Consider the following 144,179-nt stretch of genomic DNA (forward strand, 5'->3'; position numbering starts at 1 on the left):
TTAAAGCATGAAGATGTCAAAGAGCTACAGGGCTATGCATTGTTTCTGTGGGAATGTTGCAGCGCTACAGAGGAAGCACAATGCTTCAATGAACTATATGCCAGCAACATGAAAACAATAACTCAAACTTCCTTACAAGCTCATAGAGAAGAGGAGATGGGCTGCATGTGAAATTTCTGAAAAACAGAAAGGAATCATTTATTCTCCAACTGAAGGAAGAAGGTTTTTTTGTTTTTGTTTTACCTGGAGATGTTATTGTTGTCGACTCAGCAGCACATCATGGGTCCTTGGGAGGATACTCCAAACATTTCCTGATAGGAAAGGATTAGTACGTTCTGGTTGTCTTCAGACCAAAACCAGCATCACTGAAAGAGGGGTGACCAGTGTCGTCTTTGTGAAGCAACTGATTACTGAGCAATCGTTGTGGAAACCCATATCTTTATTTCTGAATACAAGAAAGCAATATTTTTTGGACAACAGGAATTTTTATTGAATTTACTCTTTTAACCAGTATATTTTTGTACTGTAGTGCTCCTCATGTAAAATTGATCTAGAATTGAAACAACTATGGGCAGGTGTCTAAGAGCCATTTTTGCTCATATTCATTTGGTTTGGTAAACCTCCCACCACTAGAGGGAGTAGTGGCATTGTCAATTAGGCTGAGTAAGTACAATCAGTGGGTTACCTACTGGGACAGGTGTTGCTGTCTTGGAAACAGTAAAGTGATGTTTTGTTTATGATTGGTTATACTTTGTTTTGGCTAGACGTCCTGTAGGTAATAAATGGCTTTGTTATTGGAAACATTGGACATTTTGTCATTTTGCATGCATTTAAACAAATCTATCAGCTTTTTTAATGGGCATAGGGGTCACTACACCATTATTCTTATTCTGCAGAAAAATCCAGCAGATTTACAGTCTGCCTGTGCTGCCTTGTCTTGTCTTCATCATCCTGCAGTTTGCTCACATTGGGCCAGATGCAGCAACATTCTCTTCGATTGCTCTTTTCTCGTTTTTCTGTTTAGAGAAAAAATAAGAATTCAACTACAGATGCACCAAACGTTCTTAACCATCCGAATCTGCTCCTACCCAGGTGTACTGAATGATGAATCACATCTGTTCATAAACTTGAGGTGTGTGTCTGAGCATTTATTATCATCTTAAGATAATGTTCCCTAAACACAGTACAGGGCAGCTGTTGTGTCGTTTGCAAAATACTCAGGCACATGCTTAACAATCAGAGATGCCATCAAACAACAAGACTGTAGGAAGAACAAGAACGTGAGCTGAAATCAGAGATGACTGTGATTGTGTGGTTTGAGCCAAGTCAGATTTCCCTTCTTGGGACAATAATGGTCTGAACTGAACTGAACGAAATTGAAGTTCTGGTACATGAACTTGAAAAAAAGAAGAAAAGAGAAAGTGATTTTCCATAACAGCAGTACTGACATTACAGCAAAGTCAAAAAGCCAACAATGACAAAAACCCTGTGATGCTCTGAATGTCGTCTCGGCAGTTTCTGAAGCACCAACACCGACAGAGATGCAGTTCTGCTGTATTAATTCTCTAAAATTCATTCATGCATACAACTATTTTCAACACCTGCTGTAGTCTATAGGGTTTTTTGCTTTTCTTTGTTTCAACAAACTCTCAAATGTCTGCATTCAGATTCTTATTTTAGTCATCTAATCGGTCAGTCACAGAAATCAACAGTGGGCACTAACAACAGAAGAACAAATCTTGGATATGAATAAAAGTAAGAGGACATTTGTTGGTTGGCTTCCTGCATTTTGCCCATTGTGGCACATTATTTATGGGCTCATTACTACAGCACGGTGGCCTAGTGTTGATTCCCCCAGGAGCCTGTATGGAAACATACCACTAATTATTACTGAGTGAGATGGCAGATAAGAGGATAAAGCCACAGCAAATCCAGCACTTAGGTAAATGAACAGTCTAGTTAATTTGTTTATGTAGCAGGCCTCAGGGCTCACTCAGGACTCAGCCTTAGAAAACATACAAATCTTAATCTCTGCTTCTTAACCTTTGAAGCACATTAAACTTGATATACTAGGTTAAATGTGCTACATAAATAAAATTTGATTGATTCATTGAAATTTGGTCTGACTGCAGCGTTGCCTAAAAAATGGCCCGTAAAAGAGTCTATAAAACACAGATTGTGGAGTAGGGTGTAAACATTAACAGGATTATATCAGCCACATTAGAAGAACTACCTGTATTTCTGCAGGATATGATAAGGAGGTCTATTGAAAGTCATTAATCGTGTGTGTGTGTAAGAGAGAGAGAGAGAAACTATTTTTATATAACCAACATGAAACCTCTGTATTTTGATTTTTGTCTCATACATACATTTTTGCTTTGAGCACAGTCTGAGAGATTGTGTTTTTGTGTTTATTTCTTCACAGTTTGTTCTAAATGCAAATGCAAAGTACTGTTTTGTTCGTGAAGAAGAACCTTTGTTAGTGTCGGTAGTATCCTCATTGAAATTTAAAAAGACTGAAATTACCAATGACAATGGACACTTTGTTTTTGTTTTTGTTTTTTGTTTTTTACTAGCTAACCTGTGAAAATCCAAGACCATTCCTCAACCTACATTGACTGAAGCAGCCATTAGCTGCAATGTGAAAACACTTTATTCATATTAAGATGTACCAATCATCAGGATGCCAATATTATGGCCCAACATTTGCTAGCATATTTAAAATCAATTTAAACTGTCCAGATGCCCCGAGCTCCCCTACTATTTGCATTTCATAAATAATGCATTGGCACATTTTGTGAAATTATCATGTGGTCAGTTGGAACATGAATATTTTAGATAAATCCTCGGGCTTCCTTCATATTTCAGTATTAGAAATACTAATGGTAGTCCTTGCAGTAAAGGCAGTACTACTAATAATAGTGGTACATGTAAATGGAAGTAGTAGTGGTAGCAATTGTAGTTGTAACTAGTTATAGTAGAATTTGTTTTAGTAGTACGGGTATGTAGATATCTGTAGTTGTGATAGTAATAATGATTTATAGTAGCAGTAATGGTAGTAGTAATAGCAGAAATAGTGTTAATAGTAGTAGTAATAGTAGTAGTAGCAGTAATGATAGAAATAGTGTTAATAGTAGTGATCGTAGTAGTAGTAATGTAATAGAGTAGTAGTAGTGATTGTAGTAATGATAGTAGCAGTTGTAATTATAGTAGTGGTAGCAGTGGTAGTAGTTGAAATAATAGCAGTAATAGTAGTAGTAGTAGTAATGTAGTAGTAAAAGTAGGAGAAGTAATTGATGTAACAGTAATGTAGTAATATTTGTAGTAATAGTAGTAGTAGCAAAAAGTAGTAGTAGTAATGGTAGTAATAGTAAAGTAGTAATGGTAGTAGTAATGGTAGTAATAGTCATGTATTAAAAGTAGTCGTGGTAGTAATATTAATAATGGTAGTAGTAGCAAAATAAGGAGCAGTAATGATAATGGTTGTAATTGTAGTCGTAATAGAAGCAGTATAAATAGAGTTAGTAGTAGTAATGGTAGTAACAGTAGTAGTAATAACAGAAGTAGTATTAATAGTCATGGTTGTAGTAGTAATAGTAGTAATGGAAGTGATAGTAGTAGCAGTAATAACAGAAGTAGTGTTAATATTAGTGATTGTAGTAGTGGTAATGTAATAGTAGTAGCAGTAGTAGTGATTGTAGTAATGATAGTAGTAGTAGTAGTAGTTGTAATTTTAGTAATTGTTTAGTAATAGCTGTGGTAATGGTAGTAGTACAAGTAAGTAATGGCAGTAGTAGCTGTGTGATTAGATATTATTTAGCTTGGGAAAATCATTGTCTAATTTCTGATACTTTGCTTGTATGATGAGTTTGTTCAGGAACTCATTGTATTTTGCTATGAGCAGCGGCTCTGTGATGTATGCATGTCTTTTGTAAGCCACAAAGTACAGCTGAATAAAAATATTCAAGATGTTATTCCTGAAACAGGCCATGGTCTGTCACTGCAGTGGGACGACACACTGTCTGACTGACTCCAGTTAATCAGGTCTGCCATTGGGTGTGTGCATGTGTGTGTCCAGTCTACCTCTGCAGCAGGTCATAATTCATTCTGATTGATAACAGTGAAACCAGTTTATGTGTGCGCACACATTTTCAAACCAAAACACCAACACAAATCCTGTCAGAATATTGGACTTCTCAGTCACGGTAGCAGTGAAGCAATGAGGCAGAAAAGTGTTTTCCCAGGTGAAAACATCTTTATTACTTTAGCAATACTCTAGTCCTCTAAGGAGACATTTTGATTGTACTGAGTGGGACATCATTTATCTTGGTCTAGGAAAACCTGATTTTATAAAATCTCAGAATATCACAAGATGTACTGAAGTCATTTTTCCAATTTCTGAATGATCAAACTGAACTGATAAAGTTGGGTCATTTATATCAGCAGCTTTTCTAGAAGTTTGATATTGGTCACTCACATGACAGAACTTGTCTCCTGTGTGTGTTCTGAACTTTGAGATAATTTTGACTACATTTTTGTCTGCTATACGCAGCATTGAGTATGATGTATAACTTTTATTTTCTTGATACAGAAAACCTCTGGGTTAGACATTTTTGAGCGGCAAGTACTGTCCCTGGGGGGAGAAAACAAACTACTATCAACCACTGAGTGTGTTGCACCAAGAAGCCTGGAAATTAACAAAATCTGCACCAACAGCATATGGAGAAATACTGTAAATCTTTATTTTATGCCAAAACATTTATACAAGATAAGCTTTTTTTCTAGCCACTGTCACAGATTTGATCCATCCCATCTAACAGGCTGCTGGACCTGTCTACAAATGTATTGTCATCACATGAACATACATCCAACTGCTTGTTTCCACTGACAGACTGCCTGCCAAAGAGAACTATCACCAGTGCTGTTCATGAAAAAAGAGGGTAGAAACAAACAGTGTCTTAAACTCAAGACCACAACTATAATGTTGGGCTGGACTGCTGGTTGATGGTATCTTATACCTATCTCTCCCTCATCTGATCAGGGAGAAGATCAGAGCTTTAAACAAAACATCGATTAGAATTCAACCCAAACTTGCACAGTCGTTTAACACCAAATGTGATAAAGAGGTGGGGAAAACATAAGGTGACCATTAACTTTTTTTGTGGTACTTGTTTTTCTAGCTTTTCTTTTCGTTTTCTCCTAAGTATTGTCCAGAAACATGTAGGCAGATCTAGCTGTAAACATAGATGGCTACAGTGGTCAAAATTAGGTAGTTAAATAAAAAAAAATTCAAATAAAATGCACCTTTAAATACCTACCAAAAGACATTATCACTATTGTCACTTTTAATTTAAAATGACATGATTTAAAAAAAAAAAAAAAAAAAAAATCTAAAATATTTACATTGCATTCAGTCAGCATGGCATAGAAAATGCTACCTATTCTAGTTAATGTATTGCTAATGACGTTGCTCATCTACAGCTGCACGGGAATAAAATTACTTTTTGGGCTTGCAAAAGCACAGGGTTTAAATGCTAAACTAGTTTAGGTGACCACTCCTACACAGCACAGCGCTGCATGCTGTCACAGTATAGAACTGATTTAAAATAGTCATTGTCATACAACTTACTGAGGTAAAGCTTAAAATGCCTAAAAAGCAAGTTCATGGGTCAGTGATGGTGAATTACAGCCATTCTGACATAGACTATATGCTCTAGGAAACATCCAAAGAGATCAGAGCAGGACAAATTCAGGCTGGTTTGATCAGTACCACAAAAATGATAACTGGGCCAAAAAACTACTAAAATGGGGGCTTGCATTAGAAATTAATGACATTCCTGCTGTGTGGATGGGCGCCACTTGTTTAAAACGGCTACAGTGAGATTATTGTTGGAGCATGATGAAAAACAGGTTGAACTCATTTCCCCCTCTTCAACAGGGACTACATATTGTGCTGAAAACTACGCAACACTGCCCCCCGGAGGAGACACGGGAGAAGGGAACTTGACAGCGAGTGAACCTGAGGTAGCAAAGCCAAATCAAATAAGACTTTGGATTTGATAACGTATGAAAAAAAAAAAAAAAAACAAAGCCTTTTATCACATTAGTGCATTTTTCTTAACACCTCCAAAATCATTTTACACTCTCAAGTTAACACTACATCTCTGTAAAATTATACACAACAAAATTATTATTACGACAAAATCCTTCTAATGCAACTTTATAACAAAGTCGGGTCCTGAGAAAGTGAATAGTCCTAGCAGTTCCACTGTACAGGTAAAAAAGTAGTATTTAAGTCCCATCTTTCACAATATAAACAAGCAGTATAATTATGCTAGGAAGACATACTTACAAAATAACTTCAAATAAAAGCCAAGCTGATATTTCAATACTTTGAATATGGGAGTCAAGCATCAAACTTACCAAAGGTTATGCAATTGGTGAGCTTAAAGGGTACTATTTTTTTTTTTTTTAATTTTGAGTAGAAAAACAAATGTGTGTGTATATATACAAAAATATACATCTTAATGACTTTCCCAGCAGAGGCGTTTTTCTTGTCTTATTTTTCAATTTTGTAAACTTTAACAATTATATTCTAGTTTAAAAAAGGCAGTAAGTCAAACAGTCCATAAACCAATCTTTTTTTTTTCTTCCATTAAAACACGTTAAAGCAATTGTAGTTCCTTCAAGACCGCTGAATCAAGTTTTAAAAAACATTCTTGGTGTTAAAAATCATGAGGAAAAAAAAGATGTAAAAAGTTAAATCAGTCAGTCAATAGAATAATTTGTTTTTTTGTTTTGTGTCTCTTGTGAGCCTCTATAGCCATGTGATGATACTGGATGAAAAAAGGCCTCAGCTTGGGAACGTCCAGCGTTGGGGTTCCTCAGTAGATGCCAGGAATAATCCGGTAACGGACGGTTTGGCAGTACTCGTCCCATGCTGAGCCATACTTCCTTCTACATTCGCTCATGTCTCGAGAGTTTCGGTGCACAAGCAGGATGATGAAGTAGATCATGTAGTACCATGGCAGGAGGTGGCTGAAACCTACAGATAGGGACAGAAAAAGACAGGATAGAGGGACAGAAAATAGAAGTCCTGTAAGATCTGTTTTTTGTGAACTTTGTAGTTGGAAGAGAGAGACTGTGGCTTTCTCTTTTTCAGAGATCAGAAAGATTTGAAATGGAAGTTTCTCCAAAAAACCTTTTCTTCATATTTGTATAAAATTTCTTTTTTTTTTCTTTCTTTTTTTCTTTTTTCTTGTTTTAAAAAAAAGGGGAAATCAATCTATTTCCTCCTCCTGTGATGGGGTATTATTTTGTTGAATTCCCAAAACATCTCCTTGTGTGAAAATGATTCATTGGCAATACTGTTAATGTCTTTCCAAAACAGCAGAGGAATTGTGAACAGATGCATGGACTTTCTAGTGACTGGTTGGCTAGGTTACTTGTGAAAGCACAACAACTCACCACAGGGCAGGGACCAGGCCAGAGCCATGATGAGGTCTCCCAGGTAGTTGGGGTGGCGGACCACACCCCACCAGCCAGACACCAGCAGGCTCTTCCCTGTAGCAGTGGGGATGGTCTTCAGATCTGAGAAGAAAGACAGAAAAACATTGAGAGATAGACAATGAGAGGCATGAAAGAAAACTTAATCAAGAGTATGTTTTTCCAAGTTTATTTCATACGTTTCATGCCCTGTTGCTGTTCAGAACACAAGTGCAGATCGCAGGTATATACAATATCCTAGGACATTGCAACCTATTGCAACACTCTTTTTATGTGTTTTAACAAAAAGGCTGTAAATCACCTTCAGACTGTGCAGAACGCAGCAGCAAGGCTCATAACTGGTTCTAGAAAAAGGGATCATATCACCCCAATTTTATATTCTTTACACTGGTTACCAGTTACTTTTAGGATTCATTTTAAGATTTTAGTTCTTACTTTCAGAGCCCTCCATGATCAAGCTCCTTTGTACATAACTGAGTTACTGAGACCCTACTCTCCCTCACGTTCCCTAAGGTCATCAGACCAGAAACTCTTGATGATCCCCCGCACCAAATTTAAAACACGGGGTGATCGGTCTTTTCAGGCTAGTGCCCCTCGCCTCTGGAATGCACTCCCAGTGACTTTACGCTGCATAGAGTCCACTGAAGGTTTTAAGAGAGAACTTAAAACCTATCTTTTTAGACAGGCTTTTCACCGTTGACGTCTCTGGGGCCTCTGTGAGGTTACTTGCTGTTGTGTTGTTGTCTGTCTTTGTGCTGTTGTCTAATATCTCTGTATTTTATTGCATTTTGTCTATGCTGTACAGCACTTTGTGATTGTATCTAGGAAAAGTGCTCTATAAATAAAATTTACTTACTTACTATTTACTTACATTTGCAGATACAATTTATGATTTATCAGCTTTCTTGTATGTGATCTCAGCTCTGTGTCTACTTAATAAATCAGCTACTTTAAATTCCTCTATGAGGAACAGACTTTCCTTGTCATTAGCACATTACCAGGACTATAGTGACAGTTCAGGTGGGCACACTACTGTGCAGGAGAAAAGATTACAGAGAAGTAAGTGGCTATCCTCGGTTATTTTTCTCAGTGGCTATTAACCTGGCAGATTAGTATAGCCTAATCTGACAGCAGAAGATACTCCATATGAAAGTATGTATCTTCTGCTTCTTCTACCACTGCAATTACCTACATTCACAGGAGTGCTGCTTATGACACTATTTTAATTTACAATAAAATACGAGTATCTGTGTTTACTGGCCATCATTAAATGATTTGGCAACATACAGCATATCTCGATGCTGACATTCAAGATATCAGGAGGGCTTACCGAAAAAAACCATCAGAAATTATATTGGCTATTTCATATTAGTGATTTCCCCTTAGAGTGTGATGGAGGTCGAATCAGGAAGAAAATCCCATTGTATAAACATAACCAAAACCCCTTCCAGTCTCTTACGGGCTAATTTGGGGTCAGACGGGTTTCTTCTGAAGGCGTTCTTCTGAGAGTTGGACATCCTGAAGATGTAGAAGCCGAGCACTGAAAGGCAAGTCAACATAAACTGTCAGAAACATCCCTGAAGCCACATGCATTGTGTGATTCCTTCCCTCAACTTGTCAAACTGTGCAAAATATGTTCAGATTCAGACTGTGACCATCAATCTTCAATTGATCTCTGGCAATACTTAGATTGTCTAGAGATTTTCCTTTACTTTTATGTGATCAACACTACTCTGCATATCATGCATGGCATCAAGACAGAAATAAGAGATTCAAGAAATATCATTAATCAAAATAATCTGAATAAGCCCTTGGTTACTTTTTCTGTTTTTACACCTCAGGGCTTAAAGAGAAGTGAAGACTGGTTACCGCTGGCTAGTTTTGGCTATGGCTGCTAATTCGTACAGTTCTGCACTTTGGCTGATGACCAAATTACATTCAACTTTTCCTTTTCCACAAACTACTCTGGCTAAAATGACAAGGTTAATCAGTGAGTCATATTTGACGCTGCGCTCCTACTCACGTTTAATTGCAACAATGGCTATGAGGGCGGGTAGGCCAAGGGGGTTGGGGTGGGTGACCAGGTAATAGGCCTGCAGGCTGTAAGTAAAGGGAACCCACACCAAGTCACCAAAAGCCAGCATGAAGCCAAAGCCATCGTGCATCAAGTCCATGGTGGTCAGGATGGCCTCCTGGAGGGGAGAAACACACCATCAGTCATCATTCATTTACCCTGGAAAACACCTCAAAGCACCTTTTGTTTGTTTTAAGGAGACAGGTTTCTAGAAGCTCCCTCTGGTTTATATTTTCACCTGCACGTATTTAAATCTTTCCTTGTTTTATCAAGTCACTTGAGTGCTATCATGGCGCAAGTAAACCAAAAATTAGAGTGCACAGAAAGTAATCTGTGTCCTATGTTCAGTGTACCTCATTCCACAGGCCATCCACAACATAGAGCAGCTGGAAGAGGTTGACCAGGATCATGGCGTGGGACGGAGCCTCCAGATGCTGTTCCTGCATCTCTGCCAGAGCCATCGCAAAGTTGATCACACACTGTGCAGAAACAGAGAGAAGAAATCCAAGATTATTGTGAAAATTCCTTGGCTGCTTTTAATTCCACAATGCTATACACCAGTTTTGTAGGAAAGCTACCTATCATTCACAACTTTAATGAAATAGATTAGCTGCTATTTGGGCACAGTTCAGGGGCCAGCTTGTAACATCAAATATGACAAAGGGGGGACGAGGCATGTAAGCTGTAGTTCTTTAACAGTGTAAAATTGAGGCTGATAATCTACATAGTGTCAGAGTCATTTTATGTCCAAAGTATTATCAGATTTGACTGTCTAAAGACCATGAGTCCACAGTGTAGATCCCACTGTCCATACATTAAGGTGCAATTCCATATTGTACCACTAGAGAGTGCAGTGTTACTCAAAATTACAGCCACTCCTGGCAAACATCTGTTATTGTATGTTTGAGAAGAGTAAAACCTACTCCAACTCCACCATTAGTAGAAAAACATGAGGCTTAAGAAGCCACAGAGAATGTTTCAAGTAATGTTGATGAGCCACTTTGTTAACAATAGCAAACGTCTTATTCCAAATATTTACTGAATACAGTTCTGACAATGATTGAAGGTTCTGTGCTTGGTGTGCCAGAAATACGCCAGCAAGTTTGAGAGTAATCTCTAATTTGACAGCAACCGGGAACACAGCCAGCAAAAGAAAAAAAGCTGATGCCGCACCACTCTCCTCACACCGACAAAGGACTATTTTCAATATAGAATGACTCTGAGTGAGTGTTTGTATGACGTGCAAATGGAGGCAAATTAAAGTAATGCCTTAATGTAAAGCATTTACTTAGATATCAAACCTAAGGTTTCATTAAAAACAGAAGCAGCATACATGAATGTCAATGGTGTGCCTAAGACTCCCATGACAACTTACCCAGCCGATGAGACCGGGGCGCATCTCACAGAAGAATTTCAGGTCAAAATTCTTAATGCGGGGGTTAAGCTCATGTCCCTTGAAAAAGTCATAAACCACATTGCCTGGAGAAAATAAGCAAGTGAGATAAGATCATTTACTTCACACAAATGTTTAAGTCCAAACAAAATTATGTGAATCATGTTAATATGTTCGACTGTGGACACGTATGCATTTTTCTGTATGTCACCAATTTCATAAAGGCCAAAAGCAAGGAAAACACAATCTGTTTGAAATAAATGTAGGCTGTGTGCCAGTCAAACAATTAATATTTTGGCAAAAAGGCAAATAGATACAAACAGTTACAGATGGAGATAAATAAGAGGCACACACTGCAAAATTAACACCTGTTACCATGTAAAGTGTGTACTGTTGTTCAGCTCCTAAGTGGCAAGAGTTTTGCCTCAATAACTTTGGGGTTATTTTCACATTGCTTGTTCAAGACTTATAAATGTCTTGTAAATTACAAGCAGGCTTCTGTCAGGATCCACTGCGGCTAAAAAGTAGTTTTTTTTTTTTTTTTTTAAATATGTAAAAGCAGACACTATTGCAAATACATATTTAGTTGTTACCTACAATATTTTCAATATTTGTACCAAATGCTCAGTCTCCAAATTTGTGTGGAAAAAATCTTCAGCCAATATGATAAATGTGAGAAAAATTGTAAAATTCTGCTATAATTTAAAATGAAGTTTTTCTAACATACCCTGAATTCAACAAAGAAATTGCTAAATTTTCTGATACTCCCTGCCTTGAAGACACCTTTCAAATTACATTTCTATTGCAGAACTTTCAGTACTGAGTTTCAAGCCCCATCACCACTGTGTCATTCATAAAGTTGTACACCTACACTCCCTTTCAGGCTTACCAGAGTTTCCGCCTAGTGCCAGCTGATCTGGGGGAACATAGCGGGAGCGGACATACAGATAGACGCTTAGCAGGAAGGAGCCGAGGAAGGAAGCCACAGCCAGCTGCAGGAAGTTGCTGTGGATGTAGGTGAGGTCGACACCCTGATACACTGCTGCTGCCACTGCCACAGCACTCACCACAATGGCAAAGAAACCTGGAATAGACACAAAAAGAAGAGGGGGGAAAAAAGAAATTTTGACTAAAGCACATGTAAAGAGGGATGGAAAAAAGAGCAAAAAAAAAGCAAAATAGAACAAATCTCCCAATACACAAATGTTTGAACATGATAATGCATTAGGTCTACTAAATATTCAATTAAAAGACAGACAATTATGCTCTGGGCTTTAATTATTTTCTGAGATAAGAAATTTTGTCAAACTTTCCACTCATACTTTACTGCAAGGTTTCAGTGTTGCATGTTATGTGGAATTGGGAGCAAAGGAATGGGAGGGAGTTGATCAGATTGGTTTTGAGTAATTTAATCATGCATTGTAGAGAATAACATAGACGCTGTCTCATATAGGTCTCTTTCTTAATGTATGATTAAAAGAGTTACAACTCTATACCATTGGTTTATGTGAGCAACAGACATTATGTTGTCTGGATGTGACAGGCTGTTGCTTAGACAGCCACAATGAAAACATCCCTGGAGACACAACTACACTCCATCCCATGTGTGAACTTTTGCCTCTCAAGATTAACTCTGGTGAAGATACTTTATGCAGGGTTCGTACACTTTTTTCATGGTCAAATTCAAGCACTTTTCAAGGACTTTCAAGGTCAATTTTTTTCAGGTTTTCCAGTACCATTAAAGGAGAAATCTGGTATATATATATCCTTCTGTTTTTTTTAATACTGCATACAGGAAATACAGGTATGCAGTATTAAAAATCAGAAAGAAAATATATGCAGTATTAAAAAACAGAAAAACAGAAAAAAAAAAAACAGAAGGAAAAAATATGTATACAGTAGATGTAGGGTATAGGTAGATCCCCCTAAGGGAAAATTCAAAATTGACATAACAATTGCATAAGTAAAATAAGATTTAAAAAATAGATTACATTAAATGAACAAGAAAACCATCTAAGAATATTATATAATAATAATAATAATAATAATAATAAATATGTCCATATAATTCATATATATTATTAATATACTGTATCAATATGGTTCATAGATAGATAGCATAAAAATAGAGAGAGAGAGAGAGAGAGCTTGCTGCTTTGGTATACGTCTTACGCTCCAGTAGTCAAGCGGTGTCTACTCTTATGTCTATCGTCTTATGGGCTAACATCAGCTGTGCTTCAATTCTAAGTTGTGGGAAGTTCCTGCAGTTTACTGTTGAGAAACGCAGGCTTTGTTCTTAACTTAGCCCTTAATAATTGTCACTAATTGACACTGCCATTCAGACACATCACATAGTGCTTCTACATTTAGGTCTAGCATGCAGCTAATGGTTGCCACAGTGGTGTAGTCTAGTTTATTCTAGTGGGTTCACACACACACACACACACACACACACAGACACACACAGACACACACAGACACACACAGACACACACAGACACACACACACACACACACACACAGGCTCCCTTTCTGAAATGTTAACGTTAGCTCCAGCTGTAGTGTCCCCCGAAAAATGGTCAAAAAGAGCCCGCTTCGTAACACAGAGAAGGCGACTTTATGAACGGGAAAGTGAACGTTATGTCAAAAAAACATACTGATACGTATCTTTGCGCATTTTTAAGTGGTTATACGGAAATGCGGGACCTTTTCTAGTGGGTATACGCAGTATACCCGCGTATCACGTAGACTACACCACTGGTTAGCCAACAAATCACACATGTAGGGCTAGTCATCTCTGTGACTTACTTTTCATGACTCGAGAGTGCTGACTCTCCCACAGCGAAAAGTTGAAGCTTCTTTTTGCATAATTTGCAGCAGGCTACACGTGGATTTGGTCCATGTTTTATCCACTGTTTCTACTTTTCATTATCCAGCCAACGTTCAATAAAACGGCAACTTCCCGGCACGTTGGTCGCATGCTGCTGCACTGCCCTCTTGTTGGGGGCGTGACACATGACAATCAATCCAGCTCTTGTGAAACCCATCAGAGCGTGAGCTGTGAAGGCGTCATTTTTAATCCGACTTATTTTATTTCTCTCCATTTAATAAGTGGTCCATTTAGTCAGACCAGAAATATGGTAACAATTTCAAGCATTCAAGCATTTACAAGCACGTTACCCAAAATTCAAGCATTTTTCAAACCTTGAAAACATAACATTAAAATCCAAGCATTTTCAAGGTTTTCAAGCACCCGTACGAACCCTGTTTATGGCCACCACTAAATTAGCAACTGGCAGTATAGTTTATTTGTAATTCATTCGTAACTAAGATGAAAACTCAAAAATGCCACAGGAAAACAAAGATGATTATATTTTAGTGTTTTATCCTGTGTTGATATTAATTAAATTCACAAAGCACCGTTATACAATCAATTCCAAACTGGAGAACGTCAATGCTGAATCGTTCAGAGAATTATGATACATCTGAGAATTGTTTTTCCACACCCTTAAAATAAAAAATTGAAGCACAAACAGTTGATGTTATGCAATTGAAACACTTGATGTTTTAGGAGAGATAACGGAAAGAAAATGTATTTTGCCTCACTGACCTCTACGTAAATAGTGTGAATCTGTAGTGTTCAATAAAAGTAATCACCAAACCAGCACCTAGAGACTGGTACTCTAAACTGATAGGCCTAATACTGGAGAAAACACTGCACTAGTGCTTCACCTAATGCATGTCAAGAGAAGGCTTGCTTATTACATGTGAATGTAAACAAAATGAATTCATTCATTCATCTCAGGTTAGAGTGGGGAGGTCGATACACTAATTAGCTGTAATGAAATTTGCTTGATTTCTTCCCAGTGGAAATCAGAGACAGCCTCACCATTGGTTCTGTATTTCAGCCTCTCCCCAGTCCTGAGTGGCATGCCTTCACTCAGCTGCAGAGAGAAACACAGAGAGAAAAAAAGACTTTGACAGTTGTCCAAAAACAGATTCTGATTTGGAGTTAAGGGGCCAGTCATGGAGTCTTGATCACTCATCCACATATATAGTGCTCACAGTCATGCTAAAATGGATGGATTGCAGAAGGGCATCTGCAGTTCACAGCATCTGCCCAGCACAGTTTGCCAATGAGAGGTTCCCTGTAAGACTCTGGGGGATCCAGAGTCTGACTGAGGGGGAATGTAATGCTTGTGTTCATGAAGAGGAGAGTACTTTTCACATTCTTGATTGGACTGATTTTTTTTCCCCCAGCCAGTTCAGGAATTCGACTTGATGACCTTTGAGTAACAAGTTAAAGACTGTTATTGTACATATCTGAAGGGAGAAAGGCATTTGTTTTCAAGCAGGGAGGAGACTGAGGACTGAGAAGTGATATCCTATCTTTTAAAGGGCAAACCAAGCTTCAAGAAGCCCTCAATAAGGAAAAAGGCACTACTGGTATGGAATAGTTAACCAGGAAAAAGCAAATGTCCAGTTCAAAACAGCATCATAGGTGAGAAGGAAAATCCCTCAGGTGATCTATCTTGAGACTTCAACAGGCAGAGAAGTCTAAAGAGGGAAAGAGAACAAGAACTCCTATTCTGGTGTGCCTCCTGAAAATTAATTCAATTTCTGACCTCTGACATGGCTAATAAACAGAATAACCAAGTCATGTGACTTTTACAGGAAACAACTAGGTAGAGGTTCCACTGTAGTTGTGTTTCTTGCCTATACCACTAAATATGAAGGGCAAGCAGGGCGGGAGACACTGATGTTTGCGCTGCAGTAGGGAGGGAATACGTCAAGGAACTATACCTTTGTATAAATAAACTCTGTAATAAACTCATGATAGGATTTGAATTGCAGTAAAAACAAATGGGGACGTCACAGGAAAAGCAGTGCTTTGTATCCATCAAATTCTCATTTGATGGCCACGTATGCTACAAGGTGAATGCTAACCCTAATACCTTTTCCAACAAGGACTTGCAACACTTTGAGCGCTTACATTACATGTTTTTTAATGTAAGGCTTAAAAAGGGAGTCTCCATTATCTACCATGAAAAAGAAACACAAATAATGACTTAGGCAAAGTCAGAACACTGTTTGCTTTTTGTATAGTAAAAACTTTTAAAATCTACTTTTATTTCAGTAATTTCTGTGTAGTTTTCTCCTCTCAACAAGCTACATACATGGCTCAGTTTAAAAAAAAAAAAAAAAGACAATTACAAATGGTTTAAAAACTATTTAACATTTTCTATAGAAATACTGGTGTCACTTCACTGTTCTTTAGAAATTCATGGAGGTATCTGCATGAGCAGAGTGCAGCTCTTCACCCTCACCTTTCCAACAGGCAGTATATAGAGCAGGGCCTGGAAGAGAGTCCAGAGGAGCACGATGCCGAGAGCCTGGCCATCAAACAATGTTTCAAGTGGGGGCAGTGGTGGGGGGAAGTTGGCCAGGCTGGGGTCCACCAGGGTGACCTGGAGCAGCAGGAAGAGAACCCAGGCAGGCAGGAAGAGCAGCCAGAAATATGCTCCTACAAACAGAAATATTATTAATGTTTTCTTTTCTACTGTCTTTTCAAATTCAGCTAGTTAAATTAGGTTTGTATGTTTGGTTTAGTTAACTATAATAACCCTCAAACAGACAAACCACCAAAAAATGCACATCCACACAAGGCACACTAACTTTGCACTGACAAAACCTCTACGAGGCCCAGCATACAAGAGAGTGATACTGCAAGAATCTTTCCTGTTCTGGATTGTGTGTTTTTTATGGGTTTTTTTCTCCATTTAATCTTGAGAAACATTTAGTTGCATTTGCTCCATGAACAGTACTATACTGAATACACTTTACTTACTTAATAGTGATATTAAGAAATTGCAGTGAGTCCTACTTCAAACCAGCATTGATTGTATTCCTGCTATAATACAGAGTCCAAGATCATCATTTTTGGACACTATCATAACACAATTTTAAGAATTCGTAAATAAAGTGATAACCACCTTTACTAGCATTACATCTGCATGAGTGTGTATTGTGTCTGGCTATAAATGCAACACTTATGGGACTTGGCCTTAAAGACACTCATTTTACAATATAGGGGGAAAAAAATCCCACATTATACCTATCCTGCCTCCAAAGTCCAAAGGAGTGGTGGAGGTGGCAGCAGGAACTGTAGTTGGCTTGGCCTCCTCCTCCTCCAGCTGCAGCTGCTTGACCTCGACTGCCTTGGCATCTCCATCATCCTTCCTGCGGCGCAGGTTATAACGTCCCTGACTCATCTCAGGCTCTGCCTCCACCTTAGCCTCAGGCTTCTAAGGGAAAGGCTTAAGTTTAGATGATTTGTATATGATACAAATTGATGAAACACATTTTTTTCCAAACAGTTGTATCAAACCACAGCCTCCTGTGATTTGAAAATAGAAAACACAATCTTACAATCTTTACTTTTTTCACATTTGCGCACTATCTACCACAACAACTCTATGATCAAAGGTTAAAATTCAATTTCAGGAAAAAAAATGCTCTGAGTAGAAATCTGGTGACACAAATATGAATATGCCTTGTCTTTTTTTGTAGAGGAAACAAAATAACTCAAAGTTGCATGACAGTCATACCAACTACCACTGATTTCAGTCTGGCTTTTAAGTATAAGGAAAATCTGTAACATTATGTTGCTAAACCCTTATTTTCCTCACTAAACTAAAAACACTTAGGACAACGATCTGATTAGGGCTATTGTTCCGAAGATATCTGAGTCTATTTTAGCGTAAACCTCTAACACTATGATCCTGGTCCTAAAAAGCTGCTTTCAGAGGGTATACCGAGCTAGGATTAGGATGTTCAGTTCACATGACTTAGTGACTCTACAGGCAAGCTGGCGTCAGATCAGCAGCTCAACCTGGGAAACCAGTTAAGACAAAATAAAAACTGGGAACAATGAGAAAACCATTGAAAAAAACAGAATGGCAGTTACAGATGAGTATATCCCTGTTTACTATTTTTAAGATACTCCATACACACAAGACCCTGATAAGCTGTAGTGATAGTTTTCAAAGCAACAGCACATGATGGAATGCCATGTGACTGGCTAATGAAACAATCTTGTGAGGGGAGCCCCGCTCAGCTGGAAAATACATACATGCGTGCGTACGCGCCCACACACACACACACACACACACAAGCAAAACAAACACATACACAGCCCCCAACATGCAAGCATCATGACATTCCATTAGCTCTCGCTACCTAAAAGCCCATTCATAATCACGCAGGGAGTAGTGCCTGGAACATGGGTTGTTATTGTAACATCGTCTGCTTAACAAAACTCTTTCTAACTTAAGACTGATGCAGCCGTAGAAGGTATGTGAAACAAAAACAAAATAAATGCATTCAGTGCTTTGTCACATATTTTTACACACACACACACACACACACACACACACACACACACTTTAAAGGTTTTCAAACTTCCAGTTCCAAAATTCCCAAACTTTTCCAAGACCAGAAAATTATCCATGCTGCTTGAATCTCATTAAGAGAGAGAGAAAAAAAAAAACTCACCTCAGTCACTTTATTAGCAGTGTCATTCTCCTCTTTGTTTTCATGCTTATTGTTGCTATTGTTCTCAACTGGCTTTGTTGGGTTCTGGCCATGGAACAATGGAGGGATGGATGGAAAGAGACAACAGAAGAAAAGAGAAAAAAAAAACAGTAGCAGAAACGTGAGATGAGACAGAGGGAACGTGACAAGGTTATGGTTAAAATTCAAACAGTTGGAAAAAGGCAAAAACTGTTCCACACCGACACTTGCACATGTCAGGCACTTGACTGTGAACCTACTGCATTGACTGTTTTATCCACTATCACCGTAAAGAATACATTCTTGGATACCGCTTTCTATATTATATCCAATATGAGATATTATGGAGCACAATGTTCCAAAATGAAGATTTGAAGAACAAAATGAAGGTTGCACTGTGCTGGAACATAGAGTAACACATGCCTGCCCAAAAGTTGTTGTTTTTTTTTTTGTTTTGTTTTTTTAAATGCATTTCTCTAGTGATTGAGACATTTTTCATGTCCCCCTGCTGGATTCCGTATCACCTCCTCTACAGAATCAGATGAGTGTTAATTTAAAAATTGCACTTCATCTTCATAACAATTCATAAAGTTTGTACTCAGTCACAAAGTACACCTCACACCTGGTGGGATAAGTTTGAAAACAGGTGCAGACCAAAGACTGTTTACAATCATGCTATTCCATTGTTCACTCAAATTACTGCTCAGCGTGGCACTAACACTTGTGTTGATTTAACTGCCACAGACACATTTTAATAGCATTTGGCACCTGGTGAGGGATAATTTCAGGCCCTGACAGTGCACAACAAGACAATCAGATCAAATGACAATTAACCCTCTCACCCCAGAAACCAGCGCAACTCATTTGGGATCCTGGGAAACAAACACTTGGCAACTCATTTCATGTTACAAGTCTCTTCTTACAACTGAGCTGTGTTGCTAAATGATTTCAGCCATTGCTCTGCTTGTAAGCAGGGATAGTTTTTGTTGCCTAGCAACAATAAAAACAAAAAAAAAAATCTAGGTGTGGGAGGTAAAGACAGAATCACTCTGCTTAAATGAAGCAAGAGCCCCTTAATGTTGCAAACCTTTGCTTTATGGTTTTGTCTGCCTTTCATTTTCTATTTCAAAATCTCCAATATTTTGAAATGTCTCCCTGTCAGCCCAGCGCCCTGGTGAAAGAATGAGAAAGCAGCTGGACCTCCTACTAGGGGTTTGAGCCTCACCTCCAGCACATCCTTCAGCTTTGCATCCCTGCGAGAGTTTGGTGTGCTCTCTGTTATGGCTGCAGCAGCAGCGACTGCTGCTGTACGGGAGGAGGACCGCCGTGTGATCCTTGCTGGGGAGCGTGAGCGGCTGCGACGGCGTGCCGGTGAACGGGAACGGGAGCGGGAGCGGGAACGTGTTCTGAAACCCGTGGCACTCTGGAGGACAACAGCAATCGAAATAGAGAGGGAGATGGAAATGTTAACTGCAGTCACTGGTAGTTTTGCTGGCTGTTTTACAGGACAGAGCTGAAAAGAATTTTCAAACTAGTATGGGTATACAGTGATAAGTAACTTCATGCAGGAGCAATATAACAATGGGATGAAGAACCTATCTTTTGGTTCTGCAGTACACTAAATTAGAGTAGCACACTGCCATATGATTTTGCAACACCACTTTTCTGAAAATGGGTAAAAAAAGTAGGTATGTAAGTAAGAAAATAAATAAATAAAAATAAGGGGGGAAATCCTGAGGCAGAGGGAGAATCCTGAATCCCGGTGAAGTGACCGAAAGTATCGCGCTATTTTACAAGATTAAACTGAGGCACTGTCACAGATGACACACAAACTGACCGACAGCTCAGGAGAACTGTATCTTGCCTGAATCAACCTACAAGTGAGGACAGAACAGGGGTGAGGATCATAACCGGTTCCAAGTTGGAACAGGGTCACAGTTTCCCAAGACCTCCGTCTCACTGAGCTGCTGTCGGCTCCTCATTATCATTAGAGGTTGCATGAAGTTACATGATGATGTGTTCAAACTCTATTCAATAAAGTATTGGGAAAAGGTAATCATGATGTGTTCAAATGTAATCTTGTAAAATTTAGTTTTTGGCGAGACCTTTGAATAATTGAGAGAGAAATTTGTTTATGTTTTCATCACAATATAAAAAAGATATCAAAGAAGGAATTATGACCTGTTTCACTTCCTAACACTAATTCTAAGCAATAGCTTGTAATACATGAATCTGATATAGGCCATTATGCATTAAACAAGTTTTGCTTGGAAAGATAATGTTTTGTATTATTAAAATATGCAATGTTGATGAAAAAATGTTGATTTCTCTAAAATGACACAAAGCACTTGTTCATTTTAAGAAACCTGGCTTACTTATTTTTTTTTAATATATATTTCTTCTTGCTCTTTTTAATAAATACAAAAGTATTTCTTATCCCAGTCCTTGATTCATTGATGGAATAATTGGTAGAATATGATATTACTAAAAAAAAACTGATATGACACTACAATACAAAAAAAAAAAAAACAACTGTGCTTGCTCTGGTGTCCATCCTCCCCAATGCTTGGTTCAGCTCAAGCAGCAACACAAGGCTTATTTCCATGGCAAGTAGTTCTTTAAAAAATAATAATAAATAATAATAATAATAATAATAAAAACTTTTGTACTGCAGAACATAATTCACAAGACACTGTGGCTTGATTTGATTTGACTTATTTGGATCCCCATTAGCTGTGGCAAAGCCACTGCTATTCTTTTTTGCTCTGGTCTGACCTTGATGTCTTGGTCCTTGAGCTCCAGCTCAGTGCCGTCTTTGTAGATGACAGTGTACAGCTGACTCTTGGGGCTGAAGCGCAGCACCTTGACCTCATAGTACAGGTTGCTGCCGGGCCAGCGACCCATCACCATTTCCCCACTCTGGAACCTCACAGTAGGCATCTTCACTGACCTGAGAGAGATGGAAAGACAAGAGAAGAAGACTATGAGAAGAAGAAGAAGAGGGTTGAGCAATGGGTGGACGAAGAGAACAAAGTGATAAAAAAGCCAGGAGACAGCAGCTGGTTTTACAGGTGCAAAGAAGATGACTGGGCATCGGTGGACACACACACTCCCAGTCAGGTAACAGCTCTCAACATGTAACAAACTGTGCATATGGACCTCCCTGCAGTAAGAGCACAACATGCCAAGTCTTCCAATAGTTCTTAACATTACTCCAATGCTTCTCTATACAACTCTCGCATAAATCCTTTCACTCACAAAGTGGTAAAGAATAGCAAGCCATACATATGGCATGGAGGTGGATGTTTAAAGGGAGATTACATGTAGCTTTTTTTTTTTTTTGGTTTCTTTAGCTTATTGTGGTTCTACTTTGTTTTTTTCCCTATATCACCATCTGTTATGTTGTGTTTTCTGTAATTCGCCTTTGTAACAGTCCTGTCTTTTTAAGTGCTTATGGTATGACTAACTGCTAAAAATGAAATGGTAAACCACATGCTGATACCAGTATTAAAAAGATGATGCCGAAAAAATGGGACAGGAAGGAGATGAAAGGGACAGATGGGATGGTAAACAAAGAGAAGACAGATGAAATGAAAAAGAGGGAGGTCTTATTTTTAAGTAATGTCAGTGGTACTGTGGCACGGTTATATTCTTGGATTTACAATATGCCATTTACAGTTCTGCTAGAGTATTCAGAGAACACAAACAAACTAGAAGAGTGCACTCAGCAGAACGCAGATCTCCGACAGGTGTAGCTCCCCTTTCCCAAACTACATGCCACCCAGCTCTGGGCTGTCCTATGTGCTGACCACAACTCAGGAAAGACTCTGCAGCTAACTGTATTGTCAACACTTTTCAAATTACCAATAAAATATCTATGATTCAAATATAATACTCTTTGGGCAAATTGAATCATAGGCAAGTGGACAAATACAAGTTCAGTTGCCTACGATTCAATTTGCCCAAAGAGAACAATGACCTGGATGAATGAGAATATCCATAGACATCTTCAAATATAATAGTGTACAGTACTTCTCCGGCCATGTGTGGCTCTTTGCCAAAAGTCATATGGCTTATGACAGAAATCTCAAGACAGTTAGTCAGGTAACAAAGCAACATAGCCACCAAGTAGTATGAGCAGCAGTAGTATGAGGTATAGCAAGAGAGCTGCGTGGTACAGCAAGGTGGACAGTCACTTGCAGTGAGGAACCGACAGAAAGAGAGCGAGAGTAAACTGAGGGAGAGCAAAAGTACCCAAAACAAATATACTGCAAAGGTTTTGACTCACAGCAACCACAAGACATTCTTCATGGTACAGGCATAACTGTGCATGAAAAAATTTTGCCTGATAGGCCCAGTAGTTTGCAAGATCAGCCACGGACAGATAGACAGACACACACACACACACACACACACACACACACACACACACACACACACACACACACACACACACACACACACACACACACACACACACACAGAGGAGTCAAAACAACCTCTGACCACAGCATTCCACTTGACACATATAAAAACAGTTCAAAACCACTATCCTAACAACTGCAATTACAAAGACTACAATTTTGTTCTGACATGCAAATGTGTTTCTTTTCTTCAAAGTGAGTAACTCCTTGTGTTTAGGCCATTTAAGTGCTCAACTCAATACTGGCCAGCTGGAATTTACCATTGATAAGTAAACAAAGCACGAAAAGCAGACTGAACTACACTGCCATTTCAATTCTTGCACTCCATTCAAACACAGCATGACCTTGAACATGGACAGTCTACTTCAATGGGAAACAAAAATGGCATCCGAAAACCTCAGTGGACTCAGTAGTTGGGTTTCCATCCAAATATATTGCAAATTTTAACCAAATTTTTTAAAAGTCAGCAAAACAAAATACAAATGTATGTATCCATCCACTTCCGTTATGCGAATATTTAGAGTTGCTTCATCGAGGTAAGCAATAGGTGGTACTAATCCTTCAGCCAGGTGATATTATACCACTACAGAAGAAGAGGGCACAATGTGATGACATATTACAGGCACATCACTCAAAAATCCAAACTTTGTTGTTTGTGAACAACAAAATGTGAATAAAAACAAGTGGATGGAAACAACTATTGTCACTCAATTAGCTCTGGTACTAACAGCCTTGACATGTAGCTGTCTCTGTCTATCCACTGCATTAAGATACTGTTCAAATAGGGATGGTCTAAATACAATATTTGTCTTTCAGATGTCATATGATGAAATAAAGATGCAGAGGTATTGTGATACATGATTGTTTTCTCAATTAAAATGATTGAAAGAAAATATTAAGTGAATTTTCTCAAAGATGGGATCTGAGAGAAATTAAACAAATTTTGCAGTATGATTTTTAATGTTACTGATTTTTAATATCAAAATTTATGATTATACCAGTGACAATAACTTTGTGTCACCCAACCCTACGTTCAACAATGTTTGCATAACATTTAAGCTAGTCAGCAGTGACAGTGTATCCCAGTTAGTGAATCATTTGAATACTGTAAGGGCATCTTTTCATCTCATCAACCCATAAGCAAATGGTACAGAGCCATGGATTAGAACAAGTTCATCCATGCTGCAAGAAGCACCGAAATAAGAATCATGTCTGGAGCTGTAACCAACTCAACTACAACAACAGGACTAAATGTCTTATGACAGTTGGGCCATTCTGCCCAAGTAGGACTGGACAATATGTGCAAAATCAAATATCACACTACGACTTCAATTGAATACCTTCGACTGAATACCTTAATATCAATAGACAGAATATCAAAAGACATTTACACAATATTTCTGATAATTAGTAATGTGGATATGATGACTATTATATAGAATGACTACAATAGTCCAGTAAGCCAAGAGAACTGCATGCCTATTAGACCTGGGACAATATGGTTATCTCCTGATTCCATACTAAAATATACTTGGGTGCCGATTCAATGGCGATTCTATTGTGATTCTTCAATATTACAATTTATTGGTATTTTTCTTTGCTTTTTTAACACTTAACCATGGGAGAGTTGAATCATACACATCTAGAGACTGTATATCATGAGTCATATTTCCAAAAACACTGCACATCAAGTATTTAAGCATTGTGATCAGGGATGGAAAACAACGAACTAAATGACTAATACCCATTAATTCCAAATTAAAACCCATGACTTCAAATTGGCTTATGGGTATGCACAATACTGCAAAAGGGGGCTCCTACCCGACCCATATAAACCATTAACTATTACCACTATGTAACATGTGAGACCCCAGTTTGCTCCTTCTGTTGGTCTAAGAATAAGAAGACCTAAACACAGCAGAATTTCTATCGAATCATGAGATATTACTTGAGGGTTATTATTTATTTAAAGATGTGCAGCCGTATTGCCCAGTATGGCCAGCTAATCAACATTTTAAATTGAGTATTTAAAATAAATCATCAATAAGAATCCAGTGCTTTCCATCTTGCATTAATTCTTAGTGGAAACAAACACTGTTTTGTTTAAATTTATGTGCACCTTTAAGGAGTGCCATGATGCCCATATATTGTCTGGACTGGTTGCAACAAAGGCTGCTGCTGCTGGAAAACGAGTTTCATTTCATCAACACTCATAAGCGTCTGTTCACATACAACTCAGTTATCTTTTCCAAGCTGCAGTTTATAAACACCTTTGCCTGCTGGCATTTATCAAATGTAAATAAATATCTCTACTTGACTCTCACTTTTGCAAGGCACAAAGTCACTGAAGATGGCACTGGAAGTGGCTGGAAAGAAAGCAAGACACAGAGCAGACCAAGGCCAGCAACACTCAGCTAACATTGGGTTAGCATGACAGACTAACAAGACGGAGAGAGAGAGGGAGAGGATGTGCGATGCAAGCTTGCACATCAGCTTAACATTACTGTTACCTGCTGACATCAAACTTGGAGGAGAGAACACAAAATTACCTGATTGCTGTTCTCACAGTTCATTTTCATTGTATTCATTGTGTTCTTTTTTCTCTTTTTGTTACCAAAAAGATTGTTATGCTTCATCCTCCCATCAAAATTCTAAACATTATCAACTATTTGACTGGAAAGGGTGGGACCGTCATTGTGTAATACGCAGGGCCAACACTTGCAGGGAATTTATGGTCTGTTCTATGAATGATGAAATAACACGTTAAACAAATAGGTGGGCAGGAAATAATGTGTTGAAGCAATAACGTCACATTGGGATGTAGCTAACTAGAATTTCCAGTCTCACAAGTAGTGCGATTTGATATTATTTTAAAATCGTAATAATAAAATAATGATAATAATGACATTTTTTAAAAATAATACTACCGATACAGAAGTGAATCATACACCACTAATGCCTATATTGCAATGCAGCCTTTAAAACCAGGAAAAGGTAACAAACCTACACCATATCATATATATTACGATACACACAATCACAATATTATTTTACTAATATCATATTTGCCCACCCTACCTCCAAACATTCCAATTTCAAAATGCTGACTAGTAATATTTAAAAGAATGTAAATCTCAGGGTAATGTTTGGTGTGGTTCTCATGGTGTAATCCAAAAACCAAATTCTTGAACACATCAACAGTAAAGACAATACAATCTCACCACTGAAACAATGTTTTTTATATACAGATACCTAAAATTCCAGAATTTCCCTGGTTGGGATCAATAAAGTATATCTATCTATCTATCTATCTATCTAAAAGGCAGCAAGACAGCAAGCACGGGTCTCCCTTCAGTTATAGGACCCAGGTTCAAATCCTCATATCAGACAACACCTGCCCTTCTGAAGTGCCCCTGAGCAAGACTCTGGAGCAGCCTACCAGCTCCAGGGATGCTGCTGCTTTGTAACAGATGCTAACATATATGATAAGAAAGGAGAAGTGAGAAGAGACGGGGATGAGTGACAGAACCTTCCCACAGGGATCAATAAAACATGCCAGTTTTGCTTTCAGGCAAACAGCTTTGCCTTCATAATCCATACATTAGGTTGAACAGACTATTTCAATTTACAGAAGTAAGTTTTCATTTGCAACACCATCAAAACACTCATTTTCACTTCTGCTACTTAAATTTTGTAAAAATGTGTTTAGAATAATCAAAATACAGTGTAAGCACAAGTTTCATATTTTTTAAATGCTTGGTCTACAATTCTAAAATAATGCAAACATTTTGACAGTATGGACAACCTCCTTTAGCAAACAGCTCAGATTGGACAAAATCCCACTGTGGTGTGCACTACTAGACACAATGAGGTGGCCAGGCAAGGTCAGCACTATGGAACATTAGTGACTAGAGAGGCTCAGTGTCTAGAAAACCACCACACTATTGCAGAACTGCTGACAGGCCCGTCCCCACTAGGTTTACCCAAAGCCGTCTATCTGAAAGAGTTGTGCCATTCAAGTCACTGCAGACCAGGCTGGGGCATTTCAACCAACCACTAGACTTGTGCTAGTAAACTTCGGTTGTGGCTGGTAAGCTTGCCTACTCCACCAACCACTCTGACATTGGGCATTCGTAAATGTGAGGTCATTATCTATTATAAGTATTAATTGGACTTTTAAAACAGCAATGACAACTGATGATCCTCTGTGGTCCCTGTGGACAAAGAATAATTTTATGCCCTGCTGCAGACACTTCAGCTAAGTTTATAGTCTGGTGTTCAAGAGATGTTGTAGCTTGTAGCTTGTGGCATCTACAGAAGTGTAAGCCATTTTACAATTCTGCACTGGTGGCTCTGCATGTAGATACTGAAGCTCCTTGGTTAGTCTCTGTTTGACTGGCTATTGTTTTCACTATCTGCAGAAATCTACAGAAAAAATGTGGGAGAAAATTCAAAACTCTCCAGGTATATATGTACACAGACACACATGTTCAATGAATTACGGTAATGTCAACAGCAGTCAAAGAATAAATTACTTAACAGAGGGATTTCCATTTCATAATTTTATTTGTGGTAGCCAACCACATCATCAGATAAGCCTGCCACAAATAGACAGTCCAAACTAATAAAACAAATACTAAACATGCTTACTGAAAGCACGTGTGGATTTCTGCTGCTATATTCTGCATCACTTTACCCCATTGGCCTGCTACAGCCAAACCAGGCTTTAAACAGTTTCAGGATGAGGAGGAGGCTCTGCGATCAGCAAAGCAAGTTCATGGTATAAACTCCATTCTAGCACTATCTTAAGTCATGTACTTTAGGCAGTGTAGATTACAGAGACAGTGCCATGTCAGCAGCCTCAGCAGTTTAAATTTCAGTGGTTAATTTGGTGCTCTACTTCAGTATAGGGCAAGCACCATTTAGAAACTTGTCAGCATAACAGGATTAGTTTCAGTTTTGAATAGATGCACTTTCTACCTGAGACATTCAACATGCCCCTACATTCATATGCTAGTCTCCTAATATTAAACTTATAAATAAAATAAAAATAAATAAATAAATAAATAATGAACAGCCGACAGTACAACTAAACTCAACAGACACTGTGTGCCTCTTCAGTTTCTGGTACTATAACCCTTAAAAACAACACACAATCAGGTAAACCACCAGACTCCACCAGTTCACAGCAACAGCTCTGACAATCCAGTAAAAAAAACTAACATTTTCTCTTTGCAACAGCCAATTTAAATGGCCACAAATAGCATCAAGGACAGTCAAACACGTGTAGTCAACCCCTAATCACTGTAGTCACAGTAGTGGTCATGACAGTAACTAATCGAATCTAATGTAGTAAGACACAACATTCCACAACATCTGAGAGAAAACCAACTCAACATGACACACCCAAAGCAAGTCTCTCTGTGGCTGTCCTGGCGGGCCGACCCAGTTCCATATGGGATGCGGAGGTTAAGGCTAGACGTGAGAGTTCCCCATCACACCCAAGTGTCAGTGAATGAAAGGAACGTGGGCGGAGCTACAAAAATAAAGTCAAGCATCCCCCCTTTGTGTTGAAAAGCCGTCGTTCGACTACATAGGAGCGCTGCCTTTTGAAATGCATGCTGTGAATGAAGTGGTTACTCTCACAGAGGAGGTGAGAATCTGCCATGTTAACACAGCGCTGGAGGATCGACTGCTGTTCTGCATGAGTCCAAGTTATATTTGCATGCTCGCTTTGAGTTGCCTGAACAAATATAGCAAACATGTGATCGCAAAATAAAAATATCAGTCATTGACACAATCTTCTACACGAAAACTGTCTTGATCGACAAGACATAATGGTGATCGGCAAGTTTTGAGAAGTGAATTTCACAATAAGATGCGAGTTTGGGAAAGGACCTACTACTGCTTGATGATCTCTCCCATGGCCACTCAAGTCCATTTCATTATTATTAGTTATTTTTTATTACCTTAAGTTAGATTTTGACTTTCACTAAGTCTGTTTATGGAGTGACTCAAGTTAGTGTGCCATCAATTGTTAATGCGAATGTGCACACCCCATTGATGAATGTTAGGAGTGCTAACGCTAAATTGAGTGATTTAATCAACGTTAACAATACATACATAAACAGTTTGGTGTTGGTTGATTAGATAATGGTAACATTAAGTAGCGTAGTTGTAGTTGTACAAAAAAGGAGGAATTTTAATCCAAGCAGGAAATATTCAACGTTATATTGTTGTCTTTGGCAGTTTTAATTAACCTTAACATTACTTACATTGTGTTGATAGATTGACGCAGGCGTGTTTTTCGTAATATACATATTCAATCCAACATTACGTCTTAGCTCCTTCGTTTTTACCCTTGCGTTGATTATTTGACTAGTTGATATACGAACATGAATATTGTGCGTGTCCTTGGGCAATACTTTCTACTAAATGCCAAAAATACAAGTGTAATGTAAAGGAACTGCTCCTTTAATGAAAGCGTGACTAGTTAGCTTCAAGCGATCGATAGGAAAGGAGGGAAAACGTCATGCATTCAAACATTGTTGGGGTAGAAACCAAACGCATCCGCCAAAAGTCAAACCGTGTTTTAGCGGTAACGTGCGTGAATCACTTATAAAATTAAATTTAGCAAAGCTAATGTCGCCAAGGTTTATAAAAATTAAGTGAACGAAGACTCAACTGGCCTAACATTAGCACTTAGTGTTTAGAAAGCAGCTCTTTAGCTAAGTAACGTTTTTCACCGTCTACTTCCTGACTTCCCGTTGTTCCGTGCCGTTAATCTGGCTAGCTAAGGAAACGTACGTTGGTGTGCAGCTGGCTAACATTAGCAAAACCACAAAGTTCTCTAATCAAAAGACTGGCATGTGTGTTAGGTCGTAAAAAGGAAAATACTACTCGTAGAAAGATAACGTTAACATCTACATAGTTATTTATCGAACAAGGACGCCAACGGGAAGAGGTAGGCTACTGATTCCAGGAACTAGTCGGAGCCCAGTAGTGTCTAAACCCGTTAGACGGCGAGCTTGCTAAGCCCCAGTTTCTCAACAAAGAGAAACGTAAAGCGATTCCCGAGCTTGCATTGGAGGCATAGCCAGTGCACGAACTCACTTACCTTAATATAACGTGTCCAATTCCAATGAATAGAAGTTATTTGGTATTCCTTTAACACGAGGAGAGAAAAAATAAAGCTTTATTTTGTTAAAAACGGACTTGGCTAACGTTTGACGTAGGACGCCTTCTCCCTCCCTACGGGCAAAACCTACCAGTGGCCAGGATGGCGCGAAGGCTGCCGATTGGCCAGCCCGGCATTCATTTTAAACGGCTCTGCTTTTTCATTGGCTGACGGTGGATTTTAACTGAGTTCAGATTGGTTTCGAGGGAGTCACGACTACTTTGTTTACTGGTGTCAAATTGCCACAAGTGTCAGACAAAATGGCAACGTTGCAGCGAGCTGCAGCGAGGAGTCACGGACTTCACACTGTATTCACGCATCATATAAGTTTCGAGTTATGATATAAAGTAGTTAATATGGTCATACGAAAACAGCGTAATGTGTTATCATAACACTAAAGATTATAGCCATGCAGTATATCTCCATATATGGTCATATACTAATATACACTATTTAATTCAGTTATAGTTCGTGTTTATGCAGTAACTTTGTCAAAAGCAAGATGATGGTAGGAGAAACAATGGATATAAGACCAATTTAGACTGACTTGGGCTGCTGACATTGATTTTTATTTTTCCTATTTTCCCTTCACAGACAAGTCAGTCCTCTTGAATGGCAGAAATACTTTGTTTCATGTACTTTTACACCCAGAAGAAAATTAGATGATTGATGTGTTTATTTATCTCGTTAAAGGCAAGTGCAGTGGTGCATGGTGGCCTACTAACATATTTACATACTAACACACTGTACTAGACCTGCAATTGTGTTTGTTATTGATCTCCTATTGATTGACATTCATCCTCATGGGAAAAAATGGCATACAGTATTGCAAATTGTACATATGCCTTTTTGAGTATATTCATGTGATAAGCTACAGATCTTAACAATAAATAAATAAATATGATAAGCACCTCTTCAGTATTTTCATAAGTAACAGTCATGTGTCCAACCGGGCCTAATTATTTTATGCAGACACATGAATATAGTCTGAAATTGCTGCTGACATTTCATACCATTTGAATTAATTTCCATCCAAATCTCTCTAGATTTCCCAGTACATGCATTTTTAAAAAATCAGTATTTCCATCTTCAAATACCATAACACCACTTTGTTAACCGGCTGCACACAAATCTGCTTGACCACACACCAGGATAAATGTTTGAAGAGCATGTTTTACAGTGTTGAGTTGATGTTGGAGTAATTCGGTCTCCCTCCAGGTGGAGTTTGTGACCTTGACAACATAAAGTGCAATATCTGAGGCACAGATAACCCATCTGCTTCAATTTTGTCACACACAAGCCTGCCTTATCATTTATCCTATAGGTTATCGTGCAGTGTGGCACCTCTGTGGCAAACTGCAGCACATGCAAAGCTGAGTTTGCATCGAACGACCCAAGTCACTCAGAGGAAGAAGTAGAAGAGAGTCAGTAACAGCTGTACACCATGTCTTATTTTCTGAAACACATGAGCTTCTGAGGCCTGGCTGTTTGACAAATCATTCACACCTGCTCCTTATACACCGCGCTCATAAATACAATGAGGGGAAGAAAGCAGATTTTTGAAAATTCAAACTCTCCAATCCAGTTACAGCATCATTGTTTTCTTAGCCCGCTTGTTTCTATGCAGCTCAGTCTGTCTTCCTGTCTTAGTGCAGCTTCCGTTCCACCACAGCCCTCTCAAACAAAAACCTCAAATGAACTACAGACGCACTAGCAAACCTCTCTGTGTGCCCGCCCACGGGAAGTTTCAATATACAGCATGCTCGTGTTGTAAAGCATAGCTGCACAGAGACTTTCTCTGCCCCCAAACCCATTTCCTGTATCTTTTTCCCCTTTTTTTTCCCCTCTCTGACACATGGTAGCTGACCCCACTGAGTGACAAATAGGTCTAGCAGACAAAACAAAAAGGAAGGAGCATGGCACTGCATGGACAGGTGGTCTGTGGATGTGGGTAACAGCTGAGTCAATATACTGTAGGCCGATGCTTGTCAAGTGTGTAAATATACTTAAAGATCCAGTCATAACCAGTAGTTCCCAGCACTCAAAATTTCACTAGGGAGTGTGTCTCACTGCAAAAATTAAATCGCTTTGATTTTACATAGAAATGACACAAAAACAACAAAACATTGCACCAAGGCATTGCAGCCTAATTTGGCCTTCATCAGTTCCTTATTCTGACAAGTGCACGTCTCAGGACGGCCTGTACAAAATCCCCGGTGAGATAATCTGTTGGGTAAGCACACCGAGGTGCAATCCAACCACTGGCACTGCTGTGGGTTCAGAGCTTGCCTTTGACCTTTGTCGCATGTCATCCTTTCACCCTCCTCAACTGCATGACATCAGTCACACATGCCCCTAAGAAGTAAAAAAAAAAAAGACATTTTTTTAGGTTCAGCTTGCTACTAGGAGAAAATTAGCCTCGATTTCACTTCGTCCACCTATTCCTATTCTCCATCGCTGAACTGTGGCAGAACACAAAGCATGGGCACGAGGCACAGTGCAGCAGCTAGACGTACATTCACAGTTAATGGGCTGTGAAACAGAGGCTGACCTGATGTAGTGGCAGATGTGGGCACACCAGGGAGAAAGCAGCCGTGCTGGGAATTTGAGGTGTTATTATAAACAGAAAACAACATTCAGCCTCAAAAACTGATCTTATTACTATAATCTCAGATTGTTTAGTCACTATTTATGAATACAAGTGACTTTTTGAAAGCTAGACAACAGAGCAAAAAAAAAAAAAAGATGAATATAAAATATTATCAAGAGAAAACTGTGCAGTTTGCTCCTTTGTCCAGTTTCCTTTGCTCTTAACTCAAGTACATCACATAGGATGTTTGTGATTGTATTCATGAAGTTGTTGTTTTATTCTTGATCAGAAGCCACAGGATTTCTCTTGAAAACAAGAGCAGTCTTGGTCTCTTTGTCTCAAACTGGGACAAAGTTTTGCTCATGTTCATAATTCATGGCTGAACTTGTGAAAAAAATAAACTTCCCAAACATCATTATTGTATAGCTAATCTTTTGGATGGAATCTTTTGGCCTAAACGAAGTTGCAATTGGTCGTGTATGACAAATGACTGTTGGCACTACGTTATTTTGTCAACCATAATAAAGACATTAGTCAAAATATTACTGTTTAATATATATCAAAGTCTGAGCATCACTCAAAGGAAACAACTTTTTATCATGTATTGCAATTTTTATTTAATTTGCTCAAACAAAACAATATGTTAGCATGTAAGAAAAGTCTAATTAACATGAGAACAGTATGGTACAATGCAAATGATAAAAGAATAAGAAGAATAAACCCATCCATGAAAACTGTCGGGCCATTAGCCAAATTCACCCCCGCAATCTTCTGGAAAATCCACAATGTACTCAGTTCCCTCAGAGGATAGTAATATGTCTAAGTTCATGGACAAAGATAAAAGTTCCCTTAAGCAATCTGACGTTAACATGGAGCAGATTTCACTGCAAAAGGACAAAATATATATTTACTTTTTTTTTCAGATTTCCAAGCATGTCAAGAAACCTAAGCTGCTGAACACAAACAGTCTCTGTAACATACACATGGCAAGAGGGAAAACAGAACACCATATCCAGACTTGAAAACAGGGCTAGGCTTCATTAAAAAAAAAAAAAAAAAGAAGAAGAAGAAGAAGAAGAAGAAAAGAAAAGAAAAAAGAAAAGAAAAGAAAAGAAAAAAAAAAAAACATCTCGGAGCCAAGATCTCATTTGATCCCTCGTGAGCCCCACATTGAAAGCTGATTGTACCTCTGACCTGTAAGCAAAAGCAAACTCAGCACTGTACAGAGAAAAACCAAATATATGTGGAAACCAAAGACAATCTTGGTGCCGAGGTGTTTTTTTTTTTTTTTTTTTTTTTTTTTTAATTTTTATTTTTATTTTCTTGGAGGGGAACAAAGTCAATTAACTATCCTTTTAATCAACTTGACCAGGATGAAAAACAAAACAAAACAAAAAAAAAAAGCAAAACACAGTTGCATGTGATAATAATGACAGTCCCAAGATATTATTACTAGTCATCTTTAAATCTTTGACGTATTATTAAATGCAACTTTAGAACAAGGCACAAACCATGTAGCTTCACAAACAGAAGTAACCATGTTGATATACTCTTCTTGATCATAACATTTCACTTGCCATCATGTCCAAAGGACTGAATATATAGACAGAAATCTCTCTTTATTAGACAAAATGATAAAAAAATAAGAAAGGCGACTTTGTTGAGAGTGATTATGTTTAGCAGGAGACTGCCGAGTTGAATCCTTTGGTGAGATAGCCACACTATTGGCGACAGAGGCTCTGCGCAACTGTTGTCAACTGTTGGATTGCTCTATGGGTTTTTGTCTTAAAGTGCAATCGATGCTGTGTAAACACTTGTCAATGCAGGGAGCCTCTTAGGTGTTTCCGTATCAGAGGTGGATGAGTGGATGAAATAATGTTTTCAACAGGGAATCTGGAGTGTGAATCAGACCTGAAAATTTGACTCTGACCTACACCAGATGCCAAAAAATCCTGTCCACACTCAATCCAAAGGAGCGTCTTGTGATCCGAAAGTCGGACTTGAACCCTTAATTTTACACAGTATTTTTCCAACTACATTTCATTCAACACAAACCTGAGCCAAACCCAAGCAATAGTTGAGAAATTCAGACAGCCGGGCCATGTCAGGCTTGGATGTAAATGTGAAGGGTGTTATTTTTAATTCTTGGGAAGCAGATAATTTTTCCCAGTCTGATTTCTCATCTTTTGTAGCAAAGTCATGTCTGTGTGAGATCCATGACGAGGTGACCTAGCTGGTGTCCCTGTGACAGCTTAGCCAGGGGTGCTAATGCCTTTACAAAACAGCCACAAACCCTTTGCTGGGATTCCCTACTTCCCCCAACCATAATTTAGGTACAAACATTGTTTATCTATTATCCATGTGCTTTTGCTCTAGGGTGCCAAATGGACTGCTGTAATGGCTTGCACACAGTTTTGTAAAGTTCAGTCAAGTAACTATTGCCTCCCAGGCTGCACATCAATAAAATGGTTGATATTATGAATTGTGGAAATCATGTTATCTCAAGAATCATGCCGTGGACACTGAATGCATCACTGCAGAGCTAATACAGGGGCCTAACACAGTTGGCAGCTGTAACCATCACAATCACGGGGCTGGACTGTAATAGTGAAGCTTTTCCTCCCAATGAGCTCATCTCGCTGTTACTTTGTGGACAAGTGAAGACATGGACCTTGGAAGCAATAGTTTCTTGATCATTGGTCTCTGAGCTCCCGGCACATCCTTCTCAAGTTGATTGTACTTCAAACGTCTGGTGAAGCAAACTCAGCACCGAACCGAAAGAAACCAGATGTTGAAATGACAGTATTTTCATACTAAAGTGACAGTTCCCGGATGTGTGAAAACACTGTTCTCAGGGAAAAATACAGTATGCCATCTTAAGGATTTGACGGTGACAGGAGAGAAAGGCAAAGAAAAGATGAAACAAACATGTCATCAGTAAGCACTGGTGAAAGAGTAAATGGCACATTCACGTCCACATGGACACCATCTCGTATTTGGGCTGACCCTTGTGTCCCTTTCAACAGTTTTACCTTTTAAATAATAATAATAAAAAAAAAGTCCAGAATCAAGGAAAAAATGTTCAGCTCTAATGTGGCTAAAGATACAGTATGCTTGGATTTCATTAAAAAAACAAAAAAAAAACAAAAAAAAAAGAGAAAGAGTTATCATGAATTAGAAATGGTGCAATTCCATGACAGTAAGTCTTACAGTGTGGCTCTGGAAAACAAGTGTTTTTTTTTTTTTTATGTTCAGCCTTCAGTTTCACAGAAAATCTGCGATAAAGTTGACTTGAGGTGGTATGATGTCACACTGTCCAAAGAGGGGCTCAAAAGGGCCAAAAAGGAAAAGGAAAAACAAAGACACTGAAAAATGTTTGGTGGGGCTGGGACCAGGGCAGGGGGCTCAAACTAGATGCTACACTTATTGCTTGTAATAAAACTTGTGACAGTTAATTCAATTTCGTGGCAGACTTGTGACCCTTCACCGTGTAAAGAAAACAACTTTACATGCACAAAACGTACCAAAAATATGACAAACGTGACAGAGACCTAGAGAGAAGGAGGGGGAGGAAAAGATTTCCAATCAAAAAGACGGCACAGAGAAGTAAAACTCAGTTCTATCTACACGTCTGGCCATTGTCAACTAGCATGATTCTGTAGATATTAGCAGATCAGCACTTGTTGTCGACAGAAGAGGTTTGGTAGAGCGCTACAAAGGCTGCCTTGTGACAGGCAGTTACTCTCCGTGTCTCATCCGCCTGCCACGCAACAGCATGAAACAAGAAACAAGAGAAAAGCAGCTCAACAGAGCGCTCGTTCCAGGAGGGGGTTACAGTTACGAATATGTTTTCACAGACGAAGAGACAGACAAGAGAGCATCCTATTTTAAAGATTGGATTATTGAGCTACTTGATATGGCCATAAATCTACACGGAAACAGACATGATTGATAGATACCTTTTTTTTTCTAAATAGCATTTTTTTTTCTCTCTTTTGTACATATTCAGGTTAAAATAGTATTTGAGGAAGACAAGCTTTACAGTGTCCTGCAGTGGTGGACTTCTTCACCAGAGAATGTCAGTTCCCCCATACATACTGACACACACCCACACGCACACGCACGCTACTCCTATGGCATTATGGGAAAAAAAAGGTTTATTTTCCGTCCCCACCCTCTTGCTGTCTCCCAACTCCACACTCACTGTAATAAAACGTGCTTTCTGAGAGTAAATCACAAGTAATGTGCTCAGAGTTCGGATTCTTAGCGTGAAGTTTTCACTGTTCTCTTATGCGCCGACGGTTAATACAGTATCATTGTAGAGTTCAATATTGTTTTTTTTGTGTTGTTTCTTTATGGTTTCTTGTTACTATAGGACAAAGAGAGAGAGAAATCATCTTTGCATAAAGACTTTCGCATCTCTTTCAGACCGTGCGCTGCCCTCCAGGATGCAATGCCCTCCGTGTGAAGGGCGGCACAGATACCGGGCTTCACCAAACGGATACCGTGAGTCACAGCTATCCAAGCTACAAGCCTCCCATTGCCTCCCTCTTGTTTGTTGTACTGTCTGATGTTGCTCTGCCCCAAATCATGTCCTCTCTCAGTATTAATATGATTATTGTCATCGTCGCCATCACCACCTCTTTGTTGTTTTTTTTGTTTGTTTGTTTGTTTTGTTTTCAGCTGTTGTGTTGTCATGTCTAAAAGATGACCGCCGGTGTCTGTCGGGTCACGTGGATGCAGATATGAACATGGAGTTGGGATCCTTCTACGCCGTGTTGGACTTGCCCAGCTCCTCCCTAATTGCTGAGGACACAGAAAGGAAAGAGGAAAAAGCACACGCACATTAGGAATACTGATTTATATCAAATTTGAGGTGGGTCTCACTACCCCGTTATTATGCATTCACACTGCGACCAGTTGTTGAAAAGTCAGTTCCTTTTCTAGGATGTGAAACAACTCTGTCATTGTCCCCAACATATCTTCATTAGTCAGAAAGGAACAGCAGTTACTGTTTCAGACAGATGCATGACTCCTGTCATTTCTAAAGGCAGCTTACCTACCTCACTGTTTTGCATGCAGAGCTGAGATAGGAAGTGAGGGTGCATATACAGTAACTGCCTCACATTCATATTCATTTTGCAGTGAAGTGCTACTGGAAGCCATTTCTTGAAGCCTAACTAACACTACCTAGCTGTGTTACGTCCATTTCATCATTGTTTGCGGCATTGCTATCAAATTAACCATGCACATCGAAGTATTACAACTTCCTGTCTTGGTTTGTTTCTGAACAGGTCACATTTTCATGATCCCTGTGTCGTAACAGCTGCTTATTGCTGCAACAATATTAACACTCAAGCAAGTAACTGTGTAAAAGTAGACAGTGCACAGTGATATGCATTTCCTGTGGCTTGCACGGTGGCAAGAAAAAGAAAGTAAAACATTTGGGTCTCTGTTAAAATTATGAATCTTCTTAATTCCTTTCCTTCAGAAAGAAAGAAAGAGATGCTGTGGTTTGAGATCTGACAGTCGCTGCTGATGCACTGCTCAATGCACTGTTACAGGGTCTGTAACTGTTGTAATGCAGCATCAGTGTGCATGTTCATTTGTGGAAAGACCTGTAAAGAGAACTACACTGAGTACACTTCAGTAGAAGTGTGTATGAACAGCAAAGGAAGCTTCTTTGTATTTGACAGATATCAGCGAGAACAACTATAACCCAAATGTGTGTATGTGAGTATGCAGAATACACAAACTTCAGTCCAAGTTACCATCAATGAGCTCTTCTTTTAGCTTCGACAGCTCCTTTCTCATCTCATCCAGAATGTCCTGTGAAGAAAAAAAAAAAAAACATAAGAGCCAGATTTTATTATTTCCATATAAGCATGGGAAATGTAACAGGCCTGCTCAGAGAAAAGAAACCTGGCAGTGCTCCTTTCCACCTTCAAATCCCCTTGGACAGTCACATGACACTGAGATCAGCAGCTATCTGACGGGGTTTTCCCTGACTTCTGGAGATTGTTAGTTAGGTTGTAACACTGCCAGTGGGCTGAATGTTGCACAGGGATATACTTTCTCCCTCTAACCCTGTCCTTTTGCAAATTAGCTGATCCTTGCACAGTGAATCCCTGTAAAGTTAAGACTTGTGACGCACTTAATGACAGAAAGAAGTAAAGTGACAGAGAGTAAACGGGCAAATGAGCGTGGTTTGTTCTATCAGCCACAGTATCTGAGTGCAAAAGAGAATGGGTGGACAGGCAGCTGGGTGGTGAGTGAAGGAGTCTAGCAAGAGTCTAGCAGGGCGCCACCCCTCGCCCTGTCCTGCTGCTGTAATGATCTGTTGTGGCGGCAGATAGGGAGAGCTTTGGGACGCTCTGCACTTATCTACCAGACTCATTCATAGAGGACAGAGGGAGGAGCTGCCTTGCCACAGGAGACGGTCATTGGGCACACCCACACACTGCTTACTAGCCACAATTATTATCATTATTATTATTCTTTAACAACAGTAAAAAAAAAAATAGATATTGAAAATCCCAAATCCCAAATCACGTATATGGTAGCTAATAGTAACCTAGCTATAGTAAGGACCAAGAAAAAAATATAGGAACAATCCATACATACATCAGGCAACAAACCACATTACCTTATTACCTCATAATTACTTATATTGTAAAATTAAGTGCTACCAGTATTAATGTGTCAACACAACTGTCTCTACATAACATATGGCTGCATGATTATGAGCTCTTTATCTTCAGAAATCTGTAACATAATTATCTTCTATACAGGGGAAAACCGTGGTCTAAGTATTTACAGGAATATTTCTGCACAAGATCTCCATGATGGTAACCCACATACCATGTCCCAGGATAGTTGGGCATAAAAAAAGCAAGATTTGTAATTTCCTGACTAAATCCATTAAGTATGAGAAAACTGGTTTAAGAATACACCCACCTGTTTCAGTCTGTCATAGTCGACTGTTTCTGTTGGCACACCGTTGGCACTTAGGGACGAGGTGGGTGTAGGAGTGGATTTAGGTCTGGAAGGAGAGAAGGGAAAAGATGTTCAATTCAGCTCAGAGAAGAAGAAAGAAAAAGGGGGAAAAGGTGAAGAAAACAGAAACGGCAAGAGAACAGTGTTGTCACCGTGTAATCTTCATGTATGTCAAACACCTGCACCATTTTGGATCTCGCAAGGTCGCTCACACAGCAACATCCCTGGTTTCATACTGTCAAGTCAAAGTAGTATAAGCTTAAAGGAACAGTTCACCAAAAATCCAAAAAGAGAAGAATGCTGGTTAACTATATGATTCCACTACCAACAAGTACGAATGACAGGTGGATATATACAGTTTGCCCATTTTGTTTGGTAGGAAATACTTTCCAAAGAAACTCATCCCTAGCGATGGCTGTGGATCAACCCTGGTACCTGCACCATCATTTTTGGAAAGATCTATTGCTGTTTAGTTTTTCACATGTAAATTTTTGGCCATTTGATCTCCACCAATGAATACCCATCCAGCTCCACCGTATTGAGGCAGATCACGGCAAACTGGAAACATTGGCAAATCACAGAGAAATGATCTGAACTGATAGACGGCATTAGGGGTAACTGGGGAAATTTTGCGTGAACTGTTTCTTTAAGATGAGGGGAAATCACTGAAACGCGTGTTAATGCTACTAAAATGGTAATAAAGCATAAGACCGCAGAAATATCGAAGCATTTCTTTTTCTATTTCTATCAGCATGACTGATGGAGATCATGTCAGATCTGAATTTGAAAACACAAGCTACTTCTGCAGCAAACCAAATTCTCCTCTCACTTTCCATGTTACTATTTATTGCTACCATGCAACTAAATATGAATGACATAATATGACTTCTAAAAGGGCACTGATTATGTGATAGACTGGCTGAAAGAAAAGAAACTTACTAGTAATAGCGAAATATTAACAGCATTAGACAAGTGGCTTGTGATAGTTTCAGACCCTGAATATTTTGTTTTGTCGATACATTGGCTGATTTAAAGCAATATCTTCTTCCAATTATTTGTGAGTGGCTTTAGCATCTGTTGCAGCAAACCTGTTGAGTTCACTCATTTATTCAGTGACTGTATTAACATTTGACTGATAGGCAGAGACTGAGCACACAGGAGGGACACCGCCAAAATTGCAATTCAGAAGCAAATCCTGGTTAGAGCATGCACACACTCACACACACATTTGTGGGAGTCAAGCACGCTCACCTAGACATGCATGTGAACACACACAGACACAAGCACACACACACACAGAGTTCACAGAGTTCAGCTGATGTATCAAACTGTTGCCAACAAGATAACCAGTCCTCTGAAGAGCAGGCTGCATCTCTCCAGTTACTTTTGTAATTCCTCACACCCTTCCTCACAGTGTGGAGAAGGGATGCAATAAATTTCCCTTAGTTTACATGTTTTTTAGTCACATTCCTTTCAAGAAAATCATAACTGAATAATGAATTACAAAGCTGACACCATTCATTCGATGCATGCCACATTTTTGCAGCGCAACTTCCTACGACATTTTTCCTCCTGTGTGTTTGAAAAGACAAGAGATAAGATAAGAGATAAGACGAGAGGATGCAAGCAATCAGGGAAAGCCTACCAAGATCTAACAAAGCACTAATAGAGGAAGTCATTGTGAATAAATCATCGCTTACAAGGGAGGAAGTGTGACTAGGAAGGAGAAGTGAAAGAAAAGAAAACGCACTCTGCACTGGGTTATTCTTTAATATTATGCTTAATTTTACTTTAAATTTGTATTTATTCATTTATTTTATTAGTTAACTCAAGATTTAAGCCAGGGTTTCTGAAATTGGAAATAAGATAGTGACATGCTCAGATGGACACATGGTAATGGAGCATTGTGTTTATGTGATCTGGCACATAGTCATAGTCTGGCCACCTCTATGGGTTGAAGCCATTTTTAATAAGCTGCGATCAAAAACACCCATCTGGTCCAGCACGCACACACGCGCACACACGCGCACACACACACACACACACACACACACACACACACACACACACACACACACACACACACACACACACACACACACACACACACACACACACACACACACACACACACACAGAGCAGGTCTTATCTACGAGTGCCTGCTGGGTCTGTTCTGGCTCTAAAATGATAATAGTGAGCCAAGTCTACTCTGCACTGGGCGGCGCCTCATTTTTCACTGCCTGCCTGTGTGTGTGTGTATGTGAGTGTGTGTATGTGTGTGTGGTAGGGTGGGTCTACATGACGCACATATACGGATTTCCCTATTTTAAAGCAAACAGAGCTGAAAGAGAATACAATTGAGGGGTCTGAGGGCGGCAGAGCATGCGAAAAAAGAGCACAAACCATCCTTCATACAAAAAATGTGTGTTTTAGAAAATGTCACAACACATAGCACCAAATGGCCCACATCAAACAGCAGACTAACAGAGTTGCCCCCTGAAGTTTCGTAATTATGGGAAAGGACACACACACAAGGACAAGACAGGATACATTCCAAACTTTTTCATCCAAGCATATTAAAACACCCCCCACAAAAACACTTCCAGCACAGCAAACTCTGATGGAAAAAGGAAGATTGTTTTAAACGTAGGGGATTTGTCAAACTCTTCGGGCCCTTTGCTCTCTACCTGTTGGAGGAATCTGCTCCCATGGGATTTCTCCACGGAGACTCTCGTCTGTGTGAGCAGCAGAGACACTGACTTTACAAATTAGAGCTTGGTGTTTACGCCCCGAACCCGATGAGACCCAACGGGTGTCACCGAAGTCTGTAACTGTTCACTGAACCCACTCCAGTGTAGCTTTGGAGTTCAAAACTGGTGCTAAAGTGCAATCAAAGTCCCCTGCTTTCATAGAATTAGAAGTAACAGAGCGCTATCGACCCTTTGGTATGCTTCAGGCCCAGACAGACACATTGGGTGTTGGAGCTCAAATTGTGTGGGCCACGTCAAGCTGTGTTTCAAAAGGTCAGCCAATATCTCTGGCACGCTAAAAAATAATTAATCCTTTGGGAGTCCTAAACCATTTTTACAGGTGAAACTTTTCTTGGCAACAGATTTTACTGGTAATTATCTGGCGCAACACAGAACCATTATTCATATTAAAAATACACAAATAAATCAGAAAGAGACACAACAAAAGTGATGCCCTATAACTGGCACTGAGGCTCTGGTCTTCACCCCTCTTACTATTGTTTGCTTAGCATTTGTAAACTATGAATCTAAGGATGTTCTACTGTTATACTCATCGTAAATAACACTGGAGCTTTCTGGTAAATGTCCCAAAGGCAAAATGAAAAGAAAAACTGTTTGTAGGGAGTGCAGTCAAATAGCAAGCTCCAGATATGAGTCAATCCTTCATTTATCTGAGAAAGAAAGCTATGGAACATGTCTTTTAGGATGCAGTGAGGCTATCGTCCAAATTACATTTTTTTTTAAGTTCTTATCCTCCACCAGATCCATGTTAACACAAAACTAGTTGCTAAGACACAGAGGAGCTGGTCTTAGCAACAGCCAGACATAAGTGGTTGTGGTAATTGTGCATTCATGTACTGATAAATGACTTCCCTAGCAGAAGTACCACTTAAATGCCCTACAACAGCTACAGCCACTCAAGGAGACCAGGATTTTAGATGATCCACAAATTGGGAGGCTGACAAGATGAAATAGAATGACATCCCAAAACTTTATATATATCACCTTATGCATCTCCATTCCTGCCTGTTCTCACAAAGATCTGGAGACAGAGAAACAAAATAGCCTCTCACCTCCCTGTTTGTTTTCATTTCTGGCCAAAAACCACATGAACCTTGAATGTCCCGACTTCAGGAGTCCATCTGACATGCACGTGAATGCAATATAAGCTTTAGTTATGTTAGCCAGCACTGAACGGCCCAGCAGTGCATCATGCTAAAGCTAGCCAATGCTAATGCTTTAATGTGTTGCCATGGTCCCCGTAACTAAGAATATGACATTGACTATCATCCCTGTTTCCCTTTCAGAAAGATGGTAAACAATGTGAGAATTAATAGTGAACAATGAGTGTTTAGGCAAATTGTACCTTTAAAATGTGAACTTGGGAACCAAATGAGGATATACAATGTAACTTCTGTGCCAAAGTACACAAAATATGACAGATCAGACTGAATTATATATCCATTTTTCAACATATCAGCGGGGAAGCAGAGATACTGTACCTTCCGATAACTGGGGATTTGCTACCGTTCATCGTGTTAGTCCTTTCCCATGGCTTTCTGGGCATGTCTGAAAAAACAAATCAAAACAACAATGAAAATGAACCTTTTCTTACCGTGAGAAGTCTTCAAACATTACTTAGCAGAACAGCAAGACCTGTACATTTACTGCAAGATACACCAGTGTAATGTCAGTGCATAAAAATATTAGAAGTGATTGGATCTACACTAACATGGATCCTTGTCGCCCGTGTTGGGAAGATGCATTTTTCTGCTGTTCTTCTACTGGTGTTGATGATGTTTTGCCCTGTGCGTTCAGATACTGTATGCTACTGAATGTTCTCTTGTCCCTCGTCTCACTCACCTGGTGTGCTACAGGCTGACATTTTAGGAGTCGTGTTTATCTCGCCCTCCTCCTATTGGATAGACACGGAGAGAGTTCACAGGTCAATGCTGAGTCACATTCTCACAGGCCGGTTCACGACTGTGACTTGAGGTGCTAATCATAAGAGAGAAGCTTCACAGAATCAATGCATATCTACTAGACAAGACCAGACATTCCTGAGGAGGGACTAAAGAAGACTTTGTGTTTCATCAGTAAGACTTCACCCACGCTATTTCATTTTTCTTATTAAATACCTGAAAGCCCTCGAAGGTTGACAATTTGTGTTTTGCAAGAAACTAGAAATAATCAACATTATGTTTAACCACTAAAACGGATGTCACCTCTGGTTTGTGTCTGAAAACAGTCTTCTAAAATTACGGTGTCCATGCAGGATGTTTATAAAACGTAGCAAAAGTAGACCACTTAATAGTAGTGATTAAAAATAGGAATGTAGTACATTGTGTGTACCATGCTATCCAAACTAAAGACAAAAAAAGTATCACACAGATAGACGAGTGAGTGATTACAGAAAGGAATGTACAGCCCGAGAAACCAGGGTACGCCGATTATCAAACAGTCTACTGAATGACTGATCCATGAGGGGAAAGTATTGATACTTTGGGACTAGATCAAGCAAGAAGTAAATGCAAGAGCCATTGCTGTCCTCTCCTATGTCTCCCTCGAAACTTACTGATCTCTGCTCAGGTTCAGGTGACGAGCCCTTCTCTGCAATTCTTCTCCTGCAAGACACAAAGCCACAAAGGTGACGTTCAACATGGTCATCAATAATATGCTCATTTGTTCTATGTCACAACTCAAAATTTCATGAGTGACAAACATGCCAGTCAAATAGCATGTGCATATGCAGATAGCAAATATTTATATATTTTATCACTGTCTAGGTACACGATGATTATGTTGAGAGGAACTGTCATATATTATTATTTTTTTTTATTTAGCATTCTTGTCTGTGTTAATGGTGGCTGTCACTTCCACCACTTTGATATATTTTGACATGTCAAGCTAAGATTAATTCTATCTGCCTATCCTTGCATGCACTAAATAGACACTGGCAAAGCAGTGTTAAGATTCAGCTGAATTACTCCAAAAAAAGATGCAAGGATTTTTTTCCACAAGAAAAAAAATCTAATAAGAAAATAAGTCTATTTAGCTACCACAAGACACATTTAATTGGAAAGTAAAAATGTAAAATGTTGATGTATTTCTACCTTCTGGCCAGTAGTGCGCTCATCTCCTCCATGAGCCCTCCTCCCCCAGGAAGAGGGCCATTGCCACGAGTCTCAGATTTGGCCCCTGGGGCCCCTACGGCCCCCGCCACAGCTGCTGCTAGAGCTGCCCCTGCATCGTCACTCTGAGGGGACATGAACACGAAATATTAGATGAATAGAACAGAATAGAGGAGAATAATAGTTAGCAGTTATGGCATCTCATAACATCTCATTTTCAACCTATTTCCTGATTTCCCTTTAGGATATCAGATATCCCCTATTGCCTGTCTATATCAAGATTCGCACTGTAATCGCAACAATAAGAATTTTTTTAAAAAATACGTAAGATTTTCTTCAACATTATGCCAAGACTTTTCTCCATTTTTGTCATGTTTTACACAACAGAAGACATGTAGTGACAAAACGTTTAGCTTGGAGGCGGTCAGCACTAGATACAAGCCTTCCTGTGTCTGCAATGAGATGTGACAGATGGTCGCTGTGAGTGTGTGATCATGCGTAAATGTGGCGTGCATGTGTGTATTTTTCAGTGACAGTGATTCTGTGTGATTATGTATGAAGATTATGTGTGAGTGTAATGTGTGTCAAGTGTGTCAAGACGGTGATTCACAGAAAAACAGCACACATAAAGACACAAATGTACATATGTGTATGTGTGTGCCTAAATGACCAATTTGGAAATAATTTGCAAAAAAAATATTTGGTTATGAATCTATTTATTTTTTCACCTATCAAACAGTAAAAAAAAAAAAAAAATGATCAGCCGCTCACCCTTGGCACTTTACGCAGCTTGGCTCCGGCGAGGGCGGCGGCTAGGCCCGACAGCGGACGGTCCTCCGCAGGAGAGAACAGGCCGGCAGGGAGGGGAGGGGCAGGGGGTGGGGGAGGGGCTCCAGGTGGGGGAGGGGGGCCAGGGGGCGGAGGGGGGGTCCCGCCGGGGGCCAGCGTGGGGGGCAAAGGTGGTGGAGGAGGTGGGGGAGGGTGGCCGGCCGGGGTGGTGGGGGTGGCGGCGGGGGTGTTGCCCGCGGAGGTCACAGTGGAGCCGGGTGGCAGCGGGGGAGGCGGGGGAGGGGTGGGGGCGGTCAACCCTGGCGTCTGCACCACGTCTGCTGGGGAAGGAGGGTGGGGGATGGGTGAAGACACAGGGACAGAGAATGAAGTTGAAACAGTCAGAATCTCTAAAGCCAAGAGCCTGCTAACTAAGGACTTAGCTCAGAAAAGCACAGACCGTGTCGGGTCACTTTCACAGATACGGATTATAGACAAAGTCTTAAACAGGGTCTTCCTGTTCACTGCACATCTCTATTAAGAAGAAAAATGGTTTTAGGCTGGATTAGCCTTGATCCATATCTATGTAACCAACTCACTAACTTTCCAATTATATTTTTTAATTCTATTCTTCCCGATTCCTCTCCTACCAAATACCCTTTTGCCAGAGGGTCACTGCAAATCAGATTTTTTTCTTAATTTATCTGCCTGATAAAGCTGGAAAAAGCAGACCCTCATACAGGTTTACTGCCCCACAAAAATGTTAATACAGACCAACAGTCAGTCTATCAGCTTGAGTAAGTATCTGTCAGTTGTATCAGCAGGTCACACCGTTGTAGTGAAGGTTTGTGGAGCGGTAAACCTATAAGCTAATTTCAATATCTACTTTATCCTTGGTCAGCATCAATGAGAAAGGCGGGTGGATAAAAAATAAAATGAAATATGGATAAGACTCATATATGGTATGAAAGCATGCCACAGCACACCACATTTCATATCCTCATTCAACATGCAACATGAGTTAAAGTTTGGAATGTATTTATTCTGATAAACAGTGTGGAGACAGTGTTCAACATACAGCACTGTGTAATCAAAAGACTTTTTTGGCACAAAGACACTTTTTTTAAAAAACATGCAAGCATACCAACTGAATGAGAAAAAGACAAATAACACAGGAACTTGGGCAGCAATCGTGTTTCGGTCAACACCATCTGCCTCAGTGTGACAGAGGTCCTAATTCACAGATTGCCCGAAAGATTATCTGAGTTTCAATCTAATCATCAAGAACTATTTGTCAGCATTCTTCACTGTAAAGGATTAACGTTAAACTGTAAAGTATGACGCCCTTCGTTTCAACTAATTCACTTCAAGTTCTCATCACAGGCCTACTGCTGTGATCAATACTCCACGATGGAATGCGAACTGTGATCAATCACACTGAACAGTCCAGCCCTTTATAACCAATCAGTATGCAGAATTACAGAGGTCAAAGGTCATTAGAACATCTCCTCTGGCTAATAAGAGTCTGCCAAAGTATAAACGTCAATGAGGCACTGGAGTATTGGTGGATTTGCATATAAATAAAGAACAAACCAGGGTCACCTAGTCTTGTTTTTTGATAAATTGTGTTTTATCCACATAAAGCCTGAAGGATGAGCAAGTATTTACATCAAAACTCAAAAAACTGGATAGCAACTAGAACTAATTAGTTAATAACATATATACAATTATTAGCAATGTATTCAGAAAATTAATTTAGGGGATACTCAAATTAAGTTGTTTGTCATTGCTTCCCTTTTTAGTGATGGAAGTCATTTTCCACCAGTGATGAATGATCGATGAATATTTTGTACTGTAGATGTACAGGTCAGTTACAACTTGTTTCTCTACAAAATAACACAGCAGGAGAATTGCTTTCTGATTTCTGATGTGGCTCAGATTCACTGAAAACAATAAATCTTTCAACTTACCTTTAAAATTCATTTAACTGTTAAGGTATTTAATTAACCACGACAGAATTAAACTCAAGATTGAAGCCCGGTGAACCATCATGTGATAACTCAATTATGATCAAGTACAACAAGATGATTTAGGATGAGACAGTCAGTCAATAAGTCACTACTGTGTCTCATGCGTAGAGAGCATCCTTCTGTGAACTTTGACTGTTGACACACACACTCACAACACAACAAAATGAATCATATAGAAGCCATGGTGAACACATGAGATCAATATATTGTGAACTGCAAAAGGAAAGGAACAAAACTTTGAATGGATTGAGGAGAGCAAAAAACAACAACTGAGATGAACAAGACAGCAACAGACTTCAATTCAGTGATCTGCGTCCACTTAACAGCAGATTGCTATTTTGGTGAGGAGACAGACATGCCATGCTCAAAGACCAGACACAATTCATATCCAATGAGCCATCAGCCAGCCAGACCTTCCAGAAGCAAGAACATGGACATACATGTTTATGAGCAGACTGACAAAGAAGTTAGAGAAGCCTGAGCAACATACTTAAGTGACTGAAAGACCAGTGGTGCCTTCTTAGGCCAAGCAGAAGCAGTAAAGACCCCACACTAGCCAACACATTCAGCATGGTAGCGGTTTCAGAGCCAAAACGAATGAGGTTTACTGGCTGAATCCTACACTTCCCTCAGAGGGAGGGTAGAACTCCTCTGAGATAAACTCTTATGGGATCCATTACTTTGTACCTGGCCCAGATAAATAGCAAGGTAACATATTCAAACCTGTTCAGTAGCCCCACTGTTAGTTGGTGAGTCGAGAGAGGAATGAAAGAAAGGAAGACAGAGGGAAAGCAAAGGGAGAGAGAGTAAGAGAGAGAAAAAAGAGAGAGGGTGTCCAAGAAGACCAGAGGAATTAAGCGAGTAAAAGGATCAGAGTGAAGCAGAGAGATAAAAGAGATAGCAGTCCGGACTGGAGGCCTTACCCTGGGGCTGAGGCCGAGAAGAGAAGCCCCCCTGAGGTGTGTGGGGCTCTGGGCCTGCGATTGTCTCCTGCTCTCCCAGCCCCGGCAGGCCCAGGCCCACAGGGAGAGATAGGTGTTCAGCGGAGGCAGAGGTGGTGGCGGCAGCGGTGACAGCAGCGGCAGCAGGGGGCGCTGTGGAGGGAAAGGGCACACCAGGAGCCTGGGATGAGGAGGGGAGAGACGAGACGGAGGAGGAGGACGGAAGGGGAGCTACGGGGGAAGGCAGCGGGGGCGGGGGAGGCGGCGGAGGCGGGGTGGGGCAGGTGATGCCAACGGGGGTGTGGCTGTGCTGGATGGTGATTGGGGAAGGCGCAGGGAACATGGGCGGGCCGTTGGGGGATGGCGAAGGTGGTTTCTGGGTCAGTGGGGAAGGCGCCGGGATGGGGATGAGCGGCCGTGGGCCTGTGGCCTTCCCAGGGGGGCTGCTTATCATGACGGGTGGCGAGGGGGGCAAAGGAGTGAAGTTGCAGGTGGACCACACCACGGCTTTGGGTGGCGGGGCAGGGGCTGGAGCAGGGGCTGGAGCAGGAGGCGGGGTTTGAGGAGGGGCCTGCTGTCTCCTTGGGACAGTGGCGTAATGAGGCAGGACTGGGTGGAAGGCGGAGCCGAGCGAGGTGGCGAATCGGGAGGCCGAGTGCCTTAGTGGTGGGGTGGGGGGCGTAGTTGCGGAGGGTGAGGGTGTCCCGGGAATCGGGTAATTGGGGGTTGATGGAGACAGGGGTGAAGTGGAAGTCTTGCTGTAGTCCGGCGGCGTGGGAGTGCACAGGGTGCTTTCGAACGCTAAGCACACAGCACGCAAATGGACAACAAGGTCAAGGACAAGACAGGACAGGAGGGAAGGAAGGAAGAGAAGGAAGGAAGCAAGCAGCCGCCACGCACACAGAAGGGAAAGACAAACAGGTCAGGACAGAGAGAAGGAAGGAGGGAGGGAGGGAAAAAGAGAGAAGAGAGAATGGGGCAGATGAAGCAGGAAAAAACAGCATAGACCTAAACCACCGTTTTCTTCCTGGTTGTGTGCACTGTCTAAGGGCAGAGATGATGCTACTGTGTTAATGAACATGGGTTAGCACTGTGGACAGACCCAGAGGTAGGCAGCATTTTGTGTTCTTGCTTGCTGAAATTAGAGGAGAAAAAAAGCAGAGGATCGAGGAACAAAATGCAGAGGCACAAATGCTCAGGAGCCAAAGTTTTTCCACAAACAAAATACCCAGCAAAAAAGCATCCAAGTAAATGCACATTATCACCAGTGTCATCGCCCCTCATTAACAGCCACACCAGACAGCATTTCCTCCATATTCATTTAGAGGTGGGACACAGCAAGCAAACCCTTGCTAGCCCTGTTCAACAAAAACACAAACATACATCAGTAAATGTTAAGGCTTATAACTTTAATGTGAGCCAGCAAAACAATATTGATGGTTTAAGTTGTGCTGACATCAAAATTAGAAAAAAAAAAAGCACAGGAATAAATGCAGAATTAAAATCAAAATGATCCTTAGCAATGTAAAATATTAAAGCGAAACACAAGCATTAACTCCAAGCTGCAACCAACAAAGTGCACAGATTCATACTAGAGCCAGGCACCATCTAATCTAGGTGGGAAAATGACATCAACACCTTGTCGACATCTGCTGCCGAGGTGCCTCTGAGCAAGGCATGCAACTCCCAAATGCTCCATTGTGTTATGACCCGTCTAGGGGTAACCGGGGACACAACATGAACTGTGCAGCTTCCCCCACTCCAAAGCCGAATAACCATCAATCGACACAATGCCGGCAAGTGAAACACATTTATTTACAAAGGTGAACTATATACAGCAGCAGGTATTAAATGACAGCTTCGGGGTGGAGCTGCTGAGGGACCAGCAGCACAACACTGTTTGTACTAAGCAGTTTCCAGGAGTCCAGTTGTGTGGTAAAGTAATGTAGTTTCATTTCATTGCTTTAAAAAAAAAAAGCATGTGTAATCAATCAATCTTCCCAGGGCAATTGAAGCTAAGAAAGATAAATATGATTTCATCCAAACACAGTTTAGCTGGCACACTGATTGATAGCTGGAAAGTTTCACAGAGCTTAAGGGATAACTTTGGCTGTTTTCAATCTGAACCGGTTTTTGTTCTCATCTCTTTCCATCATAATGATTGTTTCTGACCAACGTCTTGTCAGCTGCTTCATGACTGAGCAGATTACATTACATTCTGTAATGAGAAATGCCAGCAAAAAGACTTTTCTAGAGTAATGCCTTGCTCATATACACTGCATGCTACAAAAACTGTGTCCATTACCCTGTATTAAATAGCTGCGCAATATGGCAAGCAAGTATCTCTACACTGAAGCAACTGACCAGATTTTGGTATAACAGTAAATGATTTTTGCAGACGATGTGATTGGCTTAATCGAACTGCTGACCTCCAGCATGCACTGGAACGGTTTGTGGCTGAGTATGAAGCAGATGGGATGTTAATCAGCACCTCCAAGTTACCAGAGGTTACTGCCCCAAGTGGAGGAGTTCAAGCATCTCGGGGTCTTGTTCATGTGTGAGGGTAAAATGGGGCATGAGATTGAAAGACAGCAGCAGCAGCAGCACTCATGCAGTCATTGTACCGGACTGTCATGGTGAAGAGGGTGCTGAGGCTGAAAGCAAAGCTCTCGATTTACATTGCAATTTTAATCTCTGGTCACAAGCTTTGGGTAGTGACTGAAAGAATGACATGGATACAAACATAGGAAATGAACTTTCTTCTCTGTGTGGCTTAGAGAGAGGGTGAGGAGCTCAGACATTTAGCAGAAGCTCCATGTTGAAAGGAGCCAGTTGAGGTGATCTGAGTTTCTAATTAGGATGTGTCCTGGATGCCTCTCTGTGGGCTGTGGGCCACATCCAGGTCCAGGCCACACCGTGAGCACACTGGGAGGACTACATATCCCAGGTCCTCCTGAGGGATCCCAAGGCATTCCCAGGTGAGGTGGCTGGGGAAAAGAACACAAGAGCTGCCCTCTTCAGTCTGCTGCGCCCGGTCCCAGTTGAATAGCAGGAAATGGATGGATGGAAAATGATGGAACAAAAGGGTTCAAGGTTTTGTCCAAGTTTATCTAATAAAATCTGATAAACTGGAACAACAATGCTTGATTTAATAAAATTAAAAAAAAAAAAAAACATTTTTCTAATCTCCTATCAGTCAGTTTGCCCCCAGCATTGTGTGTTTGGCAATGTATTGATGCCTTGCCTAAATGAGGATGACACTCTTTGTGTTGAAAAATGGATTCATTTTGGAAAACCAGCCAAACACCAGAACCTTCCTTCTTCTTACTTTAACTTGTAATTCCTCCTGTCAAATGCAACGTGACTACTTCAGAAGGATGAACCTTCTATTCTCCTGTAAGAGGAAACAAAGCCTTATCACTGCTGTGTGAATTATGAGCAGATGGCATCTGTTATCCTAGAGTCTGTTAATATGAATTAAATGTCCTCTTGGCCTCATCTTTCAAATCATCAGTGAAGCGAGGAGTGCTCGGGTAGGTTACCAGTGTTATGGTGCTCATGTTGCCAGAGTCAGCTGACTCAGAATTAATAAGTAATGCTCTGTTTGCTTGTTTTTATGGTCTTGCTGTTAGCTTTTGCCTTACTATTACCTAAGGTGTTTATTGTGTTGTTATCCTGATTACACCCTCATCTTATGGTGCTTATATTTACAAAATTTATTCTGAGCTGTAAAACCCCTTTTCTCACTCTCTCTCATGTCTGTCCTGGGTGATTCAAGCCTTCATTCATTATCTTTCTAGCTAATTACCTTTGTTGTGTTTTGTGATGCGGCCAGCCAAATGGGCAGCATGGCCTGGACGGTGTTATGTGGATCAGCCATATGTTTTGTGTGTCAGAGGGGGTAAAGTAAAGTTGTTAATCCTCTGTTCACCTTCTGGGCCACTGCCCCTTGCCAGTGATGTAATTCCAGACCTTATCATCTTGACAGGATTTGAATATTTCAGCCAGGGCTCAATCTGATGCACACTGATAATCACTGTGTTACAAGGATGTAGACCTAAATATGTTATATTTAAACCTAGTAATACATAATGTTGACATTTAATTGTATAATTTTAGGACCACTATTCCTGTAATATTAATCTATTTTGTGCTTTTTTTTTTTTTTTTTTTGGGAACGGAGTTGCTTGAAGGCAAAAGCAAATTTTGAGCTATTCCCAAATTTTTGAAGACCTGGAAATAATCCAGTTCCCCTTTGCATACATTTCTCCTGGCCTACATTGGAAGCTTGACATACATACACATAGTATTAATATTACAAATCTACACACACAGACACATACATAATCAGACATATGACAAACAGTCATACACAAAAAGCTTGTCTCTTTCTCATGCACACATATCACCACCTTAACAGAGACCACTACTGGCACTTGTGAATACCTAAATCATTAGATAACGTATCAATTAATCGCTGTAGTTTTTTCTTGGCCTGCTACTAGGCTATTTTCTTCTCTGTGTTACTTTTTTACAGGCTTTAGCTTCTCCTGGGCAGCTGGCTGGTTCTGAAAACATACATGTGCATTTATACCATTTCTCTCCTCTAACTGGAATGAATGCTCATCCCACACACTCTGTTTCTGTGGCCCCTATCCTTCAGCTTGCATTTCCTTCATTAACCTGGAACTCCACTTCATGCTTTAATTGTCTTTCTCTTGGTCTTTCCTGCGCTCCTGCCAACTTTGACACCTAAGTTTCCATATAACCCTTGCCCCTTCACTTCACTACATAAAATATCTCCTTCCTTGTTTTATCGCATTAACCTTGCACTCACCCCTTCTCTAAACTTGCTCCATCTTATTTCCTTCTCTCTCTGTGTAGCTTTGGATACATCATGTGACTCCATCCTAAGCTTTTGCCCTGCCATCCCACAGTAATCAACACACAACTGCAACACAGTGATTACACAGACAGCTGGACGCATATGCACGAGAACACACATCACACATACGAAGACGACACAGCCATGGTTCAGTCAAGCTCATCATCCATGCTAACTTGATTACACTTCACTGAACTAAACAGAGGCATAAAAAGGCCCACAGTGAAGGTCTGGTGGCCACAAAGATAGAGTAGACAAACTTAAATAATTTCCATATCCGAAAGTCTCTCAGGTTACACTTGCACCTGGACAGTTAGCATCCATAGCATTAATTCTGAAGACATACACAGGATATATGCTACATGTACTCAGAAATAAAGGACGCACAGTGAATTGTTACTTACAGGCGATAATTGTGTGTGAAATAGTTGACGCGAAATAATCAAACTTAATCATACTTTTTATGAGCCACGAAATGCACTCAGTAAGGCAAGCAATGGCAGTAAGACAGACAAGTGTTGGAGAAAGCAGAAGGAAAAATCAACTGGGCAAAAAAGACACCTTCACATTTTGAATTCCAGTCTCACAGAGTGAAGAAAAATGTTTCTATCTTTGCTGTTCAGTTTCCCTCAAGCCAGGTTGATATCAGTGTTAGTACTAGAGGCAATAGGTACACAGCTGGGCACACCCAAAGTTTAAAATGAAAGATAATAACTATGATAACTAGACATTTTTGCCTAAGTGAAGCAATAAACCAGAGTTTCCATTCCCGCAAATTCCATTTTACGGCAGTACTTGTGAATGGCAAAAGCTGCAAACAATGGGTGCAGAAAAGAGATGCAAAAGCACACACACACACACACACACACACACCCTAAAAGAGAGAAAGAGAGCACTATGAAGTGTTAAACATCACATCACAACCCTGCTGCAAAACCAAAACAAGCCCATTTGTTAACATGCAGAACATGCATGTGTGGGTTTCTGCATCCCTGTGTGTTTGTTCTGTGCACTATTGTGTTTGGAGTGTAGAGGCCCCTCCCCCTTATCCTAAGGCTGTTGCACACATGCACGCACGCGCACACACACACACACACACACACACGCTTGCCCTGGGGGTTTCACTAACATTCTCCCTGATGATGTATTTATAGCCTCTGAGTAACGCCACAGAAATAACTGTGCCTGCCTATGTGTGTGTGCGCGCATGTGTGTATGCATGCGTATGCTGATATGCTGATCATGGCATTGAAGCGTGCCGCACAACGCTACCTCCCCTACTGACCCAGTCCTGAAACGGAGCCAGTTCCCCGTCCTACCATACGACTCTCATCCATCAAAACCCCAACTTGGAAGCAGAGTGCATTCCCACCTGTGGCTCCAGCCTCTCCCTGCTGCTGACTTTATCTGTGTTTATTACACAGATTTTTTCCCCCTCGTTTAAAAACTGAGATCAGTTGTATGCACAGCCACAATTCATATCCTGCACTGCAAATGCAAAACAGACCTATACCCTTTCTGGGTTTGGACCACAAACCATTCCTCATAGTAATTTAATTCAAAGTTTTAATAAATAATTTATGGCAAATCAGTTTTTTTCTCCCACCTTAAACAACTCTTACATCCCTCTATAATACTTTTAATGATAAGAAGTTTTGAATTGTCATTCATCGACTGGCTGATAAAATGTGTGCATGTCAGTCAGTGGTTGTGGGAGTTTGTGTGTGTGTTGTGGGGGCTGGGGCTCTTTGAAGAAATCATGCGTTCATTCTCTCTCTCTCACACACACACACACACACATACTCCTCCCATGCCCCAGTGCCTTAGCAATCTGTTCCTAGCGCCTGTCCAGCTCATAGGCAGATGGGCAGAATGAGGCAGAGAGCGGGTTGTAGCTCAGTGCTAAAAAGGCCAACTAATGATCAAAAGAGACTAGCTAGAAATGGAGGAGAGACACAAAGCAGTTGTTCACCAATCTGAGAAGCATCGTCCTGTGCCCTGCACCGGCCTGGTTTTCATGGACAGCTTGTTCAGAGAATAGCCCTTGGTGTTGGAAACCACTTTTGAATAGCATTTGAACCCTGAACTGTGGATCGCATGTTCACCTGCTACTTCAAAGCTACCGCTGCCTGAGTGTGAATTTCCCATCTTTCCTGAGTAGCACATTTCTGAAACCTTTACGACTGCAAATTTAGAGGCCATGCTAGGCTATTGTGCTGAGTTTAATGCCTGTTTTAATGCCAGTAGACTTCAGGATTTTTGAACACTGTAAAGTTGGGAGAAGTTGGGACTATACTGATATGTTATGTCAATATCATGATATGAGACTAGATCTATAGTCTGAGATTTTGGATATCTTAATATCATGATATGGCATAAGTGTCATCTTTTCCTGGTTTTAAAAACATTTAATTTTCTGAACTTGTTAGATTTTTCTAGCTGTTCTGTTAATTGCCTGTATCTGCTTGGACATCATATTGGCATTGCCAAGGACTGAATATTAAAAAAATTCTTGTGTATAAATATTTAAATTAAGTGCCGAAAAATTCATCCCTACAATACTGTCTCAATTTCTGTCTATATCAAGAAGCCCAAGGTTTCAATTGGTTGTTCAAAACACACTCAATCAAGTCCAAACCCCTTAAATCATAGTTTTACCAGAAGATTATTCCACAAATTATCTATCTAAAAAAAACTGTCTGAGCTCACAGCTGTTGTGAGAAATTGATGAATAAAACAATTTCCTATGTAAGAATTTAATTTATGCAGACACCATCTAGTCAGGTATACCATTTTGGGGGGTTTTGGGACTGGAGACAGATTCAAAAACACATGCTAGTGCTCATAATCATTTCATCCAACTCGGGTTATAAGTGTTAAGAAGCTCTTGTGAGTCCAAGCCTCGTACTGTCCAGTGTTCAGTTGTAGGAACTGGAAAAGATATTTATTCCTGTAAATCTGATGCATAACCAGATGTGTGAAAGCACATACACACTTTTCTTTCTGCCCTAGTTTGCTGGCAAAGCAGGAAGCCTCTGAAAGTGTGTGTGTGAATGTGTATATGAGCGTCAGTAGAAAACCAAAGTGCAGCACTCACCGGCATTGGAGATGCGTCTCCCTCTCTCCCAGTCCTGCTGCTCTCTGTCCAACTGCTCCTGCTGCTCCCTCTCTAGACGCTCTCTCTCCGCCTTCTCCCTTTCCATCAGCTCTTGCTCGGCGCGCTCCTGCTGCTCCCGTTCAATGCGCTCCCTCTCCGCCTGCGCCTCCCTCTCCTGATGCTCGCGCTCCTGACGCTCCCGCTCACGCTCCAGCATCTCTCGCTCCAGGCGCTCACGTTCCTGACGCTCCCTCTCCAGGCGCTCACGCTCCTGACGCTCCCTCTCAAGGCGCTCCCGCTCCATCTCCTTCTGCCTCTGCAGCTCCTGAAGCTGCCTGGATGAGACGAGACAAGACAGGAGAGGAGAGGAGAGATAATAGAGGAGTGGAGAGGAGAACGGGAGAGGGAGAGATGGTAGAAAGAGGAGGAATATTCACATCAATGTAAAATCCGCAACAATTCAATTATACCAATTATGTATTATCTAAACCAGCACCAATTACACAAGCTGTTGGTCAGAGCCTGACCCCACAGGAAAAAATGTCACTGATTGTTGTCCTTACATAAGATCTGTCATTATGTAATAATTGCTGCTCGGTACAATACCCTTGCTGTTATGCAACCACAGCCAGCTCTGCTAAAAATTTGGGCACTTTAAAACACATTGAGTGAAAACTGCCTTTTGGCGAAAGCCTCCCTGGGCTGCAGTGAAAAGCAGTGACTCTGCCAAGAACCAACATCACATTTCTGTGTCTGGAAATTAAAATACAAGGGAAGAGTGGGATGAATAAAATCTAAACAATTTGATTTTGTTCTGCTTTTGATGTAATATTGCAGAAGGTGAGATTAATATTGATCCAGGAGGGAAAACAGTGTGTGCAGGGGGTGTTTTGGCACAAATGGACTGTGCAGATCTAATTATAGTCACTAGGTGTCAGTATAAGGCAGCAGTACTACTAGTATGGGGGGGTATAATGAATGAGAACTATGTGTGTATGTGTGTGTGTGTATATGTGTGAGTGTGTGTGTGAGAGAAAGAAATAGAGAAGATGCCTGTTTTAGTGCAACTAATATTAATATGAATATAAATTGATCCTGCTGGGAAAATTCTGGAAGCAATTAGTTTTAGGATATATCCAGAGCAGTAGGATATAAATAAAATTAATTATATGTACATATAAACAACAAGGCCAACATAAATAATTATACTTAATAAAAATGTAAACACAACATGTAATGTTTGGGTTCCATGTTTCATATGAGCTAAAAGGACATCCCTCATTTTCCATGAAGGTTTATTTCTTTCAAATCTTCTGCACAAATATGTTTACATGCCTGCACTTTTTCCACTATGATTTGCTTTCAAATGAATGATTTACCTTTGAAACTATTTCATGATGCATTTGTTTTAGTATAAATAATAATAACATAATAAACACAATAAATATTCAAGTTTTCACAGGATGTAAAAAGTACTATCAGTGGCATCATCAGCATATGTGCAACTTATTACAATGAGGGCAGATTTAAAGCATGAGAGAAACTGAAGACAAAAACAAATATCACAGCATATAGATGTGCAAAATGTGCTAATACTCACATTAACAGGTCTGCAAGGTGCTGTGTGTCCCTACTCAAGTGTCTTGGATGTGTGAGGAGAAAAATATACACCTTTCACTAGCCGTACACTTGGCCTGTCGCCACAAAAACATCCTCTCTTCCACTGACAGTTAGTGGGGAGGATTTTTATTGACAACCTGTGTTACAAGCCAGGTGTGTGTGTGTGTGTGTGTGTGTGTGTGTGTGTGTGTGTGTATCTGTGACTGTTTGAGGTGAATGTGTGAGAGAGAGGGTGAGAGAGAGAGTGTTATAGAGGGAGACCAGACCAGATGCAGGTTGTGGGAGGTTATAATCTGTCAGGTTCACACACACACACACACACACACACACACACACACACACACACACACACACACACACGCACACACACACAAATGGTGCCAAGGAAATCGTTCATTTAATTGGAAAGCCTTAACTGTCTTGTCACATTATGATTTACTTGGTTATAAATTAAATTGGCCATAAATTAAATGTTGTTACATTCATAAATTTCAAAGGCAAAGAGAGAGAGAGAAAAAGAGGTGGTGGGAATTGGAGATTAACAGTATGCAGTCTCCCTCTCCTTCCTCCCTCACTCACTCACTCACACACACACACACACACACACACACACACACACACACACACTAAATCAAATCTGTCAGGTCCCCTACATTCACTCAACCTGTTCTAGTGAAGGCTGACTCACGTCTATAAGTCAATCATCAGCATAAATATTGCCTAATGCAAGCTAACTCCTTCACACCCTCTCCTTCTGTCTAGCCTAGTGACACACACACACACACACACACACACACACACACACACACACACACACGCACACATACACACACACACAGCACCAGTGACACAAATCCATCTCAAGGCATGTATAGACCTGCAGGTACACACACACAAACACACAGAATAGTGCTTTCAGGGTTTTGCCTATCATTTTCCCATGCTCCACTTTCAGAAAACCTGTTCCCATGCATCAGGCTGTTGTGTGAAGCCTTCCCACTTCTTCTGATTCACCCAAAAACGTATCAACAACGTGTTCACTACATCACAGTGGCCACGTCAAACTTTTTTTTTTTTTTTTTTTTTTTTTTTGGCACAAACACCATCGTGGTCACACAATATTCTGGTTTGTATTTTGGTGACACTGCAGCCGTTTTCACACAGTGAGCCGAGAATACGGTCCGGACTTTGGGCAGAGTTGCTCTTTCATGCATCAGGCGCGTTCACACCTACAGGAAATACTCCATATGGCCTGGGCGAGGGGTGGCGCCTGCCTGGGATTTTGGGGGAACTGCACTGTATAAGAGTGAAGTTACTAAATATTTTTGACAGCCAGCTGTACACAGAGACCAGGGTTAACTGTCAGGACTAATTGAAGGACTGCGTGTTTTGGTGGAAAATTAAGTTGTAACTCATCGTAGCTTCTTGTCTACCTTTTTCAGTAGGGAATAGACATAGTTTGTGTTTTAACAATGTTATGTTTATGCATTATTGATCCAGGAAATTCAAATCTGTGAATTTACGAGTTTTATAGAAATGTGTCAGGGTAGAGCATACAGGAGGCAGGACACACACCCACTGGCTTGCTGTGTCTGTGCATGTCAGTGTGTCCTGTACTGAGATATATTTTTCCTTGGAGTTTCTGTAGGTGGCGCTCTTTTCTGTGACTGTTCTGCCATGGCGGCTATCGCTGCTCAAGCTAACTACCCCGTTCTTATATTCAGTCCAGCCTTCTCTTGCTGCTGCCAGAAACATAAAACGCATCATTTCCTGGGGGCCAGAGGATTTATCTCAGGAAAGCACTACCTGACACTGAGTGTTTAGAAGAGGCAAGTGAGAAAGCTTTTATGAGCTGGATATGGGTTGAATCACTGTGGTGTTATATCAACAGGCAATAGAGAGCAGCAAAATGGCAAATGGCCAAATGGTTTATTTGTTGCAACACTGGGAAAATGACATTTCTCCTTTAGAGCCAAACATTAGGCTCACACACACACCTGGGAGTCAAACATTAGGCTCCCAGGTGTGTGTGTTTGTGTGTGCGTGTGTGTGTGTGTGTGTGTGTGTGTGTGTGTGAAACCTGAACACATCACAGTTTTTTTTTAAGATCTCTGCACAGGCTTCCAGAGTGCCACAGTGTAAATTTTAAGATACCGTTGTGTGTCTATAAACCACTTAAAAAATAGCTTAGAACCAAAAAATAAATTTCTGATATGTTCATGTGGTACAAAGCTGCAAGACCTAGACTAAACTATCTTTTGTTTGTTTGTTTGTTTTTAAAGCAGCCACAAACCTTTATGTTATCTAAAGTAGAAGCATTTTTGTATATTTTATTATGTGCCTTGTTTTTATGCAAAGCAGTTTGTAATAACCCTGTGTATGAAATGTGCATCACAAATAAATTTGCCTTGCCTAAAATCTTCCTTGCCTTGTCTATATCAGAGAGAGAGAGGGGGCCTACGGTATGCACGTTTTCACTCAAATTGAAGGCCACACCAGCTGATTTCACTGACGCATTCAACCAGGGAGGTGGAACTAATCAGTCAAATTACCTGCTGTAGTGTTTGTTTGGAGCGAAAATCTGTAAACTCTCCACCCTCCCTGGCACATGATTGCACCACTGCTGCATATAATGATTGTAAATACTGATGATTATGCATTGTGACTGTGATTTAAGCAAACGTGAGCATCTGAGCTAGGCTAATTCCATTGAACGCCCTAAAGAACAGCGGTGACACGGCGACTGAGAGCTCAGGGGCTCAGATCCACCAATCTACTCTGTGGGATTATCCTAACTGATAGCAAGCAGCAAAAGAAGGTTTAAGGATTTTTCTCTTCTCTTTATGTCAGCTCTTTTTTCTTCTTTCCATTTCTTTCTTTATCAGAGTGTTTCTAACAAGGCCTAACACCCATCTAGCTCTCTCTTCCCTCTCCCCAGAAAAGAAAGAATAAAAGTAATGAAAGAGGAAGAATGATCAAGGAAGGAAATAAAGAAAAAAAAAAAAAGATCCTGACCCATTATCCTACTGTATTTTCCAAAAAGGATCCCCATTGATGGCTACTCTCTACTTCTCCATACACACACACACACACACACACACACACACACACACACACACACACACACACAGCTGTCCCAGTTCTCACGGTGTCCCAGTGGTCTATTGAGGTAATTACAGAAAGACAGAGGTAACCTGTGTTCTGGGCTAATGGAAGCCTGGAAGGGACAAGTCTCTGAGGACTGTACAATAATCTGTCCTGCACAATCTGTACTATACAATCATCTGTTCTCTATAAAAGCAAATCATGCCTTATGGAACAACATAAAATATTAAGATATGTGAGAACAATTTCTTTCTTTTCTTTCTTTTTTTTTTTTAAACAAGGTAGGTTGAGAAGGTTCCCAAATTATTCATTGATAATGCAGGTTTTGGTGCACTTTAAGATACACACTCTTAGCCAAGGGTAGATAAATTAACACTAGCGGCATGCTGGCAGACTGTAGCTGGGGCTGTCTACTCTACCAGCCACTTTGGCAGGCAACCAGCCCTCATTTAGAGGGCCTAAATTCAGATTTGGTCTACAAAATAGTTAAAGTGGCCGATGGATTTTAGACTACCTCTGTGAAAGAGAGGGTTTATTGTCCCGGATACTGACTGAATTGTTACCTGATTAGGGTTAAATGGGAGCACAGTGCACTGAATACAGATCTGCAAGCTGATTTAACCATGGGAATCAAAGATACAGCTTATTACTATCATGCCAAGTGTTAAAGTATAGCAGCTGAAGAGGGCAATGCAGCACACATCAACACACAGGCTGTGTGAACCTGTGTGTTGGTGGTGTGTGACACTGAATCTGGTTGATTTTCTTCTTAAATTAAATTTCAAAGTGCCCTGAGCAAGTATGGTTAGGTCTGTTAAATGACAGGCAGTGGAACACACACACAGACACACAGACAGACACCCACACAGACACACACATACATACATACATACAAAGTAGGACTGGGAGAGAAGTTTGCAGGGAGTAATGGTGATGCAATCTACAGGCAACACATCTAAGATCTTTCTGAGAGCCAATAATTGGAGAGGGGGCATCAATAGTTAAAACTTATGTCCAGAACTAAATAATGATAAATTAGTTTGTGTCACAGTTACTGTTTCTGCTAAAGTTTCAAGATTACTATCATTTAAATTTTACATATTTCCAGAGAAACAAACGAGTTCTGCAGTAAAACAGGCTTCCCTTGCTGGATCGACAGTATTATAAGCAATGTGGTAAGAGTGTAGAAAGGACCCTTTCTGTATGGAGTTTGCATGTTCTCCCCGAGTCTGCGTGGGTTTCCGCTGGGAGCTCCGGTTTCCTCCCACAGTCCAAAGACATGCATGTCGGGTGAATTGCAGATACTAAATTGTCCCTAGGTGTGAATGTGTGCGTGAATGTGCTTGTTTGTCTGTCTGCCCTGTGATGGACCCGCGACCCGTCCAGAGTGTTCCACTGCCTTCTGTCCAGTGAGCACTGGGATAGGCTCCAGCACCCCCCGCGGCCCTTACTAGGATAAGCGGTTTGGAAAATGAATGAATGAATGAGTGGTAAGAGTGCAGTCATGGTGAGAGGTGGAAGGGTGAGAGCCCTGACAACAGTTGCAATTAAATTCCTACAACTTGAGAATAATCATGATTGTGCAATAAAAAAAAAAAAAAAAGCGAATGCTCATATCATCTAGAAACTTTCCAACATTTACATGAACGCTGGCCAAGAAGGTTTTGTTTTCACTTGTGTCTCTCTCTGTAGGACATCTCAAAAACGTATGAATGTATCTCCATGATATTCGGTGGACAGACCAGCCTTAGGCCAAGGGGCAAATGATTCTGTTTTGGTGGTGATCCAGGCCTGGTTGATCGTTGGTGTCAGGTGATGTCACCACCTGTTATACTCTGTAGAAGGTGACATCACCTTGCACCAGAGATCAGCCAGTTCAGCCAATAGCATACATCCAGTTCAATAGAACATGATTTTTTTTTATGTCAGGCTTCAAAGAGATTTTTTTTTTTTTTTTTTTTTTTTACTGCAGCTGCGGCTTTTATTCAGATTCATCTACAGAGAGTAGTCAGGTAGAAGCTCAGCATCTTGTACACTGACACATGGCTGTTAAAGCTGTGACCTTTCAGATACAGGTCAGTCTTTCTAACTACGAGGCTTCCCAGTCATCCATTTAAGAAGGGGAACATTTCTTGTAGTAGCACAAATGGGCAAGGAAATCTGAATCAGCACGTCAAATTGAATTTGCCCTCTGCATTGCCTTGTTTTTTTTCTCATTACTCCCATTTGTGAGGGAGTGTATTTGCTGAGTGTGTCCTAATTAGAGTAGAAAGGCAACCTCAGCTGTACGGATCGCTAGTTGCACCAGTTGTTTTCTTTGTTGTAGTTAAATGACTCTGTTGGCGTTGATGAATGAGTTTCAGCTGCAAGGCTTTGTTAAACCCGACATGTTGGCCAAATTTGCCATGATGAACAAAAAGGTGTGAACTGAATTGAACTGGTTGCTTTGGGATTTCTGCTCAGATAAACCTTCTATATTCACTGGCAGTGGTTTCTAGTGTTCAATATATACTAACACACATACACACCACTCTGTAATTTATGAACATGCACACACACTGCATTCCCCTAAGTAGGAGATCATAACATTCCAAAACGATGTGTTCATGCACAGACTAAAAATAACCTGTCTGGAGAGACACTGTTGAGGTGTGTCTTGTGAAAGGGGACACTGTTCGTCAAGGGGACACCTATGACTTCACAATGCAGCACAACTTTTCTCGGCAGATGTCACGCAAAAGTAATGTTCACCCTCTCAACGCACACATTCCTGTGAGGTGAGAGCAGCTTCTTTCAGTGCCAAAACAATAAGTGGAGCTTACTGTTATTAAGGATGCTATTTCATGTGAGTAACCTCCGTTTTCGCAGCTCACATGAGCTGGAAGAGAAGGTCACGGTCTAACCAAATGAGGTCACTTTTGAGTGTTCACTTTTGGGAACACTTTGTACTTAAACTGGAAAACGATCAGTCCAGTTGTATGGCAATTTAATGGCTGCTAATTGATTTTGATAGCAAAACTCTCAGTGCTGAATTGAATTAATTTCTTTTATTGTCTGTTATAGCTATGATGTCATTTGATTTCTCTCTTCGGCAAATTAAAAGAAAAGCCATTGCATTTCAAACAAAGCGTGAAGAATTCATGCAGATTTTTGTCAAACTCAAAACTTGTCCATGTGATGTCAAATCTTTAGCTGACTACATAAATATGAACACTTGAATTTGAGCAGTGTTTCCTCTTAAATCTGCAAACGTCTTCACTTCCGGCTGTTTCTGTTCAAGGCCAAAGTGATGAATCCCACGTGCACACATCTACACACGGAAGTCTTGCCTGCCTGCCTCTCACAGGTGAACGTAATCCTCGTCAAACTGGGCTAAAACAGGCCCCGCTTTCCCCCACATCCCTCTCTGCCTCTCAGGGAGGCATCACAGGCTTCAAAGCTGTGAAAAGCCTCCCGCACCCGTTTAACTGGCGTCTCACTCGCCTCCTGACAAGAGTTGCCGGGGGAACCGTTGCTAAGGGAGTGTGGGCGGCAGCATGGCCTGAATCCCGGCACGCACATTCTCTCACACACACATACACTCACACACTCGCCGTATATATTCACACACATATTCCTTCCTCCCTTTCAACAACTTACTATGACTGACTTCACGATACTCTTAGGAAGAGTTTGGAAGGATTCTGGGTAATATTGGAAGCATCAACTGGCTTATAGTCAAAACGGAGAGGAAGGAGACGTGAGGGAGGATACAGCTGCATGTACAGAATGCAAATATCATTGCAACAGGATTTTTATGCATAGGATGTGAAGATCAAAGGTTTGCAAAGGCGCTGATTACCAGTTAATTCATTCTGTTTTAGATTTAGAGTATTTTTTGCTGCAAAAATGATAAGCACAGCAAGATCCAGGAAAAAAAATGCATATTGTGCATGGGAGATAACGAAAACTTCAGGGTTTTATCTAACCATCTCATCTAAAAATAGCAAAAACTAAATTGGATAATAAATCAAATGATCACAAATTAATCCAGTAAGGAAACAGTTTAATAGGAATGAACACAGGAAAATAAAATGTAAGGAAGCTTAACAGAAATGAAACGGACTGAAACGGACAAAGGAAAGGATGCAGTAATAATGAAATCAAACGGAAAGTAAGAATACTTCAGTCACTATTATGTGTGCTCTGCGTGCTATTATATCACTTACAGCCTTGTGGGGTCGAGAGGTGTCTATTGCCATCATAGGCTGAATACATTGCTTTCGATGCGGCTCCGTGAGCTAACATCCGTCTCTTTTCACCGCCAGCCCACCACCAGATTTTCAATAGAGGCCAACACAATGCTTCCACAAGCCCATTTCCCTCATCAGTCTACAGCAGCACTTATCTAAAGCTTATTCATCACTTCATCAGCATGAAACATGCTACTCTGTTGTGGATTCCACTTTGCTCGAGCCAATCTACAAACCACCACTTATCACCAACACTGCCTTTCAACTGTGCCGTTTTGTTATTTATTACTGCTTACTGCCATGATTTTATGCATTTCTTGTAAAGCCTCAGCAAAGATGCAATCAAATGAAACTGTTATTATGTAAAGGTTTACACCATGGGTCAGAAACGCCTCATGCATACTGCAAATTCATGTAGTTGGAGCCAAGCTTTTATTTATTATTTAATATTCAATATATTTGATGATTATATTTGATGATCGCACAGTGACATTGCCGGTTTAAAGTCTACAGTTTCATATGGTCTGAAACAATTGCAGTAGCTCAAGAAATACTGAATTTAACAGTGGGTCATGAATTTTATTTTCCTCCCTGGATTTTGCAATTGTGATAAAACGTGTGATGCATATTAACAATTTTATCGAATAGTTACCTCCTCATTAAAACATTTATTGTGGCTGTGGCACAAATCATCATGATTGCCTTATACTCCCAAAAGAACCCAACAAATATTATGTATCTATTAACCAAGAAATCAAAAATAACAGTAAACATAACCAAGAAATCAAAAATAACAGAAAACAACACAATCAAGATTAAGGCACTTGGTAACACCCTCACCTCCCTTATCATTTGTCATATATTCCACTGAGCTTTCATCTTCTCACACTTGTCTTTTTTTTAAAATTTCCTGCGGGATGAATAAAGTATCTATCTATCTATCTCTCTATCTATCTACTTCTACTGCAAAGGCATGTCAGATGCATGCACTCTACCTGCTGAAACTGCAATGTAGATATATTATTCTTTCATACTGTAACGGTAGTATGATTTTAACATAATGTTCAGTTGTCGCTCTGTTGCATGGAACTTGGCCTGAAGGTGACAACTGAGCGAAATCTCCGGAGACGCTGAAGCCTGGCAAAGTCCAGCGGCCAGCTGGACCCAGCGGCTTGCCTCATTGGCTCAGAGAGCCAGGAAGTGTTGTCTGAATGGACAGGAGCCCAGATGGACCATATGGACCTACTCTAGTGCGGATCCAGTCCAAATGTGCAACACACCCTTGGACACACACACACACACGGTCCATGTGTCATGTGTCCCACTAACACAAGACCCCAACAGTGTTATCAAAGCCAGGCTAACATACCGGTTTTAGATTGGTGCGCATTTTCAAAATTGTGATTATCATTTTAGAATATCTGTGAATGTCTGCATGTTTGTGACCATGTGAGCAGCAGAGCACATGCTGTCATTACCAGCTGCTGGTGTTATCATCCTCTCAGTGCTGAACGCCAGCAGCTAAATGCTAGCAGCTTACAGAAATGATCTACAATAGAGCAAGAAAACCCATTTGCTGAAACACATACACTCCAATCATCACACATCCTATTCCTCTGTCACTTTATTCACCATTTTCCACCTCTCACTTTCATTAGAAATGATTCAACACATTTCCTCTTTCTCTCTGCATCTCTCTCTCACATGCACACCCTGACACACACTCCCTCTCTCCCACGCACAATGCAGCTATTTATACACCAGCCTATTATTTCCACCTCATGCCTTTTTAATCTGAGGGTAGCACCCTGCATTTCTGAACAGGTGGTTTGTGCACACACTTTTCCTCACCCATCCATAAATTCATCTATACATATGCATGCCCATCCAGCCAGCCTTCTGCCCATCCATCCACTCATGCTCAAATTGGGAGCCTTGTGGCTATCCTGCTCTCTGTTCTTCACCCACTTTCCAGGAGAGAGGGAAAAGAGAGAGAGGCAGAAGAGGACAGCTGGAAAAAGAGAGTGGTGAAGATATGGAGAGATGGAGAAGAGCAATGGAGTGAAAGGTATATTTTTGAAGAATTTGGTCTACATGGAGGAGAGAGGTGGAGAAGTTGAGGGGGAAGAGGTAGATGTGGAGAGGTGGAGAAGGATGACAACATCCTAGCGATGGAGAGACAATGAGAAGGAAATTAGGCTTGCACCATACAGTATTTCCCTGCTGTCTCTGTGATCCAGTAGAAAATCCAAACACAGAACAACATATTTGTTTCCATGGTAATCAGGGTGTCATAACGTAATGTAACGTAACATACAATATCATAATAAAACTGTAGAATAGCAAAACTTCATACAAAGTGGCATAGCAAAGTGTAACATAACATTATGCAAGCTAAATTACAGTGACCTACTTAGCTAGCTTTGCCCAACTAGTAAAAATTTACCAGAAGCAACTGACTAAAATGAACTGATGTGATCAGGGCTACAAATTAAGTTTTCATAGAACATGAACAGTCATCTGAGATGTCAGATGAGTGTTATTTTTCACAGTGTGAACAACACAGAGCTTCAAGGCAGTTTCCAGCCAATAGCACAGGTTCTAAGACATGTTGCTGTAATAGAGTCAGATTTTTTTTTTTAAAGTGCCGCCACTAAATTCACTTACTGATGCTCGCTGCAAGTTTGGACATCTGCATTGACACTAAAACTACCTTGTACCAAGTATCAAGGCTGAATCCTTACTGCAGCGGCCTGTGTTTGGATCTGGCTTAGACCCTTTCCTGCATCCCCTCTCTCTCCCCTGCCGTTCCTGTCTCTCTCTACTGTGACTCTCAAATAAAGCAGAAATTCCCCAAAAATAATATCTAAAGAGTTAGAACAGGAACAGGCTTGATGTTTGCAATGGAAATGGCGTTCTGCCTCCACCCAGCAACTGACTGTATTGGTGCTGGTAAAGTCTTTGTAACCTTCTTTACCAGTGTTTTGTCCACAGTTATGAATGACTAACATCTTTTTGGCACAAGAGTCGTTGGTTTATTTGACTGCAAGTGAAATAAACAAATTAAACTGATGACATCCCTTGATGCTATAGTGATTTGATTAGGAGCTAAGCAGCAGTCTGTTATTCAAAAAGAACCTTAGAATGTGTTCACTGTCCAATCAGAGCTGAGTATTCAACATATCCCTGTAGTAAATAATGTTAATGCCCCCACTGAAAGTTTATTGGCGTTTTGACAGCATTCAGATCCTGTCAAGGCATTTTCCAAAGCGCTTGGTCGCTCACTCGCAGCGTGTTAAGTGCCGGGGTTTCCTTTTAAAGATGCAGAACGCCTGACACGTGGGTGCCCTGCCAATTCATTTTTACACTTCATTCCCCCTCCGTGATCCTCCTCATCGCTCTCTGTGTCCTTCCTTGCAATTTGTACCCCGTCCCGTGTCTCTGCCTCCTTACGGTGCTCTTCCCCTCTAATGGGAAGAACCTGGGCAGTTATTGGCCTTTGTGTCGGTGGATGACCTCACCTAGCAATCCACTGACTGCCTGTCTGTCATCAAGTGCTGCTAAATGTGGACTATGACCGGAACCGCTGGGGGGAGGGAGAGAGAGAGGGAGGGGGAGAGAGAGAGAGAGAGAGAGAGAAGGAGAGAGAGAGAGAGAGAGAGAAGGAGAGAGAGATGGCAGCCAGATCCATTACTCTCTAACTCAAGAGTCTGTAAAATTCCTGGCAGATCCAAGTTCACCTCAGAGAGGCTTACAACAACTACTGACTCACACTTAAAGAATGCTTTACTACTCAAATGTATGTGTGTGTGTGTGTGTGTGTGTGTGTGTGTGTGAGTGAAGGGGACAGAAAGAGAGAGAAACAGAGCAAATAAAGGAGAGAGAGGGACTTTTTAGACAGATCCTTCAATACTACTGTATTGCAGACCTGTCAATAAGCTGGCTTTGCTTTTTAACACTGAACCAAACAAAGCCGGCATAATGCTGCCCCGGTGTGAGATTTTAGACCGCATGTTGGTGTTCCGGAAGCAGAGGCATGATGTGTAACACAACAGCGTTGGCGTCCAGTGTGATATATAATGTACCGAAGGAGCAGCAACACTGCTTTCTAAACAATGGCAGGTGAACTGAGTGTTGAGCAGCATCAAACATGGGAACTGAGTCTTGTCAATAACCACACAAGTCATGGGGACGCCAGAGCAGAGCTTCATGTTGGATGTTGCCACTCGACAGTAGCGTTAGTTACTGTAAAAAAAAAAAAAGGGGGCTTATGTGAGTGGGAACAGACCCAAAGCATCACATCACAGCCCTTGAAAAACATGTAAATGTTTGAATAATCTACTGATGCTGAGGACACGCAACATCAGGTTACAACCACAGACTCAGGAGGTGATGAAAAAAGCTCTTATCAGACTATTCAGGATGGATTTTTGGAGGTGATGTGGAGAGGGGGGAGCGGGTGGAGAAACGGGTTGTGAGAGTAGGCTTCTATGTGAGAGACTTTATATGTGCTCTATTTTGTTCTGTCTGATGTATTTCATTGTGTGTGTGTTTAAAGATACCTTAAAAAACAAGATGGATCAACTGAAGGGGCTCTCCTTTAATAAAATTTTCTTATACAGTTTTCGTTTTGCATGTGTATGAGACACTGAGAATGCAAGTGAGTCGGTGTGTATGTGCATGACTTGAGTTTTTTAGTGTAATCTTGTGTAATTATGTGCAGCTACACTGTATGTGCATGCATGTGTGGGATTATTTTTTGGCCATTTTTCTACCTGTGTGTGTGTGTATGTGTGTGTGTGTGTGTGTGTGTGTGTGTGTGTCTCTGAACATGATGAGGGAAGTGGGATGATGGCTTTCATCAGGGCAGGGAAGAGCAGAGTAGGGGTCACTTTATGAGGTGTCAATATCAACAAGTCACACCGTGAATGTGAGAGCTTCAAAACACACACCCAGACACACCCCCACACACCCACACACACACACACAGCTGCAGGAAATCAGCCAGAGGGAACTGCTGACACACACAACAGACCCTGGAGGATCAAAGTTGTGAAATTCATTTTGAAATTCTCTGTACGGTTGAATTTGCTCAACACTGTCAGCTGTTCTTATCAAATCCAAGTTCCTACTGAATATTTAAGTTGTTCATGTCCAAACCACCAATAAATAAATAAATAAATAAATTTTAAAAATATACTCTATTTACTTCAAATTTTGCACATGCATTTGTGCATGATGCAACTGTTTATATGGAGATTTACGAGTGTGTGTTGCAAGAGGTTGAGCTCGAGGATGAATGTATGTGTCTTCACGTGTGTGTGTGTGTGTGTGTGTGTGTGTGTACTTTCTAATTAAATCTTTCAACAAGCTCTCTGGTGAACAGGTTATAAACCCTGGCCAGCAGCATCCAGCTGGCCTTCATTAATAATGCTGTGTGTATGTGTGTGGTGTGTGTGTGTGTGTGTGTGTGTGTGTGTGTGTGTGTGTGTGTGTGTGTGTGTGTGTGTGTGTGTGTGTGTGTGGGTGGGTGTGTGTGTGCTCTGTACTTTCATTACTACCTGAGGGAGGAAAAGTGGTCATGTAAGGGGAAGGAAAACAACAGCAAGCACATACATTTGTGTGTGCACATGCATGGTGTGAGTGTGTGTGTGTTTGTGTGTGTGTGTGTGTGTAACATTGTGACAAAAGCAAAAATAAAACAATATTTTGTAAGAAAAGAGAAACAAACAGATGGACGAGACAGTTGACAGAGCTGACAAAAAGTAAAACTCAAAAGCTGTGTGTGCTCTTAATGTGCATGTGTATATTTTTGTTATCAGTTTGTGGTATTCAAGCAAAGCAATCTAGCTTCCATGTTTTTGCCTTTTTTTTTTAAACATAAAATCAGTTTCATCTTCATTTTGTCCTGTCTGAGACTGCCTTCTGAAGTCTTCATATTCATTTAGTTTTTAAAACCAGAGGCATAAAACAATGAAATCTTTGACTCAAAAACGACACCTACTGCTACTTCACTTACTCAGTGAGTGTTATTTAAATAAGTAGCTCACTAATATGAAACAACTACGTTGTTACTTTTGAGGGGGGAAAAAAATCCCAGTTCCCCCCACATTTTACTGTATTTCCTGTTCTGATATGACCCTGGCAAATAACTTTATGGGTCCTCATCAGCACAAGACTTGGCGATGGTTCAATTTCATCTAATAAACAAAGCAGTAGTTAGTTGCAGGAAATAAATGACTTCTTTAATGTTAAAAAAACAAACTCGCATCTTATTGTACAACGGTGCAATTTACATATCCAGCAGCAGCAACAGCATTTGGTCTGAGATGAACTGAAGCACTGGCTATTTAGTATGAGCAGCTATAGCCTCCATGGATGAACAGACTACGAAAAGCGCCACCTGCAGAAACTCAAACTTCAATAGAAAGGAAGGAAAGAGACATCACACACTGTACTGACCTGTAGGAAACAACATGAGAGAGAAGGGGAGTAAGCAAGTTTCTCTGGGTTTGCCTGTACTCAATGCCACTGTCTCTCTGTGTTTGTGTGTGTGTGTGTGTGTGTGTGTGTGTGTGTGTGGTTCTTACCTTCTCTGCAGGTCCAGCTCCTCTGGTGTGGGGCCATTCTGCACTTGGGTGCCCTGTCTGGGCAGTGTGGGGCCTGTAGGGGGCGACACACACAGACAGCTACATTTAGCTGATGCTCTCATCCACACTGAAATTTATTTATATAGTATTTTTAACATTTGTATGCATCATACTCACACACACAAACACACACACACACACACACACACACACACACACACACACACACACACACACACACACACACACACACTCACCCAGCAAGCATTTTAGAGACCAGTTCACCTGACCTGCAAGTGTTTGGACTGTGTGAGGAAACTGGAGGAAGCCCACTCAAGCACAGAGAGAAAGTGAACACAAAGTGCGAAGTGAGCACATAAAACACGAGGGCCAAGATCTGAACCCCTGACTTTCTCGCTATAAGACAACAGGGCTAACCACCGAGCTCCTGTGCCGCCACAGAACCCCAAAAGAACTGAATGGAAACAGAAAAACATCCAAACAGAGGGCAGACTGCTGGTTGCCCTGGCAACATTTTTTTTTTTTTTTTTTTTTGCAAAGTGAAGTATGTCTGGGCCTCTAGCTCTCATCAGCTTCATCATGTGCCTTCACTTCCTCTCAAATTACCATAATGTGACCTAGGATTTATATTTTATACAGTATCTGTAGACACAGCAAAAAAAAAGAGAGGATGGGCTAATCAAAATGAGGCAGACTGGACGGTACAACACAAATGCACTGACATTTTGAATTATCTGTTCAGTGCTTGGTTTTAGTAAGTGGGCAAAACCTGCCACTGCATATGTGCTCTACTGACACTTCTGATGAGACATGTTGCAATCCTGTCCTGTTTCTTGGAGACATTTTGTGGTTAGGACACTAAAACACACCAGAAATCACACTGGACAAATTAGACCATGACTGATTAGTTTGTGTTTGGTAAAAATCTTGTAAACAATTTTTGGTAGAAATGATAAAAATGTCAGTTTGTCTGGTGAGATGTAATTCAACTACTTATGCTGGAAAATTACATAAAAATAACCCAATCCTAATAAACTCTGAACCAGACAACACACACACAACCTTGGTGGCCTTTGGCAAGAGAACAAGAGACACACTGACATCACTGTCTAATTTACACTTGCTAATGAGCTAACTTTTCTGTAAAACCTGAACAGGGCCAGATGGACGAACATGGCACTCTGTCTCTCTGTCACACACACAGACACACACACACACACATACACACACACTCCAGAGGCTTTTGGATAGAGCTAAAAAGGAAGTGGCTTCAACAGCAATTAGTATTCAGTCTGGTGTTGACAGTGTGTGGTGACGGAGAGGGACAGACGGACAGAGAGTCACAGAGAGATAAAACAGGCAGAGCTTGGGCTGCAGCCAGAGTGAAAACTTCTTTTGAATACCAACTGCTACTGGCATTTGCCACTTTTCCACAGCAGAACAATATGGGGCTCGCCACGGCTGAGTCTAAACATTTACAGCATGGCGACAAGAGCACTACACCTGTATTTATTAATTAAGTCACCATATGACCTATGACATTACTGATCCCCAGTGGAGAATGAACATCTATCACATGAAGACATGAAAAACAAAATACACAAGAGGACATGAGAAGGTGTGATAATTTTAGTATTATCAAATGAAATGTAAAAAAGGACCACATACGCAGCACAAGGTAATCACTGAAAACATGTCAGCAATCACAAGACAGCACTAAGATGCAAGGAGAAACCAGCCTGAACTAAAGAGTGTTAATGTCCGAGAGCGAGTAGTTCCACCTCATGGTTCAGCAAAGACAGCTGACTGTCTCTGCTCAGGATTGTTGGTAACTTAAATCTGTTTGTGGGCCCAATATTCATGTAAGCTTTCTTCCACCGCAGCCAACTTCCTCCGGCAGAGCTGTGGATCAATGAGGCATTCAGAAGGTACCGCTGAGTGAGTGTGTGTGTGTGTGTGTGTGTGTGTGTGTGTGCGTGTGCACTGACAGTAAACCAGTCTTTGACGGTATGACTCGCTGACTTTAGTTACGCGTGTCTAGCCATGGAGAGATTTATCCACACACATACCCACACTAGTGCACAAACACATGGGCCAGAGCAGAAGGGATTAATGATATCATAATGACCATCACATTATTTGGATAGTGATAGCTGCTAACACAGGTAAAATAACATGCTCACTGAACGGATGTTCATTCCATTAAACTGCATGGGAAACAACCTTTTAAATGATATTTGTTAATTTGCTTCATATCTCGATTTGACAGAGGTGTTAATTAGTATTTGCTTTTAATCATTACTAGAGAAAAAGAATCGTGTGCAACAATAACTGAATATAGTTTCGTCATGATGAAATTTTATTGAGAGAAATATGATCAACCCATCAGAGGCTTTTGGGAGGATATGGTGACATTGTTGAAAAAAGGTAAAGCTGATGATAAGTTCATTTTGTTTTGTGAATTAACAGTTTTCAGACATTTATCAGCCAAAGCGAGCTGTTCTTCCAGTGTTTGCAATTTTTTTTAGTCTTTTTCACCCCCTTTTTTCTTAGATTTTTTGACTTGAGCATCTCTACTTTTCTGCTAGTTGGTCAACATCGTAAAACAGTTGCATAATGGGGTACAAGAGTGCATCAAAGAATGCATAAAACCGATACTGACACCAGAGTAACTGCTGGACAAGATACTAAACTGTTTGAGACTCATGGAGAACCAGTCGATAAGGTTTGGTCATGATGAAGCTGTCAGGGTCCCAGTTCAGATCCTTATCCTTCTTATCCTTTAATCACTTAACAGCACAAGTCGCAAATTTCATGTCTCAATTTCATGTCTCAATTGTGATCTGGACCACATGGACCTGACCCAAGGTAAATCTTGTGTCATTCACCTGAGACCACTGTGTTAATTTCGTTGCCAACAGCAGCTTGGCTTCTGTTCTGCGGCCGTTCCAGAATTTGCTATGCACTGAAAAAAGGGTTTGGCAGTGTGTCCTTGTTTTAGTCCTCAGTGTGTGTTGTGGTTTGCAAATGCATGAGGAAATTATCATGGGGGAAATGAGCTTAGTAAAAGTAGAGTAATTTATAGCCTGACTGCTTCCTTGTACAATCAATGGACTCTTGAGATAAGATCATAAACAAGCATGATCTCAATTTATTACAAGAAAACTTGGTAGATTGTCTGCAGGCCAAGCCATGGAAATGTTTTAAAATGTTGCGCCACTTGAGAAGTCAACAATCGACATCTACAAAAAAAAGCAAGGCAAAGAATCACCGTAAAGTTTTTGGGGTAAAATGATTTGGGCACAATGTCCTTCCATGTTAGCTACAAGACCAGCTCACAAAGAGAGGCAGCAGCACTTGTACAAAAGCAGATATGTATTGTGGTTTTGTCATTCTGCACACGTGCGTCTTTCCAGCGCCTTGTCGCTTCATTATGGTATCAGATATGGGTTACATCCTAAAATAGCTGTGAACAGTCAACCAATAAATCAGATATGAGAAGCAATTTGGAGTTAAGCAAGAAAGTCGGCGGCCTGAACACAGCCTGTATGACAGAGCTCCACTTGTATTTCTACAGAAATGTTAATTATCATCAGAAGTCATGAGGGAGATACTTCTGAAGACAAAACAGGCAAGCAAGCCAGAGCTCTGGTAGAGAGAATTGAACATGCTACCTTTAAGAAAAAAGACATATCTCCAAGGAACACAGAATTACCATGTCTACTTTTGGGTCTACTGTATATCTGTCACGATTACCCAAATAATCTCATCTGATTATCATTTTGATGGTTTCCTGCTTTATCTGCCGAATTGAAATACTATTGAATTAAGCGCAGGCCGCAGGAGGTCGATATCATCAGACATCACCCGACCAGAGTAAGACCGGCCATAATTGCTGACATGGTCGCTCTCGTCTCCATCTTCCGCTGCCGAAGGGTGTAATTGTGTTACTGTCTGCTGTAATAAGGTTTATGTGCTAATGACAGAACACAGACACCCTGCCTTACAGGGCTGCAGCGCAGGAAGCTGCTCGACAGAGGAGGCAAGATTGTATCAGCAGGCCCAAGATTTGTGTAAGCCTAATTTAACAGGTTGCCTAAAAACATAATCTTTTTTTCCAACATGCAGTTTATCATGTTAGGCATTATTATTCAATTAGAGCTAGTTTTGGAACATTTATGTTAAAATTAAAAATTTAAAAGGACTATGTATATAATAATATCCATCCAAAACATATTAAGTTATGTCTGAGGTTTGTGCAAAATCAAGATCCCGAAAATTCCCCACGCCCCTGACTCGTCCTAATGGCTCGACTGGTACATACCATGTAACTGCAACGTCCTAAGCTCGAATTTGGCCTCTGACTTTCATCACGTCTTTCTTGCCTTCCAAATCTTTCCAAATAGTAGGATCACATGCCATTCCACAATATGCCGTTTATGCACTGTGATTCACATTAAGTGGGTAAAACCACATGAAGATGGTGTGCAGACTGTTTAGACTAAGGTAAACATTATCATTTAACCATGTAAACTGGTTCAGAATACATTTTATTTGACCAGGCCACTTAAACAAGAATTTTAACTTTTTCCTTAACTATAGTAGTTCAGGACAAATTTCATTTTCTTCACTAGCAAATACAAGCAAATTCGTATTTAACAGACAGAACAACCAAGAACACATTTTGATTGAAGCACTCAAGTAAATAAATGTGGTATTGAGACACAGAGACATCCTACATGTGATATTACTACATTTTTAAACCAGAAATTAGACTTTTTTTCATCAATGGTATTCCTCAACTTAGATGGTGATTTCGGGAAAGAGGGGATTCTGTCTTTTCTTTTTCCTTTTTTAAATGGAAGGTCTGAATTGATTCAGTGAGGTAAGAGAACAGCACTTTAGACTTGGCAAGCATCCAAAAACACTACCTCACACAATACTCAGAATGTGGAAATGAAAGAAAAAGAAGAGAATGAGACGCAGTAAGAGAGGGCAGATAGTGAGAGACAGAGAGAAAGTAATCTAGCCAGCTATTCCCAGACAAAACGGGAGAGATCTTAAAAAAAAAAAAGAAGAAGAAGACACAGACAAGGGCAAAAGAGAGATTCAGAGAGGCTGAGTTCAACTTTGCTACATCACAGAGGGTTGCCATGAGATCACTGCCCGGCACTAAAATGCACCATGGGGAAGGGGGATGTTTGAGTTCGAGTGTTAGACAGATGATAAAAAAAAGAGCTGTAAACACTTAAAAACCATGAATCTAAAGACAAGTAAACCCTCACACCTAAGAAATAAAGTTTTCTAAATGTAAAACTCAAGGAAATATGACTCAGACCTTCAGATCCCAAAGGCATCTTCTTCCACATGTTGATAAGGACACACATATGCAGACACAAACACACACAGAAACAGTCAAAATAAAGCAACAGGCAAACTAATGCCCTCTTCCGATCAGGGCCCTATACCTACATGAAGGCAGCGTCAGAGTAGGCCTCTTCTGGCAGCAAACGTAGCGCCACAGTCCATTCGAGGCCCTGTCTGACCCGTCGCCAGGCCTCAGTCCAACCACCACCCCGCCGGCTGCACCCCCCAACCCAGCCAGCCCAGTGCAATCCGGGGAGCTCACATACAAAACCATAGCCAGGGCTCTGGAGGTTCCACTTTCAATTTCCTGCGTCTTAGGTTTCCGCGATTCAGCCTGTTCAAGGTTCCACAAAGCCGCGGGAGATGCTGGTTACGAATTAAATGTCCACCGAGAAAAGATGATTTAAAAAGATTTGTTGTTTTGCTTTTTTTGTTACAATGGCAGGTCAAGATCGTTATCCGTAGCGATCCAAATGGCTTGGCTGTTTTGTTCCGGTCTGGAAAATCTTTGAAGATGACCCATGCACGCTGAAACGCCGGGTGTGGTTGTCCTCTGTGCCGGCTCTTCAATGGATACGGGATCGTAATTGATGGAGGCGTAGGGAGAGGGAGGGATGGAGAAGGAGGGATAGGAGAGAGAGAGGGTGAGAGAGACAGTTGCAGAGTAAGACAGAGAATGAGAACTAGACAGAGAGAGAGAAAGAGAGAGAGAGAGAGAGAGAGAGAGAGAGCAGTGAGGTGGGAAAACAGAAAGAGACTAAACAAGACAGGAATAAAAGAGCCAGAAAACGAGTGAGGGAGAGAGGGAGAGCTGTGTACAGAATGTGGTGGGAGACTCTGGCCGACTGGTTGGTCAGCCAGTTTCTACTTCCTGGATCCAATCTATTATTCATACACTGGAGACACAAGGACAGAGCTCTGCTGCCCTCAATATCATTATCAGAGCGTGTGTTTGTGTGTGTGTGTGTGTGTGTGTGTGTGTGTGTGTGTGTGTGTGTGTGTGTGTGTGTGGTGCTGTAAAATAAACCCGACAAAACTCAGTGTGCCCACCTTTTGAAGTGGATATACATAACAAATTATTAGTGTATGACTCATAGTAAGCATTATCAAAAAGATGTAATTAGTCGAGTCTTTAAAGGAAAATAAAACAATTTCAAGTTCATTGCTGGGAAGTGGCACTGGTTTCCCGATTCCCGATTAAATTCCAACTCACAAGGTCAGATTCCATACGGATTTTGATTTGATTTGATTCCACACCAATTCAGTTTATGGATATTTCAGCTACGATACCAGCTGTGTGACTTTCATAAAGCGAGGTGCAGGGTTAGGGTTAACTTGCATATCATGCTATTTGTTCAAATGAGTTTCCGCAGATGACAGAGTGCCACAAATAACCTTTAGCAAAAATCTCCACAAATCGACTGAAAAACGGCATAGCTTAAAAAACATGAGCTCCGGATCTTAAAAGTTACTATCAGCTAGTTCAAATGAAGACAATTAAAAAAACTGAAGTGTTGGAGTGCTGCTTGGAACTTATGACTTTGTTGCTAAGATGGTGCTCTTTGGTTTAGGGCTAGATCAAACTCAAAAACTTAGTAGATACCAAGGCACTCATCTTATAGAAAAGTTAAAATGCCTTTATTTTATGGGCAGATAATGATTAAAACAAGCACCTCCATGTGTTTCGGCTTTGTGAGGAAGTGAACTTCCTGATGAAGGCTTCTACTAAGTTTTTGAAGATCGCAATTAATTGGAGAATTGATACTCTTACCCAGTCATATTATTAATGCTTGTCTGAAATTATATTTGATTTTTGCCTTATGATGATCATCAACTCAAGTTTGTAGTTTACCCATCTTTGTGTTTACTACTACATCACCGCATGCTTGTGTATAATCTGCAAGCGTGTGTGAATGTGTATTGCATATATGAGTCAGCGTGTTCCAGCTGCTCCAATGTATTTCCACTGGGAGCCATTTGAAACACAAGAAAGAAAAGGGCAGAAGGAAGAAGGAAGAAACAAAACAAACAAAAAAAAAAAAAAAAAAAAAAGGATAAAAGTGAATAGAGAGAAACGGGACAAAGAAGGTGGGAGAGTGTTTGCCGTCTTGAGGCGATGAGTGGAGAGGGGAAAAGGTCAGGACCAGTCCATCTCTCTGTTTGTCTATCTGTCTGCCCATCCATTCTGCCATCAGAAAAACAACCTGTCATCAAACCTGCCATTTATCTATGTTTATATAACTGAGGAGGGATCCCCATCACCTGCCACGGGGTCAAGGTGTGTGTCTTTGTGTACATCTGTCTGTATGTGTGTCTGCACCATGGAGTGCATTCCTAAGTCCTTATATGCAACGTCCATCCATCATCCTATTTGAGACAAACAGACAAAAAGCCGCACAGGGGTAATAAATATTTTATCACACACATATGCTATTTCGTCCAGAGTGCCTCACAGTATCACGAGTGCATACGTTTTTAGCATGGGCGGCTCCGGTGGGAATTGAACCTCTGACTCTGACAGTGTCGGAGCCATGTGCAACTCGCTGAGCCAAAGGAAGCGCGTGCTCCGGAGTCACAGAGTCCTCCTGAAAAATGCAGGAGAAATGCCAACCCGTCTCCATGCTGTCAATGTTAACCTCACTGTAAACCCAGTGTCCATGTCGCAACTTATTTATACTTCTTGGTCAATGCTCCGTTTGTAGGATTACAGGGTGAATACAGTTTTGACAGCAAGCATCCACATTTATATCATATGTAGCCCGTGATGTCATGACTTCCAAAGCTTGTTGTCGGGTAAAAATTACAGCCTTGACTGGATGATTGCCTACAGGCCAGAATAAAAATAGATTTCACAGATATCAGACATGCCTGAATTTTACCCCCCATGCAGCTCTTTTTCACGTTAACCCTGGAAAACATTTATTTTAAGCTTTTGTTGGACAGGCTGGTTTATGACAAAACTTCTTAAAAACCAGAACTGAAATTTACATTAGCGATTCCTGATAATGGCAGTCATGCTGATGCACACAGTCTGCAGATGATTTGACACTAAACACGGCAGCACGTTGTACGCATCGGAGCCAGAAGAATTATGAGAGTATTAAGAGATAAACATGCATTTGTAATCGAGTTGGGAATGTGCCTGCATCACGGCTCTTTGTGTTGCTTTCTCTTCCTGTCCTGCATTCTGCTACTGTCAGGCAAAATGGTTCTTTGAGGTCTGATTGAGACAATTTATCAATAACCATTATCGGAAATGGCCGAAGAAAATGGACTATTTGGCACACAGACAGGACTACCTCAGATTCTCCATTTGGCTTCCAACTTTCCACTTTCATCCTATCTCTTTACCTCTGCTCTGCTTCCCCACTCTCACTTCTGTCAACCTCCTCCTTGACTTTTTTTCTTCTGAACAACAGTTTTGCCTTCAGCCCTTTTGGCACAGTTTATTATATCACTATATTATATGGGGGCCTTAAGTCCGGCCACATTCACAAGTAGATCAAATTTGATACCCCGTCAGTGATGTTTAAGGTCTGGTTCGGTGAAATTTAACAGCTCAAAAGTGACATTTTTTGGCGTGATTCATGGCAAAATAGATATCACAGACCTCACTTTCATTTATGAGCTTGTCAAGTCAAAAATAAACTGTGAAACAGATTTTTAAACTCAACACAAATCTCCACCACGCGATGTTCCCCAGGATGTGATACAATGAGCTTCAGAAACGTAACACAGACTGATAAATTTTGGGTGTTGTATTTTGATTTAAAAAAAGTCAAGTATTTCAGGCCAAAACTTTTAAGGCTTTATTTATTTTTCGCAAATCCAAAAACTCTCTATTTTCAGGGCCTGGGAGAACCCTGCTAAGTAATCAATGAAATACCCCACAACCTCGTTTGCATGGGGAAATGAATTCCACTGAATTAACTTGTGCCCTGAAAGCCTTCAAATTCTCTCTACATGATTTAAAAAAAAAAAAGCAAATGTTGAAACTTGAGTGGAAAAATACTTCAAAACCTCCTGCAGATCCTGCTTCCATTTTTCCATTTATCGTGAGAAGATTACACAACTACAAGAGCAAAGGAAATAAATAAACAAATAAAACACACTAAAAACAAAATTGTGTTTTAAATTACTCAGAGTTACCTCTAGACTGGATTAGCACTATGACAGGACTTCTGTCTCAACTAAAATATGGCGAGTAATCTGTGCTGGAATTTTTACTACACAAATTACAGTCATGGCAAATTCACAAAATGAAACCAATCACCGATAATCTCTGCAGTTATTATAAATCGCTGGTTGTCTCCGGGTAATGTTAATCTCATGCACAGGGGCTTTTTTCTCTCCTCGTCTCTTTTTCTGTCCAGGTCAGAGTCTTTCAGGCTTCCTGTCTTCCCCATGTTAAGGGGTTATTTTGAGGCTGGAGGGAGACAGGGAGTCTAGAAGGCCTGGGGCAGTAGGACACCCACTTCCACACTTGTTGCCCTCCTACACAAACCCCCCGTGGGGGACTACCTGACACATGACTCCAACCCATGGCCAACCCAGTGTGTGTAGACCTACGAGCAACAGGGGAGGGTCGATGTCAGACTTTGTGACGCAACCCACCAACACCTACTTATAATAGCGTCAGATCTGCCCGGCAACAAGTGGGCTCACCTATCAGTTGGCCTTGAGATACTGAAGCATGCGCCGCAACCTGGTGCCACCACTGACAGTTTGAGGTAAACATTGGGGTATTTTGAGAGGGGCGTCAGGCAAAAGAGTTCTCCATATGGACAGGGGCCAACCAAACAACTGGGTCAAAACATAACTGAACCAAAATAAATACATATGAAGACACACTCCCCTAAAGATCCAGGTGCAAGATTCAGAATCCTGATGCGGTTTTGCCATCAGTCCCAGACAGCAAAATAAATACTACCATGTGTGATGAAACGGTGACAATTGCAGACAGCGGCGATATGTGGTTAAGTTCAGTGTTATCTTGGAGTGTAGTAAAAATTCTTCATATTCGTCATGGTATTGTAAAATAATAACAACATAGGACTCCATATTTTCATCAAAAAAAGGAAAATAAAAACACTGCAGCCACTAACACATATAATAACGACTTTCGAACGGCTTCCTAGGAGTTATTCTCAGATGCAAGAGTGAGCCCAATTAAGAAGTGACCACAGTGAGACTGAAAAATAACATGACAAGCACTGTTTAAAAACAAACAAACAAACAAAAAACCATGACGATTTGCATCCTTCAAGGTGGCGTTGCATGCCGTGCATTGGTATGAAAATTGCCTCTCTTCACTACAATGATGTGTCTTAAATCACTGGTGTTACAGTCTCAATTCTGAGGGCTAAAGAACATTTTTAAGAAAGGGAAAATACAGACCTTTCATTTCAAGTTAGTCATTTTATACATCACAATGCACTCTCCAAACTTCCAAAGACATTTTTTGAAAACCACATCAGCCACCAAGCTGATACTGGAAATAGATCTGGGAGCAAAAACTCATTCACACACTGAAATTACCCTCACCTCCCACTGTTACCCTCAAGTGCTGATATCAGTCATCTCCTCTTAGCATTGGCGGCTGGAGAAAAAGGCTGGAAACTGTGTGTTTGGGATGTTCCTGTTTTGTTGCTACTGTATTGGATTCTATATTATTGTATGACTCATCATTAGCTCACCAAACTGAATGCAGCACACAGACACACACAAACAGGCAGGCAGACAGAGCCACAGACAGCAACATGACTCTCCATCACATTGTCCTCCTGAGGTTTTGCATGTTAAAAACAAACAACAGAGAGAACGAAATGATGAAAAAGCACATAATCAGCCTTAGTTTAATGGAGGAGGAGGAGGAAATGAGAGGAGAAGGAGACAAGGAGGCAGGCAGACAGGCACAAATCTGCTTCGTCAGCTTCTCTGGTGGAATGACTCGCACATCACTCAAAGCCAGAGCCAAATGCTCTAAATGGTGAAATGTCCCATTATCTCAAGGCTGAACTACAAGAGATAGCAGTTTAGATGGAGGGGAGGAAGCGTGCCTGTGGTGTATTATACATAATCATAACCGCCAAAAAAAAAAATGTTTAATGGGGCTATGTAATCAATGTTTGAAAAATCTCCCTCAAGATTTTTGCCAGCCGCCACCAGCTTCTACAGATCTTCATCAATGCTCAATTATGGTCACTGGCATGACATGCATGGAGGAATGCCGGTTTTAAAACAGCAGTTTGGTTTGAGGAGGAAGCCATTTTACATTTTGAATTGAAAGGAATTATTTGTAGGCATACAATTACAAAGGCTGAGATTTTAGCATATTTCAGCGGCTTTATTGGCTATTCAAAGATGGAAACCCATTAACTCAGCTTCCGACTGTTTTTGTTTACATCTATCTCAACCAAAAAGAAGACAGCTCAGTACTGAGCTTCATTTTTTCCTCTCAATTTCTGGAAATGTTGGAGGAAATCATTTACAGCTAGGCTCAATAAATTATGAAAGTCAGAGCTCAGTTGCAGCAGATAGCAGCAGATAATTTCAGATGTCACCGTATAAAGGAGAGGAAGAAGTGTGCCTCCAGTATATAATGAATCATCACAACCAAAACAAGTTTTAATGAAGCATGTAATCAGTAATAGAATAATATTTCCTGATAAATGGCACCTGCCATCAGCTCACACAGATCCTCAGGAAACTATCATTTTGGTCTTTCACGAGTCATGCACGAAATCAATTATACGACACCAGTTGGGCTTGAGGAGGAAACCACTTTATATTCTATATAAGTGGACTGGGTGTGGGTATTTATGTTTACATCTCTCTCAGCCCAAAAGATGAGGGCAGACAGACGGCTCAGTCATGCCTAATTTACTGAAGAGCTTTGTCCACTTCCTCTCGATTTCTGGAGATGTTCAAGGGTGTCTTGGGTTTGGAAGCTGTTTTTGTAACGCAGGGGATCATTATCTCACCACTACTTTCTCTTTGGCTCAGCATGTAGAAAATACATTATGGAGACATGCTTTGCATTAGCAACCACAAGTGTACTTCCAACTTCTAGACAAAATCAGGAACACTTTTGATCACTAGTATGCTGTCATGATCAATCGTAGACAATACATTTGCTTTCTACTATTTTTAGCCATATTCATTATTCAGATACTAATGTGGTGCCAATGGTAAGCAGCAGTGGTGGTTGTTAGCTTGACATCTTATATACACTGTTGGATTGGTAGAATCCATGTCGCATGATAAGAAGCACGCACACACACTTTACTTTACAAACACAAAGACACATTCATGCTGTTGCTGACATCTAACCAAAAACTTGCTTCTCTGTTTTCAAAGATCAGGAGACCATGGCAACGGTGGTCAGTCGCCCCTCCTGCCTTTCTGTGCTGCTGCTGCATGACAACTAGAGTGCAGCTTACACCAGTTAAAATACAGAATGGCTCAGCAGCCAATCAGAGCAAGTCTCCATGGCCTCACTTCCTGCTGAAATTGTGTCTGCAGCTCATAGGAAAGCATTAATTTCACACACACACACACACACACACACACACACACACACGCAACAAAAACAGCAATGCATTTTCAACTTATTCGCTGTACAAGCAAGCAACAGTGGACAATATTCAGCCATGACATTCAAGTGCACTGCAGTGAGAGTGCACCCTGTGTGATGTATAGAAAAAATACATTTCATTGAGGTATTTTCATGTGATGCTACAACGCATTATCAGTGAACTCTCTCGATCAAGGTGTCATTTCATACACGAGACAGACAATGTGATTTCTGCAGACTAGGGACCATATTTTGCAGGTGAGGTAGATAATGGAGGAAATTCGGTCAGTAACACAACGCAAACCTGAAGGATTCTCAAATTTAACGAAATTCAGTGAAATCTTGCAAAGCCATGTTGTAAGAATTCACTTTTGCGTGAGTTTTCTGGCTCGCTTCATTTCACAGTGAGGACTCCCAGCGTGTTTGGTATCCACTAATTTGCCGAAAGCACTAAAATTCAAAGGGTCAAGGACATGCAGCATGCCACAGTGTATGATTCCTATGGTATATACAGCAGGACAGACACAAGTAGCCTTTAGGAGGTATTCTGAAATAGTGCAATGTGAGAGTAGCACACAGTCAGACAGATTCCGACACATAGCGAGCACAATTGTCCCTCTAAAACAGTTTCAGTCGGGTTTGAGCATAAATGTCAACCTGTTACTACTCACTCCTGAGGATGATTTGAGCGCGGCTGATCCTCTGTTGTCCCTGAGGGAAACGGTTCAGTCTTGCTACGGCAGGCATGTCCGTGGACACCTCAGTGAGGGGGCCTTGGGGAGGGGGGTCCTTGCTCTGCCACACCACGCACAGCAGTCAGAGAAAATCTACCAGAAAGCTTTTGAAAACTGGTGCAGAATCTCCTCTCACTCCTAGCCAACCTGTCCACCTGCGTTTCCTTCCTTCTCTATTTTAATTCTTCACTTCCCACAAAATCAGCCATGCACTTTTGTCCTATCCTGCCTCACAAAAACCTCCTTAGTCTTCTTTACTCTTCCTTTCTCGGATTTCTTTTTCTTTTTTTTTTTAACCAGTACCTTTCTGTCAACTCCTTCTCCCTCTCTTTCTAAGCTTCCTCTGCTCCCAGTCTCTCTTTCTCTTGTTCTTATAATGTCCAAGTCTCCCTCCAAATCTGTCCCTCTCCAGCTGTGTTGCAGAGTCTAGCCGGTCAGTTGGCCAAGTTGGGGTTTGATGCCAAAGACCATGAGCTCATCAAGAGAAAAAAAAGTGGGCCAAGCAGACAGATGAGGGGGGCAATGGGGGAAACTGGTTGTTGGGGGGGCGTCCTGTGATGCAAGAGAGGTCACGCGCTCTCATAAGCCAACAAGCACAAACACATGCCACACTGATGTGGTTACATGAGTGAGTGAGGAGTCGGGGGGTGGGGGTAGTTGTTATACCCCTAAAACAAACCCATTCTGGCTCGGGAATGTAGACTGTTTCCATGGGACAGGGATGAAGTGTCGCCTCTGTGTGCCCGTCTGTCTGTCTCTCTGAACCCGTGTCTCTCTTAGGTTTTTAAACCTCCCCCCACCACCACCCAGCATCCTCCAGGTCCCACAAGACACCACTGGCCGGGGCTGTTAACATTCAAAGTACATCATGGTCACCAATTAGTAACTTTTACCACGTCCCTGTGGAGACTAGTTCTAAGTCTGGCTCTGGCTGTCCAGATAAATTGACTAAAGAGCTTGACATTTCTTCCAGTGAGCTGTGATGCACTAGTCCAGTCCAGGATTTTCTGCACTTAATTCCATAACAACATAAATACCTGAATTGAAAAATGCACCTATCTATGTTGGAACCAAAAAAAAACATACGCAATTTTACACTGGTACAATCTTTCAAAATGCAGAAGGTTAAGTCTTTAAAATGTTATTTCTTCAGCTAAGGACTCAACAATTTTCTGTTGTTGAAAAGAAGAACTGTTCACGCTTACATTTTGAAGAAATACTTTCAAGAATGTACAGAATCTCAAAGGTTTTGCCAATTTGCAAGTGAATGTCTGTGGTTCATTCATAACGTCAAGAGCAACCTGTGATGAGCTGTGCTTTTGTGCCAGCAATCACATATTCTTCGGGGTGCCAATTTTTCAGTGTTGTTTGTTGACATTTCATTTTGAAATGAAACTCTTCTCTTTGATCTCATGTTGCACAAATAATATTCTGCTCCAGTGTTGAAGGGACAGTTTGGGATATTAAGAACCCTTATCACTAGCCAAATCCTCAAAGAGATTATTGTGACAGTTTGTCCTCCACTGAGTTGTACTAGTATCACATTAGGCTTCCAAGAAAGACAGTGGTAAATAGTGTCTTCACCATGTAACAGGAAGAGAGACAAGCAGTAGTGATATGGCAGGACCATACCGGTCCTATTTTCACTTCTTGTCAACAGTCATGATCATATTTATCCATCACAAGAGTCAGTTTCATAAATGTGTACAGAATATGCTTTGGGTAGCTTCAGAGTCAAGGCTAACTCAGCCCAATTCTCCTCCATTCCTGCCTTTTGAACATGCATTAAAAACCTGAAGGTGGTACACATAGGTGATTCCATCTAGTGAATACTAAGATGGCAGCCAATCACCCTTTGAAATGCAAAAACATTTTATGAATTTAAGGTAATTTTAGCAAATGCACACACCGGTCAAGTTCTGACAAAATGGAATTAACCTATGTGTGGCAACTTTGAAGTGTCTCAGTTTTTCACAGTTTTTAAACAGCAATGGGAGTGAAGTGCTAAGCTTATTTTGTACAGTAATGAAACCAATATTTGTGAAGGACAGATATAATCACGAATGTTGATGAGAAGTGAAAACCAGGACTGAGTTCAAACATACATACATGTTACCGACATATCAAGTTTGGAAAGCGTGTATATGTGTTTATTAGGACTCTTGAAGGCACACAGTTTGTAAAAGGTTTGATGAACTGTATGTGTGTTTTTGTGTGTGAGTAAAAGACCAAAATAGAAGTATACAGATAGAAACAGACAGGAGGGACGGAGAGACAAATATTTAGCTCCAGTGATCCTGCACTTTGTCCATTCCCACCGACGGATGAGGTAGTCGGGCTACTGGTCACATTCCTTCTACAGGCCTGTCAACACTGAGTTTTTATAAACAGTTAACTGCCAGGACACAGACACATCCAACACAACCATACAGGCCAAGCAAGGACAAAGTTGTTTTTCTGACCCCCTTATTTAACAAGGCTACGCTGAAAAATAACTTGCCCTTTGTTGCTGGGAAGGGAAATAAACAAGGGGTATGGCAAGGACGAAAACGATGCTTAATGAGATACAGTGAGTGTCTGAGAGACTGGCTCGCTGGTCAGCTACTTGTTAAGTGATGAGAAAAGAGAAACCAAAATCGTCCCACTGCTCCCGATAGGACCTTCAGTCCACAGCTTCATGCTAACTCTTATCACCTGCCCAGGGAAAACAGATGAAAATGAGCTTTTCTGGTTGACATATTTTCAGAAATGTTATTTATATGGACTGTCCCGTGTCAAATAAATTGATAAACTAAACTAAAATAAAATAAAATAAAATAATAACATAATAAATAAATAGTAATAAGTAAAAAACAGTAAAAACTACCTTTGGTGAGCAGACGAGTAGCATTATCTAAACAATAAGACAAAGATAACTCTTGTAACTTTGTGTAGACTGGTTACAAAAATATCTGACTGTTTTGAAATCATAAATAATAATAATAATAATAATACTAAAAATAATCACAACATATCATCTGCAATTTTGTTTATTATAAGCTTTCACAAACACAGATGACAGAATCATATTCCTAATCGAACATTCAAGTTTTGATTTACAGATTCAAATCACTACTGCCACAACTGAGCAAACAGTTTGACAGTTATCTTGCTAAATTTCTGATCTTCTCTTGTTAAAAAGCCCATACTTTCCTTGTTTACAACAGGAAGTGACGATGGTGGACAACAGGAGACTGTGCATAGGATAAATAAATTAATAAATAAAAAATAAATACTTTCAGGATTCTAGGCCTTCCTGCCGCCAGCAGGGATCCAGCAATCAATCACAAGTTGATTTTACTCACTATTGTTGTGCCCTTCACTGTAACTGTACATCACTTTGGTGAAGTCTCTTTTTAAATGTGCTACATAACGAAACGTGACTTGACTTATATAGAAATCCCAAGTCATCCATTCATCCACCTCTACCTGTTTCTCCCTCCTGTCTTCCCCCCGTGTGTCTCGTTCCATCCTTATCTCTGTGACTCTGTTCCTGATCCTTGCCTCATTTCTTTCCCTCTTGCTCTTTTCTTTCCCCTCCCTCACGCTGATGACGGGAGAGGATTACTGGCCAGACCACAACACAGACAGACGCCCAGCGGCCCGTGACCCGGCTCTCCATCCTCCCTCTCCTGATCCATCCCTTCATTCTGGTCTACTTTAGCCTTTTTAGGAGAAAAAAGTAAGACAGATAAACACACTGTGTGGAAGTGTGTATGTGTGTGTGTATGTGTGTGTGAGACTAGATCCTCACTCATGAGCTCACAGACTTGAATCTATGGTACATCACGTAACACCAAGTCCCTAAAAGAGAAGGTTGTCCTCCTTTTGACTCAACACACAGCAATGAAGAGAAGATGAAGGCTGCTTTAAGTGATGAAAATGGGGGTTGTGTGTGTGTGTGTGTGTGTGTGTGTGTGTGTGTGTGTGTGTGTGTGTGTGTCTGTGTGTCTACTTCATGCTTGACAAACAGCAGTCACTAAAGCTTTCCTAAAATGTATGACCGTCAAAAGTCCTTACACAAACACACACACATACACACACACACACACACACACACACACACACACACACACACACACACACACACACACACACACACACACACACACACACACACACACACACTTTCGGCAGTAGGCCATAACCACTTGTTTTCCTCATATGGAAACTATTCTGTGCTTGGTTCAATAGCTTACTCACACATTCCTTCATACCATAGATGAGTGGAGGCATACACACACAGACACACACAGACACACAGACACACACAGACACACAGACACACACAGACACACAGACACACACACACACACACACACACACACACACACACACACACACACACACACACACACACACACACACACACTTCATTCACCTTGCCCTGTGGGAAGATCATAAAATGATCAAAAGTATTTTCAAGGTGCAGCATCGTCAAGCTGGTTTTTATGTCAATGAAACACCAGCATGATAAACAAAACACATCCAGTCCATCAAATCAAACTTTACGTATTACTCCAAATTCCACTGCGACATTCTGTTCAACCCATGTGACATACAGTTCATGAATTTATGGTCAGTTTAAGCTTTGCACTTATTTCCCCTAGATTTGTTTTATAGCATAGATAAACAATCCTTAGCACTCTTTGTCTTTCTGGGTCAGACCTGAACTGATAACACAGCGCTTACATTTCCAGATAAAGCAGCCATTTATTAAGGCAAAACAAACAGTTCTATCTGCCAGTCGACATACCTCGTGGTCCTTTTGAACTTTAATTGTACAGCATGACTTGACTGAATATGCCACAGAGGAGAGTGACTGGAAAATGGGAAACGGGGCAAAGGCCATGAGTTTGCTTTCAACCACAATGGTGTGAGTGTGTGCTGCAGCTTCACTCAGCCACTGGTGCATAGAGGAATAATACATTAATACATGACTAGCTTATCAACAGTGCCATTTTTGGAGCAATAAACAATGGAAAACCTGGTCCACTGTGTAGTGGGTTATATTTGGTAGTTGCTATGTTGCTCTTCCATTCAGTATCTGCTGCAGTTTGCCTGTCCAGGTTACACTACTTCTTCACACCATCTTTAAGCACAGCCAAACATGATGCACAAACCCTCTGACCTGACGCCCACACATTCATTGAGAACATCTGCAGGCAAGAAGTTTTTAATTCAGGTCTTGTTTTATGTCATTTGGCTGCTCCGGATCAAACACAAAAACATAAGGATTCACATTCAGAGACATATATGGTAGCACACGTGTACACACACAAACACAGGTTTTTCACAGCAAGTGCACTGGAGCACTGTAAGCACACTGCTCACTGCACACAGAAGCAACAGCAACAATATGCTACAGGCAAAAATTTAAATAGAAATGTTTTCGCAGCACAGAACATTTTGTGCTATTGTACTTTTGTGTAACATGTAAATGTGGACACAGTTAACTATGGAGATGCCGGCTTTGAGCCAGAAAGGCCAAATCACAGCATCGTGTTTCCACAATTAAGTGGAGATGCGGCTTCTGTTATATCATACAAATAGCACATGTCACCACGAGCAATAAATGGAAGTCTAAAATGACTCCTGACTCTAGCGCTCAGTCCCGTGTTGAGTATTGAAAACCCGCTGAGTGAGTGATGGAGGGTGAGCCCTGGGTGTCAGGAGAGATTGTCAGGTCCAAACATGATATGTGGTGACTAGAATAGGCGGCACCAGCAGCAGCTGTTAAGCCAGAAATACTGTAGTAAAATAGTGGGGTGACAGGGGGGAACCCTGCCACCTTCCCCTTGTTTCTGTATGAAGGGAGAGGGAAGGAGGGAAGGAGGGAGGCAGCTGGACAGAGGGAAGACAGAACAAGTGAGAGGAATCAGAAAGTAATGGAGAGAAGGAGCCAGAAGAGATCAAAAGAGGTAAAAAATGGAAATGTTGGACAGGAAAGTAGGGAGAGAGGGATGAAGGGGGCAAGTGAGGAGAAAACTGAGAGAGAGGGAATGAGAGAAGGAGAAAGAGAGAGGAGAAATAGCCTGAGGCGGAAAGCTTTGGCTATGCTGTTTGTTAGTAAGACTCTACGGTAGTGCTGCCAAGCAGACAGGCCTCTTGACTTACAAAATATTTCACAGAGCCATGTCTTTACAGCAAGAACCTCAGGCTTCAGGCCAGGCAAAAGTAATGTGATGCAAGTGTAATATTTTATTAATTATGCCCACTTGTTGGAACATCTTCAATGGTACAGTATATGCAATGACAAATAATTGACTGCATATGGCACTTTACATGTAGTTGCCTGTTGGTTCATCTTCCAAAACAAGGTTTGGCTCTGCATTTCAATGTATCTCAGACATTTCCATGACTAAATCTGTTAGGATTTTGGGATGTTTCTTTGGTATTTTCAAGGTTATTAGATAGCTGAACATAGAGACAAACAGGAAAAACTAGGAGAGAGGGGAGAAAACGTGACTAAGGTCCTAGGCCGGATTAGAAACCAGGACATTGCGTTTACATTGTACGTGGCTTAGAGCACTGAGCCACCAGAATGTCCCACTGCAGCTGTGTTTAATCACAAGGGTTTGGTGTTAACAATAAATAAATACATGGAGAAAGAAGAGAGAAAGTTAAGTATTACCTATCACTGTTGCAGTCCATTTTCTAATTAATGTATTACTGTAAATTTCTTGTGCTGACAGAATTTAATGCTAGAGGAAAAAATAAATAAACCGGACCCACGCAACAATTCACCAATTACCTATTTTTCCTTTTATTTGGTTCAACTTTGGGCAGTATGATCCTGTCATAAGTTAACTCTCTTATATTCTTCTTCTCACATGCCTCTTTCCTCTCTCTAATTCTCTGCAAGCCTTTTTCTGTCTCTCCATCTCTCTTACACGCACGCACGCACACATACACACCTCATTAGCACCATTAGCATAATGAGGCGCATCACTATCAGGTTAATTAGTGGATGGGATTAGAGTGCGATGAGAGACGTGGCTTAGGGGGAAAAGAGAAGACACATGCAAGTGCAATGGGGACAGGAGGAGAGGATATAGAAGAGAGGAGGGTGTGGGACACTGTAGGACATATGGACCGGCATGTAGACAATGGGATCACAGCAAGGAAACAACAATGAAAAGCTTTGATAAAAAGGGCATCAGCCTGTCTTTTTGCTTGATTAACAACAGAAGACGAGAGGAGAGGAACGGAGAAGAGAGGGCGGGTAAGGATGAGATAAGAATTCAGCAGCATTTTCTGCCTCAAAAATAAACGGGAGGTAAAAGACTAGTTCACACCTTGGGACTGTAAAGCCATCCATTAAAAGACACACGAGCACACACAGGCGCACACACAGAGCAGATCTGAAGTCATGTGGGGAAAACATCAATGCTCGTTCCTTTCTTATCCCAAACCATTTTTCCACAAGCATCTCTTCTTTCTCCCTCACTCCTTCCCCTCTGCTTATTCTCATCTTCTCCAGCAGGCAGGCAAAAGTAAATGCACAGGCAGAGGATAAAGCTACACTATCAGTGTACGTTTCAGAAAGAAAACCAAGGTCATGGTGTACCAATAAAGCTTAAAAAAAAAAAGAAAAGAAAAAGAAAACAAGAGTATATCCCTGAAATACTTGCGGTAGAGTTACTTACCGCTATGTGTGTGGGCATATGTTTTGGGGGTAAAGGGAATGTTGTTTAATGAGTTTAATAATAGCCAGCCCTCCTGGTGCTTTATGTGAAAACCCAAAGCCCTTTTTCTCAAGGTACTCCCATGCTCTTTGAGTCTAGTCATGAAGGCCAATTAGAGGTTTTCCAAATACTCTCTAATTGATGGATGTGAGCATATATCATGCTCCATGATGTTGAAAATAAATGATCTCCTTTACTGATGCTGTTAACAGGAGCCTTCTCTCATTAACTGCTTGCTCTGTCTTCAGTATCAGTTTCTATTGGGAGTACTGACGTAGAAAAGTCAAGGCTGCCAGTGTACAAACACTGAATACCTGCTTACATTCTGTGCAGTGTTGTGATATTTCTGCAATCCACTACAAAAGCTGAAGTCATGATTACTTATTTTACCTATTCACTCAAAACTTTTTTCTTTCTTTTTTTTCTGGTCAAGCATATGCCTTCAGTTATCCCACATTTTTCAGCCAATGTTCCTGTGCCCTCTGACACAACTATGCCTGCCTTCCTGTAAGTACAAACTATGGAAAAAAGTTGACTGTCATAACAACTAAGGTGAGTGGTAAGAAATATAAATACATCTAGTTGAAAAAAGCTTATGCACACCTACAAAATGACAGTCGCGTTGGAGAAATGGTTCATTATCATGAGAAACAGAAGGCTTCTGCATGCTGTCGACTTAGTAGCAAAAACAATTTATTCAGCAAACAGCAAACGAAATTTTGGTCCCCAGAACCTCATCAGGTTAAAACAGTGGGCAACTTAGAGAGTCAGCCTTATGTAGACTTCACCTACTAACTGCAAGCCAATCAGAATAGATGAAAACCCAGTTCCACACTCAGCTACAGAAATAATTCTATCATCAGCAAATTAGTCAAAGAATAATCACAGATCTGACATTATATAAATACATCTGCCACATTGTCAGCGTGGATAAGCAGTGTTGAAATTTTTGGAAAAAGATACTCCATCACAGCATTGATTCAACATGCATGTCATAATATTAATATTAATAATTTGGTGCTAAAACTTGGTACTTATACCAAGTACTTAGATATCGTCTTGGATTTCAGATATCATATTATCATGTGGCCCAAGTTTTGTGTTTTCCTGGTTTTAAAGGCCGAATTACAGTAAAGAAACGCAATTTTCTGAACTTAACAGACCATTCTAGCTGATTTATTATTATTATCTACCTGCCAAATGTGTGTTTTGTCCATATCGCCCAGCCCTACCCTGTAGTTTGAAAAGGGGAGGTGTACCTGTGTCCTGGGAGTTGAGCACCTCCAGGGCGTGCATCATGGCACTGGCGAATACGTTGGCGTCCTCCTTGCTCCCAAAGTTGAGGCCGTAGACCTGCCGAGCGTCACGCCACTGGTGGAAGGTCTGCGTGGCCTGGTTATACTTCAGCCCCTTGGGAATGGCACAGTTTATCACCACCTGCCAAATTGGTGCATGATGAGAGGGAAGAAGAAAGCGGTTAAAACAAAGATGACGTCCCTTGGATTTTGTTATTGATTCAAATTTTGATGAGGCAACATGTAATTGCGCTGGAATACATCTTTAAATCTGACCCCACTCACGGTTCCCATTCTACCAAATGTCATGTCTCTGTCTTTTCCACAACTAAAATATTAAACTATAAATATAAAACTCCACCTCTATAAATATAACCACACCATTTTTTCTTTTCTTAAATGAACTTCAGATTCAGAGGTCTTATTAAAATTCATTACTCTGTTTTATTCCTTTTGATCAAAAAATGACACAATCAATGTCTTTTTTTGGGATAGTGAACATAACTTGAATTTGTTGGAGAATTTGTGAGAGTACCAGAGATTTTTTTGTTTGTTTGTTTTAACTTGAAGCTTTTCAGAATTCTGTGACTTTTCAAAGACTTGCCATTGCCTACAATATATAGTATTATTCTTGTGCTTACTGCTGAATAAAAAGAGAGAGCTATATCCTTTTTTTTTTTTTCAAGAGAGCTGGCATTATGCTCCTGTGTTGTTGGGAATTCAAACAGAAAGTAAAAGCATTTCGTAAAAGAGTCAAGTCAGGCGTTTGTGCAGCTGGGTGTTGCCAGACTGACAGGTGAACGAGAGAGCTGATATTTCATCCCTTGCTAAGAAACAGATGGACAAAAACAAGGAGAAAAACTCTTACATGCCGCTTACTGTTAAACTGCCACATAACTCAATGTGTGGAGCTGATAAATACACCACAAAAGATAATTCACTCCCATAAATAACACAAACACACTTGTTGTTTGCTAATTCTTAGGTCTTGTCCACCTAATAGACCTTCAATCTAGTTGTACTTGAATTGACAACAGTGGTGACACTGTAGTGCGGTGAGTAGTAAAAGGTCAATTTTGTCTGGCCGTAAAGGGACTTTATTATTCATTTACTCAGTGCTTAAGATGCTTTAGATGCCACCACCAAGAATTTCAATGTCCTGGGCTTACAGCCAGGACACCTCCATTTATTTGGGCTGAGTGAGTCTGAAGAGTGGCTCTCAAACCCCCAGAACCACGGGGGACCATGCAGTATCACTATGTAAACAGCAAACAGACGGCATTTTAAATCATGGGATCTTAATCTCCATCTCCATCATAATCTGTCGATTTTTGGTAGTGCAATGGGGGCAACATGTACAGAACATGCAATAATTTTGTTAACTGTTCATCTGATCTCGAGAAACACCCTCAAAAGATAATGTAATGCAGTTTAATCTCCTAATCACTGTGTCATCTCACGTCCAAAGTAATAAAGAGCACAGATTCAAAACATTCCCAGACAGAGCCCCTCTAGCCGAGTGCTTATCTATGGGGATTTTTTTTTTTTTTTTTGGTAAGAAAGCACTTGAGACATTGCGCGCTGGAAATTTGTGAAAGCTACAGTTAAGATCTGATTGCGCTGAACATTGCTTGGGGTAAGCAAAGATCTCTGCTAATGCTGGAACCAACCTGTTAGTTTGTGAAAAATTATGCCTGGTGCTAGCACCAGCTTGGCTTGTTTTGACCCAGTGAGAAAAACCCAGTGTCATTTTCTGTCGTTATTAGTATGTCTCTTTGGCAGGCGGGAAGGGATTTGCATAATCATCCTTTTATTGTTGATGGACTGGGTAATAAAACAAGCAGCCAGTAAAGTGTGAAAAGGAATTGTGCCAGCGTAACTCTAGATGCTTATTGTAGATGGCAGGGAATAAAACAAACAGAGGAAATGTGCTTCTTATGATAGCAGCGCCATGCAAGCCAACAATCAGCCCAAGGCTCTGACTGACTGTATACGGTTAAAACAAACACATGCCAGTCCATCCTTTTTATTAATTTATTTATCTTTCGTTCTTCTGTTTTCCAGGTCCTTAGATATGAAGATCACACCTCTGCCCTCGTATGTGATATATTGTTAGTTTTGTCTCATGCTGCAGTGATCAAATGTGCCGCGACAATAATAAAATTCCAGTGTGAGTAATGTGAGAGTCTGCTGCACTTGCAAGCATGCAGGCACAAACATACAGACTGAGAGAGGGAAGGATGATGAAGATAAGGAGGGGGTGGGTAATAAAAGGAGGACAACTGGGGAGAGGAGCAGAGAGGAGAAGACAAAAGCATCAGGACTTATCCTCCTCTCTCCTCCCATTCCCCTCTGGCCGCATGGGAAAGCTCAAAAGACAGAAAAGGATTGTGCGATCGCTGAAGCGGTGTGTGCTGGAACGCCCCCCTCCCTCGCCCCCCATGGGAAATCACTGGATCGGATGCGTTCTCACTCACATGCTGTCATAGCACACACACACACACACACACACACACAAACACACACCGTGTCCTCGGGTGATCCTCGGTAACTCACTGTTTTTCTTTTCTTTTTTGGGGGGTTGAAAGGGGGCTCTGCACTGTCACATTAGCGAACATACAAATAGAGCCATGTTCTGCCTACCAAATATCACAACACTGGCAGCTACGTAGCTATTTTTTTTACGATATCAACCCTCATTCCCACCCCAAAGTTGCAGGACCATGGCTAGACCAAAGCAGAATGACTCTCTAGACAACCCATCAGCACTGAGCCTAGTTATTGTGTGCAACTATTAAATAGTAAGGGAATAACGGGTATCTGTTACTTTTACACTCTTTTCACTAAAGTGCTTCTTTTATTTAATAATGATTTTGATTTAGATTTATGGTTGTATGTATTTGATTGAAAAAACAAACAAAAAAAAAACTTTGCTAAATTATTGACACTGCAGCTGCTGTCGAATTACCTTTTTAGCTACTGGACCAACAGAGTGACAATAATAGTGTGCAGAAGTAATTTTTTTTTTTTTTTTTTTGCATGACACATTTAAATTAAGATAATTTAGAATAAATTAGAGGAAAATCTACATTAAAAAAAAAAAAAAAAAAAGTCAGGTTGATGGAATTAACCCCATAACCCCCATCTGCTGAAATGTGATAATATTGACCATCATGATATTTCGATGAGACCATATTGTGATATTGTCTTGATATTAAGTGATGGTAATAGTGATACATTTGCTCATATTATGTTGAAGCAGATGTTTTTCAGTATGTTGAGTGAAAATGTGGAATTCTTTGGACTGAAATGCTGTTCAAATATTATCCACTTTAAGAAAATGTTTAAAAATAAATAAATAAATAAATAAATAAAAGAATAATGGGACAGTATGAACTTACTGAGTAACATTTGTGTTAAGACAACTGACTTTGATTGTAGGAATGGTTGTTTACAATAATTGGCAATCCATCTATGTTTATGTCTTGTGCTTATCATTAAAGGAGGGACAGGTAATAAAAGGTGTTTTTCTTTTTCCTGCTCTTTTTCAGTCATGTATGGTGTAACAGGTTACAGTATAGTGTACTCTCTGTTGTGTGATTTTTTTTTCCTAACTAAACAAGCGGAATACAAACAATGAATGAATATTACATTTTGAATTATCACCCAATCTTACTAGACATGTCCTTATGCATGCACACACACAAACACACACACATGCACATACAGTCCATTGCTTGTTGCTTGTGGTAGGAGGCATATAGCCCTGTTTTCTTCGGATACTTCAAAGGAAACAAAAGCTCCTCTTGTGATGCAGGCTCAGTCCTTTTGGCTGCTCAATCCTGGATCTCACTCACGCTCCCCTGTCAAAACCACAAGAACCGACAGGAAACTGCATACACGCACGCACACACACACACACACACACATGCACGCGCACACACACACACACACACACACACATATACTTGCATGCACAAACTGCTTATACTGTAACAGTCCTGCAGGAGATGCTGCTATGTACATTGAGGATTAGGACTGCCAATCAAGCTGTGAGCCATCTGAGCCCATTAGCTTTTTCTGCTCCTCTTTCCATCCTCTTCCTCTTCCAGGATTTGGCTATAGGTTTGTGAACCACTGTGTATGTGAGAAAGAGAGAGCGTGCGTGTGCAACAGGCCATGCTGCTTGTGTGTGTGTTTGCGGGAGTGATGTTAGCAGCCCATCAGCGGGTTGTGCTGACATCACTGGATTTAAAAGAGTTAGCGAGCCAAGCAGTAAACAGTTCAAGTCTCAGGAAAGGGGTTCAGATCAAGGTCAGCTAGTGTGTGTCTGCATGTACTGTCAGGTGTTTTGTGTCTCTGTGTAACGTTTCTCCATGGTTTTCGAAGAATTTTAGCTCTTGGTCCAATCTCTGACCTGGCTACAGTCCCGTTTAATTTCCTTGTGAGCTCCCTTCTGAGAGTGAGGGCAAATTTCCAGCAGTGGGTGGCCACTGAGCGTAGAGGAAACACCATGTCTGTGTGTAACTGTATCAAACTCTGCCTCGCTGTCAGCTGTGTCAATGTCAAATGTAAAATACAAGATTATAAGATTACTCAATATTTTTTTAACCACTAGCTCACAAACATTAGGGCTCACGTTACTGTGCTGCTATTTGATTTTGACCAGTCTGGTGTAGCCCCTCACACACACTTAAAATCTGAGATTACAAGAATTGGCAAGAAAAGCTATGTTAATCCTTTGAAATTGATCTAGTGTTGTTTTTTTATGTTATTTTCAGCAACTCATTTTTCTCAATTACCTAAATTTGAAAAGTTTTCTGCATTTCTGCAAGTAAATCTATTTTTAATCAGGAAATCTGTTTGTTTGTTTGTTTGTTTGTTTTTGTCAAAACGTTAGTTACACGAGAATAGGACTGTAGCCTGTTGACAAAATCTGAATCCAAATCCTAATGTATAACTGCACAGAACAAGTCATGGCATGGGAGATTGGACACAGTAATGTTGCCTGAGGTGGTGGTGAAATGCAGGTGACAGTGGTGCTGACGCTTCACATATGTCACTTAGAGTAAGCCACAAAAGTGTCAAATTAAGGCTTGTTCTACAGCATGTTTTAACAAGGCTGGTGGCTTTTGGGGTCTGAAAGAAGCCAACAAGCTATCAGCTGAATGTCCTGAATGTAAGTGTAAATACTATTTCCTTGGATGATTTTTGAAAATCTAACACTACTGGTACAAAAAGCCAGGAATATCACGGAGAGACATCTTTTAGCTTTCAGTTTGCTAATTCAAAACAGTTTCCAGTGTTTTTACATTGTATTTAGTCCATACATCTCAACACCTGGAAGCATCAGTCATTGCTTCCAGTGTTTTTGGACCGTTCTGAGGCTCAGCACCCACTCTGACCTGATGGTCTTGGATCTTGCGTCCCACCACGCGGAAGGCATTGTTGCCGGTGTGGTGGTAGATGTGGACTCGGCTGAAGCCCGTGGAGCCGCCGGCTGGGACCCACTTCTTATTGGCATCGTCATACACCATGACAGCGGCTCGCGCCTGGCAGATACTCTGTTCACTGCAAAAGGACACACAGAGAAAAAAAGAAAGATGGCTTTGAGTTGTGAACCCTTATTGTGCATTATACAACAGATAGCTTCAGCCAAATTATCTGATTTGATGGTCAAAGATGCACTCCAAGTGAACTCAGAACTCCCCTGAAACACAGTCAGCTATGCTTTATTGATTGTTATTCCAACTCTTGTGGCAACCGGGGAGCTAGTTAACAGTATTTTTTTTTTTTTTTTTTTTTTTTTGCAGTCTCCTGTTTTTAATTCTAATGCATCTTTTTAGCTTTGAAGAAAACTTTACAGGCAGTGCACATGTTGCATAAAAGCCATAGTATGCTTGAGGATGTTTTGAACTGCAACTCCAGGTGTAACAGTAACGCAACAGATATGCAGCTGACATAATGCCCTGCCAGAAATTACCATTAGAATTAAGAAGGCATGCTTACATCTGTCCTGGGAGCATTATCACCCCGCTACACAAAGAAACACATTGCAAAGTATGTGAAAAATAATTAAACTATGCAATACATTTTTTAGATAAGTTCCTCTACATAACCTCAGATAGCGTCCTGACAAAGCTGCAGACTTTCACAGCCTTAAGGACAGATAATAGTGAGCATTACTCGAACCATTCCCTGAAAACAGCACTTTCCGTATCCGTCACACTGCCTCCATCTCTGTGCTACCTTCATCAGCCTCATAGGGCAGGGTAATATATTGATATTATAATGATATCATGATATAAAACTACATATCTTAATATTGTGACATGGCCTAAGTGAGGTCTTTCCCTGGTTTTAAAGGCTGCATTACAGCAAAAGGATGGAATTTTCTGACCTTATTAAACTGTTTTAGCTGTTTTATAATTACCTCTACCTGCGTGGTCGTCATACCCACATTACTAATGACTGTTAATTAAAGCTCTCTTGTAAAGCTCTCATTAATTTTCATAAGGATTATTTAAAAATAAATAGTAGCATTATTAGGTGCTATAAATGCAGTCAAGTTAAGTCTCAATGTCAGAAACAAAGTAAAGTTGCATTAATTCATTAAAAATAGCTTTACCGAGAAGTAATAAGTACATCTGAGACTCCATGATATGGGACAAGAGTTTGTGTGTGTGTTATCTGAGCACTGGGCAACAGCAGGAGGCTCTACAAGAGCAAAAAGCAAATGACAGACTGTGGGGAGGGAAACGGTAAATTATTCAGTGCCACCTCCTCTCCGACTACTACTAATATGAGAAAGAGAGAGACGAAGAGAGAAGGGGAAAAAGACAAGAAGAGGGCATTCTGGTGATAGGCATCCTGCATTTCACTGCAATACTAACTACCTGAGAAAGAGAGGGAGACAGCAAGTGAGTGAAGGGGAAAGAGAGGGAATGAAGCAGAGGTAGAGAGTGAAAAGAACAAGAGAGAGTGAAAAGAACAGCATAAAACTGCTTGGGGAAAAGAAAAAAGATACCCAAACAACCCACTGCAGCCCAGGGGACGGTGATGAGAGCAAAGACATATCCGCTTCCACTGAGACAGACACCTTGTGTTTTAAAATATACATGCATCAAGGCTGAAAATACTTGAAAATAAGAGGAGCCATACCCACAGGCAAAACACTTTACTGAATCTTAAGTGTGAGTGCCGGCTCCGACACGTGGACACACAGACACACAGCAGTGGCACACCATCTCCTGCACGTGCAAAGGCTACTTAACATGCGTCCCACTCCAGATAAAAAAAGATAATAAAAAAAAAATCTGGGGGAAAAACTGGATCTTCTTGAACAGCTCTGAAACATTTAACTCCTGTGTGTATTGTGAACCTCTATTTACAAGCAAGCACTCACAGACAGACAGACAAACACACACTTCTTCACAAGTACGTGTTTCACGCACAACACCTTCGCACCTCTGCTAATAGCCTCCATATGACCTCACAAGCTGAACCGTGATATACAGTGCAGCTCATGGACTTACATTATAATTGAGCCTCCATATTTTTAACACAAATCTCACAGAAGAAAGGCTCCATTAAGGAGGCAACACCTAAAAACAACATAATTAGCCCATAGCTTATATACAACATCCTAATTTTGTATGCTAGAAATAAATGGAACTGGTAATGGAGAAGAGAAAAGAAGGGGAGGCAGTATAATTAATTCATGACTTGCTGCTTCAGTTGACTATTTTAGCATATTTTACAGTCAAATGATTAAACCCTTACACCTTTATTAAACCAGGAAAATTGACTAAGAAACCATTCTTATTTTTAGCAACAGCATCACAGCCCAGGGGAGCACCTATAGATGTAGCATGCAGGGATGCAGGGAAGCCACCCAAACTCAGCCATCCACCTCTTGTGCAATGTGAAAGTTTACCCCCTTTTTTCAATTGGAGATAAGTGTTTATGCCCAAAAATAATAATAGGCTATACATCTTATCTAGTATTAATTAAATGTATCTACATTATATAAGAGCACCATCATTTAAGTGATCTTCAATCCACTCTGAGGTGTCCCGTTATAGGGAATTAATGGACGAAGAGGAGGCGAGAAGTGCATTCGCCCGTGCCAATGTCCATTAATTCCCAATATCAGGACACCCCTTTGTGCTTTATCACACGTTTACTATGGACACTAGACAGCAGTTTAAAAAAAAAGTGAAGAATTTGTCAATTTAGGAAGTGATATGGTCTAAAAATTAAAATTTCTGATATCTTCCATACTGGCCAGACTGATATCTGGAACCACAGAAATGGAATAGCCTAGTACAGCCAGCTTGGTTCAGGTGTTAGGTTGCACCAGTGTTAAATGCAAGAAAATGATCCCTGTAGTAATCATAATTTTAATTAAATATCAGGCAGCATGTGGCGGCTAACGTAATTAGTTTAATGCAATTCAGCTAATTACCCCAAAGCAAACCCTAAAGGAAAGTTCATTTTTTTCGCAGTGGCCAGGTATGAAGAAGAATATTATAGATTAATGGTTTTCTGAAAACAGAACATTATATTGGAGGCCATCTGCCTTGCATTAAATACTTACTGGTGTGCCAAACTTGTTATGTACCATTACATCACTTGTTACATTAGCATCTACATGCATAGCAGCTGCCCAGAACAACCGCAACGCCCATCAGCTAGCTTGACTGGCTCCGGTTTAAGTGGCATTTAATGGTTTCTGTTGAGGGACGAGCTTCCTGTTCACCTCCCCAACCTCAATTTCACAGCTGGTCTGGGGATTCAAACCAGCGATACTTTGGTTAGAAGCTGGCGTCTTTTACCAAGTGAACCGGAATTGTGACTTAGATAACAGGCTTTGGGGAACAAGATAAACCATTATAGAACAAACCACTGTGAATAACCACTTTATTTGAAAAAGCTGTGTTGCCCCACTTGACTTGGCTTTACTGCACTGGGGTTTTGTGCCACAGAGCCACGCTCATTCAAAGCTCTTGGCAATGGAGATTATTCAAAGATTGGTGAAATTTTAGGGTGACTCCAGCATGTTGAGTGGTGGAGGAAGGGTGGCCTTGCGGTAAGGAGAACCCGAACTTCACCCAGCAAACAAAGGAGCCTGAATGCTGGCCTGCATCCATCCAGCCAAAGTGTCCTTTTTTATTGCAACATCAACATATTACAGACAATACAACAGTCTGTCAAGTACTTTTTGGCTTTTTGACTGTTTAACACATCTACCCTTCTACCCTCATCCCTATCCCCTTCACCCCTTGAATAACAATACAGAGCATCCTTACGCAATCAAAGTTTTTTTTTTAAAAAAAAAAAATTAGCTATCAAATTCGTCCATGTTTAAATTGTGGTTGGTTGCCCATCATTGACTCTTGCTGATGACAGTTCCAAGTAAGAAATGTCCAAAAAGAGAGAATAAAGCATCAACTATGTTTAGGTACCAGGCCAAAACTTATGGAAAATCCAAGACAGGCCTTTAGTCTGAGGCCTCCTGTTGAGTCTGACTTGTGGCTGGGAGGCTTTCCAATTGCATGCAGGCAATCTGAAAAATTGGATCCAAGTGGTAGAACATATTTGTTGCTTTGCTGCGTGTTTTGCTGATTGTGGTTGCTTGATTTGGTCAAATGGGATGTCGGAGCGAGGACCTTGCTCTCACACCGCGGGAAGAATTGGTGCTTCAAGACCACTGGAGAGACCGCAGCTGCAGCCTCCAATGTTTTAACTGACTAACTCTCACCACTTTGTGTGTGAGGGAGCGAGTGTGTGTGTTTGCATGTCAGTGATAATACATATGCATGCACATGTTTTGTGTGTGCACTTCAGTATGCAGTTTGTTTTCATTTGTGCCTCTGAGCAAAATGTGTGTATGCATGTGTGTGTCTGGGTGTGCGTGTGTGTCAGTGATTCAGCTTTAAGCCTCAACCCTCCTCTTCTTTGTGACCGCAGAGAGCTAAAACCCAGAGGAATCCATCCCCTCGACTTGTGTGTGGGGTGAAGCGGTTGACAAAAAAACAAAAAACAAACCAAAAATGAGCAATACAGGGCTTTACTCTGTAGCGCAGAGCGCAGCCAACATGACATAGCTGCTGTCCTCATTGGTCCACTCACCATTAAAGAAAACCTTTTTGACATATATAAGCCAATATTATATTTTTATGTTCTCCGCTAGCTCACTGATACATTATGGATCTCTGCATTCACTTATTTGAAAAAAGGCCTGTTCGCATCATTAGCGTACCTCCCTGAGAACACTGTCTCCTCTGTGTTTGTGCAACGCCTCTCTGTTTTGGCGGCGCTGAAAGCTGCTGAAAGGAATGGGATACAATTTCAGGGAGAAACACACTTGCATCTGAATTGGCTTGTCAGGAGTGTCAGGGAAATTGTTGTAGTTAAGTGCTTGACTGGAGTAATCTAGTCCTGTTGACCCTCCTCTTGTTAACCGATCCTCTAAACACATCCACTGCTCGCTCACTCGCTCCCGCTTTCTCTCACAAGCTCTCTCTCTCTCTCACTCCCTCGACTACAGCACTCCTCTCCACTGAGCTAAACCTGCTGTACTTTCTGCCTCACTATCTCTGAAAACATAACACATGAGGAAAAGCCACTTTTCCTCGCTTGGGACATAAGAGCGGGGTTCCTTATGTTTCTTCCAAAGTCTGTTATATGCTTTCAAAATGCAAATGTCTGGCAGCTACAGCAGACTTCCTCAGCTCTTGGGCAACAGTGGCTGTGAACAGCTGATTTGGCTGCAGTTTTGGCCGGGAACTGACCATTTCCTCACTGATACAGCTTATCAATTTTGTGTTTAGATAATGCCAGCTTGTTAGCCAGCTCACCAGTGTCTGGACAGCTTAACTGCTGTGTTGTAAACACATCTGATCTGCACACTAGCTAAGGTGTCTAGCAGAAGCTTAGCAGTGGTAAGTAGCTGCATGATAACATAAATGTTGATAGCTTGGCTAAATTGGCTTACTGGCTTGTTAGCTCGCAAAAGGAGTCGAGGGGCCACTGGGCAGATCGGGCACAGCGCCTAGGGTGATGCCTTGAGTTATTTTATTTTTTATTTATTCATGTATTTATAAAGCTCAATTAAATGCTGTGTGAAAACTGTCTGAATACAGCCTCAAGCTGCATTTAAGGCAAGTTAACAAGTATGACGTTGATCCAGCATCACTGATCTGACGTTTACATATATTATTTATTATTATGTTACAAATATAGCTTTGTTGTAATATTTGTTTTCTTTTCTTTTTTTTCTTTTCTTTTCTTTTCTTTTTTAACTAATATTCCAGTAGTGTCTAGGTAATTTGCTTTGAAATTTGAGCAAAAAACGGGAAAAAAAAAAAAAGTTAATTAGTGGGGAAATTGTACAAATTGACATGATACAATCAGAAAATCAGCAAAAAAAAAAAAAAAAAAAAAAAAAAAAAAAAAAAGTAAGAAATTAGAAGAAAATTATGGGAAAATTAGCCAAAAAAATTACCAGAAAAGTCCTTGACGATTATGCAAAACTCACCAGAAAATTGTGCATCTTTTGGCCCCAAAATGTCTCTGGCACTGCTCGCAAACAAGTGTTTCTTTAGGTGAACTGACCTAATGCATCTCAAGCAACGCATAAAAGAGGGGGAGGACATTCTATAACTATGCAGTGTGTGTGGAAATTTTCAGCAACGCTGACAAAGTGGTGAATGGGTTATACAGTTATTTAGCTCACATTTGACATCCTGGTTTATATAAATCTATATTTGGATGTGGCTAACACTGATATTGTATTTTGAGTGTTAATATTAATAAATTTCATTTACAGTGACACCGCAAGAATATTTCAGCAGAAATCTCCTCTTCTTGTCCAGTTGAGTTGTTAGATATTTAGACACTGACACATTGCAAATTGCCTTGTGGACCTCTATGATGGCGCCAGCCTTGGTTACTAGAGCCTAAACAGAGAGAGACACATAAACACACACACACCAAGGCAGAAAACTGTTATCCACTTAGAGCACCACAGTGGATAAATTGAATTCCATATTCACAAGCCTCTTAAACTATTTCACCACTAAAGTGCTGCATGGTATGCAAAAGATGCTGGCGATGTTTGGGAGAAGGGAACTAAACAGCCACAACCAAAATTTAATTTCCTACCCAACATGCACACAGGCACGTGCACACCCCCACACACACATACACACAGAGTAAAAATCTGCAGATCTGACAAGAATAGAAATAGAGAATGGAATTTGAGATGAGAATATTTTCATCCCTCTCATTAATGTTAATGAGGCACTCAGTTAGGAACGGCTCTGACTTCAAAGAGGGCTGGTGCAGCTTCGGGGTCTTTGCCGCCATGATGCCATATCCTGCCATGATCGGAGGGGGCCAATGAACTGATGAGGGTAATGAAGAAAGAGGGAAGAGGAAGACATGAACAAGAAGCAGGACAGGGAGGTGGGGGGTTGAGAGAAAGAGACAGAGAGGGAAAGAGGGAGAAGCTTGGCCAGCAGATGATTATGCAACCTTGTGTCTGAGATGCCCCTGGACAGGACAACACAGCTTGGATAGCATGTCATCGACTCTCTCTATCACAGGTTCAAGACAAAGACCCACAAACTGATCAGCGTTAGGTCACATGCTGCCATTTTGACGGGATGTACTCCAAAGCATCGCTATCAGATCAGATTAATATCATTTGATGTTAATTTTTATGATATTGCAAAGGTGTAACTGTATTTTATTCGCTAGGTTTGTTTGTGAGTTAATTGATTGGATGATTGGTTAATTAGGCACTTAGTTATGGCAGCGCTAAACGTTCTGACTGGCTTGCTTATTATCCTGCTACATGATATGAAGGAGAGAGTGGAACCCGTGATGAGGAGGAGACATTTTTGTTCGTTTGCTGATTGTGCTGACCTACTCCTCACTACTCGGGGTGGAAATTTTGACTAATTTCTCTGCTGATTAGGCCAAAGTTATGTAACCAGCCGACCGACTTCTCTAAAAATAGAAACAAACCAAAAAGGGGTAGCTGAAAACTCGTACTCTGTGTATACCAACAACAGTTCATCCTTAAGAGCGCCAGGCAGTGGATGAAGAATTCTTTTTTTTTTTTTTTTTTTTTTTTTTTTTTTTCATTTTTCATGCCAGCTGTCTCTTATTGGTCCATATTAGATCCTACTTATGTGGAGAAGCACTGGGACTGTTGGGCCTGTTTGCTGAGTCCTGCCACCATGGTATATAGTGAGTGTGTGCACAGATTGTTGTCAAAACATTAATGTATTTATATATTAATGATGATAAACTGAATTTATTGAAACCACAATAACTCCTTGACATTTTAAGACAAAGAAGAATATTAAAGGGTTACTTCACTCATAATATATGACAGTTGTATGTGGGGAAAACAGGGTCCAGCATTCAAGGTCTCCACTATCCAATTATATATTCATTATTTCCCATGCACGCTACATGGTCTATGCACAACACTGTAGAGCCTCTGATATTGTTTTACTGTTTCAAATCATGGACCCTGTTTTTTTCCACTGGATAAGAGATCGCTATAATTTTATTAAAGTCAGTTTACCATGAAGGTTTGCGAGCCAGCCTTATATTCTGGCATGAATTCTGCCTTTCAGTGCTTTATCACTTCTACTGTTTCCCATCAGACAGACAAATCAATGTATATGGCCCTGACACATACACACACACACACACACACGCACAATTCTGTGTTCAAGATAAAAGAGGGAGAGAAATAAATGCAAGCAATAGTCAGGTTTGATTCATCTGTTAACAGAGCGTACATTTGAGAAGATTTTCTTCCCTTTTGTCTCCATCCCAACCCCTCATTCTCTAGATTGAGCCCCTTGCTGCAGTTTTGACATTTTTGGCTTCATCAGGCGACAATAAACTGAAGCTCCACTCTGAAAGGCCTGAGTCAGCTCTTTCCAGGCTGGGGGAGGATGAAAATCCTGTAAGGCTGAAACAAAACATGCAAGCGGAACCACACATTCTTAGAAAAGGTTTTTCCAAGCTTGGGTGTGGAACCTATGGGGAGTCCCCGACATGAAGATGGAGACTGAGGAAGGACGAGAAGGTTTATCCAGGGAGGACTGCAGCTGGGTTCTTGCGGAAGGCGCTCCAGGATGGGAAGAGCTCTGGGGAGCATCCCAGCCACATCTGCATCCTTCCTCTTGTCTCTGTCTCACTCTGCAACCACCTCTTCAATTTTCAGCTCACTCCTACTCTTTAGCGAGATTTCTTTCAATACCCTCCACTGCCTTTCTTTCTCTGTTCGCCCCCCTTATCCGTCTCCTTCTGCCAGACTCAGTCTTTTCTCTATCCCTCTCATTCTCTATCTCTCCCTCATTAATCAGCCATCACTTATGGTGTGGTGCAGATCAGAGCATGTAGTGCGCTTCCAGCCCATATGGAAGTCATCAGGAGCAGGCGGGGAGGAACAAGAGAGGCCCCATAGACAAGAGAAAGTCCCTGAAAAAGTGATGGGGTCAAGCAGGGCTTGCAATGAAAAAAAAAAAAAATCAATATCCATCAACAGGGCACAAACAAACGTTTTGGTTGACTAGAAAAAACACCCATTGCAATAGGTTCCAAATTTTAGACTGTTTCATATCAGCAACAAATTTTAGAACAGAAAAAACAGATTGAATTTACTGCTAAGTGGGTGAATCTAAGTGGGCTTAACATCGATTCTCAACTCACTTGTTGCTGATCTGATTTAAGAGCTTTTCATTTTGAAATGATTCCTCTGGAATCAAGGTTGCAAACTGCAATACAACAGAAAAAAATAGACATTAGCATTAGTTTACCATAAGTTCTTGTATAATTAAGAAGAACTTGCAATTTACACGATTCTGTTAGATTGGATCAATGCCTTGGACCGATGAAAAAAAAATCAGGCAGAACATCTCCAGGTGTGATCAGAAGGGAACTACTTTTTTCAGCATGTAAAGGTGGTAGTTCAACAAGCAAGTCCACCTTTATCTGATTTGAATGTGCTGCAGTATCTTCAAAACTATCTATCTATATACTATCTCACAAGCATATGCATGCATACACAGAGCAGTCAAATAATCCTGCAAAGCAAGAGCCTGTCGATCCCGAGCTGCACGTTGCAGTTAACATGCAAAGAGAAGCTTCAGCATGGGGAATGTTCAGAATGTTAACACACTTTTCTTTGCTCAGCAAACACACACTGGCATGTGCATGACACACACCAAGCCCATCCCCCAAGCCAAGACACACACACACATGCACACATATAGATACTGAAGTCTTTAAGTTTCACCATTTTTCCCTAAGCCCTTGGAGTGCTGTGGAGGCCTCAGCCAGAAAGAATATTCTGGATTCTCCTCATCTCTGCTTATGAGCAAACAGGGAGAGGAGAACGAGTGGGGGAGTGCTGCAGTGTTTATGCTCTGACACACACACACACACACACACACACACACACACACACACACACACACACACACACACACACACACACACACACACACAGAGAGAGAGAGAGAGAGAGAGAGAGAGAGAGAGAGAGAGGAGAGAGAGAGAGAACCCAGAAGGGAACAAGAGCAACAGATCACTGCATACACGCTCACCTATGTCCATATGTTTTGCTGTATCCATGTTAAGCGGCCACATTAAAGGAGATGAATTCCAAGCACATCATGAAGTCACACTGACATGAAAAATTCAACTTGTTCATCATAACATACACGTGACAATGAATAACAAAATATAACATTTGAATCCGTGCCAATTAATCCCAGTGGCTGGAATTCATTGATTTAGAAAAATCTAGACTTTGTGACAGCTCCATGTTATGGGGAAAGCATTTCACAGATCACTCCACCAACTACATAAAGTATGCAATGGGCTTCACTGCCTGTGTCGCCTCAGTGATATCTCTTTGATTTTTTATGGGCCTACTTGCTCACTACTGAACAGACCCTGCATGTGCTATATCCCCCAGTTTCCTGTTTCAACCGGATATGCGTAGAATTACAGAAGCAAGATGACATCAAGATGCTGTTTTCTTGTAGGGGCAATGTTGCAATATGCTTATAGTGATTTATCAGCGTGCCTTTGTGTGTGTTGTCTGTTTACAGAATGGGCCGCTGCATTTGTGCAGTCATGTGTGTCACGAAACAGAAGAGCGCTTTGTGCATGCATGTATGCGTGATGTTTGTGTGCATACCCTTGTGTATTGTTAGTGTATGGAGCTGAATGTTTGCATGTGTCATTTCCATCTTGAATGGGTTTGTACCTTAATGTTCAGTTTAAACTTGTTTGTGTGTGTGAGCGTCAGGGAGAGGGAGACAGAGAGAGAGAAAGAGACAGAGTGAGAGAGCATGCATGTGCTGTAAATCTGTGCTGATTGTAACACTCACAGCGTACAGGTTGTCAGTGACAGGTTGCAGTGAGTTACGGTGTCTGTGACTAGCATTCACAAATTATTTCCCAATATTCTTCCAGCAGTAGTGGGTTTCCACAGCAGGAATATAACCACCACAAGCAGAGAGAATGTGGGGATTAAAAACATTTATTTCCCCTTCCCTCAAAACACACACAGTTAATTAAGTGAAAAGAAAGCAGAGTAAGAGGAAGCCAAAACTTGGACCAAAAACATGAATAGACAAAGCTGAAATTATGTAAAGCCACTGCCAATTCAAAGCCAGAGTATTGCAAACACAGACACACACACTTGACATGCAGTGAAGTGTAGCAGTCTCCAGCTACAGAATATAGCAGCCTGACCACTGAACTGTACAATCTCTATTCTTGAGTGGTCATTTGGCTGTCATACAATGATGATGTTGTCATGGGGAAAATGCATTTATAGAACATGAGCGTGATGTGTTGACATGCCCAAGGGATCATGAGGTGGCTTCTGGCTACTCAAGATGACAAAAACACAATTCTATAGCTGCTATTTTGCTTTAGGTGTACTGACAAGGGAGAATACCATGAAATACAAGAAACTGCCTTTTCTACTCAACTGTAAATGAGGGGATTCATCTATAATTAGATACCCACTATCATTTTTTTTTTTTTTAATTAATTAAAAAAATGACGCCTACTCTTCCAAAAATGAAAGCTGGCATGAAAGTAAAGAATGTCATTTTTCAAGATGTGAGTTGTCTTACTACTGCTTACAAAATACTTCTATGCTTGAAGACAAAATTGTTTCAATTCCTAATACACATATGCATGCATATATACATACATATATATGTATATATATGTATATACAGACTCACACACACCTGTAATAACTGTGGTGTTCTCCGGTGAGATAAAAAGGAAATTAAAACCAACAGACAACAGTTGTCACTGCAAAGCGGAAGTTGGCGATCTCACTCACTCCCACACTGGACTCCCTATCGCCCCCCCCAACCCCCGTTGCCTTTTTATAGGCACGGCAACCAGAGTTGTCACCGTAGCAACACAGCCGTACATGGGCGGTGGTTTGTGTGACTCCCTTCTGCAATGCTTAAAAGAGAATAAAAGAAAGTGAAAGGGGGCAGAAAAAAGAGTAGGAGGAGGAATTGAATAAATTATTTAAGTGAATGTATCACACATACAGTCACTAAAGGGATACTGTATTGGATCACAGAGTGTACATATTGGTGCACGTGGCCACTCAGTATATGCAAGTGCACACACACCCATTCATCACTCAGTCCCCCTAGGCGGTGCCTGGAGGTTACCTTATCACCTTGTCAATACGCGCACACGCACGCGCGCACACACACACACACACACGCTTGCATGTGTATAAGTGTATAATATGGTGGAACCACAAGAAAATACCCTCCACACTAGTATGAGTCATCCACTGTAGCAGCTATGATGTGAGAGAGTGGGAAAGAGAGACAAAAACAGAGAGAGACACCAAGTGAGGACCAACGAGTGGCATCATAACAGTAAAAAACAACTGAGGTGTTATCGAGGTGCCATCACCACTGGTGGCTATATATAACCTCAGCTCAGTGCTGATGTGTGTATGGTGTGTGTTGTGTGTGTGGCAGTTGGAAAGAGAAGCCCTTTGGCCAGATGAGTGGCGACAGAAACCTTTTAATCCGAAGTGGAGTGATGATTCTCAACTCTGTAACTATAGCATTTTACAAGAAAAGGTCAAAAGGTTGAAAAATAACTTGCTGAAAACTGCCCAAAGCTGTTTTCTGTGTACTGCCATGTATTTCTTCTGTGGTTTCACTATGCCCCTAAACCCTGGTCCCCTCACCCCAACCATGCCCACCCCAATTGCCTTATCAAGCTGCACAGTCTGTCCTGGTCTCAACAAAAAGGTTACAAAGCTGGAGGACAGGATTTCTATTCTTCATTAAACTGCCAGTAATGAGACATTCTCAGATTCCCTGGATGCTGCAGCATCTGCCATTTCTCCAGTAGGGATCCAGCCAGCTTGGAGACCACAATTCCGTGGTCTGACTCCAAAGTTGGGAATGATGAGTGCCATCATCTCCCTGTCTAAACTGAGGCTGGGAACTCCAGGCTGTGGCTTGGAGCCAAAGTCCCTGGAGAGCCTTGCACCATAGGTCCTGCTGCCCTGGGCCCTTTTGACAAATCAAGTTATTGGCGGTAAACTGCCTAATATGTATGATACGTATGATATGTTGTTGTCCCAGCTGTAACTGAGACTGAAAGAACTGGAAGAGTTTGGTCAAACACTGACAGTTTAACTCTCATTTAGCTGGATATGTTCTAGGCCATCCAGTATTTCACATTAATAATCTAGACTCTTGAGTTCGCGTGATTAGTTTCATTGTTAGACTTTAATGACAGATAGAACTTAGTGTCATCTGCATAACAATGAAAGGAAATAATCCATTCATGAATACTGCCACTGAGAGGGAGCATATAAATTAAATTAAATCATGGAGGGACTGACAGTCTATGCTGTTTTAGAGTAAAAAATAAATACATTTGAGTGTATTTGAATTCAGCTGTATTCAATAAGGAGTTGTCAAGTATATTTGCATATCCTTTAATCACAGTTTGTCTCTGAGGGCTTCACAATTCGCATATTATGAAAAAAATATATGAAATGACAGCCCATGACCATACATCCTCAATGAGAACAAATGAAAAACAAAAACTTCAACAAGAGCCTCAATTTTTGCAATGAAACTCTCCTTTTTTGTTACACCATACCACATGAATATTTAGGGCTGCGGCTGTAAGATTATAGCTACCATGTCAACATTGTCATTCAAGTGTTATTTTCCCAGCTTTCAAACATGCATACAGGTGAACATGTTTGGAAAATTAGACAGCAGACACAAAATACTATTACATGAGTCCATGTTGACATGTATATATGGTGTGGTATGTGGTATGCCCAGGCTATCAATACTAAGGTAAATGATTTCTGAAGACTATGACTGCTAGGGTCACCCAGTTAGGTGCACTGAGAAATGAAAACATTCAATCAAACTGATACCTTGCAGCAAAACAGACTCACAGGAGGCCATCACAGATGTGAACAACACAGCAAAGCGTGGTTCATCTGAACTGATGCTGAGTGGTAAAGACTAAAATGCTGAAAGCACTGTAATTTATTAAAATTGTAGATCAAGGCTTATTCAAAATGGGCTATTTTGCTGTTTAAATGCACCCAGCATTTATCAGCCAAGACTTTCAAAATATTAGGGATATAAACAGCAATAGAACAGGATTTTATAATGCTGCAGTTTTTCTGGATCATTACGTCTCCTGTTCTGTGAACTCATCAGTGTAAAGTGTGATCCAGAAAGGTGAAATTCAACAATGATATAAGGGAGCTGCTGGAGGAAGCTGCCTAAGCGTGGTACTTACGAGTTCGAGAAGGCCAAACTTGGCATTTACTTTGTTTTGTCTGCCTTTCTACCTCTGCCCAACCTAGATATCACCACAAATCTGACATTAACTAATTTCTTATCTGCATTTAAATGAAATCCTGTTATTTAAGTTTTATAGAGTTAAATTAGACCTCACAGTGAAATATTTTAACAAATACATATCAGATCATTTAAAAAAATGTCTGATTTTCTGACTGGTTAAATCCCTGTAATAATTCTAATGTTAAATAATGTTAAATGTTAAAATGCTGTTAAGATCCATGTATATTTCCCATAATCTCTATAAACAGGATAGACAGACAAACAAACAGAATCTGTAAGCGAGGGATAAGATTTTGGTATTTGAAGTGTTCTGGTTTCCATTTCTTTTTCCGTTGTAGTCTCAGTAGGCAGAGTTTGCAGTCTGAGTGGTTTTATGAAGATAAGTAGTCTGTGTGGGGCGCGAAAGAGGCGGAACATATCGGCAGAAATATCGTCTGGCTCTAAAACACCTACAGAAGGTATCAGTGTTTGTGTATTGTGTGAACAAATGTTCGACTTGTGTAATAGAAGAAATGGAAATAGTTTCCAGCTTCTTTCCCACCATCAGGAAAATCCTCAAAAATGGGCTGTAGCTGATGGACTCCAAGATTGGACGTCCCATCCTGCTCTGAGGACTGTGAGAACAAAAGTCAGCATCAGTGCCACTTGGTGCGTGCAGTCCTTTATTAGAATTGTGCTCCATTGCTGTTACTTAATTATTTTGTAGTCACCTAATGCAGGTCATTATGGTGTAGATCATTAATGCCAAGTAATTACCTGGACCATCAACTGGCCTGTTCAAGCACAAGTCTTATTTAATGAGCAGTTGGGACAATATACAGAATCCCCTTGGATTCAATTAGGTTCTGAGTGAGTCAGTCACAGAAAACACTGGCTAACTGGGGAGGCAGATCTCTAGAGGAAGGATCCACAGGTGTCCCCCTTCCCTTATTGGCTGTAATTACTCTGCCCTTTTCAGTGCCATGGTAACTAGCATCATTGTGATCATCCACAGTTGAGCACAGAGGGAATCCCCTCCAAATGCCCATCTGACCTTCTACTAAATAAACGGCGTGCCATTTGTCAAATGAATTCCAATATCTAGGAAAGGATCACAAACAACCCTAAAGGATCAGTGTAGGCTAGTAAATACGGACTTGACTCTCATTGGTAAGGGTGCCTGGATATGACTGGAGGAGAATGAAGTCAGAAAGTAACCGACACCATAACAAAGCTCCAAAAGGGGCAAAGAAAAGCAAAGGAGACAAAGAAGAAGAATGGAACGAGAAAGACAGACAAATACAGATAGAAAGGCAAAAAAGAGGCAGATAGTTTTTATGATCCACAGTCATATCAGTAATGCATGGCACCTGTTCTGTTTGTATGTGCTCGAGAGGGATTGACTGGCCTGCCTCGTTAAAAAAATTGAAAATTAGTAATGTGAAAAACAGGAATAACAAATTACAAAACCAAGGGAAACAGAAAGCCTGCTGAAAACATTTTGTCACCACAGAGGCTTGTAAAAGTTTTCATGTGTTTCCTTTTCACCACATGTAATGACTGAGGGTTACGGGCCTCCAAAACAGCCCAGCCTCTGTATTCTCAATGGACAGTGTTGTGCGGTAGTGCACATGTAAGCAAGTGTCAGGTCACTGTGCATGCAAGCATCTATATGCACGACAGAAACACACACAGTAGTCTTTCCAGGGTGTGGGGTGATCCAGAGTGCAAACTGTGTGTTAAGTGGGAGCCTGGCAGATTTTACAAGAGTCCTGCCACGTTGCCATTCACACTAAGACAGGGACGACATTGACAGCAGAACAGGACTGGACTGGCCTGGCCTGTAATTCATTTTCACTCCTTGTATATAGCCATGGAAATTCAACAATTAAACCCTTCAGATGGAAAAGTATATTATCCTGTTTCAGCCAGAATTGGAAATTAATACGGTTGCCTGGGGGCAAAAGTGTTACTGAAAGTTCATACAATGCCTGTAAAATTAAAAATGAGAGGGCAAAAAATGCTCCTGATAATTAAAAATGTGTTTTATTTCATTTCACCCTATTTTAATTCATATTCACATGTCAACATGACTAGTGTCCCCGACGGCAACCATAGGTGAGTCATGGGAGCCTGTTGGGGATTAGTTCAGTGGGTAGTGGGTGAGAAAATTTAGTGTTTTTTTGATTTAAAAAAACAATCAGGTGCACAGCCTGAAGTAATAGAAAAAAAGTCTGTTACACTGTTTATGTGGTGGTATATAATGATTTAAAATTAAACAAATATCAGCCCTTAAAAATCATGACAAGTAGGCAGAAAATGAAGTTATGCTACCACCAGTCTTATGTAGTACATCACCCAAGTACATAAACTGTATTTATATGCATAAAAATGTAGTATTTAGGTAAAAACATTTGTAAACATGCCTTGTTCCCTTGTCATTTTATGTTTTGTCATACTAATTTCCACCATGTGATGTTCTTTTGTCATGTAGATTCTGCTATCCAACAAAGCTTAACCTTTTTTTGTTTTGTTTTCTTATGTTTGTTTGGAGGAGAGAATTTTTTTTTTTTTTTTTTTTTTTTTTTTGATAAAACACAAATGACTTATTCCACAACTTTGTTTTTCATTTTCTTTACTTCATCACTGTGTTTCATCATTGTATGTACAATCTCTTTGGCTTCATGTTTTATCACTATTCAAATAAATGTAACTTTGCAGTAAGGATGAAATTAACAACTTTAGTGCTAATGAGCTTTGGGTACATACAACTAGAGCCACATGTGTTTACATGAATGCTGCCACAGGCATGTGTGGGAAACATGTAGCTGTGTGAGTGTGTGTGAGTGTGTGTGTACACATGGGTGTACACACACACACACACACACACACACACACACACACACACACACACACATACTCAATATTGTTTGTGTGGATTTATGGTGTGGTTCTTGCTGTTATTGCTACTAAACAACATTGAGCATCAATCATCTATCACTATGAAGCATAGCATACACATCACACACCAGGGCAGCACAAACTGGCAAAATACCCTCCCTCCAAACACAGACACCACTGGTTTTCATTAGTCTGAGACCAGGTTTGACAGACGATGTTGTGTTATGTAGAAAGAGTAAAAGACACAAAGACAGACTGAGGAGGACTGTGTAAATTTCACCTTATCCATCAAACTTGAGATGGCAAGGCAAATCAAAGCCAGTGGCAAGATTTTGTTCTGATTTCTGATTTATTTTGACTTGTCTTTTTTATGTAAAGCCTGTTATGTCTGATCCCCAGGAAAACTGTCTGACTGCTAATGAGTATCCTAAAAATAACCAAATTTGCAAACACCATACCACTACAACGGATCTCCTTAGCGTTTTGGCTCAACATCCTTCTATCACAATGACGTTGTGGCCTCCCTGCTTTCCCACATTCCAGTTTGTACTTTCAAAAGTGGCGATCCCGCTGTGTCCACCACCCCTCTGTTCTTTCAATTCTCCCCATGAAGGACTTTAAATATGAGGCAAAAACTGGTGCACTGCCACTTTGCTGAAAATCATATCATTAGCCTTTACCACTACTGAAATAATTGGCCAGTTTGCCCCTTGCAATTTGGAGAAAAATATTCAGAGGGGTAAAATATCCCGGCTTTCTTAAAACAGCTATGATAAGGAAATTAGAATGTGAGTACAGTCGGAAATTAACATTAACTCAACAAATGCAGAAAAGTCTAATTATGTAATGCAATACTTAGGCAATCACCAAAGAGTAATTGTCTTTTTGCCTTCCTGTTGGCTACAGAGGTTAGGGTCAGCTACAGACAATCATGCCCTGAGCTGGGACAGATCAGCAACTTGGTAAAGGACACTAAAATGCTGTAAACACTCCGACCATCAGGTCGGTCTCTTACTTGGTCACAGCAAAGATCTTGCTGGACTAGTCTATTTCACTCCCCACTGGGTACATAAAAATTCACTCAACACCAGCCTTTTTCCTTTAATCAACCCCCTCCTTCAAAGGGAATACTTACACTTGTACTTCACTTGATGCCATGAAGATGCTTCTTGACATGTTAGCAAACAGTATCAATAATTGAGCACTGTTTTCTTCTTGCTCAACATTATGTTTGCAGCACCTAAATGTAGGAGCATGTAGCCATGTAGCTAGCACAAATCCTTTTGGGAGACGGGCACAAAGGCATGAAAGGCTTAAGGGAAAATCAACTCAAATGGAAATCACTTATGTTGTTGGTAAGATCTAGGATAATTCAGTCAATACATATTAACATGAAAAACAGTCACGCAGAGCCAGAGCACACCAAGATTCAAATCTGTAATATCTTCAAGATCAAAGTCTGAGCTTCTCCACTAGACTGGCTTTGTCGACTCATAACATTTGAGCTTAAGTGTTGGCAGAGGGCCTACTATCAATTCTAAACAAGAAACTGTAATCACAGCTGCAGAAAAGTCACTCTGATATTGCCATAGTGTCTGAAGTAGACTCCAATAAACTGTCAGTGTAGCAGTATTGCCATTTTGATCACTGGGAATCTAACCTTTGAATTTAGCAAGTAGGCTTTAAGAGTTATCTGGATTGATCATGTGTGCAGTTCTGCTGATAGGACTGATTGAATGTTGAAGTTTGTTTTGTACCTTTTGCAGCAGGGCAACTATTATCATTATTATTGTTGTGGTTGTTTTGTTGTAATTATCACTATTGTAGCAACTGTACAATGTGCCACTTGATGAAAACACTCTGGAATAACACTAGACTAAAATTTCCAATATGAACTATACCATTCTTGTTAGGCTGGATTTCATTCCGTAATTACAAATGTTTTGGGAAAAAAAGAAAAAAAGCCACAGAGTATAAATGCATTAGTTAAAATTTGACTCAGCCCCTTTCCACTTTGCATCATTAATCCTAGAGCTATGTTCAATAATTCCCATGTGAACCCTGCAAAGCCAGGGCTAACTCTGCACTATAATCTGGTTAGTCCACTTTACAGTTTGACAGTGTGACACATTAGCCGGGGGTTAAGAAAAAAGGCAATACAATGCAGCTGGCCCAGGGCCCCATTCCAAGTGCAAGGCTAGAGGATCAACATCAACAGAGAGACTACTTCATTTGGGAGAGGAGTCTGAGAAAGCTGATTGAGACTGAGCAGCAATCAAGACATCAGAACCATCTGAGGAGAGATTATTATAGAGACGATTCTAGATAAATGGCTGGCTCAGCAGCCAGTAATAAACATGCACTGCTAAAAGGCCAACTACAACAAGGGACAGACAAACTCAGAGGAACCCACTTGAATGACGCCTCGTTGGCAGCAGGTACATACCGGTGGACTTCCATTTTGGAGGCCAGCACACATCTCTGACTGAGGTTGAAGCTGGAGGTTTTAGAGTGTGGGCTAGAAGACTGGATCTGCATGGCTCCACGCAGCCTGCTCGCTGCTAACTACTCCACCTGGCTGCCTGCACACTAACCCACCCCCACTCCTCTCCTGTCCTCCCTGCCACTCTCACCCTCACCTCACTTCTCCCCTCTGTCCCCCTGAAAGCCTTCCTCTTCCCCTCCTCGTCTCCTCTCCTCTCAGCCTTCTCTCATCCGCTCACTAGCCAACGTAATCCCTCTGGCTTCTCTCCTTCTCTACAAGGCAGCCTTCTTCATGATCCAAAGCGGAGTTCCACCCCCACCGCCGCCACCCCCCACCCCACCCCTCTCCTCAAAGCCCCCAAATAAGGGCGATCGCTTCCTTATTCATGCGTGCGATGTCAGCAAGTCAGCCGGCGAGCGCGCAAGCCGTCCAGATAGCCACTCAGCTGCGATTTTCCCATGGTAGTGGCACCCAGCAAGCCAACCTGCAGTTAAATCCCGGCTTTTCGCCGCCACAGCGACGGCAGGGGTATCCTGGCAACAGGCTCTCGCTCCTGCACAGCCTGCTTCCCTCTCTCGCTGCCTCCGTGGCGAAGGCTGTTAGGGGGCCGTTATGGGGGGAAATCACGGCAGCGGTATCACCCAGCTCAGAAAGGTTTAGTGGGGGTGGTTCTCCTGGTCTATCCTCCCTCTCTCTCCCTCTCTCTCACACTTTTACTTCTCTTGCCTGGGTCTTTCTCTTGTACCTTTTGTCTCTCACTTGATCTGTCCCTCTTTCATCTGCCCGTGATTCCCTCTCTCCCTCCTCCTAGCTGTTCTTTTATCTGCGTGACTTTCCCTCATGCGCTCTCTCTCTCTCTCTCTCTATCTCTCTGTGTCTCTCAGTCTCTCTCTATTTCTAACTCATGATGCACCCTCCCAACTCATCTCTCCCTCTCACTGTAAAATAATATGCTAATGAGATTCTGGAATAACGTGCAGTCAGAATTAGTGATGTTCAGTGGCACTGGAACAAGGATTAGTCAAGCGTTTCCCTGCGTCTCTGACAGACACACACACACACACACACACACACACACACACACAATAGTGGGGATTCACCTTTTCAGAACATGCTGATACTTAACAGCAACACTGCAGTACTTTAGAAACACAGTGTAAATGAGGCACATTTGCCGACAATATATTTAATGAACACTGTAATCGATCAGCATTTTGCTGAACAGAGAAAAATCACAGTGAAAGAAATACGGCGCGCAGATTGGCGTCATGCATCAAAGCATACTGCTGCTCACAGCAGACGCACAGTTGGATGGAGTCAGCTATGAATACTCAAATTGTTCGCATGTACATCAGTCATATGTGCTCAATGCAGTACAGTCAAAAGGACTGAGCTGTAAATGATTATAATATCTTGTACACTGTATTATACAATGGACACTTTCAGCCAAGCATTATGATTGGTTAAAGGCACATTCCAAACATTCTGATATTTACTGTAATGTGTCTTTCCAGGCTTTATTAATCAGCAACACTTGTGGTCACCAGGAAGCAAGTTAGCGTCCTCCCTTTCTTGTGTTTTATCATAATTACATACATAAATGACAAACTTTTCATTCAGTGTGTATGTGATGCATTTGCATCCTGAGTATGTTTACAATAACAACAACAATAACTTGTTTGGGTATTTTAAAACTCAATAGTTCAATTAAAAAAGTAAGTGAAACCATGGCTGCTGGTAAATTTGTGTACACTGTCACTGCTCTAGGGATTACGGCACGCTATGCGGTGATGCCATAAAATCATAAAAATGGGTTGTTCATTTAATCAAGCCATAAAATACATCATAAGAGCTAACATTTCACATTTTTGCAGGCTACAACCAAATTCACCCTCCAGTATGAAGTAAATAATGTAAATGTTGAGTCCAATCAGTGCTTTTCTTCCCTCCAAAAACTGACGTGACAATCAAGTGTAAACCTAGCCTCATGAAGTATTGCATGTCAATCAGCATGCAAAGGGGCTGGCATGCACATGTTTTCAGGGTAGGGCACAGCATACATCAAACAGTGGAAAGGGTAGTGACACACACACACGCAAAAACACAAAAACACAGACAGGGCTGCGAGGGAAGGCTGTACCAGAACTCTTGGAGGTCGGAACAACAAGGGCTTGGGGAGAGATATGCAAGATTCCTGCCTTTGCTCAGCAAATTAACACAGAAACAGAAACGCACACACACACACACACACACACACACACACACACACACACACACACACACACACACACACACACACACACACAAACACACACACGCACACACACATACACACACAAACACACACAAACACACACCGGGTGGGGAGGGGGTCAGTTCTGGGTTTAGCACAACTGCTGTTTGGACATTACATGATGACTTGTGTATTAATGTACTGTAAATGCCCAACTGAATGAACAATGAGGCATATGCAGACTAAGGCTGCACAATCATAATATTTTCCTAATTCTTCTACTTGACGGTTTGATCACAATTATTAAAAACAATGCAACACATTTTGATGATTTGAGGAACTATTTTTGCATTTTACATTGACATCTGGGCCATTCACAATGTTCCAAGCAAAATAAAAATGTTTCAGTACAACGCATATGCAAATACCCTGCAATCAACTGCAGAATCAAACGGTGACAAATAGGATCATACACAATTAATTGCCCAACCCTAAAGCGGGGCAGCGAGAAACTCATCAAAAGGACCTCTGAATGGCAGGGAAAAGCAGCATGTGGCCCGAGAAACGAGCTGTGATGGATGAAAGGTCCACGACGAGAGCAGTTTGTCACACTATGGCTAAGCACACAGTCAAGAGCTGTCTAAACACTGTGCACACATCAAGAGCTATTACAATCAATTAGAGAGGGGGAGGGCAAGAGAGAGAGGGGGGGAGAGAGAGAGGGACCAGTGTGAGGCACCTGTAATAAAGTCCTGCCTCTCTTTTCGCAGCACAGATGATGAGAGGGAGGAACGGAGGAAGGAGCGAAGCAAAAAGGGGAGAACAGGGGAGGAGGAGGAAAAGAGGGAGGGAGGGAAGATGGGGAGAGAGCGAGCACCAAATTATCAGCTGTTTTCACCGTAAGACCCATTATCAACAACTCAGCGCCTGATTTGTGTGCCACCTTACTACTGGAGGTGCTGATAACACTGCATTAATGCAACTCTTTGTGCGCAGTACATAATCTGAGCTCTGTGTACCAGGCAATCCAGAGTATCTCATTCACTGATCAATACAGCCGTGGATTTTAGTGTCATAAAAATCAGGTAACATTCTCATATCTACAGAAATGGTAGAAAATTGGGTTTAGGTTCATTTGTTTTTGTCCCTTATTTTTTCATTTATTTACAGATGTAGCCTGTTTAACAAGTTCAGTTGACAGTAATTGGCTGGTTTCAAGTATGATTTCAAGTAGATGTTACTATTATTAGGTACATCCCGCATTTTTGACCTTATTGGTAACCAAAGAAAGAGAGAACTATGGAGAAAGCTGAAGAGGGGGGTAGCTGGATGCAGAGTAGAAGGTAGAGAAAATGGACAATCACATACACATCACGTATACAAAGACATCAACAAATGGATGCATAAACACCTGCAAATGTCACAACAGATTAAACACACATTTACCCAAGCAGACAGGAATACACAAAATATGTCTCTGTCTCTCTGACACACACACACATACCACAGAGACCCTCCCTGACTCCCACCCACACTTCAAACACAACATCAGATATCAATACTGTCTTTAAGTGGCCCTTTGACCAAGTCCCCCTGTAGGAACAATATTTCACCATCAGCCCTCCCCTTTAATTAAACTGTGCAGAACACAGACTCAGCCTGTCTTCCTCTGGATCCGTGTGTGTCTGCGTGTGTGCGTGTGTGTGTGTCTGTGGGGGAGGGGTGACATCATCGGGCAAGTCAGCAGTCCTCTTCCCTACAGCAGGCAAAAGAGTCACAGCTGACTGCTGACAGACTGTCAGAAGGAATGAAAGGGAAGAAAGTGAGGGGACGGACAAGGGAATAAAGAGCACTAGAGATGCAACAATAATATCTGTAGCATCGATGTCAGCATTGACCCAGCCCCCAAGTCATCACGCAGACAAATTATACATCAAATTAGAGGGGCTTCAAGTAAGCTATGACTACTTTCGTCCTCTATCGGCGACCAGTGGGAGTTGCAACAACGTCTAAAGGCTTCCGGGAGAGGCTCCATCCAGCACGGCGCAACCACTTGCTAAGAAATGAGGCAAAAACTTGAGCCTAGATCCAACAAAAATATGTAGTGAAGAGATTATACTTTTTTATCACCATGCAAAATACTGAAGGAAGTTTCTCACTCGTACCACCGTCCACCATTACTGAGCAGCAGAAAATTTTAGTAGATGGAGTCGTTTTTTGTTTTATATTCAATGTTTAAGTAATATGGGTCGGACAATGCTAGAAATCTCCGTATCCAGCAAAGGGATCACTGTTGTGGTATCCCTATATAATGACAAGTCAGGAATACTTATGGATTCAACTTGCTGTGAATGAGGATACCTACACTGTTTATTTGAGGATTTTCAAATTTGCTGTGCACATGAGCCCGAGAGGAAGAACCCTATTGACGTGAACACGACTTTTCCTCTAGCGCCACCATCAGGCCAAAATTTCAATTTGTGAACATGATTACTCCAATAGTTTGTATTCATTAAACTATTTAAACAACAGCTTTTTGACGTAAAATAGCAGGGTAAATCCAGGATACTAATTATGGCTCTGTTCTGTTTGGGTCCAACAGAGCCAGGGTCCTGCTGTTGTTCAGGTTGGCTCACCTGAAAGACTCTGCTGCACTAAATGGAACAGAACCTTAATTAATGTCATCAGTAACACCTTAATTTTTAAAAAATCAGACAAAGTTTATCCACCCCAAGCGAACTACTGAACTTTTAGTCGGATTTTATTCAATATCAAGTTGAGGGGGTTGGTGGTATTTGGTGATTATTGAGGATTCAGATTGATTTGAGGACACACCCTTTTTGTCATTCAGTAGAACATCTAGTTGATCAATAACCCTGTCAGATACCCTATCAGCTCCTTGCAGATGTGATCTTTAAGCAAAGCCAATTTTAATATTTAAATAACATTGGCACATGACAGAAAAATACTTTGCCAGCAAGAGGAAATGTCTGCAGTGTGGTGACTCTTTGAGGTCAGTGAGTATGACTCTAAGGGCCCACTCACATTGGCAAGTTTGAGTCCGTATCGTACTAAAGCCAAAATCCCCCCCTCTCCAGTCCCGGCTGGCCTGCACTCACATTGCCTTTTTCCCAAACGCGCCCAAGCACGATTGCCCCCGGTGTGCGCGTCATCACGTTGAAATACGACAACAACAGGCATGGCCCGACATCATTATAAATCAGTGTAGTTCAAATACATCATGTCTTCCTTTTAACTAGAAAACGTTTTTGGTCCTTTTAATCAGACATGGGGTGTTTATTTACCTTGACAGTTTCGGAGGTAACTTCCTCCTTCTTCAGAAAGGTCCAACTGACAGCCGGAGCGGCACCTGTCAGATCCGGCAGACCGGGTGACCGGGTGGCCGCACACTGCGCGGTGCCGCGGCCAGTGCCGGCCGGTGCCGACGCGGTGCCGCGGCCAGCACCAGGTCTGCCGGATCTCCGCACACAGACTGCTGTACTTTCATTATAAACCGACTTTTGTTTATACGCGGTTGCAGCAGCACAACGGACAATGACACAGACAACATGGTTGATTATTGATTGCGCAACGCGGCCATTCGCCGGTAATCGTGCTGTGCGCATTAAACAATTTTGCAGAGGCAGGAGGAAAGTTGCATGATTTACGTCCGCGCACTGCGTGCGTGACCGTGCATGTGCTCATGTACGCGCCCGTACCGCGCTGAAGCACACCCCTTCCAACCGTGCCAGAGCGGGTGAAGTGTACTGTATTCAAGCACGATACGGAGCGATCACACTGGTCAAAGAATCCGGATTTTAAGGGCAATCGTGCTTGGGCGCGGATCAAACTTGCCAGTGTGAGTGGCCTCTAACACTGCCGTCACAGCCTGCTACAGTGGTAGCAGTGGTGTGCCACAACCTCCTCTATTTTTACTTTTATTTAGTTATTTAGTTTTTATTTTGGCGACGAATTGGATGTTAAGCATTTACTGCTGTGGTCGTTTTGCACTGCACTTCACAAATATCAGCAGTCAGTCAAACTGTGTGTCAAAAACTAGGATGTTCTTTCTTTTTTTTTAATGGATTTCCATTTTTATGGATTTCCTGTTGCTGAAAGTCGAGTCTCTGAGGATGGTGCTGTTTTCTTTGACTGTTCAGCTATGGTGGATGTTGCTGATAAACAATCAAATTTCAGGTATATAGCAAGTTTTTATATTTAGGGGAATATGACAATTTGGCCATCAGCCTGACCATTTGTCCTGATGACTTTTTACATTTTATCACATTTCCCCTTAAATATATAACTATTGTGACTTTGCTTCTTTTTAATACTCAAAAAATGGATGGCAACTTTTTTATTCTGGCAAACTGACAATTGCAGTAAAGTGTTGCCCTTGTTCCTGTAGTTGTTATAATAGGCTGAATACTACAATTGATTTATTTTCAGTGAATGGCATTGGTAGTACTTGATAGTACTTGGACTTGTATTTGTTCTGAAAAAATGTCAGCGCATCTCTGAAGAGTACCAGGGAGAAGGCGATGAGTAAAAGACAGAGTCTGGAGACAGAGACTTATTTTTAGGTAGAGTGAGCAGAAGAGAAAGATGAAGCGTTGCGGTGTCAGGCTGTCTCCCGGGGTGACTGGACAGCGAGCAGGGAAACTAGAGGAGAAAGACAAGATGAGCAGGCAGACAAGTGAGGGCGGGACGCAGTAGCACAACAGAAACAAAGAACAAACTTAGGGAGGGGTGAGGTGAACCAGAGAGAATGAGGCAAGAAGGGATGGAGGGGAGGAAATGAAGTGACAGGATTGAAAGGATGGAGAGGAGAAGACAAGACAAGAGAGGCGGACAGGGAGGGGTGGGTGGTAACAGGGAAAAGGCTGCTCCGCTGGCTTGAATTGGCAAAAAAGGTAACACTAAAATTCACTTTTATAGGTTAAGCATCTTTTCTAAAAGTTTCAAATATGCAAGAAAAATCTAAATCTATGATGTCCTTGGATAGCATTCCCCTAAAGTGCTTGAAAGACAGTTAATGTTTACATTTTCTCTCATAAAGTTTGCTTTATTTCCTCAAGGTGAGTCAATATTGGTCTTATGAACTTGTACTGGGAGCTCATGACTTGAAGTACAAAGACTTTAGTGAGATTAGACATTTTTCCAAACAAAAATCTCAATAAATATTGGTCAAACTCCCTTTGAATGCCAGCTAAAGCTACTGCCACACACACCCCACCCCTCTCCACTTCCCTTGAAAAGCCAAACAAGGCCAGCAAAGGCTTACTCACTATTCATGTTCCTCCATAGCTCTATAAAAACATTGCCTTTTTCTTCTGACAGCCTATGAGTCACAAATATCCATGGCACGTCATATTGTTGAGTGCTTGAAAGCGTCGAAAACAAGCTGATTCTAAGAGAGGGGACAGAAGACAGCGCTGCCAAGGACTCTTTGCTTTGATTCAAAGCAGAAGAACATTGCTTGACCTCAAGCTTCTCTTGATGAATGACTGAACGACCCCGTGACAAAGAGAGACACCGCAACACAAAACAAAACAGAGATCATCCCTGCACTGCAAGGTCACAGGTTGAAAGGCCATCCACTGCTGTCAAAGTGTTTTTTTAAGCAAGACATAGTGTCCTGTGCATGTCTCAGGGGACAGGCATAGAAAAAATGTTCCATATCAAGTGGCAGTCAGGTGCAACAAAAATACAAGGGACACTGACAGATATGGGTATCAGCATTCTTGGGCCTTGGCGCTGCGATAACAATGAAGCATTTGAATCCCAACAAAAGCGTCCTGAAAATACATGATATACTGTAGTTAGTGGACTGATACAACAGGCAGGGCGTTGACTGCTGCCTTCCAATGGACAGAGAGCTTCTTATGACTGGCAAAACTGAATGCCAGAGTACAGTGCAAAAAAGCAGCCTTTATTCTTTCATAATTCCCACAGGTTTTCATTTTTTTCCTTCAGGTAGACTGAGATAGATGTGGATCATTTTACATGAGCGCGCAACACAGAGAAACACCTGAAAAAGGGAGTGTTCAGCTGAAGCTGGGGTGCTTGTTTTGATCATTTTCACATGATTTGGTTCATCTCTCCTCTGCTCCTTGACCTTGACACCAAGCTCGAGAATGTAGCAAACCCTGACATTTTTGCGAACCGCATTCGGAGCTCTACTCAGTTCGTAACAGACTGACAGTTCGTGACCTCGTTCGAGTTTCTGTGAGATAAAGAAGCAGAATGTGGCCTTGCATTTAATTCTCATCTGCCAACTCAGGAGTCGAGCATTTATGTAATGATTTTTTTTCTCTGTTGTCAGCAAAGCGCACTGAACCCCATCCTCTTCTACAGCAAAAAAAAAATTAACATAATCAGAATCCACCTGCCAATGGTGACACAGGACATTTTCAGGACTCCAGGTGAATCAAGAGAACTGTGAGGAGGAAGTTCTTGTGTAAATCTTTATCGTGACTTAATAAAAGCATTAAGAAGGTTAATAGCATAAATAAAAGCATTAAAAAGACTTATCACATGCATGGAGAAAAAACTCATCATATGAGTTGCATCTTATGATCTGACAGTCCCGCAGATTTCTGACAGTAAAGCCTTATAGTTTCTATAGTTACCATTTGTAGGTTTAGTACATCTTTCTTTTGTCATCTGAATTCTTTTGGCCTCTGCATGTTCACCTCACAACTTCAAATCCTGTGTACTATAAATGCTCCTTGCAGTTTAAAGCTGCACCATGCGCTGTTTTCACATTAAATTACTGTCTGTGATCTTATGTACACGCCTCAGTCCCTGTTTGCCCGAAATTGGCTTTTCAATTTGTCAACAACATTATTTATAGAGAAGCAGTAAGAAAAAAAAGGCTTAGCACACAGCACACAAGACTCTTTAAAAACACTGAACATAACCATTTGCTTTTACTGCAGATTGGCTGCATTCACTTTCTGCTGCTTCAACACCTGTGGAGGCTTTATGGATGCTGTTTTCCTCCGCCTCAGGCTTGATGACAGCTCATCAAGATGAGTGACAAGTGTTGGGGTAGGAACGAGACAGACCGAGGGGGAGGAGGTCATAACTGACAATACACTTCATGCCTCAAGGGGAGAAAAAAATGTCATTACTGTAGCTTCAATGCAGTCCACAAGTCACACATTATGCCGGTGAACAAAGGACACGTAATTATCCACAGAACATGGACTATTGATAAAAGTACATCCAAGTACATTCAATATGAATATGCTGCTGATTGTGTACACTTTGTATATTCTTTTTGCATTGTTCCCCTGAAATTCAGCGCATCAACACAATGAAACTGTCACTTTGTGTCAAAACACCCAGTTTCCACAGCACAAAGGCAGTTCAGTGAGCGCATCTGATTCAAATCTCCATTCAAGGCCACCCGATACACAGACAGCAAGACGCTACGATGCTATCTCTCTCTCTGGGACAAGGGAATAACTTTGTGTGGTGGTCATCAGGTCCTCACCACCTCCAGCCTGGACAATGATGTCATTGTTGCTGGGCGAGCTTGCCCTGCTAGCTGTTAGACTGACAACAGATGACACGCAGACGTACAGCTGACGGGGGGGCAGGGGACTTTAAAGTGATAAGAGCAACATAAAAAAAACCTACACACACTAGTTTCTCTCAATTAATTCTACGTAGCACAGTGAAGCACTGTTCTGCCCATTGAAAAACACTTGTAATCTCAAAGGTACAGAGTGTTGGGTTTAAACTGAGTCAAACAGGGACGGTTTTTGCTATGGGCAGTGTGGGCAACCGCCCAGGGCGCAATCTACTTGGGGGCGCACAAGCGCCGTCCAAAAAAAAAAAAAAAGTGCGTCCGCGAAAAAAAAAAAAAAAAAAAATCGTTTCTAGACTAATATCGCTCATTTCCATGTCAAGTTGGTGCAGTGGGCGCTAAGGCGCCCCTACCATCACGTCAACTTGCTGCTGAGAGTCATGTGTACAGGTCGTGTGTGTCAGAAGAAAAGGCAAGGGGGAGGGGCGCGGGGGATCAACTTGCGACTGCAGAGGCTGTGCGCAGGTTGTGGGGAGGGGGGCGGGGGATAGACTAACCTCTGATATGAAAGATCCCAGGCCAAACAGCACAAACTGCTGCTTCCAAATAAATTGTATTTCATTCATAAAATTAATATAGACCCCTTATAGCTACATGTAATTTATTGGGTTATGTGAAAATGCCAAACAACAACAACAACAACAAAAAGTCAATGGAGTATCATGGACAAAAGGCCAAAAAAAACATCAGGTGCCCAGTTCAGAAAGAGAAGGAGAGAAGAAGAGGAGAAACGTTCAAAAGATAAAGGTATGCAAGTCTCTATGCGTGACGTTAATTGTGCATGTAATGAAACAGTAGCCTATACCCTATTTATTAGCCTCTTGCTAATATGTTGCCACTTAGCCACAGAAGTTTTTTTTTTTTTTTTTTTTTTTTTTTTTGGTTTTTAGTTTTGCTGAACTAGCAACTATTAGAATTTTAGGCATCATGTCATGGAATTAATTTCACCCATAGGCTAGTTTGTGTTTGCAACACAACGAGTGCAAGTTCACATTGGCCTGTTAGTCTGTGGATTTGGTAAACAATACGTCCTGACTGTGGAATTTTTTTTTTTTTTTTTGCTTATACGTGGGTCTATGGTAACCTAAATAACTTCCTATACACTGACATGACATTTTGTAAGCTATATGTGATATAGCTTTATGAGTAATTTCTAGTGTGTTATTCTTAGTTAATAGGATGTTATCAAATGATAGGCCTGATGTGGTGGGGTTGGGGGTGGGGGGGGTGGTTCGCCCAGGGCGCAAAACTAGCCAGGACCGCCTCTGGAGTCAAAGACAGAAATGGAATATTCATACATGTTTTTTTTTTTTTATAAAAACAAGAAACGAATAATGACAGCGTTTTCATAAAGTTTGACTAAGTCTTTTTAATCTACATAAGAGCAGGTCCTGCTTTTACACGGGCTTCCTTCTTCCTTCATGATGTTTCTAGAGTGGTTCAGACAGGATAACCCAAAGTACACTTTCCAACAAACTTTAAATTTTACATGTAGGTGCTTCAACATCAATTTGTGGCAGTTATACTGATACAGGAAGATGCAAGGGTATCATATCACTACAACTAACACCAATGATCTTGTGTGTAAGTTGCCTCTTTGACGATGACATGATTTACTATAGTTGAGAAAGTTGGACTCTGCAAGGCACTGTCCCTTTAACGTGAGATACGACAGATACCATGATGTTTTTAACAGACACCTACACTTCAATGGTTTTTACATCTGATACACTGTTATAAAGGATGTGTCATTTCCAACACAGGTGTGTGTGTCTATTTAGAGACAACTCACAATGTGTTGCTTTTCAGTGGGTCATGCATTCATAAGAGAATCACAGGCCAGCAAAACGTGGACTGCATGCAGTGTGTTTAGAGGTAGCACAGGAAGTTTTAACTAACTACACACAGGTGACACATTCTGTTTCAAGTTTATGCCTGAATGAATCACAAATATTAGGGACACGTAGATATTTTCAGGCCTGTTACGCACATTAATTTCCATTTGAGGCAGGGCAACAAAAAAGTAAAATAAAATAAAGAGTCACAAATGGGTTTCAAGGGTAAATAAAAAAACACTATCCTACACATTGCTTACTCTGCTACTACAGTAGATATTGAACTTGCTAGTGGTAGAAAAATTACCATCTTACACACACACACACACACACACACACACACACACACATACACACAGATTCCCACTGCCACAAACATACACTTTTGCAATAACCCAAGGGAATGAGTCAGCAAAGAGCTTTTTTATGTGTCTCTTCTGCTGCGTGAGACCTCAATAAATATAGCAGCAGCTCCAGAGGCAGCGAAGAAGAAAAGTGCCCCGTCACATCGTGGCAGGAGGAATCCTATCCCGTAATGGAGCTAAAAACTCACTCTGATTGGACTCTGAGGAGTCTAACAGCCACAGCCGTTCTATAAATATGAAGGTTTCTGATCTGGTGAGAGAGGTTCTTTTAGACAGCAGTTCCTCATTATGAATGAATAAATGGACGGCGCTAAAAGCTAAAGCTGGTTACCTATAGGAGTGGGATCAGAGGGCAAAGAGATGAACAGACAAATCGACAGACAGACAAGCCTCAAGTAATTATGATCTGGCTTCCAAGAGCCCATTAGAGCTTGTATTGTACATGCTAAAGCTGCTTCATGTAGGTGATAACACTGAGGGGGCGTGAGGAGAGCACTTCAAAAGGGAAAAGAGCCAGCCAGAATTAGCCCATTGTCAATTACAGATGATTAAACTTTCTCTCATTTGACAGGGTTACCTACTGTGCACCCTAAATCAACCGCACACTTTCACCCACAAATCATGTCCAGAAACTTACGAGTCACGAGTCATCTCGGCGTCGGTAACGGGCGTATCCGGCACCTCCACCTAAGAGAGGATCTCTCCACTGTTGTAAGCGTTTGATGCCGAATTTTCTGTTTTTTCTCTGCAGAGAGAGTGACTGTGTGGCTGACCGTCTGCTTGACCAGCTGACTGAATGAAGGGTTTGACTTTGAGGGGGGAAAGTGGACCAGCATTCAGACGGACAGTGACAGTAGGGAGGCACCCACCCACAAGGCCGGCTCTCAAAGCCCACCCCCCCAACACACACACACATGCACGTACACTACACTGGGGCCATGACTAAAAGTGGAGCAACTGGGCGGTGGGGGATCATTGGGGAGGGCAGCCCGCCTGAAGAATGTCTCTCTCCCTCCTGTCCAAAAATAGACATGCTGACCCATAGGCGTCATCAGGCTGGATGATTTGGGGGAGCACTCCTGCCCTATATAAGCCAGGAGACCGCCAGAGACCCTCGGACAGGGAGGTCCTGTCTACAGAGCCCGTGAGGTGACATAAGTAGAAAAAACATTTTTCAAAATCTATTCATTTGCAATAAATAAAAAAAAAAGATTTCTTTTTTGTCACCAAAAAAATCTACACATATATATGGGGATATACACTATGATTACATATTAGCTGAAAGGGTTAAAATGTTTTGAATGTTTTATTCTTGTCCCCTACATTTTAACTACACACACTGTTTTATTTATTTATTTATTTATTTTCTAAGCTACTGCTGCCCACAAGGCGCTCTACCTGCTGCTGTGCTGGTTACTGTACAGAGGTATGGGTCACAGCACAGAAATGGTTTGAGCAGAAGGGGCAATTAGGAGGGTTGGCACAAAATCATAATGGATTTTGCAACACAAATGTGCATTGCTTCATATATTAACAGAAAAATAGTCTTGAAACACATGACACAAACAGTTCTCAGTGTTGAGCTCTGTTTACTGCACAACAGTCTGTAGATAACCCAGGGTATAATACAAGATTGATCTGAAGCCCGATGAATCAGCAGGCCCCAAGGAATAGAGGGCTTTTAGGCTCCCACAGAGCTGAAACCACAATCTGAAGACCACGGAGTGAAACATCAGACGAATTGATTTGCTGGACAACACCCCAAGGTGTTTCGGGTCAATATCAAATCTACTCGTGATCATTAAGTGAATGCCACTGGCGCTGGGTGCAGCCACAGGAAGCACCGGTGGGGAGCATTATCTGACATCTTCACTCTTCTTTTTGATGCACCTCACTAGGTCTAGCCTTTAACACTACTTAGGCCAGAATTCAAACAGTAATCATGATTTCTGAACAAACACTCCAATACTTGTTCTCAATAACAGACCGAGTCATTTAAAACAAAATTAAAGCTGAATGTTTCACAATTAGGTATCGCAAGCTAATCCTGAAGCGTGATGCCCAGGTTAATAACAGAAGGGAAACTTGGTATTGATAATATTGCAGGTGATACTGCAGATAAAATTTGCTGCTTTGAATTCAAATTATTTGATCTTAACAAGCAAATACCTGAATTGTCAAATAGTCGGGGCTACAGCTCATGGCAAGGGTTTGGTTTTAACATGAACAAAAAACATTATGCATGCACAAAAAAATGAACATCTTACTTATCTATCTTCAGCACATTTCACACTGCAGTAGATTAATGTTTTACTTATCTTTTTCTTTTCAGTTTCACTTTGGCCCCATTTACATTTGTCACTTCATTTGTCGCTAATTTGAATAATGTCCTGAGAAAAAGTTTCATTTATTCTTGGCCACATCAATAAATCTTTGTTACACAGATAGAAATCCGATAATAAAAACTTGCTAAATATCTGATAGAATTCTGCACTGAACAACTCAGTGACAGCAGACCTAGTAAACTTTAGTTATTTGGTTTTTCTGCCAAATACCCTCTTTTTGGACATGTAGTAGGGTTTCTCTATCACTGGCATTGGGGATGAAGTTCAAGACAACATTTTTAGTGTAATACAGATGGCACGCATGGCTTATTTAGAGAGACGCATTTACACTTGAGCAGATTGCAGCTATAATGCGTCTTGAGGCTGCTCCCAAGATGGTTTGAGAAATCTGATTTAAATCCTGACCCAATATGTCTTGGATGCATTTACGCTTAGTCTCCTAGCTCTCCAATCGTTATCAGATCAGCTCAACCACTTTTGCGCGTATGTGTGTGAACAAGGCTCCTGGCTTGTAATGGCATGTGCTATATTCAACTGAGAACGGCAAACACAGAATGACTGTACCGCTGACATAATTCTACCACTCTGTCACATGTGGCCTCAACCCTAATAGGATATGTGGGTCATGCAAAATGTACCAGGGAGGTCCAAGGTCAGAAGTATTCGGTGTCCGTCTTTCCGGACGAACCAGGAATCAGTCATGTTTACGGGCCCAGTCCTATGGCGGCACTTAAATAGCCTGCGCAGATGCCTGAGCTGGTGCCTACGCCTGGCGGTTTCAAACTTCTGGATGACAACGACCCCCAAATAGATGCGCCTTTGATCATGGTTTCCCATGAGAACATTTTGTCACGTTAAGATCTGATTTAGTATAAAAGAGTATCATTAAAGTGGGATGAAAACAGTGTAGGATGATTAATGGCAGTTCAGACAATGCTCATCTCCTCAATGCAACGCTGCTATTAGTCAAATAAATTAAATACTGAAACAGGGCTGCAACAAATGATTATATTTAATGTCATTTAATGTTTTTTTTTAATGAATGGGCTAATTGTTTTGTCTACAAAGTGTCAAAAATAATGGAAAATGTTCAACAGAAGCTACCACAGAGAGCTTCAAATTGTTTCCTTCGGAGGAAAAAAAAAATCCAGTAATTTGTCTAACCCTTCTGATTATCTGATCAGGATTTTTTAGCCCAACAGAAGGTCAAAACATGAGCCTCATCTGCAACATATAGAGTAAAAAAAATCCCATTCAGGTCACCATTTTTTCTGGTTCAAATACATTCATTCTTTCTTTTTTTGAATAATGTGTAATGGAGATCATTCTGACGTCCTGAGGAAACGGTCTACAAAGCCAGATAAAGTTAAATTTCATCTGCAGGTATAGAAGAAATGCTAAATTAGATGTGAAGTTTCTCAAGGCTATTGAAAATACACCAAGAGGAAGTGACAAGCCAGTGCATATATACATTGTACATAGAAAGATCCTTTTATAAAACCAGAGGCTTCGTACCATCTGAGCTCATTTTACTGATCACACAGAGTGTGTTTGGGTCTTAAGACCTTCATCTGGTATATTTCTGGAAAAGAGAGGGCTGTTTGGATCTCCATTAGCGTCTATAGATTCAGCTGTAACCTTCACACAATGGCTATTCTGAAAAACCTTCTCTTCATCAATCGATTCACTCATCCACAAGCTACACTGACACCAAAAAAGACAAGTTGGTGTGTTTTAACCTTCACACAATAATGAGAGGTCATGGCTGACTAAACAACTGTAATCCATTATGGAAATCTAATATTTCCTGTTTTTCAAGGCAATACAAAAGATCCACTGTGTACTGTGATGCAGTTTTACATGGCATATCAGGGCAGCTGCAGAGTGAGAAGCATTACTTATGTATTTTCTTCAACCACATCTTCTGGTCAGGGGATTTGAACCAGCAACCATTTCATCACAAGCCTGTCTCTCGTTTACTCTGCTGAAACTGCATTACAGTTTGAGATATTGTTTCACATCATTATACTGTTGTCAGTGAGGGAAACATCATCCTTAGGAATGACAATCCTCAAATAACTTTTTTCTTTAGACATGGTTCACTATACATTTTTGCCCAGATGACTTAAGGTTTTCATTCTGGCAATTATGCTGTGCATCATGAAAGCCCAGTCTCTTGTAGTTTCACTTCCCCCTTAAAAATTTCAAAAGGTTTCTGATAGAAAAATACTACCAAAATGAAAGCTTTCAAATAATTTATGATGCAATGTTATTTCCTTGAAAGTAACTCTACTGTTTCAGCTTCAAGCTTTTTGTATAGCTGTTACTTCAGAATTGAGACTGTGACAATCAGGCTAGTAATACAATAACACTAAAGATTAAAAAAAAAGTATATATAGGTTGCCTGTTCCAGTGTATATAACACCAAATCAAAGCACAGCTGATACAGAGGGCTATTAGTTTTCATCCCACAGAGAGAAAGAAGGGGTGCATTTCAATTTGCAATATGTTAGACCGACTGTAAATATATCAATATAATGAATCCTTTTTCCCAAAAACAGGGTGAGAGGTCTTCCTTCTGTCACCCTGGTGCTATGGGAGGATAACACACAACCAGAGAGAGAGAGAGAGAAAGAGAGAGAGAGAGAAAGAGAGAGAGAGGGGGAGAGAGAGAGAGAGAGAGAGAGAGAGAGAGAGAGAGAGAGAGAGAGAGAGAGATAAACTGGCAGTGGGCTTGGAAACCAAAACAAACCATGGCAGTAAACACCTCCTTGACTAAACAGAGAGAAAGAGCTAATGTATCGCTTCTGTAAAAGAAGAGTTTCCCACTCTCTCTCCCTCCCGTTCCCCCCTCCTACCGACTCTCAAACACACACACACACACACACACACACACACTCCTTTCATGCATCCCTTTCCTTCCTGCCCCTCTATTTCACTCCCTACGTCATTTTCTTCTCCTTTCTCACCCTTTCCCTCCTGAACTTTCCTCTCACTTCCCATTTCTCTCTCTCTCTCTTCCTAGGTCTCCCTCTGTCATTGCCCATCTCTCTCTCTCTCTCTCTCTCTCTCCTTCATTCACACACTCTCTCTCTCACTCTCCTCAGCTCACCTCTCATGCTAATAGGCCATTGATGTGTCTCTATGGTGATGGTCTTTTCATTCCAGTGGAGAGGAACGGGCCAGTGGACTTACAGGATTAGAGAAGCTCTGAGCGACCCGTGAATGTGTGTGTGCATGCATGTGTGTGCATGTGTTTGTGTGTGAATGTACATGTTTGTGTAAGAGCTACAAACTCAGACACAGAGCAAAAAGAAAATACAAACTTTCGTAGGCTCTCCATAAACCTTTCCCCAGCTACTGCAGTGGTTTGTGTTCACATGTTGGTTGTAGCAGGGCGGAGTGAGAGCTTGCAACAGTTTAGAAACATTATTAAATACAGTTTAGTGTTTTGTTTCACCACAAATCATACAGTGACATGAATCACAGAATCTAATTTAACATTTATAGTCTAGCACATCTTACTCATTTATTTAAGAGCAGCAATTGCTGCAACAAAAAAGTGAAATTTCAGGGAAGTACTGGTACTTTTATTTGAGGAGGATATATTGGTGCTCTTTAACCCCCAGTACGTATCATCATATAATCAGCTGTGATACTGGCTGATTTAATGCACAACTCGTGGGAAGTGCTCAGGGCAATAACAGTACCCAAGCCATCCAACACACACACAGACGCACAAACACACATTTCTGCCCAGGTGTTATTACCCACAAGCCAGAAACTTACATATCACAGTTACAGCCTGACTGGTTCAACCTGCTGAGAGTGGGAACAGTAGTTCAGCTGTGTGTGTGTATGTGTGTGTGTGTGTGTGTGTGTGTATCAAAAACATAAATCACCCATCTTTGCGGTGCTGAGTTAGCTAGCTGTGGAGGAGCAAACATTAGCTATGTTTGGTAGCAACACTCTGTTGCTACAGTAATCTCTAAAACTTCCATTTATCAAACTCTAGTGTGGTTGAACATGGACGCAGAAAAATATGAGAGGCCGAAAGAGAGATGGAAAGACAGAGAGACAAAGAATTTCCTGTCCTCACTAAGAACACAAATCAACAAACTTCACCATCCAAAAATCTGACAGTCACAGGAAAGAGTTTATTCTCGCCCTCTGTCTCACTTTATACCCGACAGACTAATACGCTGTAACATCAAAAGAAAGTGAAGCATGACAACTGACTGTGGATTAAAGTTGTCAGCTCATCGCAGAGTCCTTTGAGATGCTGTTTTGAGCCACCTATTAATCAGTGAGCCCTCTCCTCAGTGGAGTGCAGGGCCTGGAGAGCAAGCTGAACCCCAGTGCTTGCCCATGTTCTAGCAAGAGGCCATGAAAATGAGAGCAAAACACTGTCAAAATGCCATTTCACTGTCACTTAAAGCAACCAAGCATAACAGCAACAACCAGCCTATAATATAACATAATATAATTACCTATCAAAAATCTCTGTCTGTGTCTTTTTCTTCAGTGTTTGTGTCTTTAGCATTTGTCTGCCGTCAGCCACTGAACGGTGCCACTGGAGCAACTGTGCCTTGCTAAAGGGAATCTCAGCAGGACTTGTGGGGTGTTGCAGCTCAACATTGCGGAGCTAATTGTATGATAAATGGACGTTTTTAAAGCTGAGGAACATATGATGATCACATCTACCTTCTGACTGACAGTCGGTACATAACATCACACTGCATAAAGCTGAACTTTTCACCACTTTGCTGTCTCCCACAGTTGCTGAGATCTTGTCGCCTGCCCCCTGTCACTCCATGTGTCCCCGCTGTTTGAAATGAAGGATCAGTGGTTGTTTACCTCGGCAAAGTCTCTGGCTGTCTGAGAGCATGCTTAAACAAAGAGTAGATGCTGCTCTTTCACATTCCCTGCCTTTTCCCAAGTGGTCCAGGGATTCAACCCTCTGGCCAGCAACGAGCTTCTCCAACATTACATCCTAATATAGCTGCATGACCTCCCCCACCCCATCACCCATTATTATCACTCTCTGTTTTCTCCCTGTATAATTACTCACTTTGTTTATCAGAGGTGAAGGTGTCTCGGCAGCCTCTGTAAATGAATTTGCACATTATAAAAGGCCTTCATTATTTTCAAACTGCACAATTCCCAAGCATTAGTGCCCCCTGACTCACGCACTCGCTCTGCCACAAGTTGTATATGATAACAACACAATTAAATATTAATAAGTATCCTGTCAGTCATAGGAAAGCTCGAAGCAGCTGGCAGCTAGCGGGTGATTTCAATGTTCAGATAGCTGTGAAAGGACAATAGCCAGAGTGACGGCTCTGACATAGCCTACAAGGTGATAAAGCTGACATTTTACTGCAGTGATAGTAAGATTTTGTGCATGCTAATTCATTCTCTCTCCTGTAGGGATAGAGGAAACGCCTTCACTTCACCCTAGCTGCCCTAACTCAGAGTCAGACGGCAAAATGTGATCTATTTGCCGTACAAAATACAGCATGCTTTGTCATTTAGACCCATCGGATGAGGACAGACCTGTATGGATGCATGCAAACACATGTATCACTCACACACACATACAGGGTTTTTTTTTTTTTTTGTTTTTGTTTTTTAAATCAACTTTGAGCACCATCTAAAAGATCAATGAGTAAATGCATTAAGAGTCCAGTTTTGCTCCAACTTGCTGCTTGTTACTGCCAAAGGAGGGGAGCAGTTTGGAGCAGGTTTTGTTGAGTCCAGTTGCACTTGGCCTCTGCCTCCTCTGTAGCCAGTTTGTGCTGAGCCTGTGGAATTCCTCTCACAGAGGGGTCTGTTTGTGAGCATGTTGGTGTTTTATTTAGGACATTCATGGACCATTTCCTGGGTTTGCGAGCATGCGTGTTTGCTCGTTCAGATTCCTGCCACTCTTCTGCCATAACCAGGCTGTGCACACTGTAGCAGAATCAAAACAAACTTCACAGACAAAAGTAAGATATGCATACAAGTGGAAACTCCATGCAAGAATGTAGATGAATTTGGGGACACTCACCACACCTGGAGACAGGCTTGATGGTTTAACGGCAACTTTCTAAACATCACTTGTTGATTAGCCCTCAACTTAAATCACAACAGCAGAAATTTTGTACAACAGGGGATGGCTATTCCTGCATAATGACTGGCCAAAAATATATTCTAGTCATGCAAATTATTTCCATTCCATAAAATCCAGCTTTCCTGTGCTTCTCTTCCCAGTGTGTCCATTGTTTTGTGAATGATGTGGACCAACAGAGGGCAAATACAGTTGTGCACGACAGCCAAGAATTTATGGAGAAGACCTGCTGGTTTCAGTCTACTAATTTGTACCCTGCTTGCTTATAGCGGCAGGAAAACTGTTCTTTCATGCTTCCCTTGCCAACAGCACTGCAGGGTCAAAAATCATTACTGAAGCTATTGCATATACTAAATTAGCACAGTATAGCAAGGAAGTGTTAATAAATAGTGGCTTCTGTGAGAGGGTTATTTCGAATTGACTGAGTTTAATTTTTAACAAAAGAGATTCAAAACATTATTATGGTCATTCAAATATGAAGATCATTCTGATCTGCATCTTTCCCTTTTGCATAGAACTGGATTTATTCAAAGCCTAAAGATTTCCTCTTCCAATAATGTGAAACTGTTTGCACAATTGAACTGCACAGTATAATACTGCATATCCAGCAAATCCAGGTGCATATTGAATCAGACTCAGAGAGAGACAGACAGATACACACCCCTGGTTGCCAAGGCAGAGTGTGCTGCAGCTCATACTGTATGTAACACTAACTCAGATTATTTCTATATTAACAATTTGACAGAACAGAGCAGAACAGCACAGACGCTGAATTAGGATTCTGCTCCACTGCCGTGATGCCGGCTGTCCTCCCCATGAGGTTTGTGCCAATGGGCCAGGCTCCCTTTACAGCCCCAGCAGGTCATTCTGGACATGATATTAAAAGATTTACAGATTACAGAAGTCAGCTCACCCAGCTTTGCATCCGCGAGAGACAGAAAGAGGGAGAGGGAGAGAGGGAGAAGCCTGTCAATAAGCTGATTGATAGTGGGGAGGCAAAGAAGAGTCTAGCAGGCGGAGAGGAAGGGAAGCATTTTGTAATTTATACATTAGGCATTTAGCTGACAAAGTTTTCAACAAGTGCAGTCAGCAGCGCAAGTCTCCATTCATCATCTTGTTAGCCCCTTTGTTATAACTTAGTCTTATTCCTTTCATTTCATCCTTCAGTTTGTAACTATAAGAAAAGTGCTGCATGCATTATCATAAATTGCAGCAGCAGTATAGTTCATTAACTTCTTCAGTGTTGCCGGTCCCATCAGTGGGTTTGTAATTGCTGCACGGCCAAGATTTGTTCAAATCCACAGAGGTTTATTTTAAATTATATTTGAGATCCAAAGGTTTCCAAAGATACCAAATATGTCCAGCTGAATTACAGGGGATTGTGTATAAAATGATGCACAATACACCAGGCTATTTTCTACTTTATGTAATGGTGCAGCCATATAACAATGAATATTTGACTCTCTATAAGCCAGCTGCAACTTCAATGAAGCACTGCAACTAGATGATATAGGATATGTATGTAACACTGTAAGTTAAGGGAAATTTGAGGGCCAATCTGAGTTGAAGGGGTTAAGTGTTACAGGCTGCTATTTCATCAGAGGCAGGATGTTTTAGCTGGCTCTCTCTGCTGCTGTGAAAGACTCTTTGGATTTACAACCCAAACTACACCTTGGAGAGAATCTTTCCTCATAATCAAAATCAAGAAAACCCTAATTTTGCCCCCTTACATCATCCACCATGCGGTGGACATTTTCTTCCAGCGCTGAAGACGCAATTAGGAAGAAAAACCTGTGCCACATTTATCGCAATCCATATGAGAAATCACAACTGTAAGCAAAAAAGTGAAAGTAATAATATTTTTTGTCAACGTCTGGCAGCCCTAGCCTGCTGTGGGTTATGAAGGTGTGATTGGGTCCAGATGAGATGAAACCGAGCTGACACAGTTGGTACCCAACACATAAATCACCTGGGGAGTCATTAGATGGGTAAGATGCATGTGCACGTGCGCCCGGTGTGTGTGCTTGCACGCACGCATCTGGGCCCACTTTACCCTGTGAAGCTTTGACAGAAGAGAGAAGGCTTTGTGCATGCACATACTGTAAAGCCTTGTAGTCCATCATAACGAGATACATGAGCTTTAAATCCACCACAGTGGAAAAAAATCCCATAATCAACTTTCTCCATCAGCTCACATCAAGTTGCATAGGACAACAAATAAATTCCCTTTAGCAAGAGCAGCAACCCTCTTCCTCACCAGACTGCAGTGAGTCAGAGAGGCCCATGACTGAAAAGCCACAGCACTGGATAGCTGCAATACAATCCCCCAACAATCACACATCAAAGGCTATTAGAAAGGAAGATTTAATGTTTTCTTAGGAGCCAGTTCCATTAATCACAGCCGCATTCTCATCTCTTAAATTTTTAAAGCAATTAGTCATAACAGAGCTTATTTAAAAAGGACAAAGATACAGTTTCAAAACTCACCGACTAATGACAAAAGTCCACATGCTTTGTCAACTTTCCTTTCAAAAAATGAAGGTGAAAAAGCTAAAAGGCACTTGAAGTATGTGACTTATTTACTTTAATAGTTGTGGATCAAAAAACAAACACAAAAATAAAAACAAAAACAAAAAAAACACTGTGGTAGACAATAGTGGAATTCCCAGATCCAGGCCAACAAAACTGAACAAGTTCATTAATCCAAGGGCTATTGGTCTATAAAATTTAATAAGAATGCATAGATGGGTGCCCCAGTGGCTCACCGGTTAAGAGCATGCACCAT

General features: G+C 41.0%; 2 protein-coding genes across 3 annotated transcripts; both read right to left on the reverse strand.

Annotated features, from left to right (window-relative positions):
* Positions 1 to 4,720: 4,720 nt before the first annotated feature.
* lbr (lamin B receptor) lies at positions 4,721 to 30,242 on the reverse strand. 2 transcript variants are annotated; one of them, XM_030047104.1, is made up of 14 exons: positions 30,087 to 30,242; positions 21,321 to 21,495; positions 19,771 to 19,968; positions 18,528 to 18,611; positions 17,089 to 17,275; positions 16,301 to 16,497; positions 14,863 to 14,917; positions 11,863 to 12,057; positions 10,956 to 11,059; positions 9,934 to 10,059; positions 9,530 to 9,698; positions 8,966 to 9,046; positions 7,468 to 7,590; positions 4,721 to 7,045 (listed from the first exon to the last, which is right to left on the reverse strand). In XM_030047104.1, exons 2-14 carry the CDS (start codon positions 21,483 to 21,485, stop codon positions 6,885 to 6,887), a joined length of 1,845 nt encoding a protein of 614 aa, XP_029902964.1. In that variant the 5' UTR covers positions 21,486 to 21,495; positions 30,087 to 30,242; the 3' UTR covers positions 4,721 to 6,884. The 2 variants fall into 2 exon arrangements, with proteins under 2 accessions (XP_029902964.1, XP_029902963.1); XM_030047103.1 differs by having other exon boundaries at positions 17,089 to 17,278.
* A 3,405-nt stretch (positions 30,243 to 33,647) lies between these two features.
* Positions 33,648 to 120,897, reverse strand: enah (ENAH actin regulator). The gene is made up of 14 exons (XM_030047244.1): positions 120,872 to 120,897; positions 101,008 to 101,173; positions 95,567 to 95,744; positions 72,883 to 72,955; positions 57,336 to 57,670; positions 49,336 to 50,154; positions 46,386 to 46,702; positions 45,597 to 45,739; positions 45,059 to 45,107; positions 44,347 to 44,398; positions 43,986 to 44,052; positions 39,694 to 39,778; positions 38,508 to 38,565; positions 33,648 to 37,542 (listed from the first exon to the last, which is right to left on the reverse strand). The coding sequence occupies exons 1-14, from the start codon at positions 120,883 to 120,885 to the stop codon at positions 37,505 to 37,507; spliced, it is 2,394 nt and encodes a 797-aa protein (XP_029903104.1). The 5' UTR covers positions 120,886 to 120,897; the 3' UTR covers positions 33,648 to 37,504.
* Between the last annotated feature and the right edge of the window lie 23,282 nt (positions 120,898 to 144,179).

Source organism: Myripristis murdjan, chromosome 24 (assembly GCF_902150065.1).
Source record: "Myripristis murdjan chromosome 24, fMyrMur1.1, whole genome shotgun sequence".
In the NCBI taxonomy this organism is placed as follows: domain Eukaryota; kingdom Metazoa; phylum Chordata; class Actinopteri; order Holocentriformes; family Holocentridae; genus Myripristis; species Myripristis murdjan.

Excerpts from the sequence above, each read along its gene's own strand:
- lbr (XM_030047103.1), bottom strand. The coding sequence starts at position 21,485 with ATGCCTACTGTGAGGTTCCAGAGTGGGGAAATGGTGATGGGTCGCTGG. Across the intron at positions 14,918-16,300 it reads ATATACTGCCTGTTGGAAAG|CTGAGTGAAGGCATGCCACT; the intron begins GTGAGGGTGAAG and ends TTCTCTCTGCAG. Across the intron at positions 7,046-7,467 it reads GGCCTGGTCCCTGCCCTGTG|GTTTCAGCCACCTCCTGCCA; the intron begins GTGAGTTGTTGT and ends CCCTATCTGTAG.
- enah (XM_030047244.1), bottom strand. Across the intron at positions 45,740-46,385 it reads AGCTGCGTAAAGTGCCAAGG|AGTGACGATGCAGGGGCAGC; the intron begins GTGAGCGGCTGA and ends ATGTCCCCTCAG. Across the intron at positions 44,399-45,058 it reads CTGAACCTGAGCAGAGATCA|GAGGAGGGCGAGATAAACAC; the intron begins GTAAGTTTCGAG and ends TCTATCCAATAG.